The sequence below is a fragment of the Cervus canadensis genome, chromosome 16 (genome assembly GCF_019320065.1).
Source record: "Cervus canadensis isolate Bull #8, Minnesota chromosome 16, ASM1932006v1, whole genome shotgun sequence".
Taxonomy (NCBI): domain Eukaryota; kingdom Metazoa; phylum Chordata; class Mammalia; order Artiodactyla; family Cervidae; genus Cervus; species Cervus canadensis.
In genome coordinates, this window is record NC_057401.1 from 22,312,797 (window position 1) to 22,438,801 (window position 126,005).

Below are 126,005 nucleotides of genomic sequence, written 5' to 3' on the forward strand. Positions count from 1 at the left end.
AAGAGATACTTGTCCAAATCAAGTAGTAGAGCCAGGAACTGAACCAAGACAGCCTGACTCTCAGTATCCTATAAATCAAAGGTTAAATCTGATGGTTTCTGGGATCACTTTAGGCATTACAATTTTATCTTTTTGTAATTGACAAAATCATAAAGTCTACGGAACTGTCTATGGAAAAAATGATGCAAAAGGAAAGAAACCTAAGCTTTAAAACAAGATATGCTCTCCAGCTGAATATGTTTTTTTATTTAGTAATTTTTAAAAACTGATTAGTTATTCGTTTATGGCTGTGCTGGCTCTTTGTTGCTGCATGGGCGTTCTCCAGTTGTGATGAGAAGGGGCTAGTCCTTCTGGCAGGGTGCAGTCTTCTTACTGCAGTGGCTTCTCTTATTGCAGAGCAAAGGCGCTTGGGCTTCAGTAGCTGAAGCATGCAGGCTCAGGAGTTGCAGCTTATGGGCTAAGTTGCTCTGAGGTATGTGGAATCTTTCTGGATCATAGATCAAACCCATGTCCCTTGCATTGGCAGTGTTCCTATCCACTGTGCCACCAGGGACGTCCCCATATAGGTCTTAATTTATTTCCCATCTTCCTTAGTCAATGTTCTACTAAGTAGGAAAGTTTAGCAGAAGTAAGGAGGAGAAAGTTTTTTTTTTTTTACCTAGTAAACTATGAGGTACTAAAAAAAATACCATTATAATGTACTATCTAGGACAGGTACATTTTTGCACAAAAATAGCAGTTCTTTAATTTATTCAGCAAATACTTAGTAAACTTATTATACATATAACACCTGACTAATGATGTTATACAATAAAATTCTGGCTCCGTGGTTGATTGGATATATACATTTCTCTCTGCTCTATCAGATAACTCCATGAAAATTACGGTAAAGGTAGAGGAAAGCTACAAAGTCACACAAAACAAAACAAATGGGAGAAGAGACAACAAAACACGGCAATAAGAGAGGTCAAAAAGCTTTGGAGTATGAGAAGTGAGTCAAGCGGCAGCGGGATTAAGAAACATGAGAAAGTTGAAACCTAAAAACACCTAAAAAGGCCACCAAGAAGCAAGATTTGTGCCATGAATCTCATAATTTCAGAAGATGAGATACTACGGGGGCACAATCCATCCTCATTATCCATAGATTCATATTTGCAAATTCACCAACTCTCTAAAATTCACTGTGTCCCCAAAATCAGTCCTTGAGCTGTGTCATGGTCATTCACAGACATAAGCAGTGGCAAGAAGCATGCATTCCATGCTGAGGTTGAATAAGTAAAACTGCTCTTGTACTGTACAAACTTTCTTTTCATGATCTGTTCAGTGCCACAGTTTTCGGATTTTTGTGTGCTTTTTGATGGTGATTTTGCCATTTAAAATGGCCCTCAAGCATAGTGCTGAAGAGCTGTCTAGCGGTCCTAAGGAGAAGCTTGTGATGTGCTTGACAGGACATACGTGTGTTAGACAAGCTTTGTTCAGGTGTGAGTTATACTGCTGTTGGCTGTGACTTCAAGGTTGATGCACCAACAATATACATTGAACAGCTGCTGCTGCTGCTGCTGCTAAGGAACTTCAGTCGTGTCCGACTCTGTGCGACCCCATAGACGGCAGCCCACCAGGCTCCCCCGTCCTTGGGATTCTCCAGGCAAGAACACTGGAGTGGGTTGCCATTTCCTTCTCCAGTGCATGAAAGTGAAAAGTGAAAGGGAAGTGGCTCAGTCGTGTCCAACTCTTTGTGACCCCATGGACTGCAGCCTACCAGGCTCCTCTGCCCATGGGATTTTCCAGGCAAGAGTACTGGAGTGGGTTGCCATTGCCTTCTCCAATACATTAAACTAGGTGCCTTTAAATGGAGACACATATACAACAAGGTTATGTGCTGAGTATCTGACACGAATGTCGTGACCAGAGGTTCACAGGAACTGAACCCTGTGTTTCCACGAGGGAGAAGTGTTCAATATTCGCTAACTCAGAGTCCACAGTGCCTTTATAAAACATGATTACCACAAATAACACAGGCAATAGAGAAGATAAATGTCAACTAAAGGAGGAAAGCAACTTGGACTTTTAGGGACCATTGAAGCTATGGCAGGAGTTTACTGATGGGGCTAAAGTCAATCTGAGCATATGACAGAAAGCATGGGACAGAGCACAATAGGAGACAGTGCTGGCTAGAATGGCTAATCAATACACTTGAAGAAAGTAACATTGAGTTTGGAGGAGGAGAGATGAAATCCACGCATTCCAGCCTTTCAACTCAACTCCACAAACATAAGTCAATGTCAGATCTTATGCTTGAGATTGTGGAAACAAAGTTGAGGAAAGCAGAGGTCCCAACTAGTAAAAATTCACAACTTCGGTAGGAAAACAGACTCATAAACAAAGCTGCTGGGTGCTGTGCTGAGCTAAGCCGCTTCTGTCGTGTTTGGCTCTGTGCGACCCTGTGGACTGTAGCCCACCAGGCTCCTCTGTCCATGTGATGCTCCAGGCAAGAATAAACAAGGCACTATAAAACAAAGTGGCAAGTGCTGTTAAAGGTGTGTATAAAGTGCTACAGGAAATGGGAAAGAGGAGCCATTAATTGTGCCCTAAGGGAAATGGATCCCAGAAAGTAAGAGAAATGAACATTTTAGCAGTACATTGAAAGTAAATGGAAAAATTATAAAAATAACATATTTCTGGTAGAGATGTGTAATAGCCTGACATGGCAACTGGCTAAAGCCTTATCGATTCTTATCAATTCTGTTTTTCATTTCTTCAAAAAACAGTTCATGCCTTCATCAATCTTTTCTATTGATTTTTTCTCCAGGGGGGCTCTATTTCATTTCCTGATTGATCTTTACTATTTCCTTCCTTCCACTGACTTCAGGCTTTGTTCTTCTTTTTCTAATTCCTATAGATAGTAGGTCAGGTTGTTTGAGACTTTTCATGTCTCCTGAGGTTGGCCTGCATTGCTATAAGCTTCTCTTCTGGGCCTGTTTTTGCTGTGTCCCATAGATTTTGTGCTTCTCTGGTGACTCAGGCGGTAAAGAATCTGCCTGCAATGCAAGAGACCTGGCTTCGGTCCCTGGGTTGGGAAGATCCCTTCAGAAGGGAATGGTTACCCACTCCAGTATTCTTGCTTGGAGAATTGTAGGGACAGAGGAGCCTGGTGGGCTACAGTCCATGTGGGGCTGCAAAGAGTGGGATGTGACTGAGCGACTAACACTTTCGCTTTCATAGATTTTGGAAAGTTGTATTTTTGTCTTGAGGTATTTTCTGATTTCCTTTTTTATTTCTTTGTTGTCTCACTGGCTTTTTAGTAGCTTATTGTTTACTCTCTATGTGTTTGGTTTTTTCCCCATTTTTCTGAATGTAGTTGTTTTCTAGTTTTATACTATTGTGGTCAGAAAATAATGCTTGATATAGTTTCTATCCTCTTAAATTTGTTGAAACTTGTGGCCTAGCATATGATCTACCCTAGAGAATGTTCTATGTACACTTGAAAAGAATGTGTATTCTGCTGGTTTTGGATGGAATGTCCTATACATATCTATTCAACACAACTGATCTAATGTATCATTTACTACTACTGTTTCCTTATCTTCTGTCTGGATGATCTGCCCACCAGTGTAAATGGGGGTGTTAAAGTCACCTATTATCAATGTCAACTTCTCCCTTTATGTCTGTTAATATTTGCTTTATATATTTAGATGCTCCTATATAAGGTGCACACACGTTAACAGATGTTATATCCTCTTATTGTATTGATCCTTTTATTATTATATAATGGCCTTGTCTTTTGTTACAGTCTTCGTTTTAAAGCCTATTTTGTTTTATATGAATATTGCTACCCCAGTTTTCTTGCTATTTTTATTTTCAGGAAATATTCTTTTCCATCACCTCACTTTCATTCCATGTGTGTCTTTAGCTCTGAAGTGAGTCTCCTGCAAGCACTATATAGAGGGGTCTTATTTTTTATCCAATTAGACACTCTATGTCTTTCGATTGGACCATTTGGTCTATTGACATTTAAATACACTTATTGCCACTTTGTTACTTGTTTTCTGGTTGTTTTTGCAGTTCTTCTGTTTTCTTCTTCCTTTAGACTCTTCTCTCATGGTTTGATTGCTTCAGCGGTATGCTAAAGTCCTTTTCTCTCTAGTTTTTGCGTATCTATTGTAGGTTTTTGATTTGTAGTCACCATGGGGTTCACATATGTTGGCCTGTATCTATTGTTTTAAACTGGTAGTCATTAAGTTCATACACATTCTAAAAGATTTACATTTTTTTACTCCTCTCCCCTGCAGTTTTGTATTTCTGATGTCATATTTTACATCTTCATGTTTATCCCTTAACTGTTTATCATAGTTATGGTTGATTTTAGAATTTTTGTTTTTTAATCTTTACACAAGTTTACTTAAGTCATTGATTCACAATCTTTACTATATATTTGCCTTTACTAATTGGATTTTTCCTTGCTTATAAGCTCTTCTTCTTGCAGCCTTTTCTTTCCACCTATAGAAAATCCTTTAACATTTCTTTTAGGGTTGGTGTAGTATTGATGAATTCTTTTCACTTTTACTTGTCTGAGAAGTTCTTTATTTCTCCTCCAACTCTGAATTATACTCTTGCTGGGCAGATTATCCTAAATTGTAGGTTTTTCCCCTTTCAATACCTTAAATAAACCATGCCACTTCATTTTGGCTTGCAAAGTTTCTGCAGGAGAATCAGCTGATGACCTTATGGGAATTCCCTTTTATATGAGTCTGTTCTTACTGCCTTTAAAATTCTAAATTTTGGTGTTTTAATTATATCTTGGAATGGGTCTGAGTTCATAAATTTTAGGGAACTCACTGTGCCTCTCATACCTAGATATCTGTTTCCTTCTTCAGATTCAGACATTTTTAAGCCACAATTTAATCAAATTACATTTTCAACACATATTTCTCTCTCTTCTTCTGGGACACCTATAATGTGAATATTAGTATACCTGCTGTTTTCCAACAGGTACCCTAAATTGTTCCCTTTTTTTTCTTTTTCCTGTTCTGATTGGGTGATTTCCCTTATGCTGTCTTCCAGATCACTTGTGTTCTTCTGTTTCCTTGTGTGTGTGTGTTTGTTGTTCAGTCGTGCCCGACTCTGTGCAACCCCATGGACTGTAGCCCTCCAGGCTCCTCTGTCTGTGGAATTCTTCAGGCAAGAATACTGGAGTGGGTTGCCATTTCCTTCCCCAGGGATCTTCCCGACCCAGGGATCAAACCTGAGTCTCCTGCACTGCAGGTGGACTCTTCACCACCGGAGCCACCTTTTTCCTGTTCCGAATGCATAATTTCCCTTATTCTGTCTTCTGTATCACTGTGTTCTTCTATATCCTTAGTCTGCTGTTTATTCCTTCAAGTGTGTTTTGCATTTGCTACTGTATTCTCCAGTTCTGACTGGTTCTTTTATTCATTTTCTAGTTCCTTATTAAAATTGTGTTCATCTATTCTTTTCCTTAGTTCAGTTAGCATTCTTATTACTAATGCTCTGGATTCTTTATCTGGTGCTTGGATGCTTGGCATGGACTGAGGCATGCACTGGGGTGGTTGAGGGAAAGCAGACTAAGTTCTAGGCAGCTTCAATCTGCATCCTCTGCCTTGTTTCAGCAGTAAGCAAGCATGTGCATGCTCTTCATGAATGAAGTCTAGGTTCCTAACAGTTGTTAGTTTCACTGATTTTCATACCAACTAAAGGGACTTGTCTTTTCAGGGTCAGACCCCAGGGTTGACACCCAATATATGGTTCAAACCGTTTACTCATCAGGGAGGCTCTCCAAGCCCACATAATCTTGCTCCTCTTCTGTGCTTTCTCCCAGAGGGCAAAGGTCCTGATCTGACCACTTCTCATCCCTTCCTACGCAACTCAGTGTGGATCTTTCTTACAGCCTTAGTTATATGTCTGCCAGTCTCCAGTTTTTCTGTGAGAATTGCTTCACATGTAGATGTATTTTTATGTGTTCATCAGGGGAGGTGAGCTCCACATTCTCCTACTTGGCTTTCTTGCTCTCCATCTGCTAGTACTTTTATTTTTTACTTGGAAGAAAACTGCTCTACAATGTTGTGCTGGTTTCTGCCAAACGACGATGTGAAAAGGTCATAATTACATACACACACACATAAATATATATGGGCTTCCCTGGTGGCTCAGTCGACAAAGAATCTGCCTGCAATGCAGGAGACCACCTGCAACACAGGAAACCCGGGTTCGATCCCTAGGTTGGGAAGACTCCCTGGAGAAGAAAATGGCAACCCATTCCAGTATTCTTGCCTGAAAACTCCCATGGACAGAGGAGCCTGGTGGGCTACAGTCCATGGGGTCCCAAGAGTCAGGCACGACTTAGTGACTAAACCACATACACACACCATACACATACACACACACACACACACACATATTTCCCGCTCTTCCCCCCATCTCACTCTAGGTCATCAGAGCCCCAGGCTGGGCTCTCTGTGCTATATAGTAACTTCTATATGATAGTGTATACATGTCAACACTACTTTCTTAATTCATCCCACTCTTACCTTCCCCATGTCCACAAGTCCATTCTCTAGACCTGTGTCTCCATTCCTTCCCTGCAAATAGGTTCATCAGTGCCTTTTTTCTAGATTCCATGAATTAATAAATGACATTTATTTTTCTCCTTATGAATTCACTCTAATTTCACCCACCTCACTACAACTGACCCAAATTCATTCCTTTTTAGGGCTGAGTATGCTGGTACTTCCTTGATTTTTATCCCAAAGCATCAATTAAATCACAACTGTTATCTGGATGACATCAATTATAAAATACATCCTGATTTCAAAGATATTAAAATGTTGGGAAATGTCTACCCTGGAACAGGTAAGGGTAGTTTGAGGTCCTGAGTACAGATTTCATACATAAGGAGCCCATGTCCCAGCCAAAAAAACATTGATTTTTTTAGGCCGACCATAAGCAATTACAAAGACTTTCCTTGGTGGGCTTCATATCAAAGGTGTCCTCCTCATATCAGATTTAATACAAAATCAACACACAATGCCTTACCATCTCTGAAAGTTGTTGCAGACACGGATTCAGGTCCCCCTGGATGGCGGTGCTGCTAAACACATCTGCATTTCTGGCCCAGGCACCTCTATCTGGAAGTCTTCTTATGGGAAAAAACTAGAAGACAATTTTCTAGACCCTGACTCAGTACTTTTCCATTCCTAGTCTTTCCTTCTTCCTTTTCCCAGCCTCTGGGTCCATAAGTCTGCAGGTGCCTTTTGTTCAGGGCTCCCGAAACAAAGAGACAACCCCCAACATCTGTGCTGATCCGTCCGACCCTCGACAAGTAGGCCATTCCACAGGAAGAAGTGGATCAGAGGAAGCCTTTGAGTTCAGACCTTTGTCTAATCAAATGCTGTAAGCGGTTAAAACCTTGACTCACTTTCATTTTGACCTGTTTAATGCAGTACTCCAACACTTGGCAGTTAGCTCTCCAGCTCAGCTGAACTATTCTCACTACTCAAGTCAAGAAGAATGCAGTAAAGCAATTTGAACTCAAAGCACGAGAACAGTCAGAGGTTCTTAAGAAGTCTGTCAGTCAGATTTCCATGTGTCATTTTTTTTGTGTACTCAAGCACATGTTGAGCAACTGTACTTGTTAAATACTGAGACGACGGAGTTGAGATGGCTAGACATGACATGAGTCAAATGAGAAACAATCCACAACACTGTAGATATATATTTGGATAACAAAATATTTGAGTCTGTATATTTTTGAGATTAATCCTTTGTCTGTTTCTTCATTTGCTATTATTTTCTCCCAATCTGAGGGCTGTCTTTTCACCTTACTTATAGTTTCCTTTGTAGTGCAAAAGCTTTTAAGTTTCATTAGGTCCCATTTGTTTAGTTTTGCTTTTATTTCCAATATTCTGGGAGGTGGGTCATAGAGGATCTTGCTGTGATTTATGTCGGAGAGTGTTTTGCCTATGTTCTCCTCTAGGAGTTTTATAGTTTCTGGTCTTCCATTTAGATCTTTAATCCATTTTGAGTTTATTTTTGTGTATGGTGTTAGAAAGTGTTCTAGTTTCATTCTTTTACAAGTGGTTGACCAGTTTTCCCAGCACCACTTGTTAAAGAGGTTGTCTTTTTTCCATCGTATATCCTTGCCTCCTTTGTCAAAGATAAGGTGTCCATAGGTTCGTGGATTTATCTCTGGGCTTTCTATTCTGTTCCATTGATCTATATTTCTGTCTTTGTGCCAGTACCATACTGTCTTGATGACTGTGGCTTTGTAGAATAGTCTGAAGTCAGGCAGGTTGATTTCTCCAGTTCCATTCTTCTTTCTCAAGATTACTTTGGCTATTCGAGGTTTTTTGTATTTCCATACAAATTGTGAAATTCTTTGGTCTATTTCTGTGAAAAATACCATTGGTAGCTTGATAGGGATTGCATTGAATCTATAGACTGCTTTGGGTAGAATAGCCATTTTGACAATATTGATTCTTCCAATCCATGAACATATCAAAAATATACAAGCAACTCCTGCAGCTCAATTCCAGAAAAACAAATGACCCAATCAAAAAATGGGCCAAAGAACTAAACAGACATTTCTCCAAAGAAGACATACAGATGGCTAACAAACACATGAAAAGATGCTCAACATCACTCATTATCAGAGAAATGCAAATCAAAACCACAATGAGGTACCATTACACGCCAGTCAGGATGGCTGCTATCCAAAAGTCTACAAGCAATAAATGCTGGAGAGGGTGTGGAGAAAAGGAACCCTCTTACACTGTTGGGGGAATGCAAACTAGTACAGCCGCTATGAAAACAGTGTGGATATTTTCTTTAAAAACTGGAAATAGAACTGCCATATGACCCAGCAATCCCACTTCTGGCATACACACTGAGGAAACCAGATCTGAAAGAGACACGTGCACCCCAATGTTTCATCGCAGCACTGTTTATAATAGCCAGGACATGGAAGCAACCTAGATGCCCATCAGCAGACGAATGGATAAGGAAGCTGTGGTACATATACACCATGGAATATTACTCAGCCATTAAAAAGAATTCATTGAACAGTCCTAATGAGATGGATGAAACTGGAGCCCCATTATACAGAGTGAAGTAAGCCAGAAAGATAAAGAACATTACAGCATACTAACACATATATATGGAATTTAGAAAGGTGTAACGATAACCCTATATGCAAAACAGAAAAAGAGACACAGAAATACAGAACAGACTTTTGAACTCTGTGGGAGAAAGTGAGGGTGGGATATTTCAAAAGAACAGCATGTATACTATCTATGGTGAAACAGATCACCAGCCCAGGTGGGATGCATGAGACAAGTGCTCTGGCCTGGTGCACTGGGAAGACCCAGAGGAATCGGGTGGAGAGGGAGGTGGGAGGGGGGATCGGGATTGGAAATACATGTAAATCCATGGCTGATTCATATCAATGTATGACAAAACCCACTGGAAAGAAAAAAAAAAAATATTTGAGTCTATGAGTTCCAGGATGGGAGGAAGCACTGCGAAGTACAGTAACCAAGAAAGACTTTGCAAAAGAATTGTGACTTGAGTAGAGCACTGCACTAGTAAAGTCTGGGTAATTAGTGGGAAAAACATAAGAACATTAATATATAAAACTCCCATTCTCAAAGAATATAGTTCTTTTTTCATGTTTTTTTCAAAAAGCATTTTTTGTTGTTGTTGTTAAATTACATGTGTATGCCTCTGTAACACAACAAAATAGTTTCCTCTGCAGAGCAACATGAAATAGGATGTATGATTATTTTTCAGAATTTGAACCGTAATTGTTTTAACTTCATTTTCCTTTAGTTTCTATTCCCCAAATTCAAACCAATGAACTGCAGAAAAACCAACTTTGAACATTTTCCTCCATAGTTGTTTAGCTAATCCACTATGTGGTGATTAATATGCAATTTGACAGGAGTTGCCAGCCACTTGAGTGGAAAAAGACATCTTCCAAAAATGTATAGCCATTATAGCCTAAATCACTGCATGTATAAATGCTGTATTTAATAATAATAAATGCTATATATAAATGCTATATTTATATATAATATATAATTAAAATATGTTATATAATATATAAAATAAATAATATATATTTAAAAACATACATATTATATAATGAATATATAAATAAAAATAAATGCTATAATTATATATAATAAGCATACACTAAATGCTTATTAAGAATAATTAAATTTTTGAGACAAAAACTTGGCTTTGGAAGCCTGGCTTCCTCCCAACTATTCAATTAAATTATTTATTAAACCTCACTTTCAACTCTTACCAACTTCAGAATAGGATGACATTATTTTCAAACCACAAATATTTCTTGAGCACTTTCTCAGTTCCAGGCAGAAGTCCCTGCCTTCCTAGAGCTTACAGTCTGAATTTAGTCTAGACTTTAGAATTGCACTGTTGCTAAAAGAGTCTTAGCCACTAACCACATGTGGCTACTGAGCACTTGAAACACAGCTAGTACAACTGAGAAATTGAATTTTTAAAATTTTATTTTACTTAATCTAAAGCTTGAGACTTGCTTTGGCTACTGGGAAACTTAAGTATATCTTAAACAACTTGAGTATGTGAATCTATATTGGGTATTAAATCACAATTTACTATATTCAGTATAGTTTATAAAATCTAAATACTAAATATTTCCAATGAAAGCTTCCAAATTGAGATATGAGGTAATTATAAAATATATACTGGATTTCAAAGATTCAGTACAAAAATGTAAAATACCTTAATTTTTATACTGATTATATACTGAAATGATATTTAGGATGTATTGATCACATATATCTCTCCCGTACCAGCAAGGCAGCGGTAAAGAATCCACCTGCAAATGCAGGAGACTCAAGAGACGTGGGACTGATCCCTGGGTTAGGAAGACCCCCTGAAGCAGAAAACGGCACCCCACTCCAGTATTCTTGCCTGGAAAATTCCATGGACAGAAGAACCTGGTGGGCTACAGTCCATGGGGTCACAGAGTCAGACACGACTGAACAACTGCGCATACACACAGCAGCTGGAGATGCGCTAGACTGGAGCAGCAAACAGACTTCTGAGCCAGAATATCTGGGTTCAAAGCCCCCCTCTGCCACTTGCTAGCCTCCCTTACAGTTAGATGTGATTAAGTTCTCAACAGTGGAATAGGAAAAGAGATCTATATGCCATTTCTTTGTCTAATTCATAAACATCTTCCTCTTGTCCACCTCTGCCCTCCCCTGGCCCCACTCTTTCCCTTTTCCTGGCTTGATGAAGAGAAGCATAAAGTCCTTGGAAACCATGTACCAAAGATAGTAGAGGCACATGACAGAAGAAGCCTGGAGTCCTAAATAACCATTTGAAAGGCTGCCTACCTTGCAGGAATACCCTCCTTGGACAGTTAGGTGAGCAAAAACCTACCTCCATCTTGTTAAGTCACTGAAGTTCTGGGGATTTCTAAAAAGCAGCTAGTGTCATCCTAGTAGATAAAATCAGTGACTCAAAAGACTAACAATAAACCAGTTCACAACTCTTGGTGTCATCATGAAGCAGTAAGATAACACCCCATCCCTTGATTCCATCTCTTCTCCACCCCCTTACATGACTCCCAGGTGTATTGTTGCCAAGACTGTGATTGGTAGACATGTAAACAGATGAAGAAACAATGAAATAAATGACCAACAGACACATGAAAAGGTGCTCAACATCACTAACCATCAGGTAAACATAAATTAAAACCACAGTAAATGGCTAAAATTTTAAAGCTGGCAATAACAAATAATGGTGAGGATGTGAAGCAAATGGAACAATCTTCCTACAACGCTGGTAGCTATAATAATAATAATTCAACTACTTTGGAAAACTCTTTTGCTGTTACTAAGAAAGCTAAACACATACCTACCCTATGACCCAGCAATTTCACTCCTAGGTACACACCTGTGAGAACTGAGAGCTGTGTTCACCAAAGACTTACAGAATATACTTAGGAGCTTTATTTACAATAGTAAAAAATGGGGAACAACTCAAATGCCCATCAATAAGAAATTAGAAAAACAATTTATAGTATATTCATATGACAGACCACACAATAAAAGAGAACTGATACACACAACATGGAGAAATCTCACCAATACTATGTTGAAAAAAACCAACAAAAAAGAGAGTTTATTATTCCATTTATATAGAGTTCAGGAACAAACATAATTTATGATTATAAAAATCGGAATAGTGGTTACCTCTGGGCAAAAGAGTTGAATGCAAAGGGGCAAAAGAAATGTTACCCATTTTGATTTATGTAATTGTTTTAAGTATATATAAATAAAAATTTAAGCCATACACTAAATGTTTGTGCATTTTAAAATATGTAAATCATATTTCCAATAAAATGATCAAAAAGTTAACTTGCCCCAAAGCACACAAATACAAGATGTTGAGCTCAGGTTCAAACTTAGGTTAATCTTAGTCTTCTGACTTGAGTAGGGTTCACTTTTCCATCCAATCCATTGAGAAATGAGAAAACTACAAGAAGACTGTCGTTACTTAGCTTAAATACGTCAGTAGCATCACTCTTGCTACATAATTTATCCATAGCATCTATATTATGATAAACTGTACTGATTTTTCAACAGTACATGAACCTTGAACTTCCAGATGTTCAAGCTGGATTTAGAAAAGGCAGAGGAACCAGAGATCAAATTGTCAACATCCGTTGGATTATCAAAAAACCAAGAGAGTTTCAGAAAACAACTACTTCTGCTTTACTGACTATGCCAAAGTCTTTGACTGTGTGTACCACAACAAACTATGGAAAATTCTTTAAGAAATAGGAATACCAGACCACCTGACCTACCTCCTGAGAAATCTGTATGCAGGTCAAGAAGCAACATTTAGAACCAGACATGGAACAACAGACTGGTTCCAAATCGGGAAAGGAATATGTCAAGGATGTAGTTTGTCACCCTGCTTATTTAACTTATATGCAGAGTACATCATGCGAAACGCTGGGGTGGATGAAGCACAAGGTGAAATCAAGACTGCCAGGAGAAATATCAATAACCTTAGATATGCAGATGACACCACCCTTATGGCAGAAAGTGAAGAACTAAAGAACCTTTTGATGAAAGTGAAAGAGAAGACTGGAAAAGTTGGCTTAAAGCTCAACATTCAGAAAACTAAGATCATGGCATCTGGGACCCATCCTTTCACGGCAAATAGATGGGGAAACAATGGAAACAGTGAGACTTTATTTTCTTGGGCTCCAAAATCACTGCAGATGGCAACTGCAGCCATGAAATTAAGACGCTTGCTCCTTGGAAGAAAAGCTTTAATCAACCTAGACAGCATATTAAAAAGCAGAGACGTTACTTTGCCAACGAAAGTCCACCTAGTCAAAGCTATGGTTTTTCTGGTAGTCATGTATGGATGTGAGAGTTGGACCATAAAGAAAGCTGAGTGCCGAAGAAGTGATGCTTTCGAACTGTAGTGTTGGAGAAGGCTCTTGAGAGTCTCCTGGACTGCAAGGAGAGCAAACCAGTCAACCCTAAAGGAAATCAGTCCTGAATATTCATTGGAAGGACAGATGCTGAAGCTGAAACTCCAATACTTTGACCACCTGACTCGAAAAACTGACTCATTTGAAAAGACCCTGATGCCGGTAAAGATAGAAGGCAGGAGGAGAAGGGGATGACAGAGGATGAGATGGCTGGATGAAATCACTGACTCAGTGAACATGAGTTTGATTAAGCTCTGGGAGGCGGTGATGGACATGGAAGCCTGGCATGCTGCAGTCCATGAGGTCACAAAGAGTCAGACACAACTGAGCGACTGAACTGAACTGATTTTGGCACCAAAACATTCTATAGTTCAAATGATGGTTTTAATTTGTAGTACTACAGCAATAACAATTCTGTCTATAGAACTGAAATAAATTATTGAAATCAAACTTTCCATCATCCCATACAACTGGTAACAGGAAGATAATCCACTTGAAGAACAAACATGGTAAGATAAAACTGTCAGAACCCGCCATTTAACTAGCACAAATATATTAGTTGATTAGCATCTGTAGATTATCATGAAAAATCTCAAGTGGTAGAACATCCTAAGACTGATGAAACAATTAATAGATGAAGATACAGTGAGATGATAAATGGTCAATTAACAAGTGTCACTCATATCCCTGTGATATTTGTAAGCAACTCAAACACTATAGTTGCAAATGTGATCCCTACCTGTTTCTCAGGAAACAACTATTTATTGATCATTGATGTATCAGCTAATTCAGTACAGTATGTTCCCTAATACAAACCTTCAAATTGCTAACTCTGAAGGATGCAAACATGAGTCCCATCAACATCAGGCATGAGTGAAACTGGGGCTTGCCCTCTGTTTCCTATTGCTGACAATCCTTCAGGTCTATCATTTCCCATCTCCTTTCTTTCCCTCCTCCAGTCAGTAACTCTTCTTGCCTGTTCACTCAATGCCAGCTCCTGTATGTTATTTCTGTACTGTACTACTATACTCTTCAAGGCACTGTAAGACTAAAAGTGTTTTAATTTTTTTTAATGTATTATTTGTGTGATAAGTATTATAAACCAATACAGTACAGCCCTGTGTAGCCGATTGTTCTGCTTGGGTACCCAGTTTAACTCTGTTGGATTTACAAGCAAACCAGATTTATGAATGTGCTCTTGGAATAGAATTTCTTTGTATGTAGGGGATTTTTTGTATTAGAATAAAATGAACATTAAAATATAAGGGCACTAGCATATGGCTATGATACTCTGCATTCTTACACAGGGCTGCCTCTTTTAAAAGTATTTTATTGTAACTGCATGCACTGACTGTGTAGCATCTTCACTGGATGCACACTGGATGAAGAAAACTCCAGTTATTGTGTTTCTTTTATGTAAAAGCAGACTGAAGGATAACCAGATCATTGATAGTGCTAGGTACCACCCAAGTCATCGAATAAGGCCAATGTTAAGGCTGCTCCAACTAGTTAATACGAAGCCTCATACCCACCTTGTGATACAGGAGTGTCTCTTCCTACACATAAAAGTTTATGAGTATTTTAAACTGTTTTTGTACCTGTTGCGAATATATCCCTCACATGGTGAACCTCTGCCAAAACCAAGGAGAAAATCAGGTTAAATAGAAACAGCCAAGACTTCGGGACAATAAATTCATATACACAGGAAAGAAAAAATTGGGCTTTGTTCCTGAATGCTGAAAAAGAATTCTACAAAAACACGATTCCAAATCCAGAAAACACTGATAAAGGAAAAAAAAGAAAAGAAAAGAAAAAACCTTTCCCAAGGAATTCTTACATGCAAAATCCCCCACAGAGAAGTAGATTTCAATGCCCTACTGTAATTTGGCAATCTCCTAAATTATAGCAAAACAATTAATGAAGCACTTAAAGGATTAACCTGAATTGCCAGACCCCAAACTCTAGGACAAATCATTTGCTCATTTCAATTTCAAGCATCCTTAGTGTTCCAGCACACTCACCTTATTGTCCTCCCCCCAGAACTCTCTCCTTACAAGAAATTCCTCAGGGAACCACCAACTGTCTCTAAAGCAGGAGTCATTTAATCTTTGGTTCCCTGACCTTTTTGCTGTGTCTATGGATGGATTTTACATAGGTAGATAAACCTAAGCACATGACTAAGCACAGCACAGATAAATCCCCTGAAAATTCAAGTAAAACTTGAGTTGAAAAACCAACGTGATCTAAAGTGATTAGGAACCGAGATTCTAAAGGGAGAACCCAAGGAGTACAGCAGCGCCAGCCCACCACGCAGGCACGCCCCACACTCACTTGGATGCGATCAGCGCCAAGTTCTCAGCGGCAGGGACGCCCTCCTATCTGCTTATCCCTGTCGCTGGGATCCCAGGAAGCCAACCTCCAGCTCCGCCCCAGGGGGAAGTTTCCCGCCGCCCCCACGCCCTCAGTAGCTGTCGTTCCCGGCAGCGGGCAGAGCAAAGCACTGCCCTGCTTCGGGAAAGGGCAGGACCACCAGCACAGAGCTGCCTCGGTGACCAAGCCGTGGTGCAGGCAAAGCTGCTTCCCAGCGCCAGCTGCTTCAAGGTGACCACAGCCACACACGCTGTCTGATCGCTCACATCTGTCTGACCCCGAGGCTGAGCTCTCTGCTGGTCGGATAGTAAAAGAGCACTTTTCCTCCACTAGCATCGTGGGACATAATACGAGTCCATTCTGGGCTTTTCCTAAGGAGGTACTAGGTTCCTGGTTCTGCGTGGGGCATGGCGGGGAAATCTAAAGCCCACACCGAACGTTAAGCGCCGACTACAGCATCATGCACACTGGCGTGTGGCTGAAATTTTTAACATGGCCATTTTAAACATAGTTTAAAATCTATAATGAGCACACAAAACAAAATCAAAAGCTCTCTTCTCCCCAGTTAAGGGACCAATAAAGAGACTATAGGAACAGCACAAAATGTAAAGCCAGGGGTGTAAAGGAGGTTAAAGTGTAAAGAAGGGGTGAACTTCTGTCCAATGCTGCTGCCCTATGTTATCAATGCTGAAAACTTAAATCATAAAATAATCACTACTCTACCCAAGACCCTAACGGACAGATGGGTTGGATGGGTCATGTACCCAGTATGAAATCAGGACCACTCTTCATCTTTCCTCTCTACTAACATCACCATTATTCCCAAATCTTCATTTGTACACCTGATGCCTGACATTCTACATTTTGAGCTTCTTTACTTTGGGCCAGAACCTTTGACTCTGCAAAGTTTTAAAATGCAAAGAATTCAAGGGAAGAAAATCTAAGCTTTATTATTCACATCTTAACCTATGCCTTTTCAGGTGGCGCTCGGGGTTAACAATCCACCTCTCAATGCAAGAGACTGGAAAGACACAGATTCAATTCCAGTTGGGAAGATCCCCAGAGTAGGAAATGGCAACCCACTCCAGTATTCTTGCCCAGAAAATTACCTGGACAGAAGAGCCTGACAGGCTATACAGTCCATGGCGATGCAGAGAGTTGGACACTACTGACAAAAGTGACTAGGCACTCACCTGAGAGGAGGCCTCAATAAACAGATAGAGGAGGAGAGGTCACTAGACCCTAGTGGTTGGCAGGAAAGGCACAAAAACGAACAGATTACTGAATTTGCCTAAAGCCAGCATTCTATATACCATAACAAAAGATTTCTGATATCAAGCAGCAGGAAAACAAATGCATAATTTTAAAAAAAAGATTTCTCAGGTTAAATTTCAGGGATTAAACAAGCATTAGTGAAGTAGAAAATTCACTATTAAGCAACACTTGGAAAAACAAAATTAGATAGCTATTGAAAATAAAATATAATTGCTAAGAAAATATATAAGAAGACTTAAAGATAGTATTCTACCAGAACATAAGCAAAAAGATGAAAAAACATGAAAGACAGAAGACTTAGAGATGAATTGGTAGTTCTAGCATCTGATTGGAGAAGGCAATGGCAACCCACTCCAGTACTCTTGCCTGGAAAATCCCATGGACGGAGGAGCCTGGTAGGCTACAGTCCATGGGGTCGCGAAGAGTCCGACAGGACTAAGCGACTTCACTTTCATGCACTGCAGCAGGAAATGGCAACATGCTCCAGTATTCTTGCCTGGAGAATCCCAGGGACGGGAGCCTGGTGAGCTGCCGTCTATGGGGTCGCACAGAGTCGAACACGACTGATGTGACTTAGCAGCAACAGCAGCAGCATCTGATTAATATCAACAGGAGTTCCATAAAGAACAAAAAAAATCTAGGAAAAATTATCAAAGAAATACAACACACTCCCAGAGTCAGAAAAGTATGATCTGCAAAGCACACCAAATACTCTAGAATTGAAAGGTCCACTCATTATTAAATTTAAGAACATTAACATCTTTGGGAATCTAGCTTCCAGACACTAACTTTGAACACAGAAAATATTATGATGAAAAGCACATATTTCTTCTCCCAAAAAGAGAAAGACAATAGAAACAGGTAAGCAAACTGCTCTAAGAGTTTATTCAAAATTAAAGTAAATTGGTCTGTGAAATATTTATAGTAATTGTCCCTAGAAACACAGAGGTGACAAAACTGGATAAATAGTAAAGGAAAGATAATCACACTATGTTAACTGGCCCATGCAGAGAACAAATTATATAATGTAAACCCTATTGATTTTCAGTTTTAGAACCAACTTGTAGATATAACAGGAGAGCTTTGTTACAGAATGCAGATGTTAACTTTGGAAATGTAAATGTACAGTTCACAGATGTTGCAGTGTAAAAACAGAAGTAGGGTGTCTTTATCATCTCACAAAGTATACTTCTAAGTAAAGTTACCAATTTTTTTCTTCTTTTCTCTTTTTATCTACTATAAGATGATGGATGCTAACTAAACTTATTGCAGTAATCATTTCACAACACAGTATAAGCAAAACCATATGCTATATGCCCTAACTTACACAGTGGTATATATTAACTGCATCTCAATAAAATTGGAAAAAAGCTACCAAAAAGTTACCAAAGTTACCAAAAAGTTACCAAAGTTACCAAAAGTTACCAAAGTTACCAGAGAAGGGAGAATGAGGTGAGTGGTCTTTACCATGCACAGTCAGTAAACTGTGGGATATGGAATAGCAATTTAGAAAGGGAGAGGGAGCAAAATATTGCTCTATTATAATCCTTCTATAGAATTTTATTTTCTAGTCATATTTGTATCTGTTACTTTGATATTTTTTAAAGAAAATTTTCAAATCTATACTCAGAAATAAGGAAAGTAAATGAAACTTGGATATTTATAGTTGGTTTGTTATGATGGTAGGATTATGTGTGACTTTCTCTTTACATTTGTTTCAGTAAAGCTCTGATGGTAAATTAGATAAATCAAGCATGACTCAAGATAGTTTTAAGGCAATCAGGCTATGACCAAGAAGCTATTTGAGGAAATAAAAACAGAAATGACCTATAAATTCTCTTTGTAAACAAAACTGGAAGAGACAATTAAGACACACAGACAAAACAACTAACAATTTAGCCTTTCCCAGAAGTGAATTTACAGTATTAAGTTAAATATATCCTGTTTATTAGTTTGCTTGCAGGATCTTAGTTCCCCCAATCAGGGATCAAACCCAGGTCCTTGGCAGTGAAAGCACGGAATCCTAACCACTGAATTCCCAGGGAATTTCTGTCGCATATTCTTTTTAACTAAACTTCTCATTTTGAGTTGTCTGTTCTATGTGTATTTGTCTAATGGTATTCCTACAGACCCACATATATAAATAACTATACACTGATAATCCACTGTAGTCATAGTGATATTTTTCCTTTTCTGTTTACCGTTTTTATATAAGCAACTAATTCTGTTGTGATCAAATCTATTCATTGTTTCCTTCATGAGTTCTGTCCTCTGAGCTTAATGTCAACTCTCATTCCCAAGTCAAAGGTTTAATATTTAACTGTATTTTTTAGTAGTTGTAATTTTAACATGTCACACAGGGCTGATTTTTAATACGGCATGGGGGTAGGCATCTAGTTACCCCAGAAGAATCTGCTGAATGTTCCATTCCTCTTTTAACTTGTGATGCCTCATTTACTAACCAAAATTCCTATAACAAGACAATCATGTTCAAGAAATGCTGCTTTGGATATTTTAAGTGAACAACAACATACACTTGAAACGTTATTTTTGTCCCCCTGTATTTATGTCTCACTTGTTTTATGTTAATATTTTGGTTCATTTATTTAATGATTTAGTAAGAAATTCTTACAATCTAGACACAGTAAGGTTTTTTTTGCCCTTCTTCCCCCTTTTTTAAAATTATTCTTAATTTGAGACTAATTACAACATTGTGGTGGTTTTTGCCATACATTCACATGAATCAGCCATGCATGTACATGTGTTCCCCATCCTGACCCTCCCTCCCACCTCCCTCCCCATCCCATCCCTCAGGGTCATCCCAGTGCACCAGCCCTGAGCACCCTGTCTCATGCATCAAACCTGGACTGGCGATCAATTTCACATATGATAATATACATGTTTCAATGCTACTCTCTCAAATCATCCCACCCTCGCCTTCTCCCACAGAGTCCAAAAGTCTGTTCTGTACATCTGTGTCTCTCTTCCTGTCTCGCATATAAGGTCATCGTTATCATCTTTCTAAATTCCATATATATGCGTTAATATACTGTATTGGTGTTTTTCTTTCTGGCTTACTTCACTCTGTATAATAGGCTCCAGTTTCATCCACCTCATTAGAACTGATTCAAATGCATTCTTTTTAATAGCTGAGTAATATTCCACTGTGTATATGTACCACAGCTTTCTTATCCACTCATCTGCCGATGGACATCTAGGTTGCTTCCGTGTCCTGGCTATTGTAAACAGTGCTGCGATGAACATTGGGGTACATGTAGACACAGTAAGTTTAAGATACGTAATGGTAAGTGAAAAAAAGTTTTCACCCTCAATATTAAAATATCAAAAAATTAATTATGGCAAGAGTGAACAACACTGTTTCTGTTGATATAGTTTGAGCTCAAAGAATGATTTTCATTACTGCATCTGTGTATTTATGTATATTATACATATTCAATTTATATAAGACTTTTCACTTCATTGGTTTCACAAGACTCAAAATTTCAAAATACAAGAGTTGAGAACCATAATCTGTAACAAGAAAAATTAAAAGGGCGGCTGGAAAACTTAGGGGGGAAAGAGTTTCATCCTTTATTTTTAAGAAGTCTGTATATTAAAAATACAAACAGTTGTATCATTGAGTACAGAGTTCACGTTGCAAACATTCAACCATGTTCATCGCATATCTGATGATATAAAATCAAAATTGCTTTTAAAAGCTTGTCTTTCACTGTTTCTATCATGAAAATCATGTCATTACATTTCAGTGACACACTATTGTTTCAAGGCTCCTTTTAAGCAAAAATAGAACCCAATAATTTTTAACCAAAAGTGTATCCTATAATCCTGTTTGCTCTAGGATCAATAAACACTATACTAAGACATGGCATTTAGACATGAAATATGTCTAAAACCCTTGAAGAATACAATAGAAATAGGTAAGACATTTAGAATGCTTTAATCTTTCTGGTTAACACCATTTGCATTAGTAACTGCAACGTTGTAACTTTTAGCATTTCACGTTAACTAGTCAGTAGGATTTTTTTTTTTTTAGGGTGGGAGTACAAACAGAAGGATAGGAGATGCAAGGTTTCATACTTCTGTTTAAAAAAATCAAAAATCAAAACTACTTTCTTCTCTGCATCAAAACTGTACCACAAATTTGCAGGTTGTTTTCGTTTTAATCCCATGACTCATCATCTACTGGATTAGGAGCTTGTGATGAAGAAAAGCTCTTGCCACGGTAACTCTTAAAAAAGAAAGAAAGAAACAAACATTTAATTTTATGTAGTGTTAAAGTTATACTACCTAGACTGATAGCAAGGACTCAAGCTTTCTACCGTTTCTTCCCCAAACAAAAAATTTCATTCTCACTGAATCCAATTCATTTGAAAAAAGTTCCATATCAACCTAGGAAGTTTAAATTGCAGAGTATTTCAAGAAAAAATGTAAGCCAATAGTTTTGGCAAACGGAAAAACAAAGCTCTTCACTTTAATGAATAAGCATAAATACTTAATGACTAGTATGCCCATTATTTCTGTATAAAAACTATGTTGCCTAGACTGACACAATAGAAAAGATATGTAACCACACTGCTATTATTTTATCATAATTAATAATGTGGTCAGAATTCAAAAAATAAAGAATTACTACGAAAATCTCAGAAGATCCTAAATTAGAATTTAAAATGGGAAAGGAAGGTGTTTGAGCATAAATCTTAAATTCCTCCCCTTTAAGACCAAAACTATATATGTATATACAATTTTTAGAGAAACATTAATCTTCTACACATGAAAATAATGGCTTAAGTTGTTGTTACAGTTACTTCACAATATTAAGCACAACATTTACAAAGAGTAAATAACTAAAAGCCAATTTCTAAATTTTCCCCCTCAACTAACCTTTCTGGTATCAACTGATGCAAACACATTTCCTCTTGTACTACCACTGAAACCAGGACCATATGTACTAAAGGCAATTTCTTCTAACCAGGCAGGAACATCTTGTTGAGCCTTAAAAAAAAATTAACTTCATAAACAACATGCATAAAGTCTCAAAAGATTCACATGTTTACTTTTCCTTCGAAAAAGCAATAGAGTTCCAGAAAAACATCTTCTGCTTTATTGACTACACCAAAGACTTTGTGTGGATCACAACAAACTGTGGAAAATTCTTAAAGAGATGGGAATACCAGCCCACCTGACCTGCCTCCTGAGAAATCTGTATGCAGGTCAAGAAGCAACAGTTAGAACTGAATATGGAACAACAGACTGGTTCCAAATAGGAAAAGGAGTACGTCAAGGCTGTATACTGTCACCCTGCTTATTTAACTTATATGAGAAACACTGGGCTGGATGAAGCACAAGGTAGAATCAAGATTGCCCAGAGAAATATCAATAACCTCAGACATGCAGATGACACCACCCTTACAGCAGGAAGCAAAGAAGAAATAAAGAGCCTCTTGATGAAAGTGAAGAGGAGAGTGAAAAAGTTGGCTTAAAGCTCAACATTCAGAAAACTAAGATCATGGCATCCGGTCCCATCAATTCATGGCAAACAGAGGGGAAACAATGGAAACAGTGAGAGACTTTATTTTTTGGGCTCCAAAATCACTGCAGATGGTGACTACAGCCATGAAATTAAAAGATGCTTGCTCCTTCGAAGAAAAGCTATGACCAACCTAGACAGCATATTAAAAAGCAGAGACATTACTTTGCCAACAAGGGTCTGTCTAGTCAAAGCTATGGTTTCTTCAGTAGTCATGTAAGGATATGAGAGTTGGACTTTAATGAAAACTGAGTGCCGAAGAATTGATGCTTTTGAACTGTGCTGTTGAAGCAGACTCTTGAGAGTCTCTTGGACTGCAAGGAGATAAAACCAGTCAACCCTGAAGGAAATCAGTCCTGGGTGTTCATTGGAAGGACAGATGCTGAAGCTGAAGCTCCAATACTTTGGCCACCTGATGTGAAGAACTGACTCATTGGAAAAGGCCCTGATGCTGGCAAAGATTGGAAGGCAGGAGGAGAAGGGTATGACAGAGGATGAGATGGTTGGATGGCATCACCACCTCGATGGACATGAGTCTGAGTAAGCTCTGGGAGGTGGTGATGGACAAGGAAGCCTGGCATACTGCAGTCCATGGAGTCGCAAAGAGTCAGACATGACTGAGCAACTGAACTGAAAATCCATACATATAAAATGTCCACTTTCAATGACAAGGTAAGAACACTATCCATTCAGTTTTAAAAATTAAAAACTTACATCTGATAGCACTTTCACTAGAGGCTGTGCTAAATGGCTATCTGATTCCAGATCAAAAAAGGAAATAGCTCTGCCAGTATTTCCACAACGACCAGTACGCCCAATTCGATGAACATATTCATCAATGGTAGAAGGAAGATCAAAATTAATAACATGCTGAACATTTTCAATATCCAGCCCTCGTGCAGCTACTGAAGTAGCAACAAGAACGGGGCACTTTCCACAGCGGAAATCTCCAAGAGCTTGCTCTCTTTCTCTCTGTTCACGATCACTTGAAAGAAAACAAAGCATGTATTAGAACAGTCCTTAACAAAATTATTAAAGAGAACCATTAAAGTTCAATGGATAGATTTTTTTTTAAATAACAGTAAAAAAAAAACAGCAACATTTAACATTAATGTCTACTTCTTACATACAAAGTATTATACTCATTTAAGTCATCATTTAATTTTCATAGTAACACTTTGAGGTTAGGACGATTAACCCCATTTGCAGATGAAGTAAGGTGACAGCTAATACCTACAGCCAAAATATAGACTCAAATATGACAAACATCAAATCTTACCCACTAATAAACTCTTTCTAGTTTTGACAAAAGATAAACAACTACTTGATCAAATGATTTCTCAAAAATTACTCATTAAAGTATAATCTCTGAATTCTACATATTCACTGATTAATATTTTAGATCTCCTAGTAAAGTGCCAATGAAATTGTGTTAATATGACATTTTTGAGGACTCCAATGAAAAAAATATCAAGCACTGAATAGATTTAGCTGAATAACCTAGATCTAAGGATCAGAGAGACTTAAGTGAGATCGCTTGACAATCATGATGAGGAACTTAAGATACTTTTAACTCACCCATCCCTGCCACTTGGTTCTTATAAAAACTTAAAAGATGAATAATAATAGTTAGATCTTGAGATTCTAATTCCAGGATTTTTTACTAGTTAAATATACCAACATTTCTTAACAAATGACAAATAGAAGTTACCTCCTTACTAGGAAATCATAATAACCTACTCACCCATGAATACTTGTTGTTGATATTTTTTCTTGACAAAGAAAAGTGGCAATAAAATCTGCTTTTTTCTTAGTTTCAACAAAGACCATAGTTCTTTCATCACCTACAAGACAATGAAACATTCAAATTACAAAATCAGGAAAAGAAAAAAATGCACAGGGTGAGTAGGAAACTGTCTTATCCACCACTATATTCCCAGCACCTAAACTCAGGCCTGATAGGTAAGAGCAATTCAAATATTTCCTGAGTAGATGAATGTCAAAGATAGAGAGACAAGGATTTTTTTCTACTTTATGACTAAAAAAAAAAAAACAACAAGAAAAACAACCACTTGCCCTTTGCCTTCATAGGCCAACCAATAAGTAGAGACTTCAGTTCAGTTCAGTTCAGTCGCTCAGTCATGTCCGACTCTTTGCGACCCCATGAACCGCAGCATGCCAGGCCTCCCTGTCCATCATCAACTCCCGGAGTTTACTCAAACTCATGCCCATCGAGTCGGTGATGCCATCCAGCCATCTCATCCTCTGTCGTCCCCTTCTCCTCCTGCCTCCAAGCCCTCCCAGCAACAGGGCTTTTCCAATGAGTCAACTCTTTACATGACATGGCCAAGGACTGGGGTTTCAGCTTCAGCATCAGTCCTTCCAATGAACACCCAGGACTGATCTCCTTTAGGAATAGACTAGTTGGATCTCCTTGCAGTCCAAAGGACTCTCAAGAGTCTTCTCCAACACCACAGTTCAAAAGCATCATTTATCGGAGCTCAGCTTTCTTCACAGTCCAACTCTCACATCCATACATGACCACTGGAAAAACCATAGCCTTGACCAGATGGACCTTTGTTGGCAAAGTAATGGCTCTGCTTTTTAATATGCTATCAAGGTTGGTCATAACTTTCCTTTCAAGGAGTAAGCATCTTTTAATTTCATGGCTGCAGTCACCATCCGCAGTGATTTTGGAGCCCAAAAAAATAAAGTCTGACACTATTTTCACTGTCTCCCCATCTATTTGCCATGAGGTGATGGGACCAGATGCCATGATCTTAGTTTTCTGAATGTTAAGCTTTAAGCCAACTTTTTCACTCTCCTCTTTCACTTTCATCAAGAGGCTTTTCAGTTCCTCTTCACTCTCTGCCATAAGGGTGGTGTCATCTGCATATCTGAGGTTATTGATATTTCTCCCAGAAATCTTGATTCCAGCTTGTGCTTCTTCCAGCCCAGCGTTTCTCAAGATGTACTCTGCATATAAGTTAAATAAGCAGGGTGCCAGTATACAGTCATGACATACTCCTTTTCCTATTTGGAACCAGTCTGTTATTCCATGTCCAGTTCTAACTGTTGCTTCCTGACCTGCATACAGGTTTTTCAAGAGGCAGGTCAGGTGGTCTGGTATTCCCCTCTCTTTCAGAATTTTCCATAGTTTATTGTGATCCACACAGTCAAAGGCTTTGGCATAGTCAATAGCAGAAATAGATGTTTTTCTGGAACTCTCTTGCTTTTTCGATGATCCAGCAGATATTGGCAATTTGATCTCTGGTTCCTCTGCCTTTTCTAAAACCAGCTTGAATATCTGGAAGTTCTTGGTTCATGTACTGCTGAAGCCTGGCTTGGAGAATTTTGAGCATTATTTTACTAGCATGTGAGATGAGTCCAATTGTGCAGTAGTTTGACCATTCTTTGGCATTGCCTTTCTTTGGGATTGGAATGAAAACTCACCTCTTCCAGTCCTGTGGCCACTGCTGAGTTTTCCAAATGTGCTGGCATATTGAGTGTAGCACTTTCACAGCATCATCTTTCAGGATTTGAAATAGCTCAACTGGAATTCCATCTCATCCACTAGCTTTGTTTGTAGTGATGCTTCCTAAGGCCCACTTGACTTCACATTCCAGGATGTCTGGCTCTAGGTGAGTGATCACACCATTGTGATTATCTGGCTCGTGAAGATCTTTTTTGTACAGTTCTTGTGTGTATTCTTACCAGCTCTTCATACTATCTTGTGCTTCTGTTAGGTCCATACCATTTCTGTCCTTTATCGAACCCAACTTTGCCTGAAATGTTCTCTTGATATCTCTAATTTTCTTGAAGAGATCTCTGGTCTTTCCCATTCTATTGTTTTCCTCTATTTCTTTGCAGTGATCGCTGAGGAAGGCTTTCTTATCTCTCCTGGCTATTCTTTGTAACTCTGCATTCAAATGGGAATATCTTTCCTTTTCTCCTTTGCTTTTCGCTTCTCTTCTTTTCACAGCTATTTGTAAGGCCTCCTCAGACAACCATTTTGCCATTTTGCATTTCTTTTCTATGGGGATGGGTCTTGATCCCTGTCTCCTGTACAATGTCACAAACCTCTGTCCATAGTTCATCAGGCTCTCTGTCTATCAGGTCTAGTCCCTTAAATCTATTTCTCACTTCCACTGTATAGTTATAAGGGATTTGATTTAGGTCATACCTGAATGGTCTAGTGGTTTTTCCTACTTTCTTCAGTTTAAGTCTGAATTTGGCAATAATTTGGCTCATGATCTGAGCCACAGTCAGCTCCTGGTCTTGTTTTTGCTGACTGTATAGAGCTTCTCCATCTTTGGCTGCAAAGAATATAATCAATCTGATTTTGGTGTTGACCATCTGGTGATGTCCATGTGTAGAGTCTTCTCTTGTGTTGTTGGAAGAGGGTGTTTGCTATGACCAGTGTGTTCTCTTGGCAAAGGAAAGATAAATGATATCTACCTGCCAACTCTTAGCAGTTCCAAATTTGACTCAGGCTCTTCACTTCCCTCTCTATAAATAAATGCCTTTGTTCTTCCCATGGTCATAGAATCTTTTATTCTACCTTGACTGCCAGAGGCATTCATAATAATTGCATTCAACCCAGGGCTAACAAACTCTACAATATTCTATGTTTCAGCATTATCTCAATTCAAACCCCTTAATCCCCAAAGTATCTTATATATCTATATAGATATATAAGATATTATCCCAGGGTCTTAACACATTAAAGAATATTTACTTGTTAGCTTACAGTAGTTAATTGGTTTAAATTCAAGCATGAGCCAGAGACGTTTCCACACAAAGAAATTTTCTATAAAATGTTAGAGAGGAAAGATAATCATTTACAGCCTGAATAGAAGTAACAAGGTGTTACTTTTCATAATCCCACTCCCCCATGTCCCTATTAGCTGGCTCCATTTATTCAACAAACATTTAGCACCCAGTAGATGCCAGTATCTATTCTAGATAATGAAAACACAGCAAATAAAACCAAGTACCTACACTCATTGTGGACAGGTAAATAACAAATATGATGCATTAAGTCTAAAAAAGAAAAAAATTTAGCAGAATAAAGGGCCAAATGGGTTTATGCACTCTCTCCAATTAGATGACATCTGAGGACAGATATTACTATACAAGTGAACTATTCAGATATCTGAGGAAACAGCATTATAAGTCAGAGGTAAGAACAAATATAAAGATTCTAAGGTATAGATGTTCTTTATGTGCTCAAAAAAAAAGAAAAGAGGTCCCCATCTGGTTTTTACATTCTAGGCAGAGGGAGTATCAAGAACAAAGGTAATGAGGTAGAACCATGTCTGGTACGTGTGGGTAATAGTAATGAGCAAAATGCAGCTAGAATAGGGTGAGCAATGGAGAGCAGTAGGATTTGGAGAGGGATAATGGAAGCCATTTCATGAAGTGCCCTGAAATCCACCAAAAGATCTTTACTTTGAGGAGGGAAGCCATTGGGTTTGGAGAAAAGTAGTAGACCTGATCTTTAACTTAGCTGCTGATGGATTCGAATATAGTTTGATGCTAGACAGAAACAAGAGGACTCTGCTAACAGATCAGATATGTACACTGGAGAGAAATCAAAGATGCCTCATATTTTTGTGTCTGAACAACTGGAGTAAGTCTTAGTCGCTCAGCTGTGTCCAATTGATTCCTTGTGACCCCATGGACTATAGCCCACCAGGCTCTTCTGTCCTTGGAATTCTCCAGGCAAGATACTGAATGGAATTTCCTAAGTGAGATAGTAGGATTGCAAGAAAGGAAGGTTTTAAAGGTGATATTTAATCTCAGATATCAGACAACCAGGTGGGAAATCAAGAGAATAACTGATTCTTACAGTAATAAATGAGCTATATCCTTGAGACATAGTCATTTTATTAATCAGTAATGATTTTGTTTTATCAAAAATTACCTTTCAACAGTTTTGGAGATAATCCATCAAGATGCCCAATGCCAAAACTGATTCATTTGATATAGTCAGGTACATAATACTACTATGCAGCTTAAAGCCCTGATCTCATCTTTTCCTGGTTCCCCAGTGTGAATCCCAAAATGGTAATAAAAATTTAACTCTGCTGACACTTTCTCTGTTTTTTCCTCTACTAAAAATTTTGGATTTTTTTCTAGTTCAGGTAATAAGCTATATCCCTTCAGTGGCAGAGATAATGAAAATTTAGTTTTATGATCAGACCATTTTGTGATCTTTGTAGATGGATTAATGAATTATAACCACTTATTCTGTGAGGTGAAAAATAATACAGAATTGTTAGTCCATTATAAACTAAAATTAATTAAGAATCTAAAAAGAATACTAGCTCTGGTAGCCAAATTGCAATTTTTTATATTTCTGTGTACATTCTTGACCTATGGCTTAAGTGACAGAACTGAAGCTATCATCTCTTTATGTATCTATAATTCAGAAAGAGGTTTATCTACCACTGTACATAATCATTATGTTAATACTCTAGGGACAAGTATTAACAAACATAAAGCCTCTTAAAGGAGCTCAATTCTGACTGGTTTACACAGAAAAATTAGAGAATTTATAGAAATCCATAATTCTAAAAACTATGATTCTAAAAATTCCAGAAATCTAAAATTCCCAGAAAATAGAGAAATTTGACTCATAATACTCTAACTATTGGAGAAGGAAATGGCAACCCACTCCAGTATTCTTGCCTGGGGAATCCCATGGACAGAGGAGCCTGGCAGGCCATGGTTCATAGGGTCACAGAGAGTGGGACACGACTGAAGCAACTAAGCACCCACTGTATATCAAATTAAAAACTCTTCCTATAGCAACTAAGCAGAAATATTTTAAGATTCCAAGTTCTCATAAATAAGTGAAACTTCTGATATACAAGACTAACTTAATAACTCTGGTTTTAAAAATATGCATGTCCTTTCTCCAGTTTATCAGTGTTAAGTAGAAAACAAACATATCTTACTTTACTTGGGTTTTTCTTAATGTATGAAGATTTGCCAATCAAATTAATATTCTCCATAATGTTTAAATGTATGAAAATGTAAATCTGTGTTCAACTAAACAGACTATTCAACATTATCTACTGTTTTGCATACTGTCACCTGAAGATAATTTCCAAGATCTTTAGCTTTAGGTTAACTTAAAATAGTAGACTATACTGAGTTAATTAAATTGATAATCACTGAATATTTAGGATGGAATTTGCTTGTTATTTTTCATATATCACATATAGGCAATATCTTTGAGTCATAATAAGGAAGATACTCAATTTTGCTACTTTAAGTGTAAAAGGATATGTGTGGTGTAGAAAGTAGTATAGAAAGTTCGAGTTCTGGTAGTCAGCCTCAATGTCTCTGTATGGTATCTCTCAACTGTCCATCCCTGCCTCTAGTTTTCTCTATGAAACAGAAGTGAACTTTGGTTAAAAGTAATAATTAACATAAGTGGTCAAGACTATCCTAGGAGTAATATTGACCAAGAAACATAAACTATTTTTGCATTTATTTTTCAAGGAAAGAAAAAGTAAAATTTCCCTAAAGTTGCAGCTCTCAAAATTTTGGTCTATGACTCTTTTAAACTCAGAAAATTATCAACAATTCCAAAGAGTTTTAGCTACATGGTTGTAACAACTAACACTTACCACCCTGAAAACTAAAACCAAAAAATTTTTAAAATATTTACTGGAACATTCTGCATGTTAAAATAATTTTAGTATAATTACGAAGATTGTTTTTACCTCACAGACTCCTTGAGAGCATCTCAGGGAACCTGAGAAGGATTCATTTTGTCCTAAAGTGTCAGTTTGCTCCAGAATATGAAAAATGCACAATGAAAGATAAAACTTGGAAACTGAATTTTATACCAGTTTATAATATGTGACTATTTAAAAAAAAAGCTACGTGCTTGTCTTAAGTCACTTCAGTGGTGTCTGACTCTTTCCGACACCATGGACTGTAGCCCGCCAGGCTCCTCTGTCCATGGGATTCTCCAGGCAAGAATACTGGAGTGGGTTGCCATGTCCTCCTCCAGGGGGCATCTACGTGACCTAGGGATTAAACCCGTCTCCTGCGTATCCTACACTGCAGGCTGATTCTTTACCACTGAGCCACCAGGAAAGCCCCCCAAAAAAAGAAAAAAAAAAAAAAAAAGGATGAAATATGTTAAAATGTTAACAAATTCAATCAATTTGCATGGAACTATTTCCTGATTTACTGTTTAATGCCTTTACTTACAATATGAAAGGTTCTTCTTTCTTCTTTCTCTTCCTTATAATCAGCCTATATAGCAGAGATTCTTCTGACTTTATTATGTCTTTGGTTGTTTAAAGAGAAAAAGACCTTTATGAAAGAGCTATTATAACCATGTTATCTTCTACTCTTAATTTTAAATGCTTTGTCACTTCAATTAAATTACTGCCTAAGAACTAAGTAATCTTACACTAGTAAAATGTTCAACTCTCTTCTGAGAACTTTTGATTTTGTCTTTTTTAAGATCAGACTATAAAGTCAGACCTAACAGAAGCAAAAGATATTAAGAAGAGGTGGCAAGAATACTCAAAAGAACTGTACAAAAAAGATCTTCATGAGCCAGATAATCACGATAGTGTGATCACTCACCTAGAGCCAGACATCCTGGAATGTGAAGTCAAGTGGGCCTTAGGAAGCATCACTACAAACAAAGCTAGTGGATGAGATGGAATTCCAGTTGAGCTATTTCAAATCCTGAAAGATGATGCTGTGAAAGTGCTACACTCAATATGCCAGTAAATTTGGAAAACTCAGCAGTAGCCACAGGACTGGAAGAGGTGAGTTTTCATTCCAATCCCAAAGAAAGGCAATGCCAAAGAATGGTCAAACTACCGCACAATTGCACTCATCTCACATGCTAGTAAAATAATGCTCAAAATTCTCCAAGCCAGGCTTCAGCAATACGTGAACCGTGAACTTCCAGATGTTCAAGCTGGTCTTAGAAAAGGCAGAGGAACCAGAGATCAAATTGCCAATATCTGCTGGAACATCGAAAAAGCAAGAGAGTTCCAGAAAAACATCTATTTCTGCTATTGACTATGCCAAAGCCTTTGACTGTGTAGATCACAATAAACTGTGGAAAATTCTGAAAGAGATGGGAATACCAGACCACCTGACCTGCCTCTTGAGAAATCTGTATGCAGGTCAGGAAGCAACAGTTAGAACTGGACATGGAACAACAGACTGGTTCCAAGTAGGAAAAGGAGTATGTCATGACTATACTGGCGCCCTGCTTATTTAACTTATATGCAGTGTACATCATGAGAAACGCTGGGCTGGAAGAAGCACAAGCTGGAATCAAGGTTGCCAGGAGAAATATCAATAACCTCAGATATGCAGATGACACCACCCTTATGGCAGAAAATGAAGAACTAAACAGCCTCTTGATGAAAGTGAAAGAGGAGAGTGAAAAATTGGCTTAAAGCTCAACATTCAGAAAACTAAGATCATGGCATCCAGTCCCATCACTTCATGGCAAATAGATGGGGAAACAGTGAAAACAGTGGCTGCTGACTTTATTTTTCTGGGCTCCAAAATCACTGCAGATGGTGATTACAGCCATGAAATTAAAAGACACTTACTCCTTGGAAGGAAAGTTATGACCAACCTAGACAGCATATTAAAAAGCAGAGACATTACTTTGTCAACAAAGGTCCGTCTAGTCAAGACTATGGTTTTTCCAGTGGTCACGTATGGATGTGAGAGTTGGACTGTGAAGAAAGCTGAGTGCCGAAGAATTGATGCTTTTGAACTGTGGTGTTGGGAAGACTCTTGAGAGTCCCTTGGACAGCAAGGAGATCCAACAGTCCATCCTAAAGGAGATCAGTCCTGGGTGTTCACTGGTAGGACTGATGTTGAAGCTGAAAATCCATTACTTTGTCACCTGATGTGAAGAGCTTACTCATTTGAAAAGACCCTGATGCTGGGAGGGGTTGAGGGCAGGAGGAGAAGGGGACGACAAGAGGATGAGATGGTTGGATGGCATCACTGAGTCGATGGACATGAGTTTGAGTGGACTCCGGGAGTTGATGATGGACAGTGAGGCCTGGCATGCTGCGGTTCATGGGGTCACAAAGAGTCGGACATGACTGAACAACTGAACTGAACTGATAAATTTAGAAGAAGAAATCTGCCTAAAGTACTTCTGAAATTTCTCTGAGAACCCCAGGGAAAAGACAGGCTTTTTATTTTACCATATAAAATAAAAGAGAAGCTAAAAAATAATTAAGCTTGCATAGCACGTTATTACTTTTAAAGAGTTGTGTGGTAAGAACTGTTGTATCAGAAGACATTAAGCTTTCCCTAGGTTGAAGCGCATAGGTAAAATGTTATTCACACATTTCAAAACTGTTTACTTCATGAGAAGTCCCTAGAATTATGTAAATTCCCTTGCTGTTCATAATATTTTTTATTTTATTTTTTTAAATTAATTTATTTATTTTTTCAGTGGGTTTTGTCATACATTGACATGAATCAGCAATAGATTTACACGTATTCCCCATCCCGATCCCCCCTCCCACCTCCCTCTCCACCCGATTCCTCTGGGTCTTCCCAGTGCACCAGGCCCGAACACTTGTCTCATGCATCCCACCTGGGCTGGTGACCTGTTTCACCATAGATAATACACATGCTGTTCTCTCGAAACATCCCAACCTCACCTTCTCCCACAGAGTTCAAAAGTCTGTTCTGTACTTCTGTGTCTCTTTTTCTGTTTTGCATATAGGGTTGTCATTACATAATATTTTTAAAATTTTTTTTCCATTTATTTTTATTAGTTGGAGGCTAATTACTTTACAATATTGTAGTGGTTTTTGCCATACATCGACATGAATCAGCCATGGATTTACATGTATTTCCCATCCCAATCCCCCCTCCTGCCTCCCTCCCCACCCCATCCCTCTGGATCTTCCCAGTGCAGCAGCCCCGAGCACTTGTCTCATGCATCCAACCTGGGCTGGTGATCTGTTTCACCCTTGATAATATACATAATATTTTTTTTAAAGTTCAGGAGAAACACTGACCAAGACACTTATGAAACAACTCTAAATAGGCTTTCTGTATATTTCAGAGGTACACTGCCCCATACAACCAAATTTCTTTGTTTGTAGCATTATTCTTATTTTCAGCCTTCATCAGATCTTCTGTATTTAACAATGATCACTAGTAACTTAACCACAATCATTCTCTGTCAACTACAGACAGTTTCTGTTTTGTTTTGATGCTTGTCCAAAGACTTTCTATAAACCAGAGAGTTTCTATCATCAATGAAGAACAGACTTCAAGTCTTCTGGGAAAGGACTGTTTCAGGCACTTCAAACTACTGATACCTCAAAGTAAGAAGTCTTTAAACTGACATTCTGACAACTTGCAAAGATCACTTATTGAGGATAATTTCTAGAACTGTTTATAGTCTAAAAGTAGATGGAATCTGATGACAGATTCAATGAAACAAGAATCAATTACATTAAAAATCTGCGGAAATTTAGAAGAGAGGAATTCACTTAAATTTCTAGCTTCTGCAAATGGTATATGAAAAGTATCTTAGACTTAGCTTCCTATTCTTCAGAGACCTTTACAACTTCAATCTCAGATTTCTTATGAAAACTATCTAAAAGTTAATTTTGTGACTTTCATAGTTGTTCAATATTATACGGTTCTAGATTTGCGAAGCAAACTTGAAGAGGCCTTTGTTATGAAACAGTCTTGTTGCACCTATGAAAACAGGCCAAACATAATGAGACCAGCCTTTCTTGTGATCAAGAATAATCTGAGATTATTGTGACTATGTGGGAATACAGGTTGTCAGAAAAAACTGTTGAAGACTCTGAAACAAGCAAAGCTGATACTGCAGCATACCCTTCAAGGTTGTCTGTACCTTTTACTACCTTTGTTTTATACCTCTACTGCAACTGAGAGCAATGCAAATGATTCTTATCGATAAAAATACAAATGAAAATCTTCCCTCAAATTTAACAGATTATTAAACTTTGTGGATATTGATCAATTTTATATCTATTTATAAATTCATCTTAGTCTTCCTGATATCCTACACATAAATGTGTTCTTTGAATTCTCCTCTGAACTGGCTATAACATCTTACTAGTTCCCTTTGTAATTAATGAGCTCAATAAAATCTTTGACACCTGTTCATTTAAAATTATGAAAAAGGCAGTTGGTAACCTAGATAGCATATTAAAAAGCAGAGACATTACATTGCCAACAAAGGTCCGTCTAGTCAAGGCTATGGTTTTTCCAATGGTCATGTATGGATGTGAGAGTGGACTATAAAGAAAACTGAGTGCCGAAGAATTGATGCTTTTGAACTGTGGTGTTGGGAAGACTCTTGAGAGTCCCTTGGACAGCAAGGAGATCCAACCAGTCCATCCTAAAGGAGATCAGTCCTGGGTGTTCATTGGAAGGACTGACGCTGAAGCTGAAACTCCAATACTTTGGCCACCTCATGTGAAGAGTTGACTCACTGGAAAAGACCCTGATGCTAGGAGGGATTGGAGGCAGGAGGAGAAGGGACGACAGAGGATGAGATGGTTGGATGGCATCACCGAGTCGATGGACATGAGTTTGAGTAAACTCTGGGAGTTTGTGATGGACAGGGAGGCCTGGCGTGCTGCGGTTCATGGGGTCACAAAGATTTGGACATGACTGAGCGACTGAACTGAACTGAAGTGATACTACTATGAAATAATGAAACCTATACATTTTAAAAACAGAAGAGGAAAGCTACCAGATTTAAGTTAATGATTAGAAAAAGAGATAAATTTATATGAACAAAAATATATAAAATATGATATACAGCATAACATTTCTATGCAAAGTAAAAAGAAACCAAGAATAATAAATTAAGAACTATAAAATATTTACCCTTTCAAATAATATAGAAGCATACCAATAGTGCTTACATACTGACCTCAAAGGTTTCGCAAAGGGAAACCAGCACTTTTGAAACACTATCTTCAGCTGAATTATTCTCAAACTTCATTCCATAAAATCATATATAAAAAAAAGTCTTAAGATAATTATACTACAAATGTGCTCTAACTTCAGCAAAACCATGTATTACTTATCTCCTGTTGCATTTGGAACTTCAATTTATACTGGGCAAGTTATCTGACATCTCTGTATTTCAGTGCCCACAACTTAAAATGAGGATAACAAACCCCACCCTCAGAAGGTTGTTTTGTGAATCAAATGAGTGAACACATGTAAAACAATCAGAATAATATATAGCCCACAGCAAATATTATTTTGCATGCAACAGTACATGCTATGAAACATATCATGAAGTAAAACTAATAACATTTCTCAAACTCAAGATGAATATTTGGTTTTTAAAAGTTTTTTTTTATATAAAACTAGAAAAAACTGAAGACTAGAAGCCTTTTAAAAGCATTTCTAAATCAACTTTTTCTTATTTGGAAGTTAGACAGCTTCTTGCCTTTTTATTCCCCATTCCTAACACTGACTTCAAACTGAAACAGACACTTAAAATGGAGGATGAGGAGATAGGATCCATATCATACATTTAGCCTGTGAGGCAACAAAAAATATTAAAATGGCCATATTATAACATTTTATTTCTAGGCACAAACTAAAGCTATCTCAATCAAACAAAGAAATACAACTTTCCATAAAAACTGGCTTTTTTGAAGGGAGGGACAGAGTTTCTCATTAACATTGTAAGGAACAGAATTAGACCTTTAAAGTCCCTTCTAGCTCCAAAATTCTTTGAATGTATGAATACAGGAAGCCTTAGAGAGCAAAAACTGGGAATTAGAAATACAACAAAGATATTACTTTTAGTGGAGTAAATAGAGCTTGATGTAAAGGTACGTTACTAATCCTCTCTATTTTCTAAAACAAGAACATATATATTTCTGCTGGAATAGTTTTTGGTCAAGCACTGTTAAAGTCTCAAACTCCTCCTATTTTTTTTTAACATTTATAGAGGAGAAAGGACTATACTGCTATATAATTTACCAGAAAATCAAATCAAAATAAAAAGAACTTCAGAGGAAGAAGAAACAGTGAAAACTTACTTAACTCATGCCAAATAATCTTAAAGTCATTTCTAAAAGTAATTTTTGTAAAAACCAAAATCATGACAAAAGATAATCAACGTAAGATATACCTATGTTTTGTAGAATTTCAACAAGTTTTTCCCTTTTTGAGTACTGGCCAACTTGAAGAATGGTCTGCTGAACATCTCTACATGCTCCACCCACTTGTCCAACAGCAACAAACAAATAATTCGACTTTAAAAACTCCCCAGCCAACCTAGAAAGACAAAAAGTATTCCTTAACTTATTCTCTTCCATTAATACTAATAATATTCACTGAATTCCTGCAAGTGTTACTTCAACATTTATAAACCATATTATAACATTTATAAGTCAGATTATAACAGTCATAATAAGAGATGGTAGATATTACATGATCCAAGTATTACTCTCAAATATCATTGTAAAATCTTAGCATTTTGCAAAACATCTATTAAAATGAAAAAACCTGTGTCAAATGATGGGTAAGTAATTTCAACTGGAAGCCCTGACCACACGAAACTATATAAAATGTGTATATAACAATAATAAAAAGTATGCTAAACTATTAGACTACAACAAGCAGGCATCTTTTAATTAAAGATTAAAATGCAAACCTACAGCAAAAATTCTGTTCTTCATTCATCACCTTCATATATGTTATTTAAAAGTTGTTCCCTGAAAATATGAGCTGTTAAATTAGTATACTCCAAATGAACTATAATATTCTGAGCAAACCAGATCTTAAGTCAATGCTTTTCACATCACGACAAACATAGAAAATGGTAATACCTGTAGAGCATAACTGGTGAAAAAAATGAGACCAGGTGAACAGACTAGGGGTAGGCCACACCAAGCTGCAGATGCTCTCCCCAAAGTCTGAGGGTATCAGCATCCTGACACACACACAACTCACGGATAATATATAATGAAGAAGCCCTGCTTTAGATCACAGAAACATGGGGTGAGGAGAAGCAGAACTGCCAATTACAGAGCAAGGTTGGGAGGAAAAAAGAGGAGGTCATGGGGCTGTCCTCCTCTCTCCTACATAGCAATCTCTTACTTTCTAGTCATCTCCTAGCATATCAAGAAAATAGTTCAAACTCTGCATATAAATAAATCTTAATAAATCACTGCTGCTTCTTTTTCATCTGCTGTCTTACCATAAAAGAAAAACTTCTTGTTCATACACTACTTCTAGAGTCAAGAACCCTTTCATCCAGGCACAAACCTTGACATTATCTGAAATTCTTAATTATCAATCATCCTTCACACTCATTAAAATATATACTGAGTGCCTCATGTGACGCATACGTGGTATAAGGTACTGTGTGTATAAAGATGAATATGATGGTCTCTGCCTGTGTTGCTCATATCAAACAGCATAAACATAGCTATATAAAAGCAATTACTATAATTTAAACATATTTTATTGTTTAATATTTACATATTTTAATTATTCAACGCTTTACTACAGTAAGTTAGTGCTACAATAGTTAACATCGATTGAACCTTACTATATTACAAGAAAACTGCAAAGTGTTTAAAATAGTTTCTTTCAAAAGATAGAGGGTTCTTTTACAAGATGGGCAGGAAATGGATGAAATGATGTCTATTAAGAGTCTTCAAGTTTAAAGCTTGATCTAAGGAAGCAGCAAGCAAGAACATGAAATAGGGATGACTAAGGAAAAGCACTCTATGCAGAAGAAGAAATAAGGATAAATAATGAAGAGGAAGAGAATTTGGCTTGCATAGCCAACAGGAAATACTCTAAATAAACCAGAAAAATATCATTCCAAGGAATAAAGTGGCAAATGAGGCAAAAACTGTCATATATAAAAGCATTTAAAAGTTGGTTAGTCTGTGGAAATGGAAAGACACGGGAGAATTTATTTTAAATAAATGGCGATAAAGATCAGACTTAGTTTTGCAATTTTAACAGCCCAAAAGTCAAACTACAGACATATTAGAAAGCTACTATCAACGAGCAGAGAGGAACTGAAAAGGACCTAAAATAAGGTGGTAAATAGAGAAGAAACTAACAAATTTGCAATATTTTAGAGATAACTGCCAAGTTGAATACTTTTGAAGGGCAGAGTTAAAGGAATATGAAGGAGGAATCAACATGCTTCAAATGACTTTGGTTTCGAAAGACCTCGAAGCCAACAAGGACAACTGGAAAGTTAAAAAGAGGGAGTTGCAGAAGAGGTTCAATTTTGTACCTGATGAACATGAGTTACTGGTAATTCATCAAAGAGGAAAAATAATCCTGAAGAGTTAAATCTAAAAGTCTGAAGCTGAGGAGAGAGATTAAGCATACAGGTAATAATCAGGCTGGTTTTTTTTTTTTCATATTAACTTAATACATTAACTTATACAAGTTCTTCATGTATTTTGAATATTAATCCCTCATTGAACATATTGTTTACAAATATCTTCTCCCAATCAGTACACTGTCTTTGGGTTTCTTCATGATTTCTTTCATAGTGTAAGACGAACAACCCAATTTTTTTAAATGGGCAGAGGTCCTGAATAGACATTTTCCCTAATAAGACATACAGATGGCCAATAGGCACATTAAAAGATGCTCAATAACACTAATCATCAGGGAAATACAAATCAAAACTACAATGAGATATCACTGCACACCTGTAAGAATGACTATTATCAAAAAGACAAGAAATAATGAGGGTTGGCAAGATTGGAGAAAAGAGAATCCACACGCACTGATGGTGGGAGTGTAAACTGGTACAGCCACTACAGAAAACAGAATGGGCATTTTTCAAAAAATTCAAAATAAAACTACCATAGGAAGCAATTCCACTACTGAGTAGATATCTGAAGAAAATGAAATCACTAAAATGAAAAGATATATGTTTCCCAATGTTTATAGCAGCATTATTTACAATAGACAAGATATGAAAACAACCTAAGTGTCCATCAACAGATGAATGGATAAAGAAGATGTGGTACACACACACAATGGAATATTACTCAGCCATAGAAAATAATGAAAATTTTGCCATCTTCAATAACATGGACGAATCTGGAGGTTAATTATACTTAGTAAAATAAGTCAGAAAAAAGCAAATACCATATGTTTTCACTTATAAGTGGAATCTAAAAAATAAAATGAAGGAACAAACATAACAAAACAAACAGACTCAGATATTGAGAAGAAACCAATGGTCACCAAAAGAGAGGGGGCCAGGAGAGTAGTAAGAGAGGTGAAAAGGATTGAGTTACAAACTACGAGGTATAAAATAAGTTACAAAGACAGAATGTACAGCATAAGGAACATCCTTAACATTTTATAACTTTGTATGGAATATATTCTATAAAATATTAAATTACTAAGTTGTACACTTGAAACTAATATAATATTGTAAGTCAACTATACTTCAATCAAAAAATTACAGGTAATAAGTTTGGGAGTGCATACAGGTAGAAATGCAAGCCAAGGATATGGATGCTACAATGGTTCAGGGAATATGCAGAATGCGAAAAATGGACTTCAGATGGAATAATAGGCAATTTGTAACATTTAAACACAGATAGTAAAGCATTCAGTAGGAACCAAAGATCTTTATGGAGTATATGGGTCTGGGAACCAAGGGATACAAGCTAGAGTGGCCCATTTACCATCACTCCCAGTGACCCACATGGGAAATTGTGCTTACTGCACCAACTATAAGTACTGGAGGTCTTGGTTCCCAAAGAGAGAACAGTTCCAGCAGAGAAAACAGGAGTTTTACTGAACTGTATAAGCTAGACCTGCTGTATGGGTACTTCAGGTTCCCTGTTGCTAAGGGATTAGCAGGCAGAAAGAAGAGTCACCATTCTAGCAGGAATATGTCACGCTAACCTCAGAACTCACAGACCACACAGTGTATATATGATACTCAAATATCTGTCAACAATTAGTACATAAATTTTCTAACACAACTGCAATTCCCCCAAACTCTATAATTTGGGGTCAAAGAGGGGGCACCACCATAAAAGTAATTTCATTTAGTAAGCACTTACTAAATCCTAGCGAGGTGCTACGTGCTCTCATTTTCTCACTCACACAACCACATACACTCTAATAAAATGCGATGCTAATGCAAAGCCAGGAATTAAGGTAAAAAACAATGAAAAATACAGTAAACCTTTTAGAAATACTTTTACTTTTAAACTATCCATGTTATAATCTCTCAAGAATAAGATACTCACATTGTTTCTCCTGCTATAAAAGCATTTTAGTACATAGCAGCTACTTCTAAGAAGAAAAAATTTACCTTTGAATTTCTTCTGGAAAAGTTGCACTGAACATAAGGGTCTGACGCTGTTCCTTTGACGGCATTCCTGGGCAGGAAATTAACTTTTTCATCTCTGGTCCAAAACCCATATCCAGCATGCGATCAGCTTCATCCAAAACTAAGTATTTGACTTGTCTGAGACCAATCTTTTAGGATATTTTCAAGGGTTAGAGCAGAGAATGCATACTAGTTAGTATAGTAGTTGATATATTATATGAAAATATTCTCATCAAGTCTAACTATTAATATATTCTCAAAGATGAAGATTAGAAATCAGTGCATACAATGATGAGACCACTGTTATGGTTAGCTAATCGTATTAGTGTTCATTTCATTTCTCAATTTTTTCTTATGTTATAAAACATTTCATAAAACTCAAAGAAACCAAAACATTTAGATAAGTATTACACAATAGACCTTTCTGTAATTACTTAAATATTCTATATCTTCAGTATTAGCCAGTAGCCATATGCAGCTATTAAGCACTTGAAATGTAGTTAGTGTGCCTGAAGAACGAACTTTTAATTTTATATCAGTTAAAATGTAAATATCCACATGTAGCTAGTGACTACTGTATTGGACAGCACATATCTAGACTATATTATCTGATAAAGTCAGGCTATTTAATGTAAGAAATAAAATTTCTTAATAGCATGACATTATCAAATGGCCTATAACTGACAAATTCATTTCTAACTCCTTTAAACCCTTAATAAATCCCCGATTCTCTAACCACTCAGCAACAAATGGAAAACTTTTCTTACCTATCAGGAATATTTAGTGCTAAAAACAGAAGCACATATTTGCAAAAAGAAAACAAGTTATTTTGTTACCCTATGGAAGATGGGAAACAAGGTGGGAAATCAAGGTGAATTTCTCTGGATACTCTTAATAAGTACCATAAGAAAAATTCCTTTCTGCAGAAAGAGCATATTTTTAATAATCCCTTTAAAGAACAGTCTTAAGAAAGCAAAGCAGGGTCATGAAAGTGAACTGAAAATACTGATAAAGAGATGTAATAATGTGGTATATGAATACTGAAAATAAATAGCCCTAAAATCGCTCTCCAAAGACAGAAACTTAGCAATCCTGGATAATATCACTCTCACACTTAAAACAGGAGACAAAATAACTGATACCACAAAGGTTTTCTTCCAGGAAAAAAAAAATTATTTCCTCAAGACATATGTGAAACTAGAAAAAAAGCATTGATTTCATTTTTCTCTCAGTGTAGTGGGTCTAGGATATGTATTCTGGAATCAGATCCAGATTCTAACCCTATCACTTACTAGAGCTAACTTAGAGATTAAAATAAATTACATAATCTCACTAGAAGTTTGTTTTCCCAAGTATAAAATGGAAAATACTATTTACCTATTTGTATTAAGATTTATATAAGAAAGCATTCAAGGAATCAGATGGGAGCCTAATATACAAATGGTGCTGTAACGAACATACATGTCTTTACACAAGTTTCTCTCTTTCCCAAACAAAACAATTACTAGTCAAATCACAACTCTGTTATCCCTCTAGAGCCTACCTTTTCTTTGCCTATGATATCCATCAGTCTCCCAGGAGTAGCACATAACACATTACAGCCTTGTACTATTTGTCGAATTGAATGCCCCAACTGGGTTCCCCCATATGTGACAACTGCTCTTACGCAAGTCCTATTGACAATAAAAATAAATGTCATTTGTTTTTAATGAGATGCAAAATGAAACCCATAAAGAAAAAGCTAATACATTCAACATTCTTTTACAATTCTTCCCAGAAAGTTGAAAAGCTGAGGGAAAAAAATATTTGCAACCTGCCTGATAGAGCTCTTCAAAAACAATGATAAACACAACCAACACCCATACAACAGGCCAACAACATGAACAAATGTTCATTAAAAATACAGATGGTTTTTAAACACTTTAAGTTCAATATTACTTTTAAAAGCAAAAAAGCAAAACAAATGAAGTCTAACAAAATTTTCCCTCAAGTGTGATAATGCCATGTTAGCCAGTGTAGGGAAACTGGCACTCAGGGGGATAAACTGATACAATCTCTTTCACAATTTTAGTCTCTATTAAAATTTTAAAACTTATTTTTCCCAATAAATTCACATACAGGAATTTTCCCTTCAGATATATCCCCACAAAGGGGTAAAGACGACTGTGTAATATATTCAATGCTAACATGATTTTTAGTATTGAAAGACTGAAAATTATCTAACAATAAAAAACAGAATTATAGGCCTTCCGTACAAAAGAACACTGAGCATCTATAAAGAGGAATACAGTTCTATAGTAAGTGTTAGCTCCAACATATACCTTTTTTTTCCCAAAGGATGGAAACCAAGCTTAGTATGCTAAGATTTGTTGAGAGGAGAATTAAAGTGCATATATGTGCACCAGCTCTTTCTATACTATTTCACATAAAACCGTAATAGTGTAAACTTTGAAGAGAAGGATTAAAGATAGACAGTTAGACACTTCTCATTTTTTTGCCAAAAAATGTTCCAACAAATATCCACATACTAATACACATTTTGTGCATACATATTATCTGAAATATCATTATTGGTTTTTTTTTCTTCAAGAAAACTTTTACTTGATTTAAAAGCTTGAAGAGCAACACAGTACATGGGGGTCAGTAAGAAACAAACACTGGTATAAGCAATGTACATCTACTTCTTACAAAAGATCTGTCAAGCTTGACATTAAAAGAATTTTAATAATTTTAGTTTTTTCTCCTCTAATTTCAAATAAACTGATTTATACAAAATAAAAGGTGAAGGTTCTAGATAGAAAGCTCTAAAGAACTGTACAGAAAAACACTAATATACCAACAGATAAATGGGTAGACAACAAATGGATAATTCACAGGGAAAATGTACAAAGCATTCAAAAAGTAGTTCAACCTCTCAATAACCAAATAAATGAAAACATGAAAATAGCTGTAGTGATTTTAAAATATGTACACAAAAAATAAATAAATAAATAAAATATGTACACAAATTCTTCAATACACCTTCCTTTAAATATAGATCCTAACTCCCTCCAAAGATGTGTGCAAGGCTGGCTTCATAGGTATATAACCTGTGCAGTAATACAGAGTCCTATGCTTAAAAAAGACCTAAGCTTGGTTTAATATTCTATTTGCTGCTTTAAAATTCATCATAATTTTTTAACAAAGGACCTTGTACTTTCATTTTGGGCTAGTTCTCGCAAATTACATAGCCAGTCCTGTTTTCTATTTGCTGCTTTAAAATTCATCATAATTTTTTAACAAAGGACCTTGTACTTTCATTTTGGGCTAGTTCTTGCAAATTACATAGCCAGTCCTGAGTATGAGCTAGACTTAGTGACCTGCTTAGTAACGAAGAGAATACAACAAAAGTGACTGCAACTGTCTTACAAAAGTCACAGAAACCTCCTCCTTGCTCTTTCTCACTGACCCTTCAATCTATGTGAAGCCAGCTGTCATTTCCTAGAGACAACCATTCTTACAGAGAGATCCAATAAAGCCAGATGACTGTAATTCTGGATGACATCTTATCTGCAACCTCATGAGATGCCAAGCCAGAAACACCCAGCTAAACTGTTCCTCAATTCCAAACCCTCAGAAACTGTAAAATAATATGTATTGTTTTGAGCAACTAGGTTTTAAGGTAAGCAGCAACAGATAACTAATCTAATACCAAATAGTGGCAAAGTGTATAGTGGAAGTTGGCATTTTCAAATACTGCTGGTAAAATGCAAGCTTTAAATTAACTTCATATTCTTTAACATTAAATCTATAAAAATCTACTCTAATAAAATACTTAAAACATAAAAGTAGAAAAAGTTTATAAGCAAGTTGTTCATTAAAGCAAGAATTGCTTTTATTTATAGTAGCCCCAAATTAGAAACAACTTAAATCTTCCAAATAGAGAAATAAAATACAAACACATAGACAATCTTACAGTCATTAAAAATTAGGTCTGATTGTTAAATAAGCAGTTATCCATTTTATGAAGTTACGTGTTAAAGGACAGAAAGTTATTAGGAACACCATAAACTCATTTTTAAACATATACTTAAAAACTACCAGAAAACACATGAATATGTACGTCTTATCGTTCTACTTCTATCACCATCTAATTTTTAAAAACAGATTCTATAAACAAGATTATGAAAAAGTCAACTTCAGTCAAGTAACACCAAATTAAATTATATGACTGCATTCTTATTCATGTACTGAGATCTTCCCAAAATAAATACAATAATTCTCTAAAGAAAAACTTGTTTGTGAGTTGCATTCCAGATGTACTTACCCAAAAGAAAATTTTCTGGCTTCCAAATAGATCTGATTGATCAACTCTCGAGTTGGTGCTACAATAATACACTCTGGTTCCTGCAGTTCTTTAAAACGACTGGCAGTTATTCCATCACGCATCATATGAGCCAAAATTGGCAAGAGAAAAGCTGCCTAGAAGTTAAATTGCATAACTTACAAATTTACAGGGCATCATCCTTTTCCCTATGGCAACCTATTCCTCATGTCTTTATATCCTTTAGCTTCTTCTTTCATCTTTTTGATAAATTTAAAGTGAGAAAGGGAAATAATTTTTATTTCAATGAGTTTCTAACATTTTGGTCGTTATGCTCATATTATACAATATAAAATGTTTGATAAAGTTAATCTATCTGATGAAACTATCTTTTGTGCTTTTTTAAAAACAAACACAACCAAAGATTCTACATAAACAAACATTAACTTATTTTGAGAGGTAAATGAGGAATGCAGCATTTATTATAAGTGATTCCTTTTGAGGTAGAAATAAAATCAGAATGCATGACAAAAGTGGTCCACAAAACAGAGCAAAAATTGGGAAAGCATTCATTTGAATTACTAAACATATCACCCTCATAAAAGTTACATATGGCAAGAGAAACTTTGTGCTACAGTTTTCTTATTAAATAAGACACTAAAATCTACCTCCAAAACCACATTTAAGTCACACATTAGCTCCTATATTGTACAACTTATTTTCACTTATTTTCCTTTCAACTCTACTATGGAGGATTTTTAAGACTAATATAGTATGAAGCAAGACTATGATCCTGGAAATGACAGTCTTTAATGCTCATCTCATGGAATCCTATTTAATTCACAAATCTCACAGTTTAGTCCTAAGACCAACTTGGTCCCATCAGAGTTCTTTTAGCATTAGCATAACCAGAGGTCACTTCATACTAAGGACCAGGTACAGTACATAGACAACAACAGTACATACAGCTATTTCTCCTCCAAAACTGTATCAGCTATTACACTGTTGTTGTTAATTGCTAAGTCGTGTCCAACTCTTTTTCACCCCATAGACTGCAGTACGTCAGGCTGCTTTACTATCGCTTGGAGTTTGCTCAAACTCATGTCCATTGAGTTGGTGATGCCATCCAACCATCTCATCCTCTGTCGCCCCCTTCTCTTCCTGCCTTAATCTTTCCCAGCATCAGGGTCTTTTCCAATGAGGTGGCTCTTCACATCAGGTAGCCAAAGTATTGGCGCTTCAGCATCAGTCCTTGCAGTGAATATTCAGGGCTAATTTCTTTTAGGATCGATTGCTTTGATCTCCGTGCTGTCCAAGGGACTCTCAAGAGCCCCCTCCAGCACCACAGTTTGAAAGCATCAATTCTTTGGCTTTCAGCCTTCTTTAAGGCTCTCACATCCATACATGACTATTGGAAAAACCTTAGCTTTGACTGTAAGGACCTTTGTAAGCAAAGTGGTAAATTTCTGCTTTTTAATATGCTGTCTAGGTTTGTCATTGCTTTTCTTCCAAGGAGGAAGTGTCTTTTAATTTCGTGGTGGTAGTCACCGTCCACAGTGATTTTGGAGCCCAAGAAAATAAAATCTGTCACTGTTTCCACTTTTTGTTTTCCATCTATTTGCCATGAAATGATTGGAAAAACTTTACATTACATAAATTATTTTTCCCTTGCTCTTATAATCAAAGGTCTTATAACCTTTGGTGCTTTGACTCTCAGTTATTTTGTTTTAAATATTATGTCCCACAGAAGGAGCTGAATACACTTATAGACTAAACATCTATGAACTACAAAACACTACTCTAGAAATAGTTCAAAATTCTTTCTTCAAAAGTATACAAACTTCAATAAAACCAGAAATCAGAGGCAAAAACATGAGTATTTATGAGAGTTCACTAAAATCATCAATCAAAGTTCAAAAAAGTGACAGTTTGAATACTGGGCAAAATATATGTAGGGAAGTGACTTACAGTCTTTCCAGAGCCTGTCTGAGCACAAGCCATCAAATCTCGTCCTCCTAGTATAATAGGAATACTGTATTTTTGCACAGGAGTAAGCTTAGTATAACCAGCTTTAGCAATGTTGTTATTCAGTGTCTGACAAAGATTAGCTTCTTCAAAAGTCTAAAAAAATCAGGGGGCAGTGGTTAAATTCCATGTATCATACACTAGTCATTCCATAAACATATTCCATTTGAATTGGTTTCAAGTTGTTAATTCTACTTTATATAATACATATGCCCCCATTCAAAAGTAACATCTAGAACCTCTATATGACTACTTGATAGAATTAAGGAATATTCCATATAGACAACGGCTCTAAAAACTTTTTCAGCCCCCTTAAAACCTGTGAGATACAAATAACTCTGATCAATAAAAACGGTTCATTATCAACAGGGAACTCTGGGCTCCCCGACTCCTTAGAAAATCACTCCCCTAAGATGCACTTTCTCACATACGTAGAAAGCAGAAATATTGAATCTTTAGGAAAAGTATCCTTTTTAATAAATTTAAATCAAGTTTCCATCCTAGTTTGAGGAGGTGGGGAGGAAATATAGTACCCTCCCTTTCAACACAGCAATTAATTCTAATGTAGATGTTAAGATACAATTCTAAATTTCCAACCTAAGACATTAAATATTAAAGATGAAATTTTTGTATTCTTTAATATCAACTTAAAGAAATGTTCCAAATTTTTAAAAAACAAAGTTTGTCTCACAGTCATTACAGAAACAATTATTACACTGACCAGAATTGCTGGTGGTGGATCATGTCCAGATACTTCTACAAGAATAGTATCATATTTGTCAAAATTTATGCCTGTCTGATAATGTGCAAAGATGGACTCCTCATCTTCAGGTGGAGGAGGTGGTATGTAGGTCACTTTTGGTCCTTAGAATTTAAAAGAAAATTTACATTATAAGGATTAGAATAAAAATAAAAGAGAAAACAGACAAAACCCAACAAACTCAAATTCAAAACAACATGCAAATTCCTGGGCTTCGCTGGTGGCTCACTGGTAAAGAATCCACCTGCCAATGCAGGAAACACGAGTTCAATTCCTGCCCCGGAAAATCTCACATGCCACAGAGCAACTAAGCCCATGCGCAGCCTGTGCTCTAGAGCCCAGGAGCTGCAACTACTGAGCCTACGTATCACAACTACTGAGGCCCGTGCACCTCAGAGCCCATGCTCTGCATCAAGAAAAGCCACCACAATGAGAAGACCACAGCTAGAGAGGAGCCCTCAGTCTCCGCAACTAGAGAAAAGCCTGTGCAGCAACGAAGACCCAGCACAGCCAAGAGTAAGTAAATAAAATTACCAAAAAAGGTCCCAAGGTTTACCATTAAAGTTTTTACTTCAAACTTTTTAAAGTTATCTCTTTAAATATTCTGCATTTGTATTAAAATGTAATATACATTTATGTGGATCACACAAAAATTAATATACCCTGAGTGTCACCACTTTCTCCTCCTTCAGCTTCTGACTTCCAAGAATCTTAAAAGGAATCAAACAAAAACAAGACAAATGTTTTTTAAAATCGAGGGGTAAAACAATACTCACTATAAAAATCAAATACCTTATCTAAAGTAAAACTTACTCTTTCCAGAGCCTGTAATTACTTCTTCATTTAAACCTTTGTAACCACCTATTAAAGAAATACACAGTGACAGTCAGTCAATATACAAGACTGTGTATATCTTTATTTTTGTTGCTTGTCTTCAAAGAGAAAAAGTTCTAAACATGGATGGTCCCTTCGAACAAATAGTATTTGAGACAATTAAGATAAATAGAAGCCTGAATATTTTAAGTTCCCTTAGCATTCACAATGCTGACTTTATGCAGGTTACAATGTTATAGCATATTAGTATCTTCTTGTTTAAGCTGTTATGTCTCTTTCCTATTCCTATATTCCTCAACAAAGGAATATATTTTCTAAGAGGAACTAAAAGTCCATCTCTTTTTAGATGTCCCCACTATAACCTATAGGTTCTATGATTTGCTAGGACTCAGAATACAGTCAAAACTATGGCTGTGACTTATTACATAGAAAAGATATGGAGCAAAATGAGCAAAGGAAAAAAGGGTATGGAGAAAGGCCAGAGAAGACTAGGCGCAAGCTTTTAAGAGTCACTCCCACTGGGGTCATACAGGACGAGTTGTGACAACACGCAGAAAATGTTTACCAGAGCAATTAATTAGATATTCAATATCCAGGGTTCTTATGAGGGGCTGATAAAGCAGGCAGGCACCTTCTGCCTGGCATGTACCAAATTTCCCAACTCCCAGAAGAAAAATGGGTATTCGTCATAAACCACATTATTTTACAAACCATTTAGGTACAGTGGACCACTCACACTGGTTAAGGGTGTTGAGACCCCTCCCAAAATCCAAGTTCCCAGAAGTCAGGGAAGGGTCTTGTAAGAAGGACTTTCCAAGAAGAGCAGTCAGGCCTATCATGTTAACTCTTTTCCACACACCACCTTCCTGGTTTCTAGACAAGGAGTCATTGACTGTGCCACTTTCAGGTACTATCACAAAAAGAATAAGGACTGCATTAGCTTTGAAAGGCTAACACATAGCACTTTAATATGTGCACTCTCTAATTTTTTTGTCCTGTATGTCCACAGGTCTTCAAACCCCTTTTCAAACAAGATCTAAGAATTTGTATAAAACATGGTTTAGCCATTAATAATCTTTTTCTACACTGAAGAAACCAAGAATCTGAAAGAGTGAAGCAGGGAAAAGTGGTTCAAGGGAACTGCCACTCTGAATGCTCTCAGACTAATAATGATCACAGAATTTTTCAGATATTAAACAAGCTTTATTGTTTTACTAGTCTGGAAAATATTTTAACTTTTATATGAAATTTAAGCATTTTTAACTCTGAGATTTTTTTAATAGTATAAAATTATCTATACTGAACTTTCTTTATGCCCTACACCAAGCTATCTATCTCATAAGAAAGATTATTTTAATATAAGAATCTGTAAACACAGATTACATTTCAGTCTTTAACATTTGCATGGTAACTCCCATTTTATGGTTATGTTATTTATTAAGCAGTTATTTATTGATGAATTTTAGGTGATTTTCAGTTTTCACATATGAAGCTTAAGTGAACATCCTTTTACATGTATTGAGCATATATACCTACAGTATATAACGGAACTGCTGGATTAAAGAGTAGTACTAAACAACTTGCTTCCCCTGGAGTAGGAAATGACAACCCACTCCAGTACTCTTGCCTGGAAAATCCCATGGACAGATGAGCCTGGTGGGCTATAGTCCACAGGGTTGCAGGAGTCAGACACAACACAGCAACTAAACAACAAAAGTAAACAACTTCTCCAAACTGGCCGTGCAAATGTATACTCCTCAAAGTGTGTATAAAAGCAGCAACAGTTACCTTTAACTTCAAAAATTAAACTTGGATTACAGTCATTTTAACCACTTACAGGTAAACCAAATAAGAACTCACCTCGCCCACTTCCACTACCACTTCTGCTTTGGAAAGTGTCACCATTACCTGTAAGGCATTGTTTTACAGAAATATTCAGAGGAAACACAGCTCCTCTTCAAGCACATAAAACATATAGCTATTTCTTTACAAATACTGAGTAATTTCTCAGGATTCCTAGACCCTTAACCCACCCATCTCCTAATTCTATATTTAACTAAAAACTTTTTCTCATCTGAACATTTTGCTTAAACACTTCATTTTTTAAGGCAATTTCAGGTTCACAGAAACATTAAGGGGAAAATGCAGAGACTTCCCAAATACTTCCAGTCCTCACACCTGCATACTCCACACCCCCCCGACATAATCAACACTCCCCACAAGAAAGGTATTTTGTTACAGTTGATAAACCTATACTGGCACATCATAATCACCCAAAGTCCATGGTTTACATTACAGCTCATTCATGGTACTGTACAGAGTTTTTTATGTTTGCAAAAATGCATCATGGCATGTCTCCATCATTATAGTATCATACACAGTAACTTCACTACCCTAAAAATTCTCAATGCTCTGTCTGTTCATCCCTTCCCTGAATCCCTAGCAACCACGCAATTTTTTTCACCCCTCTTCTTACAGTTTTGCCTTTTACAGAATGTCATACAGAGTTGGAATCGTACAGTATACTGTCTTTTCAGACTGGCTTCTTTCACTCAGTAGCACATATTTAGAGCTTCCCCAGTGGCTCAGCAGTAAAGAATCTGCCTGCAATGCAGGAGTCACAGGAGACGCAGGTTCAATCCCTGGGTTGGCAAGATCCCCTGGAGGAGGGCATGGCAACCCACTATAATATTCCTGCCTAGAGAATCCCATGGACAGAGGAGCCTGGTGAGCTATAGTCCATGGGGTTGCAAAGAATCTGACACAACTGAAGTGACTTAGCATGCATGCAGTACGCATTTAAGGCTCCTCCATGTCTTTTCAGGCTTGATATAGCTCATTTCTTTTTAATACCACAGTTCATTTAACTACTTTTAAACATTTCATCAACAGGATGCTTTTTTTTTTTCCCACTTTCTCCTCAAATTCCCTCAGAATCCTTTCTTTGAAACCAAAGGAAACCTCATTTTCCTTCTTCTAATTAAAAGTATAATTTATATCTCAAATTAACTGGTAGATAAGAAAGAAGGAATAATTCACAGAGCACAAAATACTTAAAAATATATATTAGGTTCAATAATCCTAGAGCTAAAAGCAAATGTGAATGATTAATATTCAGTAATAAATTCTATTTCTCACCTGCACCACTTAATGCTGATCTTCTAGAACCAAAAATGCCACCAGAGCGCTGGATCCCCTCATCTTGTTCATATCCGCTATCTAAATTTACAGATAAAAAATTTAGATTATGTTACTTTTAAAAACTTTTAAGTCATGCAGTAAACAGAAAAAAATCAATTTATGGTGCCATAAGTTAAAAAGATTCAGGATAAAATAATTAAATTTAACAGGAATCATACTGTTTTTGAAGTATCACACAGAAGGATTTTTCCATAAATTATTTCCTTCAATTATAAATTACTTTCTCAAAATTTTATTAAAATTATCTTATAAAAGTAGTCAGAGCTAATACTAGACCAAAATATGATATAAGCAAGTTAAATTACCTTTGAAAAACAGTACTGTTGCTGCCCCTCAAAATTTCACATTACATAATCTTACTGCTTATTCTCCAGAATAGCATCCCTTGGTACCCACTGCACTCAAATCAAACATTATCAGTCTTAAATAGCAACCATGTGGATCGCTTCACTTTTAAAAAGTGACAATTCACTAATCTGCTACACACCTATTAAATCATTTTATCAATTTACGTTTTTAGTTTCACTACTCTGTTCTCCTCTGTTAAGAGAGACATGCATTCCAAAAGTGACTTCAGGAGACAGTATCTTAGCACCAAGGAAAGATGACTGGAAAAATTTAGGTAGAAAGCCACACTGATATAAGAAGGTATAATGGGAGGCTGAATCATGAGAATGCCACTTATTTGTAAGGTCAGCCATCTTTATCAAAGCTCTAAAACGCTTCACAGCATGTAATATTAAAGAACTGCATCACACAAACTTAGATTCACATATTCTCATTTAATCTATAAGGAATTATATATGTCTACAAAATAATATTTTACATAGCATAAGTGATTATGTACCAGCCATTACACTAAACCATTCTCATATAGTCATAACAAACTTATATGTGATAGGTGTTATTTTTAATAATTTCTTTAATAAATGAAGCACAGTATTTGCAATCCACTACTAACTTGGACTTCCTAGACCAAATCCTCCACGGCAACCTCGGAAACTACCTCTTCCACCTCTTCTGGACGATCCTGAAGCTTCTGAATCATTGCCGTCTTGATAACCTATAATATTAAAACACAAACACACAAACAACACAAAAACCAACAAAGAAATCTTGGGGACATGGTGGCGAAGTTAATTTAAGTCTTGCATAATTCAATGACTTTAATATTTTAAGTCATCAACAGATAATTACTAAAGAGAAATGCTGTATTTGACCTATAAATGTTCAACTTTACCAGTAAATAAATAAAAGCTATGATCTTTTTTAAAAAATCCACTATTTGCTTTGCAAACAAAACCTAAAAATGACTAAAAAGAAAAAGTGACACCTATAAACACTGTGGTATTGGAGAAGACTCTTCAGAGTCCCTTGGACTGCAAGGACATCAAACCAGTCAATCCTAAAGCAAATAACTCCTGATTATTCATTGGAAAGACTGATGCTGAAGCTGAAACTCCAATATTTTGGCCACCTGATGCGAAGAATGGACTCATTGGAAAAGACCCTCATGCTGGGAAAGATTGAAAATGGGAGGAGAAGGGAACAACAGAGGATGAGATGGTTGGATGGCATCACCAACTCAATGGACATGAGTTTGAACAAGCTATGGATGTTGGTGATGGACAGGGAAGCCTGGTGTGCTGAGTCCACAGGGTCACAGACAGCCTGAGTGACTGAACTGAACTGAATGTCCTGAAAATATCAATTAAGTCTAACTGTCCTAATACATCATCTAGGATCTCTGTTGCCTTATTGATTTTCTGTCTGGAAGATTTGTCCACTAATGTCAGTGAGGTGTTAAAGTATCCTCTATTATTGTATTCCCATCCATTTCTTCCTTTAGGTCTGTTAGTATTTGTTTTCTATATTGCAGTTCAGTTCAGTTGCGCAGTCTTGTTTGACTCTTTGTGACCCCACTGGACTTCAGCATGCCAGGCATCCCCGTCCATCACCAACTCCTGGAGTTTACTCTAACTCATGTCCATCAGATCGGTTATGTCATCCAACCATCTTATCCTCTGTCGTCCCCTTCTCCTCCCACCTTCAATCTTTCCCAGCATCAGGGTCTTTTCAAATGAGTCAGTTCTTCGCATCAGGTGGCCAAAGGAATGGAGCCTCAGCTTCAGCATCAGCCCTTCCAATGAATAGTCAGGAGGTATTTGCTTTAGGATTGACTGGCTGGATCTCCTTGAAGTCCAAGGGGCTCTCAAGAGTCTTCTCCAACACCACAGTTCAAAAGCATCAATTCTTCAGCACTCAGCTTTCTTTATAGTCCAACTCTTACATCCATACATGACTACTGGAAAGACCTAGCCTTGACTAGATGGACCTTTGTTGGCAAAGTCTCTGCTTTTTAATACGCTGTCTACGTTGGTCATAGCTTTCCTTCCAAGGAGCAAGTGCCCTTTAATTTCATGGCTGTAGTCACCATCTGCAGTGATTTTGGAGCCCAGAAAAATAAAGTCAGCCACTGTTTCCACTGTTTCCCCATCTATTTGCCATGAAGTGATGGGACTGGATGCCATGATCTTAGTTTTCTGAATGTTGAGCTTTAAGCCAACTTTTTCACTCTCCTCTTTCACTTTCATCAAGAGGCTCGTTAGTTCTTCTTCACTTTCTGCCATAAGGGCGGCATCATCTGCATGTCTGAGGTTACTGATATTTCTCCTGGCAATCTTGATTCCAGCTTGTACTTCTTCCAGCCTAGCATTTCTCATGATGTACTCTGCATGTAAGTTAAATAAGCAGGGTGACAATATATAGCCTTGACGTACTCCTTTTCCTATTTGGAACAAGTCTGTTGTTCCATGTCCAGTTCTAATTGTTGCTTCCTGACGTGCATACAGATTTCTCAAGAGGCAGGTCAACTGGTCTGGTATTCCCACCTCTCAGAATTTTCCACAGTTTATTGTGATCCACACAGTCAAAAGCTTGGGCATAGTCAATAAGGCAGAAATAGATATTTTTCTGGAACTCGCGTGTTTTTTCGATGATCCAGCAGATATTGGCAATTTGATCTCTGGTTCCTCTGCCTTTTCTAAAACCAGCTTGAATATCTGGAAGTTCACAGTTCACGTATTGCTGAAGCCTGGCTTGGAGAATTTTGAGCATTATTTTACTAGCATGTGAGATGAGTCCAATTGTGCGGTAGGTTTGAGCATCCTTGGGTATTTGCCTTTCTTTGGGATCGGAATGAAAACTGACCTTTTCCAGTCCTGTGGCCACTGAGTTTTCCAAATTTGCTGGCATATTGAGTGCAGCACTTTCACAGAATCATCTTCCAGGATTTGAAACAGCTCAACTGGAATTCCATCACCTCCACCAGCTTTGCTCATAGTGGTGCTTCCTAAGGCCCACTTGACTTTGCCTTCCAGGACGTCTGGCTCTACACTATTCTGATTATCCGGGTTGTGAAGATCTTTTTTGTACCGTTCTTCTGTATATTCTTGCCACCTCTTCTTAATATCTTCTGCTTCTGTTAGGTCCATACCATTTCTGTCCTTTATTGAGCCAATCTTTGCATGAAATGTTCCCTTGGTATCTTTAATTTTCTTGAAGAGATGTCTAGTCTTTCCCATTCTATTGTTTTCCTCTATTTCTTTGCACTGATCACTGAGGAAGGCTTTCTTTCTCTCTTTGCTATTCTGTGGAACTTGAATTCTTTGGAATACGTTATTCTTACTCTATTTTATCTTATTTTATGACAGATAGGATATCTGCCATACATCTACTAATTGAACTGCATGGAAAGCTGTTAATTTCTGTATGCTGATTTCACAATCTAACACATTATGATATTATTTTCAGTGGTTGATGAACTATGTATTCTTTTGTATTTTAGAAATATATAATCAAATCATATGCTGTGCTTTCTTGTCAAGGTCCTACATCTTCAATAACATTTTTCCGATTGCACTGGCCTTCCACACAACATTAGGCAGAAACGGAGGTGGTGGAGTAGCAGGCAATGATGATGCCCCTCCTGGACTCCTTCACTGGGCCAGTGCACTGTCGCCAGCCCCAGTATGCAACTGGATCATATCTGCATACTTATTTTGAAGAACTGCCGTCGACCAATGGGAGTAGCCTCCATTGGATGCCTGGGAAGTGGTGCCCACCCCATGGAGCAGCCCACAGCCATGTAACCCCATACATTTTTATATGGTCTGTTTTTATAGTCATTCCATTCTAAATATTTCATCATTTCCACATAAATTACTATTCATAAACTGAGAAATGCAGTTCCCAATCCACAAGGGTCAGGCATCTGTTATTGATTTCTACTTTTAATGTATTTTAACAAGTACAATATGTACCTTAATAATTACAATATGGTCTATGATATAAATTCTATGATATATCTTGGGCCTTTCTTTTAGCCTTAGTAGATTTTCAAATTGTGTGTATTTTCTATATGCTGGAAAAGGATCTGTAATTTGTAATTTGGGAATGTATCACTTCAAACAAAACTATTAAATCAAGCTTAATAACTGATATTCAAATCTTATATTCAAATCTTCTGTAGTCTTACTCATTTCTAGTCTGCTCAGTCTATCAGTTTTTGAAAAATAAAATAGTTTAAAATCCTAATGGTGATTAACTGTTTAACTAGGGTTTGCACATTTTCCTTATTTCAATTTTTGCCCTATATATTTTAAGACTATGTTGTTAGATTCAAAGCATGTTCAGAACTATATCTGCCTTAGAGTCTATTTTGTCTATTTCTACATCAGCTTTGTTTAATAAGGTACTGATATTTTTTCTCTTTATTCTCAACTCTGCATTGAAAAGCTTACATAAAATTACTGATACATGTTATTTTTACTCCTATCATCTTATTTTGTGTTTTCTCTTCACTGAGCTCTTTCAATGCTTCCTGTTTTCCTTTCTGGCCTTCTATTAGATATCCCCAAAGGCTGTATTTTATTTAATGATTTTACTGACATCCTTCAATGTCACCATGGATATTGAAGCTATTATTAAAATTATTTTCAACCTAATCTCCTTCCTACAAAGTCCTCTCCTCTTTCTACTGTATTTCCTCCACTAGTAAGTTATTTTATTCTTTTTCTGATTACCCCAACATTTTACCATATTTAAGATACCTTTAATTTCAATCTATTCTCATTTTTACTAGTAAGAACTGACATAGAACTGTCTTTTCATTTGTTAAAATTTTAGTTCTTTTTTATTTCTAAATAACCCTAAAATAATCGTTATTACTAGCTCATGCAGTCAATATGCTTTCAATTATACCAATATGCTTACGAATTTTGAAATTTTATTTATTTTTGCTCATCATTGCTTCCTACTTTCTTCCAAAGCTCAGTTTCCTTTTTACTAATATGATTTAATAGTTCTTTCCTCAATCGCCTAAAAGTATTAAACATCATCTTTACCCAAAATATTATTTCTAACACCCAAATTATCTGAAAACAGCAGCTTGGGTTCGGAGGTATTCTCCCTTAGTATTCTGAATTCTACCTTATTCTGACCTCTGTCTGCCCTTACTGAAAAAATTTATGCTGTTGACCTACTGTTCTTTTATCAGTTCAGTACAGTCTTTCAGTTATGCCTGACTCTTTGTGACCTGATGGACTGCAGCACACCAGGCTTCCCTGTCCATCACCAACTCCTGAAGCTTACTCAAACTCATGTCCATCGAGTCAGGTGACACCATCCAAACATCTCATCCTCTGTTGTCCCCTTCTCTCCCACCTTCAATCTTTCCCAGCATCAGGGTCTTTTCCAATGAGTCAGTTCTTCGCATCAGGTGGCCAAAGTACTGGAGTTTCAGCTTCAGCATCAGTCCTTCCAATGAATATTTAGGACTGATTCCCTTTAGGATTGACTGGTTTGATCTCCTTGTAGTCCAAGGGACTGTCAAGATCTTCTCCAACACTACAGTTCAAAAGCATCAATTCTTCTGAGCTCACTTTTCTTTATAGTCCAACTCTCACATCCATACATGACTCCTGGAAAAACCGTACCTTTGACTAGGTGGACTTTTGTTGGCAAGGTAATGTCTCTGCTTTTTAATATGCTGTCTAGGTCATAGCTATTCTTCCAAGGAGCAACCATCTTTTAATTTCATGGCTGCAGTCACCATCTGCAGTGATTCTAGAACCCAAGAAAATAAAAGTCTGCCACTGTTTTCCCATCTATTTGCCATGCAGTGATGGGACCAGATGCCATAATCTTAGTTTTCTGAATGTTGAGCCTGAAGACAACTCTTTCACTCTCCTCTTTCACATTCATCAAGAGGCTCTTTAGTTCCTCTTCACTTTCTGCCATAAGGGTGGTGTCATCTGTTTATCTGAGGTTATTGATATTTCCACCAGAAATCTTGATTCCAGCTTATGCTTCATCCAGCCCAGCATTTCTCATGATGTACTCTGCCTATTAGTTAAATAAGCAGGGTGACAACATACAGCTTTAAAGTACTCCTTTCCCAATTTGGAACCAATCTGTTGTTCCATGTCTGGTTCTAACTGTTGCTTCTTGACCTGCAAACAGATTTCTCAGGAGTAAGGTGGTCTGATATTCCCAGCTCTTTAAGAATTTTCCACAGTTTGTTGAGATCCACACAGTCAAGGGCTTTGGGTTTCCCTTGTGGCTCAGCTGGTAAAGAATCTGCCTTCAGTGAAGGAGACCTGGGTTCAATCCCTGGGTTGGGAAGATCCCCTGGAGAAGGGAAAGGCTACCCACTCCAGTATTCTTGCCTGGATAGGTGGATCTTTTCCCTCTGGTAGTTTTTCAAAAATTTTTTAATCTCTATAGTATTTTTTAAGGGTGTAAATTTGCTTTTATTTACCTTGCTTAAGACTCTTACACCTCATTCACTCTGGAAAACTCTCACCTATTATCTTTGAACAGTCTCCTCTCCTTCTGTTCCTATTCTATCCTCAGGAGATATTTACATATATGCCAGAATAACAGGGCTGCTTAATCTGTTTTTCATATCTGTTAATGGCTTTCATGCTGTACATTTCTGAATTTAGAGAACTTCTACAAATCTACCTTTGGATTCATTTATTCTATTCATCTGTGTTTAATCTTATTAAATTCAACATGTTTTTAACCACTGGAATCTTTTCTATAAATTCAGTTTCATTCCTTTCCAAATCTACCTTCACTGGTGGACCATTAACATAATGCATCAGTACCTCTGGTAGCTATAGCTTAATGATTCTACACAAAAATGTCACTTTTCATAATATAACATCAATATGCTTTTAAAAGTAACCTAAGTCCTTCCCATGAACTACATCCTGCATTTTGTAAGGGAGAACTGACAGTTTTGAGCAGCTCTTAAAGATGTCTGGTAACAATCTTTAGAAAAGAATGAATTTATAAATCAATTAAACTTTGATAAAAGAACATGAAAAATTTTGTTTTTTAAAAATTACTTATAAGTTTAGTGATGTTACTGAAGCTTCAATATACAAAGGTTAATTGTATTTCTTTATACTAACAAACAAAATAAAATTATTAAATAATGTGTATCACTAATAATCAGTAAAAAGAGCAAAGTAAAGGTCTCCAAATGCTGCTCCACTAAAGAACAAAATAAATTGTCAAATTAATACTTTCCAAACTGAAAATTAATCCAGGACTTGCATAAACTCAAAGAACATTAAAAAAAAAACAAAAAACAACATTAAATGCACTGGTCATAGCAAACACCATCTTCCAACATCACAAGAGATGACTCAACACATGGACATCACTAGATAGTCAACACCGAAATCAGATTGATTATATTCTTTGTAGCTGAAGATGGAGAAGCTCTATACAGTCAACAAAAACAAGACTGGGAGTTGACTATGGCTCAGACTGAACTCTTTACTGCAAAATTCAGACTTAAATGGAGGAAAGTAGAGAAAACCACTAAGTCATTCAGTATAACCTACATCAAATCCCTTACCATTATACAATAGAAGTGACAAATAGATTCAAGGGATTAGATCTGACAGACAGAGTGCCAGAAGAACTACAGACAAGGTTCACAACATTGTACAGAAAGAAGTGATCAAAACCACCCCTGAGAAAAAGAAATGCAAAAAGGCAAAATGGTTGTCTGAAGAGTCCTTACAAACAGCTGAGAAAAGAAGTAAAAGGAAACGGAGAAAAGGAAAGATATACCCATCTGAACACAGAGTTCCAAAGAACAGCGTGGAGAGATAAGAAAGACTTCCTAAGTGAATAATACAAAGAAACAGAGGAAAACAACAGAATGGGAAAAACTAGAGATCTCTTCAAGAAAATGAGAGAAACCAAGGGAACATTTCATGCAAAGATGGGCACAATAAAGGACAGAAATGATATAGACATAACAGAAGCAGAAGACATTAAGAAGAGGTGGCATGAATACACAGAAGAACACAAAAAACATCGTAATGACCAGATAACCACAATGGTGTGATCACTCACCTAGAGCCAGACATCCTGGAATGTGAAGTCAAGTGGGCCTTAGGAAGCATCACAACAAACAAAGCTAGTGGAAGTGACAGGATTCCAGCTGAGCTATTTCAAATCCTAAAGGATGATGCTGTGAAAGTGCTGCACTCAACACGCCAGCAAATTTGGAAAACTCAGCAGTGGCCACAGGATTGGAAAAGGTCAGTTTTCATTCCAATCCCAAAGAAGGGCAATGCCAAAGAATGTTCACACTACCATACAATTGCACTCATTTCACGTGCTAGCTAGGTCATGATCAAAATCCTCCAAGCATCTATTGAGATAATCATACGGTTTTTATCTTTCAGTTTGTTAATGTGGTGTATTACATTGATTGATATGTGGATATTAATGAATCCTTGCATTCCTGGGATAAAGCCCACCTGGTCATGATGTATGATTTTTTTAATATGCTGTTGGATTCTGTTTGCTAGAATTTTGTTAAGGATTTTTGCATCTATGTTCATCCGTGATATTGGCCTGTAGTTTTCTTTTTTTGTGGCATCTTTGTCTGGTTTTGGAATTAGGGTGATGGTGGCCTTATACAATGAGTTTGGAAGTTTACCTTCTTCTGCAATTTTCTGGAAGAGTTTGAGTAAGATAGGTGTTAGCTCTTCTCTAAATTTAGGAGTATATCTTTGCTAAGAAACAAAAGACCTATACATAGAAAACTATAAAACACTGATGAAAGAAATCAAAGAGGAAACAAATAGATGGAGAAATACACTGTGTTCATGGATTGGAAGAATCAATATTGTCAAAATAAGTATACTACCCAAAGCAATCTATAGATTCAATGCAATCCCTATCAAGCTACCAACGGTATTCTTCACAGAACTAGAACAAATAATTTCACAATTTGTATGGAAAAACAAAAAACCTCGAATAGCCAAAGTAATCTTGAGAAAGAAGAATGGAAATGGAGGAATCAACCTGCCTGACTTCAGACTATTCTACAAAGCCACAGTCATCAAGACAGTATGGTACTGGCACAAAGACAGAAATATAGATCAATGGAACAGAATAGAAAGCCCAGAGATAAATCCACGAACCTATGGACACCTTATCTTTGACAAAGGAGGCAAGGATATACAATGGAAAAAAGACAACCTCTTTAACAAGTGGTGCTGGGAAAACTGGTCAACCACTTGTAAAAGAATGAAACTAGAACACTTTCTAACACCATACACAAAAATAAACTCAAAAGGGATTAAAGATCTAAATGGAAGACCAGAAACTATAAAACTCCTAGAGGAGAACATAGGCAAAACACTCTCCGACATAAATCACAGCAAGATCCTCTATGACCCACCTCCCAGAATACTGGAAATAAAAGCAAAACTAAACAAATGGGACCTAATTAAACTTAAAAGCTTTTGCACAACAAAGGAAACTATAAGTAAGGTGAAAAGACAGCCCTCAGACTGGGAGAAAATAATAGCAAATGAAGAAACAGACAAAGGATTAATCTCAAAAATATACAAGCAACTCCTGCAGCTCAATTCCAGAAAAATAAATGACCCAATCAAAAAATGGGCCAAAGAACTAAACAGACATTTCTCCAAAGAAGACATACAGATGGCTAACAAACACATGAAAAGATGCTCAACATCACTCATTATCAGAGAAATGCAAATCAAAACCACAATGAGGTACCATTACACGCCAGTCAGGATGGCTGCTATCCAAAAGTCTACAAGCAATAAATGCTGGAGAGGGTGTGGAGAAAAGGGAACCCTCTTACACTCTTGGTGGGAATGCAAACTAGTACAGCCACTGTGGAGAACAGTGTGGAGATTTCTTAAAAAACTGGGAATAGAACTGCCATGTGACCCAGCAATCCCACTTCTGGGCATACACACTGAGGAAACCAGATCTGAAAGAGACATATGTACCCCAATGTTCATCACAGCACTGTTTATAATAGCCAGGACATGGAAGCAACCTTATATGCCCATCAGCAGACGAATGGGTAAGGAAGCTGTGGTACATATACACCATGGAATATTACTCAGCCATTAAAAAGAATTCATTTGAATCAGTTCTAATGAGATGGATGAAACTGGAGCCCATTATACACGAGTGAGTAAGCCAGAAAGATAAAGACCAATACAGTATACTAATGCATATATATGGAATTTAGAAAGATGGTAATGATAACCCTGTATGCAAGACAGAAAAAGAGACACACATGTACAGAACAGACCTTTGGACTCTGTGGGAGAAGGCGAGGGTGGGATGTTTCGAGAGAACAGCATTGAAACATGTATATTGTCAAGGGTGAAACAGATCACCAGCCCAGGTGGGATGCATGAGACAAGTGCTTGGGGCTGGTGCACTGGGAAGACCCAGAGGGATGGGATGGGGAGGGAGGCGGGAGGGGGATTCAGGATAGGGAATACATGTAAATCCATGGCTGATTCATGTCAATATATGGCAAAAACTACTACAATATTGTAAAGTAATTAGCCTCCAACTAATAAAAATAAATGAAAAAAAGCATAAAAAATAAAAATAAAAATCCATTCAAAAGTTGATGTACCCTTGGGTTTCTAACTACTTTTGTCTGTTGTGTATAATGCTTGTTTGAATATTCATAAACAATTATCTGTTTGAGTCACTGTTTTTGCATTTTTGGGGTACGTGTTTAGAAGATGAGTTGTCGGGGAATTGACTGGTATAAGTTAAAATATGCCACAAAAATCAGAGCTCTTACTGAGAATCAGCCTCTTTTAAAAAAATATTTTCTATTTTTAATTAACATTTTGTTTTTAATAAACATTAATGTTTTTTTGTTGTTGTTCACTTGGTCAGTCGTGCCTGACTCTTTGCGATCCCAAGGACTGCAGGATGCCAGGCTTCCCTGTAGTTTACCATCTCTAGGAGCTTGCTCAAACTTTGTCCATTGAGTCGGTGATACTATTCAACCATCTCATCCTCTGTCATCCCCTTTTCCTCCTGCCCTCAGTCTTTCCCAGCATCAGGGTCTTTTCCAGTGAGTCAGCTTTCCCATCAAGTGGCCAGAGTATTGGAGCTTCAGCTTCAACATCAGCCCTTCCAATGAATATTCAGGATTGATTGCCTTTAGGATTGACCGGTTTGATCTCCTTGTAGTCCAAGGGACTGTCAAGAGTCTTCACCAGCACCATAGTTCAAAATCATCAGTTCTTCAGTGCTCAGCCTTCTTTCTGGTCCAACTCTTACATCTGTATATAACTACTGGAAAAACCACAGCTTTGACTAGACAGACCTCTAGTCCGTCTAGACCTCTAGGCAAAGTGATGTGTCTGCTTTTTAATACACTGTCTAGGTTGCTCATAGCTTTTTTCCCAAGGAGCAAGCATCTTTTAATTTCATAGATGGCAGTCACCATCTGTGGTGATTCTAGAACCCCAAAAAATAAAGTCTCTCACTGTTTCCATCGGTTCCCCATCTATTTGTCATGAACTTATGGGACCGGATGCCATGATTTTCGTTTTCTGAATGTTGAACTTTAAGCCAGCTTTTTTACTCTCCTTTTTTCACTTTTATCAAGAGGCTCTTTAGTTCCTCTTGGCTTTCTGCCATAAGGGTGGTGTCATCTGCATATCTGAGGTTATTGATATTTCTCCCGGCAATCTTGATTCCAGCATATGAGTCGACCAACATGGCATTTTGCGTGATGTACTCTGCCTATTAGTTAAATAAGCAGGGTAACAGTATACATCCTGATGCACTCCTTTTTCAATTTTGAACCAGTCTATTGTTCCTTGTCCAGTTCTAACTGTTGCTTCTTGACCAGCATATAGGTTTCTCAGGAGGCAGGTAAGATGGTCTGGTATTCACATCTCTTTTAAGAATTTTACACAGTTTGCTATGATCCACACAGTCAAAGGCTTCGGTGTAATCAGTGACGCAGAAGTAGATGTTTTTTCTGAAATTCTTTTGCTTTTTCTGTGATCTAACAGTTGTCGGCAATTTGACCTCTGGTTCCCCTGCCTTTTCTAAATCCAGCTTGAACATCTGGAGGTTCTTGGTTCATGTACTGTTGAAACCTAGCTTGGAGGATTTTTTTTTCCATTTATTTTTATTAGTTGGAGGCTAATTACTTTACAATATTGTAGTGGTTTTTGCCATACATTGACATGAATCAGCCATGGATTTACATGTATTCCCCATCCCGATCCCCCCTCCCACCTCCCTCTCCACCCGATCCCTCTGGGTCTTCCCAGTGCACCAGCCCCGAGCACTTGTCTCATGCATCCCACCTGGGCTGGTGATCTGTTTCACCCTTGACAATATACATGTTTCAATGCTGTTCTCTCGAAACATCCCACCCTCGCCTTCTCCCACAGAGTCCAAAGGTCTGTTCTGTACATGTGTGTCTCTTTTTCTGTCTTGCATACAGGGTTATCATTACCATCTTTCTAAATTCCATATATATGCATTAGTATACTGTATTGGTCTTTATCTTTCTGGCTTACTTCACTCTGTATAATGGGCTCCAGTTTCATCCATCTCATTAGAACTGATTCAAATGAATTCTTTTTAATGGCTGAGTAATATTCCATGGTGTATATGTACCACAGCTTCCTTACCCATTCGTCTGCTGATGGGCATCTAGGTTGCTTCCATGTCCTGGCTATTATAAACAGTGCTGCAGTGAACATTGGGGTACACGTGTCTCTTTCAGATCTGGTTTCCTCGGTGTGTATGCCCAGAAGTGGGATTGCTGGGTCACATGGCAGTTCTATTCCCAGTTTTTTAAGGAATCTATACACTGTTCTCCACAGTGACTGTAATAGTTTGCATTCCCACCAACAGTGTAAGAGGGTTCCTTTTTCTCCACACCCTCTCCAGCATTTATTGCTTGTAGACTTTTGGATAGCAGCCATTCTGACTGGCATGTAATGGTACACCTCACTGTGGTTTTGATTTGCATTTCTCTGATAATGAGTGATGGTGAGCATCTTTTCATGTGTTTGTTAGCCATCTGTATGTCTTCTTTGGAGAAATGTCTGTTTAGTTCTTTGGCCCATTTTTTGATTGGGTCATTTATTTTTCTGGAATTGAGCTGCAGGAGTTGCTTGTATATTTTTGAGATTAATCCTTTGTCTATTTCTTTGTTGTTTTTTTTTAAAGTACACATACAATGCAATAGTACTGTTGCTACTGTTAAGTCACTAAATCATGTCTGACTCTTCTGCAACCCCATGGCCTGTAGCCCACCAGGCTCCCCTATTCATGGGATTACCAAGGCAAGAATACCAGAGGGGGTTGCCATTTCCTCCTCCAGGAGATCTTTCTGACCCAGGGATCCAACCTGCATCTCCTGCATTAGCAGGAGGGTTCTTTACCACTGAGCCAGCCACCAGGGAAGCCCACAATGGAATAGTATGCCATAAAAAGGAATGAAGTTCTGATACATGCAACAACGTAACACTGAAAATGTTGAGACTAAGTGACTTAAGTCAAACACAAAAGAGCAAGACTGAGAGGAAGAAGTATTGGGAGTTACTGCTAAATGGATATAAGCTCTGCTTGTGTGATGAAGAAGTTTTAGAAATAGACAGGGGTGATAACAGAACAACACTGCAAAAATATTCAATGCCACTGCATTATACATATATAGCTGAAATGACAAATTTTATGCTAAGTTATTTTACCATAATAAAAACAGAAAAATTTTGAAATTTAATGAAAAATATTAATCTACACATCAAAGAGGGCTTCCCTGGTGGCTCAGCAATAAAGAACCAAGAGACGCAGGTTCCATCCCTGGGTCTGGAAGATTCCCTAGAGGAGAGCATGGCAACCCACTCCAGTATTCTTGCTGGGAAAATTCCCATGGATAAAGGAGAATGGCGGGCTACAGTCCATAAGGTCGCAAAGAGTCAGACACAACTGAAGCAACAAACATCTAAGAAGCTTAATAAACTGCAAGTTGGATATATTTCAAGAGCTCCAGACCTGTACATGTCAATATAAAACATGAACAAATGGTGCTGGGACAACTGGTTAGTCACACGCCAAAGAATTAAGTTGGACCCCTATTCCATATCATATACAAAAATGAACTCAAAGACCTTAAATGTAAGAGCAGAGTGAAAACTATAAAATTCTTAGAAGGAAACAAGTGAAAACCTGCATGACCTATGAACAGGCAAGGGTTTTCTAGATGATATCAAGAGAACAAGCAGCAAAAACAAAAAAACTGGCTTGCATCAAAATTTAAAACTTTTGTGCTTCAAAGGATACCATCAAGACAGTTTAAAAAAACAACCACAGAAAGGGAGAAAATACTTGCAAATCATGTTTCTGTTAGCCCTTGTATCAAGAATATATAAAGAATTCTTAAAACAAAAAGATAAATAACCCTGATTTTTTTTAAATAGGCAAAGGAGAGCTGCTTAACATCACAGTCATCAGGAAATGCAAATCAAAATCACAATGATACAAGGATATGTTGTGCAACACAGGGGATACAGCCAACGTTTCATAATAACTATAAATGGAGTATAACCTTTAAAAGGTATGAATCACTATGTTTTGATACCTGTAATTTACATAATATTATACATCAACTATATGTCAATCATAAAAAATCATGAGATACCACTTTATATCCATTAGAATGACTATAGTCAAAAAGACCAACACTAACAAGTGTCACCAAAAGAAATGTACTTGAATGTTCAGAGGAGCAGTTTCAGAACAGTCCAAAACTGTTCATATTTACAAATTCCAAGTACCCATCATTAGCAGAACAGAACAAAAGAACACTATACAGCAATAATGATCTTCAACTGCAACCAACAATAAGACAATCTCACAACTACATTAAGAGGAAGATAGACACAAAAAGATTACATACTATGTGATTCCATTTATATTAAGTACAAAATTTTTAAAGATTTATGCTGCTAGAAGTCGGAATAGAGATTAACCAGAAGGGCAGTGCTAATGACTAAAAATAGCATGAAAGGGGTTTTTGAGGACCTAGTAATTTCTACTCCTGATCTGGGTGCTTGGGAAAACACAGAACCTAGGTGTTTTCAGTTACTGAAAAATCACTGAGCTGTATACATTTATGACATATGCACCTACCTGTTCCTGTATGACATCATACTTCAACATAAACTTAGATACAGTTCTATTTACACACACCTCTGTATTTACTGAGTGACCACTGTGTCACACACAAATTTTCTACCTTCAAATGTATACATCTAAAGAAAATGGCAATCAGGGACACCCTACTAGTCAACAAGCCAGGATCAAGCACAAAGAGCTACAACTGGCTTTTCACTGCTTCACTTAAATATGAATTAAAATGATTTAAAGAAAACTAAATAGTAAGATAGTCACTGTTCTGCATAAAATCAAAAATTTTAAATAAGAGCTATGTTTTAGGAACATTAGTGTCAAAACTGCTTGCTAAAGGGGGAAGGAGAGCAATGTTAAGAGGAGTCTGTTTCTTAGCTGAATGTCTGCCCCATCATTGCAGGACCCCCTGCAATTGCCATTAAAGACTCAACTTATGAGATAAATAAGCCATCCCTCCTTCACCACCAAATTCCTACCCCCCTCACAACTCAACCAAGGCTACACTGAAATCCACAGCAAGTCTCAGCTTCACTAGGAAGGCCTGCTATTCAATGATCTATTCAATGAGCCAATCATCTAGTAGGCAAGGGAAAAGGATATCCCCAAGTTGCAGCAAAAACTATGATGTATCTAGTGATAGAACTAAAGTTCTATCATGTTTGCACACTTATAGCAATTTTATAAGTTCACTGTGGTTTTTCGTGGGTATTGTTGCTATTTTAACATGTCTGCCTATCGATAATCCAGAACTGAGCATGATAATTTTTATACCATCTCACCTAAAGTAGAGGCAGGATTAGCAAGTATGGTAATTAATCTACAATTTCTCCATTCCCCCATATCTCCAATGTTCCTACTCAGAGACAAAGACATCCCAGTTTATCTATACCATGACTGACCAAGATTCACACAGTCCCACCTTTTGTACTTCATAGAACACTCTAGAGGTCTTAGGAAAAGACAAATCCAGTGACAGGAGAGACACCTACTGAATATTAACTCAAATATTAACAGCATAAAGGATATGCCAAAGTATTTTTCTTGAAAGGTTTTCACCACCAGAATTTTTCTTTCAGCTCTTCCAAAATCAATTTTTCAGTTTAACTTCTGTCTTAAGTACAAGTTGTTCCAAAACATGGTCCTTACCGCCTCTCTTGGAAAACCCTCTGTTCCGTGTTTGATTATCTTCACAGTCATTACTAGACTCTTGAATAAAAATTTAACATGTGAATAGCATCTAAATAATTACTACAGTATTTATATTATTGTAGTATCTAAATAGTACTGTCACAAGAGAAATAACCAAGAAAAAATAAAGATATTCATATGTTAACATATGAACAAAATTTTAAATTTTCAAATAACAACAAAATACAAACATTATTCAGTCAGTTCTTTTTAAAAATCACCTAATATACCTAAATACTAAATGTTAAGCATGTATCTGCCATGTTCTAAGCACAGCCAAAAAATATGAATTTCATAAATGTCATGAAACAGTTTCAGAAATATCTGAACAGTTGAGTAGTCAATCGAATCTCAGAAATGCATAACTATTATATTTATAATGTCATCATTACTTCTGTAAATTGCCTTTCTTAATAAACCTGAGACATTAGTGTTTTTTTAATATATGCAAAGTTTCCCCCATCCATCCTAATGGAAGCATTTGGGGATATCCTGGCTTTCTGTTCTTAGTGACATTATTAAGTAACATTACCAGTTTCTACATAGTAGTATGAGTAAAAATTACCAGGAAAGTTGGTTAAAAATAAATTATCAGAACCCACCCTAGAGATATTTATTTTGAATGTGCAGAGCGACATCAAGGAATGAATAGTTTTTCTAAATTAAAAAATTATACATTATTGATATAACTTTCAGTAATAACTTAAAGCTTTCTAGAAGATTCCAATAAAGCCATATTTGGAAAATACCAAGATGGTTTCAAGGAATGTTTGTACATATCACTAACATTTAGTATTGGGGAACTTTAGATCCCAGTGATGACACATGTGGCTAACCAGATTAAAAGTTATCAGTTGTTTATGTACAAAAGTACTAATCTACTCAATTAATATTGATTTATAATAAACAATGACCCACAGCTCTTGTTGCAGGCTCCTATTTGAGATGACATCAACAACTGACAATACTCCTGAAGAGTCATTTAACATCAAGACAACCTTCTCAGAAGCAAGTTTTCGTACAAGGGAGTTGAAGAGGAAAGAAAGAATTCTGGAAAGATTCTTAGAATAACCTGGAATAATGGAATTATTATTTGATGATATAATAATTCATCACCATCTGGAATAATGATGATGGTAGCTAACATTTATTGTCATATATGAAAGAAAACCTATGAATTAATTTGGGACCTGACAAGGAGAAAGACACCTCACATAAACTTTGGCCAACTGTTCTCCTAAAACAAACTTACAGTTATTTTGACCACATTGGGAATTAAAGTAGGCTAATGACATTAGGAGAAGTTGGGTGAGGAGTACAATTACATTAAAGGCAAGCTGAAGGAAATCTGTACTATTTCTGAAACTTCTTGAGTCAAACGACTTCAAAATAAAAAGTTATTTAAAAAGAAATTATCTCTGCAGAGTTAAAAATAAAGCTAAGCACAAACAAAAATGAGATAATGATCCCAAGATTAGTTATAATCTATTAATTATAGAAAAATAATGTAATAATAACACATAAAACTTAGTATCTGTCACTCTTCTAAATGAATTCTACTTTAACTTTTAAAATCTTCACAAAAACCTTAGGAGGTGGGTATTATCCTCAATTATAAACAGAGAAAAAGAAATACAAAGTTAAACATGTTTTTTTAAGATAATACAATTGACAGGAAGAGAAGGATCTGGGTCTCAAACCCCGGGTGTCTGATTCCAAAATCTGGGCTCCTTATTGCTATACTGTACCAGCTAAGGGACAGAAGATACAGGAAAAATAACCACAAAATACACTATATATCTGTGTGCAGAGGAAAAAAGCTTCTATCATGATAGCAAAACCTGCTTTTTAAGTTATAAAGACTCCATAGATCAGTGGTTACCAAATGAAAGAGGCATCAGAGTCATCACGGAGGCTTTTAAATACAGGATCCAGGGCCTCACTCAAAACTCCTCAATCAGGTTCTCTTGGGAAAGTATTATTAATTATTTAAGTCTATCTTCTGCTAGCAATACTCTATTCTCACCATTTTCTGTATTCCTCCAAACCAGAGTGTCAGTACCTTTACATAAATGTCTTTGATTTCAGCAATGATCCAATCTCATGAATCCTTTTCCACTGGAAATACTTATTTGAGTCTGAATAAGGACCTACATGCCCCGAATTGTATTTATGTACGAAAGTGAAATTTTGCTTCCTGACTTGCTCTACTATCCTCTTTTTCTTAAGGTAACACAGCATTCAAAAGTTGTACTTCATAGATTAGTTAAGATAGATGACAAAAGCCCAGATTAGGAAGGCTGAATTCTTGGTTAAGGCTCTGCCTATACTACTTTGGTCACAAAGAGTCAGACCAACTGAGAGACTGAACTCATACTGCTTTGGGGCTTCCATGGTGGCTCAACTGGTAAAGAATTCGCCTGCAATGTGGGAGACCTGGGTTGGGAAGATCCTCTGGAGAAGGGAACGGCTAACCACTCCAGTATTATGGCCAAGAGAATTCATGGATGCACAAGCTGGAATCAAGGCAGCTGGGAGAAGTATCAATAATATCAGATATGCAGATGACACCACCCTTATGGCAGAAAGCCAAGAGGAACTAAAGAGCCTCTTGATGAAAGTGAAAGAGAGTGAAAAACTTGGCTTAAAACTCAATATTCAAAAAACGAAGATCATGGTATCTGGTCCCATCACTTCATGGCAAATAGATAGGGAAACAATGGAAACAGTGGCTGACTTTATTTTCTTGGGCTCCAAAATCACTGCACATGGTGACTGCAGCCATGAAATTAAAAGACGCTTGCTCCTTGGAAGAAAAGCTATGACCAACCTAGACAGCACATTAAAAAGCAGACATATCACCTTGCCGACAAAGGTCCATCTAGTCAAAGCTGTGGTTTTCCCACTAGTCAGGTATGAATGTGAGTTGGACCATAAAGAAAGCTGAGCGCCAAAGATGCTTTCAAGCTGTGGTATTGCAGAAGACTCTTGAGAGTCCCTTAGACTGCATGGAGACCAAACTAGTCAATCCTAAAGGAAGTCAGTCCTGAATATTCATTGGAAGGACTGATGCTGAAGCTGAAGCTCCAATACTTTGGCCACCTGAGGCCAAAGAATTGACTCATTAGAAAAGACCCTGATGCTGAGAAAGGTTGAAGGCAGGAGGAGAAGGGGACGACAGAGGATGAGACAGTTGGATAGCATCACCGACTGGATGGCAATGAGTTTGAGCAAGCTCTGGGAGTTGGTAATGGACAGGAAAGCCCAGCGTGCTGCAGTTCATGGGGTCGCAAAGAGTCGGACACAGCTGAGCGACTGAACTGACTGATAGCTGCTTTATAAAACAGTGTTTAAATAAATTAGAGCTGGAACAGACTAAAATAATTTTATTTTCTCCTTAGCATGTGTTCTAGACACTAAATTCTTAAGTGACTACGAAAAACAGTGAACTTACCTCTCCAGAAACCAGAGCTATCACCTTCTTCAAACTTGTTATTTGAAAAACCTACACGAAACATAAAATTAAACTTGTAAATTTCTGAAAACAACTACCTAAATCAAATGACCAAAAACCAATTTCTTCTGCAGAAGAAACAGAGAAGAAAGAGGAACACCTTACAGGGACTGCTAGTTATGATGTCCCTTTAAAACTGTATAAATTGCATACAACTATATATATAAATAGTGAATGAGAATGCATATGCATTGTATGACAACTTCTGCCTTGTGTCAGTTTATTAAGATTAAAATACCAGCCAATCTTATATTATCTGAAATGCTACATATTCCTCCATATGTACATGAGTGAAACATGGATATGTGTGTGTGTATCTCACTATAACCAATATGTACTTTCTATTCAAAATATCAAATTTTTATGAATTTTATACATTATACTTTCATCTGCTGGAGGACAACTAAATTACAATCCAATATCATATCATTTTTCCTTTCTCAGTATCGAGGAAATCCTACCAACTTCTATTTATAAAATTTTAAAAACAATCTTTCACCAAACTCTGCTTTCAAATTTCTCATTTAATAAAACCTTGTGTCTAAATCTATGTATCTCTGGAACATATAGATGTAGCTCTAAAATTCACTTTAAAAGCATCCATCAGTAATATTTCATACATTTTAAAAAATATGAGTTTTAATAAAATGATGTTTTAGGTACCTGAGTAACTACAAGTTACTCAGATAATGTAACTTAAAATTAAATGTCAATATGCAATATCTCTCAATCATGATCTAATTTAAATAATAAAATATATTAAATTACAGCTTCAATAGTACAGAGACCAATCAATTACTGTTTGAGAGACATTAAATTTATATGCAAAGTGTCTACATATCAAGTCATTTAACATCTCAGGCTCAACAAAATCTCATGTCCCAGCATTAAACTCCAGAGACATTTAATACACAATTAGCATATTAAAAAGTAAGTATCAGGCCACATATGGCCTCTATATATGAATGGATAACACTTTTTCCTTAAGCAGATATATAATTTCAAAATAAAGACAGTCCCTACAAAAAAAGTGTATATAAGAAAACAGATTTTTTGGTTATTTTATTCATTTAAATACTTGCAATTTTTGAAGCTGGTTCAGAAAAGGATTACACTCTACTGCCCTCTACAATTGCCCCTTCCCCTCCATACACCTTTCCCAGAAAAGTCAAATGCTGAGTCTCCAAAATGCTTGAGAAGTCTTCCATCTATGTACTATTGGTTTTGATCTTAAACTCTACATAAATTCTACTTTATAGTTTTTAAATGTTTTTAGACACAAAATGCAAATTCAAAACTTCTACTGGTTCTTTTGTAGAAGGAAATGGCAACCCATTCCAGTATTCTTGCCTGGAGGATCCCATGGACAGAGGAGCCTGGCAGGCTACAGTCCACAGGGTCGCAAAAGTCAGACACAACTTAGCAACTAAACCACCACCACTGGTTCTTTGTTCAAGTAAAGATGGAAACTCAGATTCACCCCTGGAAGTTAAAGATAGATCTCTTGCTGCAGGAGCAGGGCAAGGAAGTCATGAGTACAGGAGAAAAGACATGGGGTTCACCTGTGGGGTAAATCAGTTTGACGAGATGCTGCAACAAGTAGCATGGCTATTAAAAAGGAAAACAAGAAAACTAAATAGAATAGCAGACACATCCAAAGCAGCATAAAGTGTTGCTCTGAACTATGATTAGGAAAGTGAAAGCACTCCCTTGTGATCTCCATAAACTCTTGGGAAAGGCACACACTTCCTATGTATGTTAAAAGGAAACAGTTCTTTGGCCCATTTTTTGATTGGGTCATTTATTTTTCTGGAATTGAGCTGCAGGAGTTGCTTGTATATTTTTGAGATTAATCCTTTGTTGCTTCGTTTGCTGTTATTTTCTCCCAATCTGAGGGCTGTCTTTTCACCTTGCTTACAGTTTCCTTTGTTGTGCAAAAGCTTTTAAGTTTAATTAGGTCCCATTTGTTTAGTTTTGCTTTTATTTCCAATATTCTGGGAGGTGGGTCATAGGGGATCCTGCTGTGATTTATGTCAGAGAGTGTTTTGCCTGTGTTCTCCTCTAGGAGTTTTATAGCTTCTGGTCTTACATTTAGATCTTTAATCCCTTTTGAGTTTATTTTTGTGTATGGTGTTAGAAAGTGTTCTAGTTTCATTCTTTTACAAGTGGTTGACCAGTTTTCCCAGAACTCCAAAGAAGACATATAGATGGCTAACAAACACATGAAAAGATGCTCACCATCACTCATTATCAGAGAAATGCAAATCAAAACCACAATGAGGTACCATTACACGCCAATCGGGATGGCTGCTATCCAAAAGTCTACAAGCAATAAATGCTGGAGAGGGTGTGGAGAAAAGGGAACCCTCTTACATTGTTGGTGGGAATGCAAACTAGTACAGCCACTATGGAGAACAGTGTGCAGATTTCTTAAAAAACTGGGAATAGAACTGCCATGTGACCCAGCAATCCCACTTCTGGGCATACACACTGAGGAAACCAGATCTGAAAGAGACACGTGTACCCCAATGTTCATCACAGCACTGTTTATAATAGCCAGGACATGGAAGCAACCTAGATGCCCATCAGCAGATGAATGGATAAGGAAGCTGTGGTACATATACACCATGGAATATTACTCAGCCATTAAAAAGAATTCATTTGAATCAGTTCTAATGAGATGGATGAAACTGGAGCCCATTATACAGAGTGAAGTAAGCCAGAAAGATAAAGACCAATACAGTATACTAATGCATATATATGGAATTTAGAAAGATGGTAACGATAACCCTGTATGCAAAACAGAAAAAGAGACACACATGTACAGAACAGACTTTTGGACTCTGTGGGAGAAGGCGAGGGTGGGACGTTTCAAGAGAACAGCATCGAAACGTGTATATTATCAAGGGTGAAACAGATCACCAGCCCAGGTTGTATGCATGAGACAAGTGCTTGGGGCTGGTGCACTGGGAAGACCCAGAGGGATCGGGTGGAGAGGGAGGTGGGAGGGGGGATCGGGATGGGGAATACATGTAAATCCATGGCTGATTCATGTCAATGTATGGCAAAAACCACTACAATATTGTAAAGTAATTAGCCTCCAACTAATAAAAATAAATGGAAAAAAAAAGAGAAACAAATTAAGATATAAGACCATGAAATTTTCAAAGATGGAAAACTTGTAAATCAACTATATTTCAGTAAAAAGTAAAAACAAAGATGGAAATTACATTTTTTATGTCCTACTCAGTGTGGACATTCACACATTGTATCATGATTATATCAACGTATTTGATTACTGCATGCTACTTCAGACCTTGTGGTGCTAATTATATAATATTCTGTTCATGTACTGTGGGCTTTAGATATGGGCCTATGTAAGTTTTTTTTTGTTTTTTGTTTTAAACAGACTTTAAGATAAGAATTGTTAGACATGGAATCCATCAGGGCAAAGGATTAAAGGAAAGATTCTCAGGAAGATGAAGCAATTCCAAATGAATAACATAACCTCCAAGTATACAAAAAACAAATTAAGATGAATTACATGAATATATATATGGAAGTCTTTATACATCTCCATTGGTTCTTGATAGGTCAAAAAGGAAAAAAAAAAAAATTCTACAGATATAGCAAACTTCAACCACAGAGTCAACAAGCTTAAACCGAAGGACAATTATGGAATCCTGCAGAGACGTTAATTAGCTATTATAAGACTTTAAACAATCTGAAATTGTTCCTGGAATCATCTATCAGGTGGAGAGACTGGTCAAATGACCTCTAGGATCCTAACTAAGTCTGGGATTGTTTAGTCTAGTTTCAATAAATATTTTGCTCAAAGGTTTAAAAAAAAAAAAAAAAAAGGAAACAGAACTCAAAGACTATAAGGTATCACTTAAGTTTCAATTGAAAGACATCATAAGCAGATTCCCTCTGTTTCCAAAACTCTTTCCAACTCCAAAACCACCCACTGTGGATGTATTCTCTCTTTTATTAGACTCACCAGGATCTGAAAAGGTTCAGATACAATTAAAACTTTTTGAAATATAAAATCAAGTGCGTCATCAATAACTAGGAATTAAATGAATCTGTGTGGTAAGGGATGAGGAGAGAGTATTACAGGGACTTATGAAATTAAAATATACCTACAACTTCTTTTTTAAAAATTCTTACATTATACCAAAGTAAAAACGTAAATATACTACTGCTGAAATACAGCTCTCAACTAGTTGCTATTTTACTAGAGAACTTTAACCAAGAAATTCAATTCTACAATTGAACTCTATTCAACTCTCATTTTCTATATATTGAAACCTCACCCTGACAGATCCAGCCATTTACATTATACCTCTATGTAAAAGTCACTGCTAATGAAAATTCTATACTCTTGTCCTATAATTATTTATTCATTTAAAAAATATTTATTATTTATTTGGCTGCACAGGTCTTAGCTGCATCATGAGAACTTTTAGCTGCAGCATGTGGGATCTAATTCCCTGACCAAGGATCAAACCAGGGCCCCTGGTATTGGCAGCATAAGAGTCTTAAGTCACTGGACCACCAGGGAAGTCCCTATTCATTTTTCTAGTACTTAAATCACTCTCAATCAACTTTTTAAACTTAGAATTAAGAAGGAGCTATATAATAATGAAAAAATGCTAAGAATACCACTTGCCTTTATCTCCCACTCCTCCATAGTATTTCCCCATATCAACCTTCTTAGTTTTATATTCCACTGTACAACTCTGACCACCCAACATTTTAATTCATAAAACAACTTTCCATACTCCACACTGTTAACTTCTAATATCTTCTATTTCCTACATGCTATTCCTTCAGCATGACATTCCTTGCTTTCCTATTTTTCCTAGCAAAATTCTTTTCACTCTTCAAAAGCCTGATTCAAACCCACCTCTTCTGTGAAGTCCTCCTTCAGTCCTCCAACTGTAATCAATTCATCAATCACATTCCCACAGCATACTATGTGTATCTCTTTTTAAGCAATATTTCTTTCCATGTGCTTCTCTACCACTAAATTAAGAATTTTGAGGGCAGGGTTTCTATGTCAAGCAGCACAGTTATTTAAAACATAAACTTAAGCACCCAAAACATCATAAATAGCCACTTTAAACTATCATTGGGATAATTATCATAATCTTGTGATTTTCACAAATTGTCTTCCCTACATCTATAATATCCTAATACAGAGGAGCTAAGAGATCTGTGAAACTCCTAATGCCACATGCAAAACTGTGTATATGCTATCAGTATTTTTATCAGATTCTAAAAAAGCATGTGATTTGGGAAGTTAAGGCTTTTTATTTAGGCCATACTTCACAGAAGATAAAAAGCGAATCAATATATATTTTAGGTAATTAAAAGTCAATTTTAAAACCATGTTACTAGATATATCCAAGTTGTGAGAAAAAAAAGATTGAAACAAACTAGAATGTTAAACTGAATCATTTGGGAAAGGTGTGGTTCTTCTATAAATTTCCAGGATTATATGCAGTATTAAAGATAACTTTTTCTTAAATATTATCGGAGTATAGCTAATTTACAATTTTGTATTAGTTTCAGGTATACAAAGTGATTCAGTTTACATATACATATATTCATTCTTTTTCAGATTTTTTCAAAGAAAACTTTTTAAAGTATCAATATTCACAGTTTCGATCAGAAATTTAATGTATTTAAATCTACAACATATTGAATTAACAATTCATAGTAAAATCTCAGTGATGGTTTTCTCATTTTAAAAGGCTCTATTCAACAATGTTTAGAAGTCTGCATCAAAAAATATCATTCTAAATTAGGATTTTAAAATATATCCAAATAAGTAGTTCCCTGAGTGTCATATTAAGGTATTTGTTACTTCTTAGTAGTAGCAAACAAAATACACACTTGAATCTCTAAGCACAACTACATGGTCCAAAACATTAATGCCTCTTACTTAATAAGCAGGCTTAAAAATAAAAAAATATATATGCATCTTCAACAAATTTCATTAGTAGAAGAAATATGTCAAAACATAAAATTCACACTTATGTTAACTGTATCTTAAAAAATTAAGTTTTCCAAGTAGCAAATGAAATACCATATACCAACTTTCAGTTTCCAATGGATAAAAATATATACAAATACCAAAATTTTCAAAAACTAACATTTAATAAATTCAAGAGTAAGTGTCATGTATATTTAAAACTATTAACCCTAGCTTATGGCCCCATAAGAGAAATTTATTTAAAAATCCATATGACCATTTGAGGTTCTAATAGTATTTTGTTGCACTGTAATAAAACACAGTGCAGAATATTTTCAGCATTTTAATAACAAATCTAAAAATGGAATTGAGGAAAGTATTTTGCCATGTCATTATCTGTCAAATCTAGTGCTGGTTGTTCTGAAAGTGACAATAAAAATTTTCAATTTGGGGAAAACAACCTCTTAATACTAGTGAGCTAACAGAAGTGTTTCACATACTGCCTCTTCTTGAGAAACATAAAACTTAAGAAAGAGGTCCTTCACACTCTATAGTCTCTGGAGTTTCTCCCATTCCTCCCATGCCAATGGGAACAATAACCATCAACACATCAAGAAACAGCTCTGGGAAGCAACTCTCTTTAACCAATCTACCCATCTCATCAATTCAACTATTTCCTACTATCTTAAAATGTAAAACAGTGAAAAGAATACTGGTATTAAAAAAAATTTCATCATCCCAACAAAGTCTACTGTACACCAAGTTATATCAGATTTAACCTTGCACTAAACAGCCATAAAAGCCTCTATTCATTCCACTATTCACCTATTATAACAGATGATTAAACAAAGATACTTACCTCTGTTTCCCAAACTCCTCCCAGAGGCAAATCCACTTCTCATGAAATGATCTCTTTGAGACGATCCATCACCCATTTCTAAAGTAAATAACATTTGAATAAGTCAAAATAACAAAAAAGTATCCTGGTGGTAAGTAAGCTTTAAACCATCTAAATGTGCCATCCACACAGCATAGGAGGAATTTTACATAGCAGTAAGAAAGATGAGTAGCCTAGTAGAAAAATGGACTATGAATAAGAATAGGTAGTCCTCCAAAAGAAAAAAATGCTGACTAACTCTCACTCATAATTAAGGACACTGAAAATCAAAAGAAGAATATAACTTTTCCCAACCATGACTGACTGGAAAACAGTTTGCTAATATGAATCTAGTAGAAGACCTAAATGGGCTTTCCTCATAGCTAAGTCAGTAAAGAATCTACCTGCAATGCACAAGACCCAGGTTAGATCTCTGGGTTGGGAAGATCCTCTGAAGAAAGAAATAGCAAGCTATTCCAGTATTCTTGCCTGGAGAATACCATGGACAGAAGAGACTGGCAGGCTACAGCCCATGGGGTTGCAAGAGTTGGACATGACTCGGACATGACTTAGTGACTAAACCACCACCAGAAGACCAGACATTTCTCCAAAGAAGACATACAGATGACCAACAAACACATGAAAAGATGCTCAAAATCACTAATTATTAGAGAGATGCTAATCAAAACTACAATGAGTTATCACCCCACACAAGTCAGGATGGCCAACATCAAAAAGTGTACAAACAACAAATGCTGGAGACAGTGTGGAGAAAAGAGATCCTCTTACACTGTTGGAGAGAAGGTTAATTGATACAGCCACAATGGAGAACAATATGGAGGTTCCTAAAACATACTACAAATAGAAGGACCGTATGACCCAGCAATCCCAACACTGGGCATGTACCCAGAGAAAAACGTAATTCAAAATGACACATGCAATCCAATGTTCACTGCAGCACTATTTACAAAAACCAGCACAGGGAAGCAAGCAAAATTTCCATCAACAGAGGAAATGAATAAAGAAGATGTGGTACACACAGACAATGGAATATTACTTGGCCATAAAAAGGAATTAAATTGGGTCACCTGTAGAGACATGGATATACCTAGAGACTGTCATACAGAATGAAGAAAGTCATAAAAACAAATATCATATATTAATGCATAAATGTGGAATCTAGAAAAATGCTACAGATGAACCTATCTGCAAAGCAGAAACAGAGACACAAACATAGAGAACAAATATATGGATACCAAGAGGCAGGGGGTTGGGGGAAGGATGAACAGGGAGATTGTGATTCACGTATATACACTATTGATGCTATGTGTAAAATGGATAACTAATGAAAATCCTACCGTATAGCACAGGGAACTTTATTGATTGCTCTATGGAAGGAAATCTAAACAAGTGGAAATATATATATAACTGATTCACTTCGCTGTACAATAGAAACGAACACAACATTGTAAAGCAACTATATTCCAATAAATATTTTTTTTTAATACCAAGGCTAGTCAAGGACATAGGGAAACAAGCACGAATCAAATACAACATTGAAACTATAAACTAGATCCATCTTGATCCTAATTTTAAAGGAAAATACTTTTTGAAAGTATACTAGTATACTTTTTCCTGTGGATATACTCACATGGTAACAAAGATACACATAAAAATGTTTTGATAAGCACTGTAACAGCCAAGAAAAACAGTCAAAGGAGAAGAGATAAATTACAATCATCCACAGAACACTGTAAACATTCACAGAACTAAAAACATTAAACTGGTGACTTTCTTCAACAATAGAATATTCATAAAAACTGACCACATGGAAGGCCAAAATGTAAATTCAACAATTTCAAAATCAGTAATCATATACACAAAACTCTCTAATTGCAATGCAATCAAATTAAAAATTACTAGAAGACAAATACTGTATATTTTTGCTTATATATGGAATCCAAAAAATAAAACAAGTCAACAAATACACAAAAACAGAAAAGATGAACAGATATAGAAAACAAACTAGTGATTTGCCAAATGGGAGAAGGGTGAGGGAGGTATGAAATAGGTGAAGGGGAGGTAAGAGGTACAAACTACTAGCTATAAAATAAATTAGCTACAGGGATGTAATATACAGCACAAGGAATATAGTCAATATTTTACACTAACTTTGTATGGTGTATAATCTATAAAAATAGCAAATCACTATTATACACTGACAATGACAGAGTAACTCAATTATACAATTTTAAAATTCTCTTACATTTGGAAATATATTTTTAAAACACTTCTATACAAAACAGTTCAAAGAAAAAAATTACAATGGAACTTTAGAAATACTTAGAATTGTATGATAAAATGACATATATCAGAAATTAAATTTTTATACAATAAGAACTGAAAATTAATGAGGTAAACATCCATCTCAACTATTAAGAACATTAGAAAAACAGCAAAATAAATCACAGAAAAGTAAAGGAGAAAAAAGGTGGTAAAAACAGGCCTCCCTGGTGACTCAGTGGTAAAGAATCCACCAATGCAGGAGACACAGGTTCAATCTATAGTTCAGGAAGATCCCACATGCGGTGGACAACTAAGCCTGTGTGCCACAACTACTGAACCAGCGTTCTAGAGTCCATGAGTTGCAACTACTGAAGCCCATGCACATAGAGCCCATGGTCCACAACAAGAGAAACCAGTGGAATGAGAAGCCCATGCACTGCAACTAGAGAGTAGCCCCCAGTCACCACAAGTGAAGGCCTGTGCAGAGCAATTATGACCCAGTACAGCCGTAAATAAATACAAGTAAATAAATCTTTAAAGAAAAAATGTTAACAACAAAAAATAATGAAATAGGAAACAAAAATATAATAGTGGCTCAATAAAGCCAAAACCTAGTTCTTTAAGAAACCAATGACCCACTCCAGGACAAAGGACTGAAAGTGAGGAGATGGAAAAAGGTATTTCATGCAAATGAAAATGACAATAAAGTGGGGGATGCAACACTCATATAAAAAAACAGACTCCCAAACAAAAGCCATAAAAAGGCCAAAGAAAGACACTATATAATGATAAAAGAATCAATACAAGAAGAGGATATTACCCTCAATGACACATACACACTCAATATAGGAGCATCTAAATGTATATAAATATTTATATATTTTTATACTAAAAATTATATTAAAATATTTAAATACTTATATATAAATATAAAAACATATAGGTATATAAAAATATCATATTCTTTGCAGAGAAACATGGAGAACTCTATACAGTCAGCAAAAACAAGAACGAGAGCTGACTGTGGCTCAGATCATAAACTCCTTATTGCCAAATTCAGACTGAAACTGAAGAAAGCAGGGAAGATCACTAGATCCTTCAGGTATGACCTAAATCAAATCCCTTACGATTATACAGTGGAAGTGAGAAACAGATTCAAGAGATTAGATCTGATAGAGTGCCTGAAGAACTATGGATGGAGGTTTGTGACATAGTACAGAGGGCAGTGATCAAGACCATCCCCAAAAAAGAAATGCAAAAAGGCAAAATGGTTGTTTTAGGAGGCCTTACAAATAGCTGAGAAAAGAAGTGAAGTGGAAGGAAAAGGAGAAAAGGAAAGATATACCATGTGAATGCAGAGTTCCAAAGAACAGCAAGGAGAGATAAGAAAACCTTCCTCAGTGATCAGTGCAAAGAAATAAGAACAAAACAATAGAATGGGAAAGACTAGAGATCTCTTCAAGAAAATGAGTGATACTGAGGGAACATTTCATGCAAAGATGGGCACAATTAAGGACAGAAATGGTATGGACCTAACAGAAGAAGAAGATGTTAAGAAGAGGTGGCAAATACACAGAACTATACAAAAAAGATCTTCATGACCCAGATAACCATGATGGTATGATCACTCACCTAGAGGCAGACATCCTGGAATGTGAAGTCAAATGGGCCTTAGGGAGCATCACTACAAACAAAGCTAGTGGAGGAGATGGAATTCCAATTGAGCTATTTGAAATCCTAAAAGATGATGCTGTGGAAGTGCTGCACTCAACATGCCAGCAAATTTGGAAGACTCAACCAGTGGCCACAGGACTGGAAGAGGTCAGTTTTCATTCCAATCCCAAAGAAAGGCAATGCCAAAGAATGTTCAAACTACCCCACAATTGCACTCATCTCACATGCTAGCAAAGTAACCTTCAAAATTCTCCAAGCCATGCTTCAACAGTACATGAACCGTGAACTTACAGATGTTCAAGCTGGATTTAGAAAAGGCAGAGGAACCAAAGATCAAATTGCCAATATTCATTGGATCATTGAAAAATCATGTATTCCAGAAAAACATCTACTTCTGCTTTATTGACTACACCAAAGCCATTGACTATGTAGATCTCAACAAACTATGGAAAATTCTTAATGAGATGGGAATACCAAACCACCTGACCTATCTCCTGAAACATCTGTATGCAGGTCAGGAAGCAACAGTTAGAACTGGACATGGAACAAAAGACTGGTTCCAAATAGGAAAAGGAGTACGTCAAGGCTGTATACTGTCACCCTGCTTATTGAACTTATATGCAGAGTACATCATGCGAAATGCTGGGCTGGAGGAATCACAAGCTAGAATCAAGATTTCCAGGAGAAATATCAATAATCTCAGATACGCAGATGACATCACACTTATGGCAGGAGGCAAAGAAGAACTAAAGAGCCTCTTGATGAGAGTCAAAGAGGAGAGTGAAAAAGTGGTCTTAAAATTCAACATTCAGAAAATGAAGATCATTGCATCCAGTCCCATCACTTCATGGCAAATAGATGGGGAAATAATGGAAACACTAAGAGACTTTATTTTGGGGGGCTCCAAAATCATGGCAGATGGTGACTGCAGCCATGAAATTAAAAGATGCTTACTCCTTGGAAGAAAAGCCATGACCAGCCTCGACAGCATATTAAAAAGCAGAGACATTACTTTGCTAACAAAAGTCCATCTAGTCAAAGTTATGGTTTTTCCAGCAGTCATGTACGGATGTGAGAGTTGGGCTATAAAGAAAGCTGTGTGCCGAAGAAGTAACGCTTTTGAGCTATGGTGTTGGAGAAGACTCTTGAGAGTCCCTTGGACTGCAAGGAGATCCAACCAGTTAATCCTAATGGAAATCATTCCTGAATATTCACTGAAGGACTGATGCTGAAGCGGAAACTCAATACTTTGGCCACCTGATGTGAAGAACTAACATTTGAAAAGATCCTGATGCTGGGAAAGATTGAAGACGGGAGGAGAAGGGGACGACAGAGGATGAGATGGTTGGATGGCATCACCGATCAAGGGACATGAGTTTGGGTAAGCTCTGGAGTTGGTGATAGACAGGGAAGTCTGGGGTGCTGCAGTCCATGGGGTCGCAAAGAGTCAGACATGCCTCAGCAACTGAACTGAACTGAAATATAGAAAACAAATACTAACAGACCTAAAGGGAGAAATGGATGGGAATACAATAACAGAGGAGACTTTAAGAGCTCACTGAAATCAGTGGACAAATCTTCCAGACAGAAAATCAATAAGGCAACAGAGACCCTAAATGACGTATTAGAACAGTTAGACTTAATTGATATTTTCAGGACGAATATTCAGTTCAGTTGCTCAGACTCTTTGTGAACCCGTGGACTGCAGCACACCAGGCTTCCCCATCCATCACCAATTCCCGGAGCTTACGCAAATGCATGTTTATCAAGTCGGTGATGTCATCCAACCATCTTATCCTCTGTCATCCCCTTCTTCTCTGACCTTCAATCTTTCCCAGCATCAGGGTTTTTTCAAAAAAGTCAGTTCTTCGCGTCAGGTGGCCAAAGTATTGGAGCTTCCACTTCAGCATCAGTCCTTCCAATTAATATTCAGGACTGATTTCCTTTAGGATGGACTGGTTGGATCTCCTTGCAGTCCAAGGGACTCTCAAGAGTTCTCCAACACCACAGTTTAAAAGCATTAATTCTTCAGTGCTAAGCTTTCTTTATGGTCCAACTCTCACATCCATACATGACTACTGGAAAAACCATAGCTTTGACTAGACGGACCTTTGCTGGCCAAGTAATGTCTCTGCTTTTTAATATGCTGTTTAGGTTGGTCATAGCTTTTCTTCCAAGGAGCAAGCATCTTTTAATTTCTTGGCTTCAGTCACCATCAGCAGTGAGTTTGGAGCCCCCCAAACTAACGTCTCTCACTGTTTCCATTATTTTCCCATCTATTTCCCATGAAGTGATGGGACCAGATGCCATGATCTTAGTTTTCTGAATGTTGAGCTTTAAGCCCACTTTTTCACCCTCCTCTTTCACTTTCATCAAGAGGCTCTTTAGTTCTTCGCTTTCTGCCATAAGGGTGGTATCATCTGCATATCTGAGGTTATTGATATTTCTCCCAGCAATCTTGATTCCAGCTTGTGCTTCATCCAGCCTGGCATTTCACATGATGTACTCTGCATATAAGTTAAATAAGCAGGGTGACAATATACAGCCTTGACGTATTCCTTTCCTGATTTGGAACCAGTCACATTACATCCCAAAAAAACCTATACTACACATTCTTTTCAATTACACGTAAATCATTCTCTAGGTTAGACTCATACTAGGATACAAAACAAGCCTCAACAAATTTTAGAGGACAGAAATTATTTTAAGTATCTTTTCCGACTACAATGGCATGAAGTTAGAAATCAATCACAGAGAAACAAGGGAAAAAGTGATTATACAGAGACTAAACAACATGCTACTTAAAAAAAAAAATGGATCAATGAGATCAAAGAGGAAATTTTAAAAATACCTTGAGACAAATGACAATGAAAGTATAACCATACACAAAATCTATGTGATGCAGCAAAAGCAGTCCTTTGAGGGAAGTTTATAGTGATACAGGCCTTCCTCAAAAAACAAGAAAAACTCTCAAACAAGTAACCTAACCTATTACCTAAAGAATTAGAAACAGAAGAACAAACAAAAACTAGAGTCAGAAGGAAGAGGGATTTAATAAAGATCAAAGAGGAAATAAATTAAAATAGAGATTAAAAAATAGAAAAAAAAGCAAAAATACCAAAACATGGTTTTTTGAAATGACAAACAAAATCCACAATCTTGGCCAGGCTAACCAAGAAAAAGAGAGAGAGGACAGAAATAAAACAAGAAATGAAAGGGGATAAATACCAACCAATACTGCAGAAATACAAAAACCCATAAGAGAATACTATGGACAATTATATGCCAATAAATTAAACAACCCAGAAGAAATGTACAAGTTTTTAGAAACATGCAGCCTACCAAAACTGAAGCAAGAAGAAATAGGTAATCTGAACAGACTGATCTCTAGAAGTAAAATAGAAACTGTAATTTAAAAACTCCCTGCAATAAAAAGGAATGCATTTGAGCCAATTCTAATGAGGTGGATGAACCTAGAGCCCATCATACAGAGTGAAGTAAGTCAGACAGAGAAAAACAAATATTTTATATTAATGCATATATATGGAATCTATAAAGATGGCACTGATGAAATTATGTGCAGGGCAGCAATGGAGACACAGACACAGAGAACAGATTTATGGACGTGGATATGGTGAGGAAGGAGAGGGTGGGATGTATGGAGAGAGTAACATGGAAACTTATATCACCATTCTGTAAAATAGACAGTCAACAGGAATTTGCTGTATGACTCAGGGAACTCAAACTGGGGCTCTGTAACAACCCAGAGGGGTGGGACTGGGTGGAAGCTGGGAGGGAGGCTCACGAGGGAGGGGACATATGTATACCTATGGCTGATTCATGTTGATGTTGGGCAGAAATGAACACAATTCTATAAAGTAATTAACCTTCAATTAAAAAATAAATTTAAAATTTAAAAAAATATAGGGACCAAGATATTACTAAAAGAAAAAAAGAAAGAAAAGTTCCCTACAAACACATGTCCAGAACTGGATGGCTTAAATGGAAAATTCTACCAAACACACAAAGAAAAACATGAACCAATCCTTCTCAAACTGTTCCTTAAGACTGAGAAGGAACACGGCCAAAGTGATTCTATGACATCACCATCACCCTGATACCAGGCAAAGACATTAACCAAAAAAGAAAATTACAGGCCAGTACCTCTGGTGAATATAGATGCAAAAATTCTCAAGAAATATTAGCAAATCAAATCCGACAACACATAAAAAGTCATACACCATGATCAAGCTGGATTCATCACAGGGTCAAAAGAATGGTTCAACATATACACCATACTGACAAAAGACAAAAACCACATGATCATCTCAACAGATGCAGGAAAAACATTTGATAAAATTCAACACCCATTCATGATAAAAATTCTTACCAAAGTGGGTATGGAAGGAACATACCTAAGCCTAATAAAAGCTATTTATGACAAACCACAGCCAACATAGTACTCAAAACCAAAAAGCTGAAAGCCTTCCTACTAAAATCTGCAACAATATGCCCACTCTCACCATTTCCATTCAACATAGTATTGGAAGTGCTAGCCACAGCAATGAGATAAGAAAAATAAAAGATGTCCAAACTGGAAAGGAAGAGGTAATACTGTCATTATATGCAGATGGCATGATAATATATACAGAAAACCCTAAAAACTCCACACAAAAACTACTAGAACTGATAAAATCAGCAAGGTAGCAGGATACAAGATTACCATACAGAAATCTGTTGCATTTTTTAACACTTACAATGAAATATCAGAAAGGGAAAATTAATGAAAACCCTTTTTAAAATCACATTAAAAACTCCTAAAAGAGAAGAAAGGCAAAACATTCTCTCAAATAAATCTTACCCAATGTTCTCCTAGGTTACTCTCCCAAGGCAATAGAGATAAAAACAAAAATAAGCAAATGGAACCTAATCAAACTTATAGGCTTTTGCACAGCAAAGGAAACAAACAAACAAAAAAAAATTAAAAGACACACTACAAAATGAGAGAAAGTATCTGCCAATGATAGGACCGACAATGGATTAATCTGAAAAATGTACAAACAGTTCATACAAACAGCTCAATAACAAAAAACACAAACAGCCCAATTACAAAATGGGCTGAACACCTAAACCAACATTTCTACAAAGTAGACATACAGATAGCCAACAGGCACATGAAAAGATGCTCAACACCGCTAACTATCAGAGAAATGCAAATCAAAACTACAATGAGGCATAACCTCATATCAGTCAGAATGGCTATCACTAAAAGGTCCTGAAAATAAACCACTATGTTGGCTGTGGGTTTGTCATAAAATAATAAACCCTGAAGAAAGTGTGGAGAAAAAGAAACCTTCCTGCACTGTTGGTGGGAATGTAAACTGGTGCAGCCACTATGGAAAACCTCCATACATTATGGAGGTTCCTTAAAAAAGTAAGTTACCATATGATCCAGCAATCTCACTCCTAGGCATATATCTGGAGAAAACTCTAATTTGGAAAGATACATACATCCCCATGCACCCCAATGTTAATAACAGCACTATTTATAATAATCAAGACATGGAAGAAATCTAAATGCCCATCAACAGAGGAAAGGATAAAGAATACACACACACACACACACAATGGAATACTGCTCAGTCATTTAAAAAAAGACAAATAATGCCATCTGAAGCAACATGGACAAAGCCAGAGAATAGCATGCTAAGTGAAGCACGTCAGAAAAATGAAGACAAACATCATATAATATCACTTACATCTGAAATCTAAAAAAAGACATAGAACAAAGTTCTGATTCGCCAAAACTGACTCAAGAAAATAAAAACAAACAAAACTGTCCTACAGAAAGTGAACCAATACTCAAATCTCTGTATCATACCTATTTAAATGTAGTTTCACAGGTGAGTTCTACCAAACTCTCAAAGAACAAATCATTCCATTATACAATTCTACCAGAAAACAGAAAGAGGAATTATTCCCCAAATTCATTCCACAAGGCCATAGTAATTATGATATGACAAGACAGAAGAAAATTATAAACCTCTTTCACTCATGAGTGGATATAAAATCTCAAAAATACATATTAGCAAATCAATCCCAATAGTAAACTGAATAGGTAGAAAAGTACGACCAAGTTGAGTTTATTCCAGTATGCAAGGGTGTTTAACATCAGAACATCTAAAAAGGTAATTAATGAACAACATTAACAGATTAAAAAACTAATTATCTCCACAGATTGAAGTACATAATATAGTTCAATACCATTCATGACCTAAAACATATATTTAGCAAACAACGGACAATAAGAGATGTTCATGGCAGCTTTGCTTGTAACAACAACAAAGGAAGCAACTCAAATGTGCATTAAAAAAAGAATTCAAATATGTGGTACAGTCACACAAGAGTTTTACATATATTGTGTTCTGTACTGTATTACAAAGTATTAAATATATGGTATATTCACACAACAGAGTATAATTATAAATTAACTACAACAATTGGCAATACAGATAAACCTGGTAGTCTGGTATTTTGTGTGGCAAAAACCACCACAATATTGTAAAGTAATTAGATTCTAATTAAAATAAATTAATTAAAAAAAAAAAAGAATCTGCCTTCCAATGGAAGGGACACAGGTTCAATCCCTGGTTGGGGAACTAAGATCCCACATGCCTCAGGGCAACTAAGCTACTGAGCCTACATGCCTCAACTAGAGAGAAGCTCACACGCTGCAACAGAGCAGACTCAGACAAATAAGTAAATATGTATTTTTTTTAAAAGAAAGAAATCTAAAATACCAGAGTCAACAGACTTAAACAAAACAGAGTTTAACAAAAGCAGTTAAACCTGGGAGTCAAGATTTCAGATTATTTTCTCTTTTCACCACTATATTAAGTTTTTAAATTTTGTTGGTTTTTTGCAGTAAGAGTATTTAGATAGTAACTTAGGATCTCATTCATTGCTCTGATATGTACTTCTGTAATAAGAAAATCTGTTCTCATGAAAAAAAACAATTAAAAAAGAGATACCAAAGTACTTGTTATTCAGAAGGTAAACAGGCAAGCTATATTTTTCATTATTGATTTTACTTCATTAGTCTGAACACTCAAAATCTAATGCCAAGAAAAGTCCACATTTTTAGCTGGTGGCCATTTCAATCTAGCTTATTGATGACTTCACTACAAAGTAATGTTACACCTTAATATACTATAGATTCAAACTTTCATTCCTTTATGACAGTTATCTCTGACACCTCACAGAAGATGGTTTCTTTTGATTACACAATGATCTATGCATATAGATATGTTAAGTATAGAATACTTTCACCCAATTTTCTTCTTTGAATACTTCAAGTATATACACATACACATGGTTATTAGCCTTTTGCTGGGGTTTCAGCAGGCAAAAATTGCATAAACTTTTGAGAATCAGGATATTCTATATTAAACTGCTGCATTTAAAAGTTTACAAAAGATAAGTGTATCTTGACAATAACAAAAGCATTTCTTCTAAACTTGACTTCCTTCTATCAAGAGGATTACTCTGAACTTTAGGTGAACATGGGAATTAAATTTGCTTTAACCTGATGAACTCTCTCAACCCCTCTTCACATTTTATAAACTACCTCTCCACAGGTATTTTAACATTAGGACAGGCTTCAGTGAGCCAGTAGCTCCCTTAACTACAAAATGTTTTACTTCATTCATAAATTTTTGATGAGCGAAATGAAACCACCTGGTGTCACCAGGCCCTCTCTCTTGCATTAGTTCTTGTTTTAGTCACAAAGTCGTGTCCGACTCTTTTGCAACTCCATGGGCTGTGTAGCCCACCAGGCTCCTCTGGTCCATGGGATTCCCCTGGCAAGAATTCTGGAGTGGGTTGCCATTTCCTTCTCCAGAGGATTTTCCTGACTGGGGATCAAACAAACATCTCCTGCATTGGCAGGTGGATTCTGTACCACTGAGCCACCAAGAAAGCCCCTCTCCTGCATTAGAGTAAGACTTAAAAGAAGTAGTTACTCAAGGTCACAGAGACTCATAAAAAATTCATAGTAACTTAAATTCATAGAAAGTAAACAATGGTTGCCAAGAGCTGAGGAGAAGGAGGGATTGTTGAGTTATTGTTTAACGGGTATGAAATTTCAGTTTGGGAAGGTGAAAAAGTTTCAGAGGTAGACGGTGATCATGGTTGCACAGCAACATGAAGGTACTTAATATCACTGCATAGTACATTTAAAAATGGTTAATACAGTAAATTTTGTTGTTATATGTATTTAATTGAAAAAATACTACAAGTAGCATATTAGCCTGCTGTGAACTTCAACAAAATCAAAGACTACTGTCATGAGATTAATTTTCTAGCCCAGGTCCTACCACTTCCACCTATCTTCTCAACTTTATAAAAAATGTAGGCGAACAAGATGGAGACAAGTGATGGGGGAAAACAACAGCTCCCTTATCTTTATTTGTTTCTCTTATTTGCCAAGGACCTCCCTAAGTTAGTTTTCAGATCCCAAAGAAGCTCATATTATCTTTTTTTTAATTAAATATTTTACTTTTTTAATTAATTGATTTAATTGGAGATTAATTACAATATTGTGGTGGGTTTTGCCATACATTGACATGAATCAGCCACGGGTGTACACAGCTGTACCGTGTAGAGCCACAGGTGTTCCTTGTTTGGAACAAGGCTGTTCCAAACCGTCCTCCCACCTACCTCCCCATCCCATCCCTCTGGATTGTCCCAGTGCACCAGCTTTGAGTGCCCTGTTTCAAGCATCGAACTTGGACTGGTCATCTATTTCACATATGGTAATATATATGTTTCAATGCTATTCTCTAAAATCATCCCATCCTCGCCTTCTCCCAAAGAGTCCAAAAGCCTGTACTTTATATCTGTGTCTCTTTTGCCATCTCACAGAGGGTCACTGTTACCATCTTTCTAAATTCCACCATATATATGTGCTAATATACTGTTATTGGTGTTTTTCTTTCTGACTTACTTCACTACGTATAATAGGTTCATTTCATCCACCTCATTAGATCTAACTCAAAAATGTTCTTTTTTATAGCTGAGTAATATTCCATTGTGTATATGTAACACAACTTTCTTATCCATTCATCTGCGGACAGACATCTAGGTTGCTTCCATGTCCTAGCTACTGTAAACAGTGCAGCAATGAACATTGGGGTACACGTGTCTCTTTCAATTCTGGTTTCCTCAGTGTGTGTGCCCAGCAGTGGGACTGCTGGGTCATATGGCAATTCTATTTCCAGTTTTTTAAGGAATCGCCACACTGTTCGCCATAGTGGCTGTACTAGTTTGCATTCTCACCAACAGGGTAAGAGGGTTCCCTTTTTGCCACACCTTCTCCAGCATTTATTGTTTGTAGACATTCTGATAGCAGCCATTCTAACCAGCGTGAGATGGTACCTCATTGTGGTTTTGATTTGCATTTCTCTGATGATAAGTGATGTTGAGCATCTTTTCATGTGTTTGTTAGCCATCTGTATGTCTTCTTTGAAGAAGTGTCTGTTTAGTTCTTTGGCCCATTTTTTGACTGGGTCATTTATTTTTCTGGTATTGAGCTGCATGAGCTGCTTGTGTATTTTTGAGATTGTCAGTTGCTTTGTTTGCTATTATTTTCTCCCATTCTGAAAGCTGTCTTTTCAACTTGCTTATAGTTTCCTTCGTTGTGCAAAAGTTTTTAAGTTTAATTAGGTCCCATTTGGTTTTTTTGCTTTTATTTCCATTACTCTGGGAGGTGGGTCATAGAGGATCCTGTTGTGATTTATGTCAGAGAGTGTTCTGCCTATGTTTTCCTCTAGGAGTTTTGTAATTTCTGGTTTTACATTTAGATCTTTAATTTGAGCTTATTTTTGTGTATGGTGTTAAAAAGTGTTCTAGTTTCATTCTTTTACAGGTGGTTGACCAATTTTCCCAGCACCACCTGTTAATGAGATTGTCTTTTCTCCGTTGCATATTTTTGCCTCCTTTGCCAAAAATAAGGTGTTCACAGGTGCATGGATTTATCTCCGGGCTTTCTATCTTGTTCCATTGATCTATGTTTCTGTTTTTGTGCCAGTACCATACTGTCTTGATGACTGTAGCTTTATAGTATAGTCTGAAGTCAAGCAGGTTGATTCCTCCAGTTCCATTCTTCGTTCTCAAGATGCTTTGGCTATTCGAGGTTTTTTGTGCTTCCATACAAATTGTGGAATTATTTGTTCCAGTTCTGTGAAAAATGTTATTGGTAGCTTGATAGGGATTGCACTGAATCTATCGATTGCTTTGTGTAGTATATCATTTTCACTATCTTCCAATCCATGAACATGGTATATTTCTCCATCTATTTGTGTCATCTTTTGATTTCTTTCATCACTGTTTTAGTTTTCTAAATATAGGTCTTTTGTTTCTTGAGGTAAATTTATTCCTAAGTATTTTATTCTTTTTGACGTAATGGTGAATAGGGTTGTTTCCTTAATTCCTATATCTATTTTCTTATTGTTAGTGTACAGGAATGCCAGGGATTTATGTGTATTAATTTGATATGAGTTTGGTTTAAATAGTTGCTATCCTGACAGGTCACCATCATTGTAACCTGCTTCAACACCTGAGTCTACTCTCCTACTGCCTTATATCGGGAATCCTGACAATTCCCACAGCAGCCTGAAAGCCAAACATGCAACTTGGAGGCTGGGCAAAGGTTTTACAGCAAACCCACTAAATCGAAGGACACACTCTAACACTACACTCTCTTTTCTCTCCCTTTCTTTAATTATAAGAGGCTCCCAACCCAAAATATTCAAGCCATAACGTCTCACTAGAAAATTTAAAAAACATCCTTGACAAGGTATCTATTAGTCTGCTTCTCATCCAGTGGATGAAGCCCTTAACCTAAAAACAGTTCTGCATTTTTGCCTTAACACATACCTGATGATGAAGGCGGAGTCCTGTTAAAAGTGTCTCCATTTGCTCCAGAAGAATACCTATCCTGTAAGAAAAAAGAAAAGATTAGTTTTCTACTTTGAATAATAAAAATGAGTAATCTATCTCATAAATACTAGAAAGTTTTAACAACTGGATTTTGTCCATAACAAAACAATTAAAGAATGTAAGACTTCCTGGGTCATTGCATGTTCCTTTACTGCTACTCTAAAACACCTTCACTTTAAAATTGTATATATAGCATACTAATATATCACTTAAAACAATGGTCAGCAAACTATAGCCACAAGCCAAATTGGGTGGGCTATCAGTTTTTATAAATAAAGTTTTATTGGAAAAAAGCCTTCCTTAATTCATCTAGGTATGTAACAGGCTGTTTCCTCTCAAACAAGTTTCCAATACTAAAGGCAAAACTTTTGAACAGAGCTCTGAAATTCTTCAAAATCAAATTCAATAATTTAAGCATAAAAAGTGACCTAAAGTTTACAGATAACACTTCAATTAACTGACTGAATTAGAAAAATCACAATATTTTTGCCAAGTAAGTTTCTTTAAATAAACCTAAAGCTGGAGGGAGTGCACCAAGGTAGGTATTAACATTGTCAGGTAATACTTTTGCTCCAAAATTTCTTTCACAAAAGACACTGACTTTAAAAACTACCTTTATAAAGCTCAAAAGACATTCAATTATTTTTCTAACTTACTAAATACATACGATAAAATCTTTGAAATGGCTTGGGATTTTGATAACTGCTACAGTAAAAAGTTCCAATTTATGATTACCATAGATGATAAGACAAACAAGAAAAGTAATCCAGCTTTCCCGATTTAAAGTGAAACACTGAAGACTTTTTTTCTCTTTTCTAGTATCCAAAATACTACAGGACGAATAGAGCCCCCAAAGAGGCTAGTTTTCTAAGTGTTATAACATTCAGCTTCATATAACTGATAAAAAGTAATGAAACACTCTGACACCAAACAACTGGAAAATTATTATTACTAAACAATCTTCAGAAGATGGAATTTAAGATCCCACACACATTCTAAGGAAAATTTTGAAAAAAAAATTTTTTTCAATAGAATTCATCTTTCATCATAAAATCCTTAACATTTTTCATTACCTTAAAAATATAGTAACTTCATACTCCCTTCCAGCTACTCTATCATTTCTCTGCTCCATTATAAGCAAAAAAATTTATCTACATTTGCTGCCTCTGTTTTCTCACATTCCGTATTTCCTTCAAGCTACTCTTGCTAGCCTCCATCCTCACCTCTGCACTGAAAAAGCTTATAGTAAGCATATTATGTAATAAAATTACTACTTTTAAGCTTCATCCTGCCAGAGCTCTCAGCAGCATTTGAAACAACAGACTATCTACTTCCTTCTCTGGCTTAGGGAACACATCCTTCCCAGGTTTTCCTCTTGCCCCATGGCCACTCCCTCCACAGTCTCCTTTGCCAGCTCCCCAGCTAATGTACCTTTAAAATCATAGTGCCCCACAGTTCATGGCAGAGCCCTCTAAGTCTGTTTTATTCAATCCAACTTTACCCACTCCACTCTCACAGATTTAAATCCTATGAAAATAGATAAATTCCAAATTTGTACCTACAGCTCTGATCCCTCTCCTAAGCAACAACTAATGACTAGTATCCTTACTTACATCTTTTCTTAGGCATCTGAAATTCAACACTGCAAATACAGAATTCTTGATTTTTCTCCCTCCCAAATTGGTTCCTCTTCCACATATTTCCCGTTTCAGTAATGAGCACCATCATCCATCACTTGCTTCAATATAAAAACTTAGCATCACTCTCTCTTGCGTTCCCCATATCCAGGCCATCTAGTTCTATCAACTATATGTCCACTTCTATCTTGAGGGCCCTCTCCCTCTCTTCCTTTTCTTTTCCTTCTCAGATTTCATTTTCTACAAATCTTGCCTTATCTTACTATAGTTTAGCCATACTAGAAATTTGTTGTTGCTCACTCAGTCATGTCCGACTCTTTGCGACCCATGGACTGCAACACGCCAGGCATCCCTGTCCTTTACCATCTCCCAGAGGTTGTTCAGAGTCATGTCCATTGAGTCACATGATGCCATCCAACCATCTCATCCTCTGTTATCCCCTTCTCCTCCTGCCATCAAGTCTTTCCAAGCATCAGGGTATTTTCTAATGAGTCAGCTCTTTGAATCAGGTAGTCAAAGTATTGGAGCTTCAGTAACAGTTCTTCCAATGAATATTCAGGACTGATTTCCTTTAGGATTGACAGGTTTGATCTCCTAGCTGTCCAAGGAACTCTCAAGAGTCTTCTCCAACATCTCAGTTCAAAAGGATCAATCCTTGGCACTCAGCCTTCTTTACGGTCCAACTCTCACATCATTACATGACTATTCAAAAAACCATAGCTTTGTCTAGGTGGCCCTTTGTTGACAAAGTAATGTCTCCACTTTTTAATATGCTATCTAGGTTGGTCATAGCTTTTCTTCCAAGGAGCAAGCATCTTTTAATTTCATGGCTGCAGTCACCATCTGCAGTGATTTTGGAACCCCCAAAAACTAAAGTCAGCCACTGCTTCCACTCTTTCCCCATCTATTTGCCATAAAGTGATGAGACCAGATGCCATGAACTTCATTTTTTGAATGTTGAATTTTAAGCCACCTTTTTTACTCTCCTCATTCACTTTCATCAAGAGGCTCTTTAGCTCCTCTTCGCTTTTGGCCATAGGGCTGGTACCATCTGCATAATCTGAGGTTATTGGTATCTCTCCCAGGAATTTCGATTCCAGCTTGTGCTACATTCATCCCGGCATTTCACATGATGTACTCTACATATAAGTTATATAAGCAGAGTGACAATATACAGCCTTGACGTACTCCTTTCCCAATTTGGAACCAACCCATTGTTTCATGTTCAGTTCTAACTGTTGCTTCTGGCTTTGCATACAGGTTTCTCAGGAGGCAGGTCAGGTGGTCTGGTATTCCCATCTCTTTAAGAATTTAACACAGTTTATAGCGATCCACACAGTCAAAATCTTTAGCGTAGTCAATGAAGCAGAAGTAGGTGTTTTTTTGGAATTCTCTTGCTTTTGCTATGATCCAACAGATGCTGACAATTTGATCTCTGGTTCCTCTGCCTTTTCTAAAACCAGCCTGAACATCTGGAAGTTCTCGGTTCATGTTGAAGCCTAGCTTTGAGAATTCTGAGCATTACTCTGCTAGAGCATGAGATGAGTGCAACTGTGTGGTAGTTAGAAAATTCTTTGGCATTGCCTTTCTTTGGGAATGAAATGAAAACTGACCTTTTCCAGTCCTATGGTCACTGCTGAGTTTTCCAAATTTGCTGGCATATTGAGTGCAGCACTTTCACAGCATCATCTTTTAGGATTTGAAATAGTTCCATACTAGCTATAGTAGCAGAGAAGGCAATGGAACCCACTCCAGTACTCTTGCCTGGAAAATCCCGTGGACAGAGGAGCCTGGTAGGCTGCAGTCCATGGGGTCGCTAGGAGCCAGACACAACTGAGCGACTTCACTTTCACTTTTCACTTTCACATACTGGAGAAGGAAATGGCAACCCATTCCAGTATTCTTGCCTGGAGAATCCCAGGGACAGGGGAGCCTGGTGGGCTGCCGTCCATGGGGTCACACAAAGTTGGACATGACTGAAGCAACTTAGCAGCAGCAGCAGCTATAGTAGATTGAATAACGTCCACTCAATGATATCAAACCCTAATTTCTGAAAAGTATGTTATATTATTTGAAAAAAAAGTAGTTCTGGCCGATATAACTAAGAATTTTGAAATCAGGAGATTACCCCGGACTATCTGCTGCTGCTGCTGCTAAGTCACTTCAGTCGTGTCCGACTCTGTGTGATCCCATAGACGGCAGCCCAACAGGCTCCCCCATCCCTGGGATTCTCCAGGCAAGAACAATGGAGTATCTAAGTGGGCCCTAAATGTCATCACAAGTGTCCTTATGAAAGGCCAAGGGTATTAACACAAACACAGAGAAGGCCCAATGAAGACAACAGAAAGAGATGCAGCCACAAGTCAAAGCTGCCTATAACCACTAGAAGTTGGAAGAAGCATGGATTCTCTCCAAGAGCCTACTGAAGGAAAACAACACTGCTGAGACCATGGTTTCTAACTTCTGGCCTCCAAAACTATGAGAGAAATTTTTCTGTTACTGTAAGCCATCTAGTTTGTGATAATTTGTTACAGCATCTATAGGAAACTAACACATTATACTTCTTCCTGTTGTCTTGATACCCTAAGTTTGTTCTCTCTTCAGATCTCTGCACATCATGTGTTACTGGGACTCTTTCAGGTCTCCAGCTCATGAGTCACAGTCTCAAGGAATATTTTCCTCTCCATATGATCTAAATCTACCCATACCAATCTTCTTCTCCCTCACAGAGAGTTTCCTGATTATTTTATTACTATTACTGTTTAATAATTTTCACTATTAGTATATGATTTTTAATGTGCTTATTCTGTCTCCTCCAGTAAAATACAACATCCATGCCAGCAAGCCCCTTATCTATCATGTCTACCACTAGCTCCAGGATCTAATAAGGCACAAAAAAACTTGTTGAATGAGTCTTAGGTCTTAACATTACCTATTTTTAGAACACTTAGCTATAAAACATTTATAACCTCTTTACTCATCCAAGTGAACCAATTTAGAAATTTTAAAACTTAACATTTCAAATATTATAAATTTCAAAATAATAATTGTGGATGGACTAATTATCTTAAGCAGTTTCCACTTTAATCACAAGAGTATATATGCCTTCTGAAATACGCCAGAAAAAAAGCAAAAAGATCAGACAGAAGAGATGAGCGTGTAGACTCATCGGTCAGTTAATAAGAAATATTACAACTAGCAAGCAAACCCAGTATCCTGTTACAGTCATCACGCTCATCCATTTCATCTCTCACCCCAACAAGTGTGCGCACAATATGCAAATCCCTAACCATTTCTGGACTACTGTAACTTCTAGATTACCAAATATTTCTCAACCTCACATTTTTTATTATTCTATCCCCACATGGTACACTCACTTCAAAAACTAGCATTAGGAAGTTCTAACTGCTGCTGCTGCTACTGCTAAGTCACTTCAGTCATGTCCGACTCTGTGTGACCCCATCCCTGGGATTCTCCTGGCAAGAACACTGAAGTAGGTTCTAAAAACTACCAGAAAAGTAACCTGTTAGTTCAAAATTATATAAGCCTGTGTTAATACTAAATCTCCAAAGAAGGATCCTTAGAAGCATTCAGAAAAGGCTTACCACATAATAAGAACCTCCTGCATAGCACAGGGAATTCTATTCAATACTTTGTAAAGACCTATATAATAGTAGAAGATAAAAAAGAATGAATATATGTATAACTGACCTATTTTGCTGTACAGCAGAAACACAACATTGTAAATCAACTATACTCCCAATTTTTTAAATTAAGAAAAGGCTGATTAGATATTATTACCAATCCAAGATTATCTCAGAGCCAATACAAATTGAACAAAAGGGAAGCCCAGTTGCTTCCTGGAACAGAAATCCAATTAGAACAACCAATCAAATGGTGCCTTTAAAAGGAAACAGGCTGAAGACCTCAGATTTCTCCTACATAAAAATGTCATGTGTTCATCCTTAGCTTCTACACATCTTATTCAATGAAGACAAGCAAACAAAGCCACTGAATGCATCATGTTCCTTCAAGTCAACAAGTCAAGTAGGTCAAATTACTAACTGCACACCTAGCACCAGGTGTTAAGTTTGTGGACAAATGCAAAAAGTTTACTACAAATTGGCCCCACACAGATATGTACTAAGAATTGTAAGGTAGAAATATTAACATAATTAATATTCAATCAGTATGACCAACATCAAGAAACAAAGTATGTTACTGAATAGCACAAAGACTCCCAAAAGGTAAATCTGGAAGCCTGACAGTTGATGATCCTCAATTTCAGACACCCTTTGCAATAACCATGCACAACATTCTACAGTGCAGTATACCATTTGAATAATACTTAGTTAAGACAAAATCTCATTGTAAGAAAAAGTAAGAATTGGACAAGTCCAAGTGGAAGAACATCTGTACCTATGAGTTAAACTGTGTATTACAACAAATCTACCAAGAACCTGGGGAAAAAAGAACCATAGAAAATTATTTGACCAAGTAATTCCATTTTTGAAAAAAATACTCCCAAAATAAACAATAAACTGTAGCTATTCATGACAATACTGCAGTGCAAAGATAACACTTTAATTTCTACCAAAAGAAAATCAATTATGTTGTAGTAGTTCTAGTCCATTAAATACTACATACCCATATGAAATTATTTTTAGGAAGTTAGTAATATGGAATAGCTAGTGCTTTAGAGTGAAAAAGCTGAAATCAAAAATTACTATTACGTACAATCATTAGAATCCATGTAAAAATATGTTTGGGAAATATAGAAGAAAATTTACTAAAACCTGAACAGAGCATTTGTGCTAGTGAGCGAGACTGTAGGTAATGTTTCTCCTCTTCTGGTCTTACAATATTCTTACAACATTGTTTAACATAAAGAAGACTATAAAAAGATAATATGCAAAGACGTTATTTCTAAAATAAGTCCCAAAGCAAGAAACATGATAAATTCAGATTAACATCTTAGGTATTTTATTTTTTTTGTTTTGTTTTGTTTTGAAGAAGTTCAATTTATTGATTTTTTATAATAACAACAAAAAAAAACCAATGTGATTAAAAAACAAGCAGAAGACCTGAATAGATACTTTTGCCAAGAAAACACCATGCTGGCCAACAGTCACACAAAAAGATCCTCAGTGCCACTAATCATCAGGTACATGCAAATAAAAACCGCAGTGAGATATCACCACCTCACACCTGAAAAGCTATTATCAAAAACACAACAAATAACAAGTGTTGGCAAGGATACAGAGAAAAGGGAACCTTCACACACTTCATACACAAAGTAGACTTTTAAGTCAAAATCTGTCATAAGAGACAGAGAAGGACATTATATAATGATAAAAAGGTTAATTCACCAAGAAGATAAAACATTTATAAACATATATGTACCAAACATCAGAGCTCCTAATGTGTGAAGCAATAATTTCTTATTGGCAAAATTAAAGGGAGAAATACATTTATAAAGATAGAAGAAAACTTCAAAACCCCCTTTCAATAATGGATAGAACAGCAAGATAGAAGATCAATAAGGGAATGGAGGCCTTGACTAACACTAGAGTCCAATTAGACCTAGCAGACATATACAGAAATGTGTTACCAAACAGTAGCTCTCAAGCGCATATGGAATATTCTCTGGGGTGGATGATAGGTAAGGCTGCCACAAACAAGTCCTAATAAACTTTAAAGACTGAAACCATACAAAGCATCTATTCTAATCATAATGGATAAAACTAAAGAAATCAATAGCAAGAAGAAAACTGGAAGCTCCACAAGTATGAGGAATTTACACAGTACATCCTTAAACAACCAATGGGTCAAAGAAATCACATGCAAAGTTAGAAAATACCTTGAGATAAATGAAAATGAAAACACAACATACGGAAACTTATGAGACTCAGCAAAAGTAATGCTAAGAGATAAATTTATAGTTGTAAATTTTTAATTAAAAAACATTAAGTCAGTAACCTAACTTTACACCTTAAAAAACTAGAAAAAGAATAACAAACTAAACCCAGAGCAAAAGCAATAATGAAGACTAGAGCAGAGATAAAATTTAGAATAGAAAAAAAAAAAGAAAAAAACAGCAAAACAAAGAGTTGGTTCACTGAAAAGATCAACAAAATGAACTTTAGTTAGACTGACTAAAAAAAAAAGACTCTAAGTAAAATCAGAATCAAGAAGGGGTATTCTAATAACTTTACAGAAATATAAAGAATTATGAGGGAGTACTATGAACTGTATGTCAAAACAGGATAAACTAGATAAAAATGGACAAATTCCTAGAAACACAATGGGCCAAAATAGAAATATGAAAAAACAGAAATATGAATAGACCTGTAATTAGTAAAGAGATTGAAATGGTAATTTTAAAAAAACACCCAACAAAGAAAAGCCCATGACAAGATGGCTTCACCGGTGGATTCTATCAAACATGAAAACAATTAACATGAATCTTCCTCAAATGATTCCAATGTAAACTGAAGAGGAGGGAACACTTCCAAACTCCAGATTCTGAGGCCAGCATTATCTTGATGCCAAAAACAGAGAAAGATTGTACAGGACAAGAAAAACTACAGACCAATATGCTTAAAGTATACAGATTCAAAAATTCTCAACAAACAAGGGGTGGGCTATGGGTGAAGTGAAGGTGAAGTCGCTCAGTCGTGTCCAACTCTTTGTGACCCCATGGACTGTAGCCCACCAGGCTCCTCCGTCCATGGGATTTTCCAGGCATGGGTACTGGAGTGGGTTGCCATTTCCTTCTCCACATCTTAGGTATTTTAATCTAAAGTTTATATGCAAACAGGCCAAATTCAAGAAAGACGAAAAATTAAATTTTATGTTTTGGGGTAAATTAAGAATTTCTATTAAGACATCACTTGAAATATAAAGTGTCAGAATTGACTAACAAACTGGAAATCCTAAAAGGAAAACAAATTGACTTTAGAAGACATTTTCAAGTAAATAAAACTTATGTAAAAGCAATCCATTAAATACACTGTCTTCCAAAGTAGACTCCGTTCACCATCTTAAAGTCAAAACTAAAATCCAAAAACCCACTCCATAATCCCCTCATGTAAATTTCAGTGTAACTCTTCAAAAGCTATTAAGGAAAAAGATCTGCAGATTTGTACATCTGAAGATCAAACTGATGTTACCATCTGAACCAACCTAATGTTTTCATCTTGAGAGCCCTGCTTGTATAAAACCAAATTTCAGAATTCAAACTGCCACCCAAAAACGATTTTTATTTTTCCGTTTTCTATACAACTGTATCTTAGAGACATTCAACCACATTAACACAAGCTTGCTTTCACCCACAGTAAGTTCTAAATCACTGAGATTTAAATTAAGTTGCTAATAATATTATACCCCTTTTAAGTTTTAATTATTAAATTATGTCAGACTGTTTTCCTCTATTGGGCTTAACATGCTTCATCATTCCCTATAATACAGTTAATAACAATCACATGAAGAAGCATAGCATGCTTCTCACCACAGATGAACTTTCTCACCACACAGATTTTCAACTCTGATAAAATCTGTAGCATTCAATAACTACAAACTTTAAATTTTATTACCTTCTCAAATACAGGAACATAGGAAGACATATGAGGGTTGATTATTTCTGCTTCCCAATCTTCATCTCCCATGGCGGCTTCCAGTTCAGTTTTTATAAAAATACAAACATGCACATTTAGGCTCAGTCAGAATCAGAGATCAGAATTGTACCTTTAAAAGCATAAATCATCATTTCACACATATACCTCCAAACTACACAATTAACTGTTGATCCTCCCCAAAAGTTTTTGCAAAAAGGGCAATTAAGTTTTGTTTCTTACCGACAGATACCGTTTATATTCATCCTTTTGGCTCAGACGGTAAAGAATCCGCCTGCAACGCGGGAAGACGTGGATTTGACCCCTGGGTTGGGAAGATCCCCTGGAGAAGGGAATGGCTACCCAACTCCAGTATTCTGGCCTGAAGAATTCCACGGACTGTACAGTCCATGGCGTCGCAAAGAGTCGGACACGACTGAGCGACTTTCAATTTTTTTATCTTTAAAAATTAGTTGAACCACTTATCTAATCACTCTAGCAATCACCATGTCCCGGTGAAGTTCAGGCTTTTCCCCAAAATCTGTTGACAGAATTTAGTTTCTCACCGAAGGGTTCCCAATGCGTCTTAGTGAATATTAAGGGGGAGGGGAAATTTTTCAAATACTACTCCAGGTTTCTCCCTTCAAGAGTGGGTACGACGTTTCGCATGGGGTTTATTTAGTTTCTTTGCGGGGGGAGGGGGGAAGTGACCAGGGAACAAGGCCTTGAAGTTTGGCAGGGAAGAAAGGGTAATTAGGTGGCCTAAATATCTCCCACAAACAACTAGTTTCGCCAAAGCGGGTGTATACACTAAGTTCTACAACCATCCGTGTTTAGAGAGTCTTTTTCTCTGAACACGGATGGTGTAGTACTATGTGGTAAAAAATGCTCCTTCGCCTTTCCTGCAGGCCTCAACCCCAGACTTCGGACACGCACAGTGCTACTGGACCCTCCGGCAGGAAGCAGAAAGACCCCAAAGGGCGGCTTCAAACCCCTGCCCACCCCAACCGTTCTTCACTTGGCCCGAAGTGCAGCTACTACTAGGAAGCCCAGAGCGTTGGGATGAAACCCGTACTGGGAAAAGAGCCGGCGGCCCACTCACCTCTCCGCTGCTTGCTCTCCCGGAGTCCTCACAGGCGCTGACGCGACTTAAACGGCTGCACGTGCAGGACGCAGAGTGCGTCTGGTGCGCTGATCCAACAACAAATGGCACCAGGCGACGAGCTCCATCAGCCAATCAGCGTCAGGCAGCCATGTCGTCCCGCCCCCATCTCCTGCCTCTCCTACCCTACGTGTTCGCGTTCGAGGCCGCAATCAGCTGACCCATTACGTTCCGGACGGAGTGGCCCGTTAGGCCTGGGGGTACAAGGCTGACCGAGGGTCACTTTCTCTGGATTTTTCTGCGGGGTCTTCAATCTGGAGAGGCTATAGAATTTTCCTATGTGAGCACTGCAAGTCAAAGCTAAAAATAGAAGAGGAATTAAACGTCCTCCTACCTACCTCTTTAAACTTTCTCTCCTTTTTTGCCTACTGCAGTCCCTGGCAGTTGGCCTCTATTTCTGAGGCGCTTGCTTCACATCCAGGGGGTTCCCAGGTCCCTCGAAGTATGGCTGAGGCTGGGGGTGGTGGGGGATTTCTTTTTCTTCCCAGACCGAAGGATGAGACTGTCACGCCGGCACCTAGGAGGCTGTGAAGTCAGTAACTTGTCTTACAGAGCTAGGGGTCGAATTTTTGGGAAGGAGACACCCTCTGATCCAGAAGGAAGAAGTAAATTGTGCTGGTGAAGGTCGTTCGTTAGATTTGTGACCCACCTGTTTATATCCCTACTTACTGGCCAAACCTAAGGGTGTCCGAAGGTCATTTCGGTACTTACACTCATCAACCAGTTAGTGTTTGTTCTGTCTCACAAAAAGTCGGGGAAATCTTTCCATATTTTCCCATCCCTCCAAAAGGCATAACAACAGACCGCTTGAAAAATACCATTTTTATTTTTCGCTTTATTTTCATCATTTCCCATGCTCTGAATCTTTTAATAAATCCCTGAATAGTTCAGAAATGTAAGTCCCAACACAGTCTGACACTCAGGCATAGAGGCTGAGGTACTTTATGGAACACTTTACACTTTCCAGCTCTAGAACCATCATTATTGATCTCTTTAATCAAAAATACTTATTTTCTTTGAATCCTTAAAAAATATTTATTTAGTTAGCATTAAACTTTGCCAGACCATTATCAAGGTGAATTATCTTCAAAAGATTACATTTAACAAAAGTGAAACCAGAATATTTTTTATTTTTTCATCTTTAATAATTTCTATTTTTAAACAAAATTTTTACGTCATACTCTTGAGGCATCTTATACTTTCAATCATATATCTGTGGGGGAGAGCTACCAACACTCTTTCTGATGCTCTGAATTTGTACACAGGGTCCTCTGACGTACTTTTACTCACTTTGAATTGAATGTTCTTTCAAAAATTTTTATGTTGTGGGAAAATATGTATTCGGTGAAAATAACAAGATATGAAATTGTGTAGATAGAATGATAACTAGATTTTTTTATTTTAGGAATGGAAAGCTTGGAAATATTTTCTAAAATGAGCATATTTTTAAAAAACATTTGGCAAACATTCTCTGCTGTTAACTCTAGGAGAGAAGAAATTTTTGTGCTTTCAGGTACTGCAATGAAATAGTTCTTTATGAAACACTCAATATAATCCTTGAGAGTTGCTGGTTAAGAAAAAGTGCATTCTGATGAGAACTAAAGTTCAGTACTGAGTAAAGGATAAACAATGGATAAAATTCATGCAATTCAAAAATTGAACATAAACAGTGAAAAAGAAAAGCCCATGGTTTAGTAAACACTTGCTCCTTAATGGGTGTCCCAAGAAAATGAAGCCAGTATATTCTATTTTCTTGTTCTCACTAACAGATCCTAAGTTACTGGTGGTAATAAATCACAATGAATGGAAAAGGCAAGGATTCATTCATTAGTTAAATAGGCTTTAAATGAGCACCTACTGTATGCCAGGTATTATGCTAAATGTTCCAGGTAAAATTAGCTTCTCAAGGAACATTCTAGTGACAAGAATGGCAGTGACCAATGGAATTCAAACCTTAACATTCTTATCTCAAAAGATTCCCTGGAAAGCTTATATAATGTTTCTCCAAATTTCCTAAATCCTTCTTTAATAAGGTAGGACAAGAGTTTCCTCAAAGCTGTCTCTCAATTTGGAATCAATGTAGTTAGTTCAAAGTAATGCATATAAAGATGACTGATATTTTAGATTTTATGTTCTAGCATTCTCTCCACATTATTCAAGTAATGATTTTTTAATTGATGTGTACTGTGCCTTGCACCATGTCAAGGCTATTAAAAATTCTTTTAATCTACCAGTAGTACATGGGGCTTCCCTGGAGGTTCAGTGGTAAAGAACCTGCTTCCCAATGCAGGAGACATGGGTTCAATCCCTGGGTCCAAAGACTTCCTGGAGAAGGAAATGGCAACCCACTACAGTACTCTTGCCTGGGAAATCCCATGGACAGAGGAGCCTGGTGGGCTACAGTCTGTGGGGTCACAAGAGTCAGACACAACTTACTGACTGAACAACAAACAGTATAAAAATGGATTACCTCACATGGGGGAGAATTAGATGTTCATCTTTAAGGATTATAAATATTTGATAATCTTTTATTATGCACATAACCATACAACAGGCTAAAAAAATTAAATACTGCAGGTTGGAGCCCTGTAAATCAACACAAAAATGAGGTGGAATGGGTTATAATGTCTCAGACAGCACATCTTGTACTAGTGCAACATCTAAGGAAGAAAGCAACTTGGACAGGGGTTTTCAGCGTACCAAGTAGGGTTCAGAGAGGCCAAAATATCTGTATTTTTCAAGTAATGGCTAAGGCAGTGTTTATGAATGTGTGGTACTCATACCACTGATTTAGGCAACTCAGACAATTTTCATTTTGATAGTCATTTTAGTGTTTTTATTTAATATCTTAGTATATATTAGACACATTCATCAGTGCATATGTTGATAATGAACTCTTGTTAGGGAAGCTTCGAGGTAACAGGCACCCTCTTACATCACTGTTGGGGATGTTCCATGGCCTAAACCTAGAGGGAAGGGAATTTGACAACATCTAGCAAAATCACATGTGCATTTATCCTTGGATCCTGTAATCCTAATTCTAGAATTTATTTCAAAGATACACTAACAAAAATATAAAAGGACAACTCTGTTGTTCAGTTGCTCAATTGTGTCCAACTCTGCAACCCCATGGACTGCTGCACGCCAGGCTTCCCTGTCCTTCACCATCTCCTGGAGCTTGCTCAAACTCATGTCCATTGAATCAATGATGCCATCCAACCATCACATCCTCTGCCATCCCCTTTTCCTCTTGCCTTCCATCTTTCCCAGCATCAGGGTTTTTTCTAATGAGTCAGCTCTTCATGTCAGGGGGCCAAAGTATTGGAGCCTCAGTTCAGCATTAGTCCTTCTAATGCATATTCAGAACTGATTTCATTTAGGATTGACTGGTTTGATCTCCTTGAAGCCCAGGGGACTCTCAAAAGTCTTCTCCAACACCACAATTCAAAAGCATCTATTCTTTGGCATTCAGCTTCTCTATGGTCCAACTCTCACATCCATACATGACTACTGGAAAAACCATAGCTTTGACTAGACAGACTTTTATCAGCAAAACAATGTCTCTGCTTTTTAATACACTGTCTAGGTTTGTCATAATTTTTCTTCCAAGGAGCAAGTGTCTTTTAATTTTATGGCTGCATTCACCATCTTAGGTGATCTTGGAGCCCCCCAAAATAAAGTCTGTCACTGTGTCCACAAAGTTATTAACTGCAGAACTAAAAGTTAATGAGAAATAAGTCAAAAATCCCTCAATAGCAGACTGAAACATCCACCCATGTAGTTGAAGGGGCAGAAAAATTTTCCCTTCTTCCTTTGTAGGCTTTTGGGCTGTTCCAATAATTAAACTGACATTAAACAAAAGGAGAAAAACAATTTTAATTTCATAAATACAGGAGTCACATAAAAATATGAGACTCAAAGAAGTGACCAGGGTTTTCTTGGTGGCTCAGTATCAATATAATGTCCTTCCAGTGCATATTCAGGGTTTAACTTTAGGATTGACTGGTTTGATCTCTTTGCAGTCCAAGGGACTCTCATAGTCTCTTCTAGCACCACAATTTGAAAGCATCAATCCTTCAGTGCTCAGCTTTCTTTACGGTCCAACTCTCACATCCCTACATGATTACTGGAAAAACCATAGTTTTTGACTATGTGGACCTTTGTTGGCAAACTGATGTCTCTGCTTTTTTTAATATGCTATCTAGGTTGGTCACAGCCTTTCTTCCAAGGAGTAAGTGTCTTTTGATTTCATGGCTGCAGCCACTATCTGCAGTGGTTTTGGAGCCCAAGAAAAGAAAATCTGGCACTGTTTCCACTTTTTCCCCATCTATTTGCCATGAAGTGATGGGAACAGATGCCGTGATCTTTGTTCTTTGAATGTTGCATCTCAAGCCAGCCTTCTCACACTCTTCTTTCACCCTCCTCAAGAAGTTCTTTAGTTCCTCTTCACTTTTTGCTATTAGAGTGGTACCATCTGTGTATCTGAGGTTGTTGATATTTCTCCAGGCAATCTTGGTTCCAGTTTATGAGTCATCCAAGCTGGCATTCCACATGATGTACTCTGCACAGAAGTTAAATAAGCAGGATGACAATATACATCCTTGACATTGACATACTCAATTTTGAACCAGTCTGTTGTTCCATGTCCAGTTCTAACTGTTGCTTCTTGTCCTGCATACAAGTTTCTCAGGAGACAGGTAAGATGGTCTGGTATTCCCATCTCTTTAAGAATTTTCCAGTTTGTTGTGATCCACACAGTCAAAGGCTTTAGTGTAGTCAAGTATGTTAGGTCAAGTATGCTGCTGGCTTATATCTAAAGAGATATATCTGCTTATATTTTTTTTAATGGAAGGATAAGCCAAAAATTATAAAATGACTAAAAGAGAATAGATTGAGAAGGATGAGAATGTGTGTCAGACTTCTCTGAATGAGTGGATTTGATTGTGAAACCATGTGATTGTTATACAAAATTATAAAACTAAATCAAATCAAAATTTAAAAGGCAATCTTTAAAGTTAAAGCAAAAAAAAATGCACTTAAATAAATGTGTATTTAGTTAGTGGCTTAACCACACAAATTTATTTCAAATGCTTTAAAATACAGTAATTTGACCATATGTCCCTAGTGAGATATATCATAAGGCAAAAAATACTGCATAAAATCCACCAATTCTGTAGTCATATTGTCAGTAATAAACTGGTACATAATTAAGTTACTATTGTTTAAGAAGTAAGATTTTTCAGTGTGAGAGAAAAGAAATTGAAAAAGAAAATCAGAGGTTAAGAAATAACCCTATCCTCTTAAATTTGAACTAGAAATATCAGTATGAACTCATTATATATTATCTCCTTTAAAAAAATAAAAATAAAAAATTTACAACACAAAGACGTCCTTAACTCTGCCCACTGAAAAAACTTAGCAACAACGATAAACCCATCAGCAGTACACATGCTAGCACATAAGACTAATGTTGACTTGAAACAAAAACACTACTAAATATTTCTCCAGCAAAGATTTGTTTATTCAGGATCAGAAGAGAACTGCAGTGTGGGGTCGGTGGCCATCCCGAACCACAGGCAAGTCCTGGCGTGCCAAAGGAAGGAGAACAAGGCTTGTCAAAGTACCTGCCCAGTAAGATGGGTCCCTCATGGCTCCAGAGGAGAGCCCCAGGGAGGGGTAACCACTTCTAAAAAGACTTTAGCCACAGAAGAGGTAGTCTGTCTTCAAGGAAAGTCTTCAGTCCAGTGCACAAACATACAGATCATGACTAAAACAGAGAGCTCATGGCTTTTCACTGAATCCTTGTCAGGAAAGGAGTCTTTCCTCTTGTTGTTGGGTTCTATTATCATCACAGGTTACGAGAGCTCCCCCTTCTGGTCTCCCAATTCTATTTAACTGAGGTTTCTGTTCATTTTTCACATCTTCCCCTTTTGATCAAGCATTGCTAATCAAGAGTCAGCGTTTCTAGTTTTAACAGCTTTCTGTCCCTCAGTGTCACAAAGGACCATTACTGGGCACAGTGTCTCACATTAGATTGGAAACCCATTAAGGTCACATTTGAGTAACAAGGAGGGGAAGGAGGGAAGACTGTCAAGCACTTTTTATCTGAAGTCCTGTTATCAAAATCATAGACATTGGAGATCTTCTGAAGCATTATGCCATCATCAAAGGTTTGGCAACAGACTTCCATCAGGCCTGGTCTACATATCTAGGGAACGTTGTCTCATCAGATGTCATCTGCTTCAATTCTGGAAAATCTTCATTTTCATGTCACCAGACGATATGCAGTTTCAGTCAGGGTTTGGTGCTTTCTTTAGGTGTAGCTCAGGAATCCAACGGAGAAGGCAATGGCAACGGCAACCCACTCCAGTACTCTTGCCTGGAAAATCCCATGGACGGAGGAGCCTGGTAGGCTGCATTTCATGGGGTTGTACAGAGTCGGACACGACTGAAGCGACTTAGCAGCAGCAGCAGCAGCAGAAGTCCAAGAGTCTATTCTTTGGAGTCTGGAGGCACAAGGGTTGTTTGGAGTACTCAATAAAGGACTTTCCAGCACGACTGAAGAGAGTTCTTCTGGATGTATCTTTTCTAATAGATGAAATCTCCAAGTTGCAAGTTGTGACACTTAAGGTCTTTGTCCCCCAAGGGTTCCATTTGAAAAGACTGATCTACCAAAACATGGTTATTTTTAATAGAAGCTATTGCTGCTGCTGCTGCTGCTAAGTCGATTCAGTCATGTCCGACTCTGTGCGACCCCATGGACTGCAGCCTACCAGGCTCCTCCACCCAAGGGATTTTCCAGGCAAGAGTACTGGAGTGGGTTGCCATTGCCTTCTCCAATAGAAGCCATTAGGCATTTGCAATATTGGAGTTGCTTTCCTTTTATCAGTTGTGGATCAAAAGAAGCAGGAGTCAAGTTCATTGGATATACTGTGACTATCTCTAAGAGTTTATAAATTTCAAAAGGAATGGACGTGAGATTTAAAGCAATCAGAGCAAAGCTTTAGGCCTCTCTGAATTTTGCCAATTGAATCTTAACACACTTCATGCATTAGACTAAACCAGAGGACTAAGGATGGTAAGCACAGTGAAAGTGATATAAAGTTAGCCAAAGAGAACAGACTTGTCAAAGCACCTGGCCAGTAAGATGGGCTCCTCATAGTTCTAGAAGAGTTCCCCAGGTAGGGGTGATCTTTTTCAAAAGGACTTTAGCCACAGAAGAAGTAGTAGTCTGTCTCCAAAGAAAGGCTTCAGTCCAGTGTGAAAATATATAGACCATGTCTAAAACATACTTATATGCATTAGATGGAGAAACTTGTATGAAATCCACTTGCCAGACCTCAGTTGTCCATGATGCAGTTTAAATTGTCCAGGATGCAATACAAACCAGCTTCCCAGGTTTGTACTTTGGACAGTGAGACAAGTGTGGTAGGCACTTTTTGCAGTCTTGTTAATGTTTCCCCACCAGTATTGATTCACGAAGGCTATTATTTTGTCAGTATACTAATTGTTTAATTCATATACAGTAATGAAGTGGGAATTTTAGAGTCTTCAGCAGGACTGGATTATTATTTGGTCCAAAACACAGTTTTTAAAAAACCAACACTTAAAATTTTATTTCCACTGGAAGAAGGAAGCCATGTTGCTTCCACATTCTGAAATCATGAACTACTTCAAAAGCACGTCTACTAACGGTATAAATATTGGCAGTTTTGTCCTTGCCTAAAGTACAAGCCCATGAAAGAGCATATAATTTAGTGTATTGGGCTGAAGTAGTCATGGATAAAGATGCTGCCTCAACAGCATCAAAAAGAGTTGTTATAGCATACCCAACACAATATTTTCCATTGTCACCTTTCAAATAAGAACCATCAGTGAATCATGAGAAAGAAATATTACACAATGGAATTTCCTTTAGATCCTTATAAGAATTCAGGAGGTGACCCATCAGCATTAAGCAGTCATGAGGTACTTGATTAGTGACAGAGGGAAGAGAAATAATCAGGCTAAGGTTATTACAAGGTAAAAGACTTATGTGAAGGACAGTTAACCAAAATACTTCATTGGAATTGAGGAAGCTGTCTAAGGAATGCTGCGTGTGATGGGAACTATGCTGTGTGTGTGTGCTTAGTCATGTTCAACTCTTTGTAGCCCCATGGACTATAATCCCCCCAGGCTCCTGTGTCCCTGAAACTTTCGACACAAGAATACTGGAGTGGTGGTCACTTCCTACTTTAGCGGATCTTCCCGACCTAGAGATTGAACCTCCATCTCTTGCATCTCCTGCACTGGCAAGCAGATTCTTTACAACTAATGCTGCCTGGAAGCCCTGAGCTTCTGCTGCCTGAGAGGATGTGCATAATTTTGTAACAATCCAGACACTAAAAGATTATGGTGTGAAAGTGCTACACTCAATATGCCAGCAAATTTGGAAAACTCAGCAGTGGCCACAGGACTGGAAAAGGTCAGCTTTCATTCCAATCCCTAAGAAAGGCAATGCCAAAGAATGCTCAAACTACCGCCCAATTGCACTCATCTCACACACTAGCAAAGTAATGCTCAAAATTCTCCAAGCCAGGCTTCAACAGTATGTGAACTGTGAACTTCCATATGTTCAAGCTGGTTTTAGAAAAGGCGGAGGAACCAGAGATCAAATTGCCAACATCTGCTGGGTCATCAAAAAAGCAAGAGAGTTCCAGAAAAACATCTATTTCTGCTTTATTGACTATGACAAAGCCTTTGACTGTGTGGATCACAATAAACTGTGGAAAATTCTGAAAGAGATGGGAATACAAGATCACCTGACCTGCCTCTTGAGAAATCTGTATGCAGGTCAGGAAGCAACAATTAGAACTGGACATGGAACAACAGACTGGTTCCAAATAGGAAAAGGAGTACGTCAAGGCTGTATGTTGTCACCCTGCTTATTTAACTTATATGCAGAGTACATCATGAGAAACGCTGGGCTGGATGAAGCACAAGCTGGAATCAAGATTGCCAGGAGAAATATCAATAACCTCAGATATGCAGTGGTGTCATCTGACACCACCCTTATGGCAGAAAGTGAAGAAGAACTAACGAGCCTCTTGATGAAAGTGAAAGAGGAGAGTGAAAAAGTTGGCTTAAAGCTCAACCTTCAAAAAACTAAGATCATGGCATCTGGTCGCATCACTTCACAGCAAATAGATTGGAAAATAGTGGAAACAGTGCCTGACTTTATTTTTCTGGGCTCCAAAATCACTGCAGATGGTGATTGCAGCCATGAAATTAAAAGACACTTACTCCTTAGAAGGAAAGCTATGGCCAACCTAGACAACATATTAAAAAGCAGAGACATTACTTTGCCAACAAAGTTTCATCTAGTCAAGGCTATGGTTTTTCCAGTAGTCGTGTACGGATGTGAGAGTTGTACTATAAAGAAAGCTGAGCACTGAAGAATTGATGCTTTTGAACTGTGGTGTTGGAGAAGACTCTTGAAAGTCCCTTGGACTGCAAGGAGATCCAACCAGTCTATCCTAAAGGAGATCAGTCCTGAGTGTTCATTGGAAGGACTGATGTTGAAGCTGAAACACCAGTACTTTGGCCACCTGATTGCGAAGAACTGACTCATTGGAAAAGACCTTGATGCTGGGAAAGATTGAAGGCAGGAGGAGAAGGGGACGACAGAGGATGAGATAGTTGGATGGCATCACCGACTCAGTGGACGAGTTTGGGTAAACTCCAGGAGTTGGTGATGGACAGGGAGGCCTAGCGTGCTGCAGTCCATGGGGTTGCAAAGAGTCGAACAAGACTAAGCTACTGAACTGAACTGAGACCCTAAGCAGGTTTTTATCATATTTAGGAGCCATCATTTACTGGAGTTAAAGATTTAAAAATTTTGGCAGTGCTCCTTTCGCTCAACATTTAGAGTATAATGGAGTTCTTTTGCCAGACTTACTAAATCTGGAGTGAACATAGTTTTCCATTCTACCCTCATAGTTTTTTTCTGGAAGGAAAAAGTCCCAGTTCAGCCCATTAGTAAACATAAGAGTTTAAAACTACTCAGGTGGATGGAACCATGAAAGACCCAGTATTGCAAAAGCAAACATGAGGAAAAAGAACAAAGTTATAACCCTCCCAGACTTCAGACAATACTACAAAACTATGATAATCAAAACAAAATGTTACTGGGAGAAAAACAGACATATGGATAAATGGATTAGAATAGAGACCCAAGAAATAAACCCACCTCTGGTCAGTCAATCATCAACAAAGGAAGTAAGTACAATGGAATGAAAATAAAATGGAGAAAAGACAGTCTCTTCAGCAAGTGGTGCTGGGAAAGCTGGACAGGCACATGTAACAATGAAGTTAGAACATTCTCTCACTATATACAAAAATAAATTCAAAGTGTTTTAAAGACTTACATATAGACATGCTACATGAAACTCCTAGAAGAGAATACAGGCAAAACATTCTCTGAAATAAACTGTATGAGTGTTTTCTAGGGTCAGTCTCCCAAGGCAAAAGAAATAAAGCAAAAATAAACAAATGGAACCTAATCAAACTTATAAGCTTTTGCACAACAAAGGAAACTATAAACAAAGTTCAAAAAGAGAAACTATGGACTGGGGGAAAATATTTGCAAATGATGCAACCAACAAGGACTTTACTTCCAAAATATTAAAACAGCTAATGTAGCTCAATGACAGAGAAACAAACAATCCAATCCAAAAAATGGGCAGAAGATCTAAATAGACATTTCTCAAAAAAAGACATATAGATGGCCAATAAGCATGTGGAAGCTCCCCCTTCCATCAGGAAGCTTCCACAAGCCTCTCATACTTATCCATTAGAGGGCAGACAGAATGAAAACTGCAATCACGGAAAACTAACCAAACTGATCACATGGATCACAGCATTGTCTAACTCAATGAAACATTGAGCCATGCTGTGTAGGGCCACCTAAGATGGTAGATCATGAAAAAACGTGGTTAACTGGAGAAGGGAATGGCAAACCACTTCAGTATTCTTGCCTTGAGAACCCCATGAACAGTATGAAAAGGCAAAAAGGCTGGACACTGAAAGATGAACTCCCCAGGTTGGTAGGTGCCCAATATGCTACTGGAGAACAGTGGAAAAATAACTCCAGAAAGAATGAAGAGACAGAGCCAAAGCAAAAACAATGCCCAGTTGTGAATTTGACTGGTGATGAAAGTAAAGTCTGATGCTATAAGGAACAACACTGCATAGGAATCTGGAATGTTAGGTTGATGAGTCAAGGTAGATTGGAAGTGGTCAAACAGGAGATGGCAAGAATGAACACTGACATTTTAGGAATCAGTGAACAAAAATGGACCGGAATGGGAGAATTTAATTCAGATGACCATTATATCTACTACTATGGGCAAGAATCCCTTAGAAGAAATGGAGTAGCCCTCATAGTCAACAAAAGAGTCCAAAATGCATTACTTGGGTGCAGTCTCAAACATGACAGAATGATTTCTGTTTGTTTCCAAGGCAAACCATTCAATATCACAGTAATCTATGTCCCAACCACTAATGCCAAAGAAGCTGAAGTTGAACAGTTCTATGATGACCTCCAGGACCTTCTAGAACTAACACCAAAAAAGATGTCCTTTTCATCATAGGGGACTGGCATGCAAAAGTGGGAAGACAAGAGATACCTGAAGTAACAGGCAAATTTAGCCTTGGAGTACAAAATGAAGCAGGGCAAAGGCTAACAGAGTTTTGTCAAGAGAACTCACTGGTCATAGCAAACACCCTCTTCAAACAATACAAGAAAAAACTCTACTCATGAACATCACCAGATGGTCAATATTGAAATCAGACTGATAATATTCTTTGCAGCTGAAGATAAAGAAGCTCTATACAGTCAGCAAAAACAAGACCAGGAGTTGACTGTGACTCAGATCATGAACTCCCTAAGGTAAAATTCAGACTTAAATTGAAGAAAGTAGGGAAAACCACTACATCATTCAGGTATGATCTAAATCAAATCTCTTATGATTATACAGTGGAAATGAAAAATACATTCAAGGGACTAGATCTGATAGACAGAGTGCCTGAAGAACTATGGAAGAACATTGTACAGGAGGCCAGGATCAAGACCATCCCCAAGAAAAAGAAATGCAAAAAAGGCAAAATGATTGTCTGATGAGGCCTTACAAATAGCTGAGCAAAGAAGAGAGGCAAAAGGCAAAGGAAGGAAAGATAGATATACACATTTGAATGCAGAGTTCCAAAGAATAGCAAGGAGAAATAAGAAAGCCTTCCTCAGTGATCAATGCCAAAAAATACAGGAAAACAATAGAATGGGAAAGATTAGAGATCTCTTCAAGAAAACTAGAGATACCAAGGGAACATTTCATGCAAAGATGGGCACAGAAATGGTATGGAGCTAACAGAAGCCGAGATATTAAGAAGAGGTAGCAAGAATACACAGAACTATACAAAAAAAGATCTTCATGACACACATAACCACAATGGTGTGATCATTCACCTTGAGCCAGTCATCCGGGAATGTGAAGACAAGTGAGCCTTAGAAAGCATAACTATGAACAAAGCTAGTGGAGGTGATGGAATTCAGTTGAGCTATTTCAAATCCTAAAAGATGATGCAGTGAAAGTGCTGCACTCAATATGCCAGCAAATTTGGAAAACTCAGCAGTGGTCACAGGACTGGAAAAGGTCAATTTTCATTCCAATCCCAAAGAAAGGCAATGCCAATGAACGTTCAAACTACTACACAATTGCACTCATCTCACATGTTAGCAAAGTAGTGCTCAAATTCTCCAAGTCATGCTTCAACAGTATGTGAACAGAGAATTTCCAGATGTTCAACCTGGATTTAGAAAAGGCAAAGGAACCAGAGATCAAATTGCCAAAATCCGCTGGATCATTGAAAAAGCAAGAGAGTTCCAGAAAAAACATCTATTTCTGCTTTATTGACTACACCAAAGCCTTTGACTGTGTGGATCACTCTGTAAAATTCTTAAAGAGTTGGGGATACCAGACCACCTGACCTGCCTCCTGAGAAACCTGTATGCAGGTAAAGAAGCAACAGTTAGAACCGAACATGGAACAATGGACTGGTTCCAAATTTGGAAAGGAGTTCATCAAAGCTGTATATTGTCAAACTGCTTATTTAACTTCTGTGCAGAGTACATCATGAGAAATGCTGGGCTGGATGAAGTACAAGCTGGAATCAAGATTGCCAGGAGAAATATCAGCAACCTCAGATATGCAGATGACATGACCCTTATGGCAGAAAGCAAAGAGGAACTAAAGAGCTTCCTGATGAAAGTGGAAAAGGAAAGTGAAAAAGCTGGCTTAAAGTTCAACATTCAAAACATGACAATCATGGCATCTGGCCCCATCACTTCATGGCAAATAGATGGGGAAACAATGGAAACAGTGACAGACTCTATTTTCTTGGGCTCCAAAATCACTGCAGATGGTGACTGCAGCCATGAAATTAAAAGACACTTGCCCCTTGGAAGAAAAGCTATGACCAACCTAGAAAGCATATTAAAAAACAGAGACATTACTTTGCCAACAAAGGTCCATCTAGTCAAAGCTATGGTTTTTCCAGAAGTTGTGTATGGATATGAGAGTTGGACCATAAAGAAAGCTGAATGCCAAAGAACTGATGCTTTTTAACTGTGGTGTTGGAAAAGACTCTTAAGAGTCTCTTCAACTGCAAGGAAATCCAACCAGTCAATCCTAAAGGAAATCAGTCCTGAATATTCATTGGAAGGACTGATGCTGAAGCTGAAACTCCAATTCTTTGTCTCCCTACATGAAGAACTGTCTCATTTGAAAAGACCCTGATGCTAGGAAAGACTGAGAAGAGAGGAGAAGGGGACGACAGAGGATGAGATGGTTGGATGGCATCAAAACTCAATGGACATGAGTTTGAGCAAACTCTGGGCATTGTTGATGGATAAGGAAGCCTGGTGTGCTGCAGTCCATGGGGTCACAAAGTCCATAGGGTCACGACTGAGCAACTGAACTGAACTGCTGAGGAACATGAAAAGATGTTAAAGATCAGTAACCAGTAGGGAAATGCAAAACAAAACTACAATGAAATGTGACCTCACACCAGTCAGAATGGCCATCCCTAAAAGGTTTATAAATAATAAATCTGGAGAGGGTGTGGAAAAAAGGAAATAAATAGAATTACATATTATCCAACAATCCCACTCTTGGGTCTATATCTGGAAATGACAAAAACTCTAATTCAAAAAGATACATGCACTCCAATGTTCATAGCAGCACTATTTACAATAGCCAAGGTGTGGAAGCCACCTAAATTTCTATTGACAGATGAATAGATAAAGAAGATATTGTACATATATACATATAAATGGAATACTATGCAGCCATAAAAAGTATAAAATGCCATTTTCAGTAATATGGATAGACCTACCGATTAATCATACTAAGTGAATTAAGTCAGAAAATGAAAAACAAATATCATGACATCACTTATATGTGGAATCTAAAAATATGATGCAAATGAACTTATTTACAAGACAGAAATAGACTCACAGAAAGAGAAAACAAATTTATGGTTACCAAAGTAGAAAGAGAATGTGGGAGAGGTTAGTCAGTTCAGTTCAGTATTCAGTCATGTCCAACTCTTTGCGATCCCATAGACCGCAGCACGCCAGGCCTCCCTGTCCATCACCAACTCCCGGACTTTACCCAAACTCATGTCCATTGAGTCGGTGATGCCATCCAACCATCTCATCCTCTGTTGCCCCCTTCTCCTCCCACCTTCAATCTTTCCCAGCATCAGGGCCTTTTCCAGTGAGTCTGTTCTTCGCAATCAGGTGGCCAAAGTATTGGAGTTTCAGCTTCAGCATCAGCCCTTCCAATGAATATTCAGGACTGATTTCCTTTAGGATAGACTGGTTGGATCTCCTTGCAGTCCAAGGGACTCTCAAGAGTCTTCTCAACACCACAGTTCATAAGAGATAATTAGAAGTAAAAGAAATTTAAAAACTGCTCAGATGGACTCAACATTTGAAGGAAGATGAGAATTTCATTTAAAAACATTCTGTTTCACCCTTGATAGTATAATTGTTTCAATGCTATTCTCTCAGAACATCCCACTCTCGCCTTCTCCCACAGAATTCCAAAGTCTGTTCTGTACATCTGTGTCTCTTTTTCTGTTTTGCATATAGAGTTATTGTTACCATCTTTTTAAATTCCATATATATCTGTTAGTATACTGTATTGGTCTTTATCTTTCTGGCTTACTTCACTCTGTATAATGGGCTCCAGTTTCATCCATCTCATTAGAACTGATTCAGATGAATTCTTTTTAATGGCTGAGTAATATTCCATGGTGTATATGTACCATAGCTTCCTTATCCATTCATCTGCTGATGGGCATCTAGGTTGCTTCCATGTCCTGGCTATTATAAACAGTGCTGTGACGAACACTGGGAGGCACGTGTCTCTTTCAGATCTAGTTTCCTCAGTGTGTATGCCCAGAAGTGGGATTGCTGGGTCACATGGCAGTTCTATTTCCAGTTTTTTAAGGAATCTCCACACTGTTCTCCACAGTGGCTGTACTAGTTTGCATTCCCACCAACAGTGTAAGAGGGTTCCCTTTTCTCCACACCCTCTCCAGCATTTATTGCTTGTAGACTTTTGGATAGCAACCATCCTGACTGGCGTGTAATGGTACCTCATTGTGGTTTTGCACTGGGAAGACCCAGAGGGATGGGATGGGGAGGAAGGAGGGAGGGGGGATCGGAAAGGGGAACACATGTAAATCCATGGCTGATTCATGTATAGCAAAAACCACTACAATATTGTAAAGTAATTAGCCTCCAACTAATAAAAATAAATGAAATAAATAAATAATAAAAACATTGTGAAGTAAATTGTAATATTCATGAGCAGATTTATCAGATTTTTGTAAGTCTGAATTTTGTTTCAATCAACAGGCTTTGGAAAAGCTCTACAAATTGCTCAATGAAGTCATCCAGCAATTGCCTGAGATTGATCGTATAGTAAGTTAGCAGGCTGATTTCTCAGTTGTAACTCTAGAACTCTTTCAGGACTTTCGCAATTAGGAGTTTTCATTCAATGCTGGGCCTGGCTATTGCCAACAAACATATAAACAAGCTGATACAGATCAGAGAAACCGGGTCTATATGTCTGAATCACTATATTAAAATCCTCAGCAAATCCACAACAACCTTCAGTTACTTTGTGGAGATCTTTGGCTATGGTCTGCAGTTCAGCTGTAGTCCAGAAAGTATGAAAGATTGAGCTTTTAGTCTCCAGATCCTCAGAATGTTTAATTTTAATGTGACAGATTCTGACAAGTTCAGAGAAAAGGGGAGTGAGGGGAGTTTCAGAGAAAGAGAGAAGTTAAGTGAGAGAGTTAGTACTGGGACAATGGTAAAGTGGAAGCACAGGTGGTGTAGAAGAGAAGGAGCAAGGTGGTGCTGAGGCAGAGAGACAAGATCGTGCCAAAGGCAGAGCCTGAGACACAGAAGCCAAGCAATAAGAGCCTGAGGCTTCTGGAGCCACTTTAGCTTTCTTTAATCATTCATTTGCCTCAGTTAATCTCAGTTTTATTTTCCAATCTTAGACTTCTGATAATTTCAGAAAGCCTCAAAAATACCCATTGAAATAAGCGTTCCACTCAGTTCTGGAAAGTTCTGAGCTATTACAGTCCAATTCTAATGAAATTAAGTTCGAGGGTTTCAAGAGTTCCCCACAATGGCCACTGATCTTCTAACTTGCCTTTGGTCAAGTCAGGCTATTTAGTTAGAAGTGCACAAGAGAAAGGACCTTGGTTTTAAACATAAAATTGGCCACAGTTTACACCCTCAAAATACTTAGATAACTGAGTGTACACCCTCAAAATACTTAGATAACTGAGTGTACACCCTCAAAATACTTAGACAACTGGGATCTGATTTTCTAGGTGTTTTTCCTCTGGCATAAAGAACAATTTCCAAACAGTTTAAATAGCTTACAGCACAAATGTTTAAAAGCCCATTCTAGCCAATCTTAAGGAGACAGCTTGGCCCCTGAGGAGCCAAGATAAAGGCCTTCTCATCTCTTCTGCTGTCTCCTCTCTCCTCTTCTTTTTCCTTCCTTCCTTCCTTTCTTTTTTTCTTTTGTCAGTCTCCATAAGATAGCCCCAAAAGAATGGGCTGGAGGCTAAATCAGCAGTTCCATTTGAAGCAGCCTATTCCCAAAGAAACTGGGCCGAAGTCGTTTTCAGCCAACTTCGGTTGAAACATTCTGATCTCAAGATCAGACCAAAGTGCCAAACAAGTACTCAAAGCAAGTACTTCAAGTAAATCCCAAATATAGCCTGGAAAACTCCAAATCCTAAAGGGAGTAAGCTCATGTCCAGGAAAAGAGGGAAAGATCTCTTCTTTGAAGAATTCCAACTAATAAATGAAAATCTCCACTCTGCATTCTCTAGACGAGGAGGTCAGGAAACTACAGCTCTGGGAACAAATCTAGCCAAATACCTGTTTTTATAAATGGATTAGAATACAGCCACCTCATTGGTTTACATACTGTCTCTGTTGGCTGCGGTCATGCCACAAACACAGAACTGGGTAGCTGTTGACAGAGACCATATGGCTGCTGCTGCTGCTGCTAAGTCGCTTCAGTCGTGTCCGACTCTGTGCGACCCCATAGACAGCAGCCCACCAGGCTCCCCCGTCCCTGGGATTCTCCAGGCAAGAACACTGAGTGGGTTTCGATTTCCTTCTCCAATGCATGAAAGTGAAAAGTGAAAGTGAAGTCGCTCAGTCGTGTCCAACTCTTAGCGACCCCATGGCTCCTCGGTCCATGGGATTTTCCAGGCAAGAGTACTGGAGTGGGGTGCCTTCTCTGACCATATCGCTACAAAGACTAAAATACTTACAACTAGGCCCTTTACATAAAATGTTTGTCAATTGTTGCTATCGGCCAAGAAAATAATTGCTGATGACCTGCAGTTCCTAAACTATGAGGTTACCACAGGGAACTCATAAGGACATCATAGAGCATTTTAGATTTTTGAGGAAAACACAGCAACATCTGTCAGATGCCATGTGAACCAGCTTGAGATACTTCAGTTTTAACATTAGATCAAGCTAATTCTTTTGGCTAACATCACATCTTTGCAAAACTGAGTTTGCAACAGTTGCTATGATCTCAAGTGTCATGCAAAATCCAGTGTGGGACAGGACATGAAGATAGTGATGTCCCATCTGATTTCCAGGTTTGAGAAGTTACACAGTGCCCAATAGGTATACACACCCAATTAGTAAGCAATTGTGGTTCCTTAAGAATAAAATAAAATAGTTTTATTTTAATTTACATATCTATTTAAATGGTTTAAATTGTTAGGGCATAAACACATATTAACTTGTTTGGACCTAACTACATAGTAAACAGAAATGAAAGACACTGAGAAAAATTTACTCAGACACTAAAGGTGACATGAACCTCTGATCTAGCAGATGATCATCAATGGCTACTGATTATCAAAGTATGGTGAAAAGCTAAAGGAGAATTTTGAAAGAGAAAATATTTGAGCCCACTGAGTATTTTAATATTGCAAATGAGACTTCCCGAAATGTGCTTCCTAATATGATGGGAAGTACACAATACCATTTATAAAGACTTGATTTTAAAAATCAAGCTTAAAATGATCAAGCTTCTAGACTTAACTGTCGTTGTTGTTCAGTTGCTAAGTCATGTCTGACTCTTTGTGACCCCATAGACTGCAGCACGCCAGGCTCCTTTGTCCTCCACTGTCTCCCAGAGTTTGCTCAAACTCGTGTCCACTGAGTAGGTGATGCTATCCAATAACAATCTCATTCTCTGCTGCCCTCTTCTCCTTTTGCCTTCTATCTTCCCCAGCATCAGGGTCTTTTTCAAGGAGATTTAACTACCAATCAACTAATTCTAAAAAGTCTGCCTTCTTTGTTGCATGACCACGCCATTCCATTAGCTTGGTGGTCAACTAGTAATTTAGCAGAGAAGTCTTTATTAAATGCCTAGAAGCAAAAAATTAAAAATAAACAATCAAGATTCAAAAAAAACTCTTCCAGTGCTTGCCAATTAGTTGTGTCATTGGAGCACTCCTTCAATGCTTAGCTAGATACTTTACAGTTCTGCAGTAGTCTTCACTTCCTCCTTGCACCAACTCTAAAGGTCAACCAGAAGCGAGAGCTTAGGTGGACAGAGTCTTCTCAGGTCTTTTCTGAGTATGTGTCCAGACCAAGGCAGGCATGTGGCCTTCTAGTTTCCCCAGAATAAGAGGAAGCTTTTCAAAACCCTTATTCCCCAAGTATCTGCTCACCCAGCCTCTTCCTTCCCAGGCTTTTGGCCTGCTTATTGTTTGTCTCCTCTGTTATACTGTACCTGATGGCAGTGGCTAATATATTTGCTTTAAATCCTTTTGACAAACCCTGCCTGGGAAGCTAGCTGCCTCAGTCCTGGGGAGGCTCCAAGACAGCCTTGAGCCAAACCTTCAGGGAACCACCAGAGAGGTCAAAATACACAATTACAACTCTTTCTCTTTTTCTTTATTTTGCCCTCACAGCACTGCCTGTGAGATCTTAGTTCCCTCACCAGCAATTGAACAGGGGCTCTCAGCAGTAAAAGCAGGGACTCCTTAACACTGGACTGCCATGGAATCCTCACAACTCCTTTAGAATAAGGTCCGTGTTGCCCTCTGTGTTACCAGCAACCTAAGCCAGGGATGTGGGCTGCTGTCTTCAAGGCCACTGACAAGCTGGAGATGATCATAGAGCTCTCTTGCCAAAATTCAGCAGTCTCTCCTTAAGTGTTCCCCTGGTTGGTGTAATTTTTTTATTAGGTTCCAGAGTACCCAAAAAAGTTGATTCTGACAGTTTTGCCAGCTTATTTCTTGCTTTTGTGGGAGGGACAATTTTCAAGTTCCCTATTCAGCTATCTTTGCTGATGTCATTCTATACCATTTCCTTTCACACTTTTCAGCCTTGCCTAAAAATATTTTCTCAGCTTGAAAAGCAGAGAAAAAAGAACATTTTTCTATCACTGGAGTTATCAAAAGAAATGTACTGTTGATCTGAAGAATGTACTGTTGATTTAAAGAGCAGCTGCAAAAGTTTTTAAATACGGATACCATTAGCAAAATAACTTTTATCTACCTTAAAGGCGAGGAGGGCATGGCAACCCACTCCAGTATTCTTGCCCAGAGCATCTTATGGTCAGGGGAGCCTGGCGGGCTACAGTCCATAGGGCCACAAAGAATCACACACTATTGAAGTGACTTAGCACGCACCTTAAAGGCAACATTCATCACATCACCTGCCTTGTAATTGCCAAACCCTCACTACCACAGGCAGTGTTTGAGAGCACAGGTTTTGGAATAAGACCTTAGTTTGATTTTCAGCTCTTCTGCTGCTCAATAGTTATTGTGCCTTGGGTAACTCACTTAAATTGTCTAGGTCAGCTTCCTTATTTGTAAAATAGGGGTAATACACACTTCTAGAATCATGTGGAAGACTTAAAGAGATATTGAATGTGAGGGTACAGTGGATAATGATCCAACTGTCAATGCAGGGGACACGAGTTCAATCCCTGGTCAAGGAAGAGTCCACATGCTGCACAGCAAATAAGCCCACGCACCACAACTTCTGAGCCCAAGAGCCACAAATACTGAAGCCAGCGCACCTAGATCCTGTCCGCCACAACAAGAGAAGCCACCACAATGAGAACCCTCTGCAACGAAGAGTAGCCCTGCTCTCCACAACTAGACAAAGCCCGGACAGCAACAAAGATACAGCACAGCCAAAAATAATAAAAGAAAACATTTTTAAAAGATATTTTGCATGTAAAATGCTTGGCACTCAATATGAGATATTTGTTAAATTTGGGTTATTTCATATTCCATTAACATATTACATTGTTGGATTTATCCTGGTTGTTTTCCTTCAAAAAAAAAAAAAAATCACCGGCTTCCTGTATAAGAAGAGCTTAGGTATCACTATATGCTTTTCAGAAGGCTTACCTTAAGCTGACTTTTAATAACAAGCACATTAATTTTACTTAGTTGTATGTTTATTTGGGGTGGCTCTGGGAGAAACTGCTAGGGATGGGGAGAGGGTGCTTAAAATCCTCCCAAATCCCCTTTCAGGCTTGTGAGTAATTTGCCAACACGTTAAAAATTTTAAAAAGCCTACGTGTCTACACAAGGAAGGAAAAGTGCCAATTCAACATTTTTTTTTTTTCAAACCAGCTTCCCTTGGTATCCATAGGGTTCAAGCACGTGATGAGAGTACAGAGCATCA

At 37.3% G+C, this 126,005-nt stretch overlaps 1 protein-coding gene across 3 annotated transcripts; it reads right to left on the reverse strand.

Annotated features, from left to right (window-relative positions):
* Window positions 1–20,738: 20,738 nt before the first annotated feature.
* DDX4 (DEAD-box helicase 4) lies at window positions 20,739–104,931 on the reverse strand. Of its 3 annotated transcripts, none has more exons than XM_043489190.1 (21): window positions 104,633–104,931; window positions 103,513–103,589; window positions 94,218–94,278; window positions 79,305–79,382; window positions 72,406–72,456; window positions 68,910–68,969; window positions 53,173–53,274; window positions 52,149–52,229; window positions 50,871–50,918; window positions 48,990–49,037; window positions 48,839–48,886; window positions 48,138–48,280; window positions 47,360–47,512; window positions 45,395–45,549; window positions 42,632–42,761; window positions 41,071–41,237; window positions 36,883–37,028; window positions 24,454–24,553; window positions 23,424–23,694; window positions 22,064–22,174; window positions 20,739–21,410 (listed from the first exon to the last, which is right to left on the reverse strand). In XM_043489190.1, exons 2-21 carry the CDS (start codon window positions 103,582–103,584, stop codon window positions 21,342–21,344), a joined length of 2,094 nt encoding a protein of 697 aa, XP_043345125.1. In that variant the 5' UTR covers window positions 103,585–103,589; window positions 104,633–104,931; the 3' UTR covers window positions 20,739–21,341. The 3 variants fall into 3 exon arrangements, with proteins under 3 accessions (XP_043345125.1, XP_043345128.1, XP_043345129.1); XM_043489193.1 differs by having other exon boundaries at window positions 103,513–103,663; XM_043489194.1 differs by lacking the exon at window positions 68,910–68,969.
* Window positions 104,932–126,005: the final 21,074 nt, after the last annotated feature.

What these genes read in the sequence shown, in the direction of transcription:
- DDX4 (XM_043489190.1), bottom strand. Translation starts at nt 103,584, where the DNA reads ATGGGAGATGAAGATTGGGAAGCAGAAATAATCAACCCTCATATGTCT. An exon ending in GACTCCGCCTTCATCATCAG is followed by an intron (nt 79,383 to 94,217) that starts GTATGTGTTAAG and finishes TATTTACTTTAG; the next exon opens with AAATGGGTGATGGATCGTCT. An exon ending in GCCAGAAAATTTTCTTTTGG is followed by an intron (nt 42,762 to 45,394) that starts GTAAGTACATCT and finishes TATTGTCAATAG; the next exon opens with GACTTGCGTAAGAGCAGTTG.